Consider the following 144,179-nt stretch of genomic DNA (forward strand, 5'->3'; position numbering starts at 1 on the left):
AAACAAATAGCCTCTTAGGATGATGTTTCCCCATAACTAAAACCCACTTGAGACTCTGAAAATATCATGGAGGCCAGTGCAGACAGGAATAAGCTTATGAGATTAATAATTGGCTTAAGAGCCAGTTACTATCCACAGTTTATATAGATTTATATTGACAAGAATAAAGTCATTGTGAAAAAAAAGATAAAAGGAATAAAGTCATCTTGAAGTATAAAAACATCAGGAGTACTCAATGCTAACCCTAGCTGTTCCTGCATAATTTCTCCACAAACTATAATTAGACAAAACCAAAAAACTGGCATGTTGAGTTTTACAATAGCATCCTTGTTCCAGAATATGCTTGATAATTGGGAGTTAAGGTACACCAATTATCTTCAACAAGAATGTTGTCCTTTTTGTTGTAGTCCTCGTATACATACCTCTCTTTCTGAACTCAATTGTGGGGTCTTAACTGGTCTTGCTGCCACATGAGCAATCTTCTGTCTGTACATCTTGAAATAAATACTCCACTGATCAATTCTGAGAAAAAAGGAGCTACCAAAACTGGCAACTTGGACCAGTTAAATTGTATTTGCCTAAATAGAACTGAATGTTGAAACTCAATATTTGAATATGTTAAAATTGCATGGCTATAAAAGTAAGCTTAATATATGCTATATAAGGATCTGGAAGACTGGAATGCAGCCTAGTGGCAAAGTGCTTGCCTAGCAAGTACAGTGTCCTCAGTACCAAAAAAGAAAAAGACATACATGCATACACACATACATACATACAAACATACATACGGATCTGGAATTCCCTCAGAGGCCCATAGGTCAAAGGCTTATTTCCCACCATGGTGTGATTGGGAGTTGGTGGAAACCTCAGTAGGAGAGTGGGAGGAGGGGGGTGGCTAGTGGAATGGACTCAGGTCATTGGTTGCCTGCCTTTGTTAGTAATAATGAAATCCAGCTCCTGCTCTTCCCTCTCTCTCACCCTCTCCTTTGTTCAGGCCAGGAGATAAGCAGCTTGTTTCACCACACATTTTTTTTAACCAGAATACACTCCCTTGTCATAGGCTCAAAAGGCAAAGGGGCCAACTGAACATGGGCTGAAATCCCCAGCATTGTCAGCCAAACTAAACCTTTCCTTTGAGAAGATGATTGTCTCAGTTGTTTATTACAATAACAAATAGCTGTCTAATAACAATCTTCTACCCTACAGTGTAGTAGCTGCGCATGACCTTGAATCTCTATAGGAACACAGAGAAAAGAGAGATTGGTCTGGCTTGCATATATTTGGTATGTGTTATTAGCTTTGAATGACATACCAGTATTATGGAAGCAGCCCTCCTCAAGTACGAAACTGTGATAAAAGGACAATAAAACCTTAAAAACTTCATGTTGTAAGCCATATCTTTAAATTTTCAAATCTTCTAACTTGGTTCTAAATAAGCTTCAAACCAGACAGGATTGCTGAAAGAATTCACATCTCAAAAAAACTTGCCAAAATATTAAATGAAATGGGGAAATTTATCTTTTAATACAAACTTCTGTTCTTATATTCCTGCACTAAAAAATGTACTCAGCTAGAATAGTCTAAGCATCTTTAAAAGCTTTCAACAAAGAAACAGGTTTCTATCCACAGATTTCCTCAAACTAGGCAGCTCAATGCTCAGACAAATTAATAGTAATCAGCCTCACTCAATGCATCACAGCCCAAGAGAAGTGAGAACTAAGAAGAAAAGTCACAGAAGCACAAACCAGGTAATGAAAAACAAGGGCAATACTTACAGCTAGGCCAGATGTAAACATGTAAGTCACTACAATATCTTTTATTGTGCTTTTTAAAAAACATTTCTCAACAAAATTTATCGGTGCAACTAAAGCTACCAGCACAACTATGTTTATTGCAGCATTATTTACCATAGCTAAGATATGGAACCAACCCAGATTCCCCTCAGTAGATGAATGGATCAAGAAAATGTGGTATATATATATACAATGGAATTCTATGCCTCTATCAGAAAGAATGACATTGCCCCATTTGTTAGGAAATAGAAAGGCTTGAAAAAATTATATTAAGTGAAGTAAGCCAAGCCCAAAGAAACATAGGTCCCATGGTTTCCATTATTTGCAATATCTAGTATATGTATGAGTCAAGCAGAAAAGGTCAGATAATGTGATGTTAGGAAAATGAACCCTTAGATATGTATTTAAATGTTTTTTTTCTTTCATGCATTTGTTTCTAATGCATTTATAAGATTATTTCTTTGTTGCTTTGTATGTCCCTCCCCCACAGTATAACCCCTGCTTTCACTATATTTGATGTCAGTATAATTTGTGGAGGAGATGGGGAAAAACAACTCGTTTAAGGATACAGGTGGACCCATTGCAACTATGAGAAGTACAAGTTGTCATGTCGAAAACAAACTTTACAACTTTGGTGCGGGGCGGTGGGGGGAGATTGGATGGGGGGGGTAGGGGAAGGCTGGGAAGGGATGTGAAGGGTAAACAAGGAGGAGGCTGCAATGCTTGATAAGAAATGTACTCATTATCTTGCCCATGTAATTGTAACCTCTCTGTACAGTATGTTCACAAAAAATTAAAATTAAAATTAAAAAAAATTAAAAAAATTTATCGGTGCAGGTTAGTTCACAATGCTTCAAAATAAATAATCACCAAGAGAAAAACTTGTGATTAAAAGTGGAGCTGTAGCTCAAGTGGTGGAACATCAGCATTCAGAGAAAAAAAAGCCAATAATAGTGTGAGGGCCTGAGTGCCAACCCTCAAGCCCCCTGAACAAAGTTTCTTGTGTACTGATGGTTCAAACCTACTTTTACTTCCTCAGGAGGTGGAAAGCTGATGATTACAGTATGAAAACAGCCTAGACCTCTGTTCTAGCCTCAGTACTGGCACATATCACACATACAAGAAAAGCAAACCCTCCCCCACAGGATAACCCCTGTTTTCACTGTATTTGATGTTGGTATAATTTGGGGAGGGGGAGGGAAAAAACAAATTGTTTAAATAGGGATACAGGTTGACCCATTTCAACAATGAGATGTACAAGTTGTTATATCGAAAACGAACTTTACAACTTTGGGGGGTGGGGTGGGATGGGAGGGCAGGGATGGTAAGGGGAAACAAAGGAGGAGGCAACAATGCTTGATAAGAAATGTACTCATTATCTTGCTCATGTAATTGGAACCCCTCTGTACAGTATTTTCACAATAAAAAAACTTATTAATAATAAGAAAAGAAAAGCAAAATAACAAGATTCAGTACACACAGTCCAATAGATTTTATATTTTTTATCTACAACTAGAAGCAAGAAGGTGAATGAATAACTAATACAGTACCATAGAAGAGGCAAGGGGCCACAGTTACCCTGCAGGCAGTAGCTAACCTGGGGCCTAACCCCAGAGAGAAATGAAGCATAAAGTCGATCCAGAAATGCCTGACCATCAATGACCACCTATTTACTTAATACACATGCACACAGCAGCAAAATGTGCTACTACTATCAGCTTTCAAACACACAAGGTCAGAATCACCATTCTACTTAGCTAGTGAGGTTGTGCAGTAGGCTGGGATCACATGAAAAGGTTCAAGACCTCCCTTGGAAGCCTGAGTCTCTGAAATCTTCAGAGATTTCTACTGCTCCCAAGTGTCCAACTGGCTTTCTGATCAGAGAATCCGGAGTGTTTGAGTGGACAAGATCAAACATGTGAAGGGGAGCAAATAAAACATGAGAAGCTACATCCTGTGCCACTCATAGTACCAGGTGCTGCCTTCCCCAACCATTCCCAGCAAAGGAGAGCAAGAAAAATCTGTTCCCAGTGTCCATTCCCAGCCAGAGAGAGAGAGAGAGAGAGAGAGAGAGAGAGAGAGAGAGAGAGAGAGAGAGAGAGAGAGAGAGAGCCCAACATTCACGGATGTACAGTGGGCCTGTGCCCAACTGCAGAGTCAACTCAAAGGACACCTGGAGGGAGAGTGGGTATGGGTACTGAGGGAGGGCAGGAAAGGAGAATAGAGGAGAAGAAAGTACAAGGTTAAGGGTCACCAAGGGAAAATTACTAAATTACATTTTTTAAATTATTTCTTGAGATTTAATCCATCAAATTCACCATTTCAAGTGTACAATTGAGTGCTATATAATGCATTGTCCAAAATAAAACATTCTATGATTGTGAAGTTGTGACTTGCATGGGGTTTGAATTCAGGACCTGGGCACTATCCTTTAGCTTTTTCACTCAAGGACAGCACCCTTCTACTACTGGCATTTTTGGTTAATTGGAGATAAGAGTTTCACAGATTTGTCAGTGCAACCTGTCATGGAATGGTGATCCTCAGATCTCAGCCTCCTGAGTGGCTAGGATCAAAAAACTATGAGCCACCAGCACTTGCCAGGTTTCTATTTTTCTTCTTCATTATTTTTTATTGTGAAAATACCGTACAGAAGGGTTACAATTACATGGGCAAGATAATGAGTACATTTCTTATCAAGCATTGTAGCCTCCTCCTTTGTTTCCCCTTCCCAAAGTTTCTATTTTTGAATATACCTCATTGCAAAGATTTTTTTACAACTGGATACACTGATAGAAAAATTCTAAGATATTAAAGAAAAAATAGGACTTCATATCCCAAAATAATTGAAAGCAATATTGGAAGAGAGGAGGAAAGTTATCTTTGAATGCCTACCTACAAGTTTGTCTTCTAATAGGCTTTTGGTATTGTATATGCTAAGTGAGTATACCAGTACTAAAACAGCACTAAGCTGGAATGATCTAAGCATCTCTTATAGCTTATCACAAAGGAAAATGATTCTGCCAACAGATTTCCTACCCTGAGCCAGCTCTTGCTCATGTAAATCATCAGACACTCAGCCTCGCTCAGTTTATCACAGCCCAAGGGAAGTTAATAAGGAATAAGAAGTCACAAGTGCTGACTGGGGAATAGAAGCAAAAACAAACCAGATATAACTGGCTGGTTGGGTACAAAATTTGTTCTTTACACCATTGAGTATATCTCACAACAGTGCCTTTTCCTGAGATTTTAATTATTTTCAACAAAATTCAAGTTTGTTCACTATATTTCAAAATAAATAATTGCCATGAGAAAAACATGCAACTGGAAGTGGAGCTGCGACTCAAGTTGTAGAAGCCAGTCTTGAGTAGGAAAACCAATTAATAGTGGGAGGATCTGAGTTCAAGCCTTGGTACTGACCCTACCCCAAATAAAGAGTTTACCAGGTCACTATGGCTTGGGACAATAATTCTAGCTATATAGGAGGCTCAAATCTGAGGATCACAGTTCAAAGCCAGCCTATCATAAAGTCCATGACACTCTTAACAAAAATTAACCACCATAAAAAAATCTGGAAATATAGCTGTGGCTCCAGTGATAGAGTACCAGCTTTAAGTAAAAAAACTAAAGGTTGTAGCCAATCTCTGAGTTCAAGCCTCAATAAAGAAAAAAAAGCAATATAACTTAAGAATGAATTCTTTTTTATTATTTTTCTCCTTTTTAAAAAAATTGTTATTATAAAGATGATACACAGAGAGGTTAGAGTTACATAAGTCAGGTAACAAGTACATTTCCTTTTAGACAATGTCATCCTTTCCCTTGCTCTTGCCCAGTTTTTCCCTCCAATCTCCACAAATTGTATAATTCATTTTCAACATAGTGTCTAGTGTGTACCAATATTGCATTTGTTCACCCTAATGTTGAATTAAGTTTGACACCACCCTTGGCAACATACTGACAACCTGTCTCCAAAAAGTTCTTAGCCAGGTGCTAGTGGCTAACACCTGGAACTCCTAACTACTCAGAACTAAGATGTGAAATGGTAGTTCTAAACCAGTCTAGACAGTAGTCTTTAAGACCTTTATCTAAAATTAACCACAAAAAGCCAGAAGTAAAACTGTGTCTCAAGTGATAAGATCATTAATCTCAAGTAAAACACCTAGCAAGAACACTCAGGCTCTAAGTTCAAGTCCTAGGACGGGGACACACAATTCTTTTTTTTTTTTTTTGTCTGTTGTGGGGCTTGAACTCTGGGCCTGGTCACTGTCCCTCAGCTCTTCAGCTTCTGGCGGTTTATTGGAGATAAGAGTCGCACAGACTTTCCTGCCTGGGCTGACTTTGAGCCGCGATCCTCAGATCTCAGCCTCCTAAGTAGCTAGGATTACAGGCGTGAGCCATTGGCACCCAACCACAATTCTTAATTCAAAATTACCTTCTACTTCTGTGCTGGATTTTACTAAACTGAAGTGGTTCATTTCATTTTCAGAATATTATGTATATTATAATATAACTTCATTTACCATAAATGTACAATGCTTAGATGCTTGACACGTGCAAATCTTCTTTAATATATTTTTATTTTTAATTACACATGTCATTTTTGTCTATCTTTGTAGAAAATACTTTTTAAAATATTTGTGGTAATAACACATAATTTTTTCTTAATTTTCTTTTGTTCAAAGACCATAGCGAAGATATGTATTTTGTGTATTTTATGAACGGGAAATCCTCTCTTGAGCTGGGCACTGATGGCTTAGGCCTATGGCCTAGCAACCTAGGTGACTGAGTTCTAAGGATTGAGTTCAAAATCAGCACAGAAACTTTTTTTGTCAGTCATGGGGCTTGAACTTAGGCCTGGGTGCTGTCCCTGAGCTCTTCAGCTCAAGGCTATCGCTCTACCATGTGAGCCACAGTGCCACTTTCAGTTTTCTGATGGTAAATTGGATATAAGAGTCTCATAGACTTTCCTGCCTGGGCTGGCTCTGAACCGTGAGCCTTAGATCTCAGCCTCCTGAGTACCTAGGCTTACAGGCATGAACCACTGGCACCCAGCTGCACAGAAACTTTTTGAGCATCTTTTCTTCAGTTCACAAACAATACTGAAGTTATAAGCATAGGTGAAGTGGTAATGCACTATCCTTGAAAAAAATGCAACCAAAGAAAAAAGTCTCTTGAGTTCAAGCTCCAGAAACAGTGAGCTCCTGCTGGAGGAAGAGGTGACTGTGTGCACCACTCCATTAAGTGAGCAGGCTTCCATGAACACAGACAAGCATTCTGCCAGCAAATCTCCAAAAGCTGTATCCAGCAGGGTCAGCAAAACTAAGAGCCATGCACAGAAAGAGACCAAAAGGATCAGGGAAAACCACCCCAAGAAATGTGATGAAACCAAGCAGCCAGGGAACAAAATCAAAAGAGAAGAAAAGACAAGCATTCCCAAATCCAAGCTCAAGAGAAGTCACCCTGAGCTTAGCCAAGAGACCTTCAAAAGGCCTCGAACCAACCTAGGCGTGCAGATGTGGGAGTCAGTGCAGGTTTTCCATGCACTAGGGAAGAAAAATGAGAAGAAAAAGGATCTGTCTTTCCCCAAGGACCCTTGAGAAATGCAAGTTATTCAAGTGCAATTATTCAAATGCAATTATTCAAGTCAGGAAAAGGGATAGAGTAAAAACCAGTGTCCATCACCAACCCAGGATGAGCCACCTCCACCTGGGAAGGTCAAGTTGGTCCCTCCCATTGTACCTTACCCTGCATGACCTCATTCTAACACAACTCAACCTGCTGCAGTCAGCCTATTTCAACCAGCTACTACTAACACATTTCATGAGTTCTACTAAAACATTGCAGTCAATATGAACACACAGGGATTAACCAATGTTCCCCAGCCTAGTGAGTCCCAGGCTGCTGCTGCTAGGCATGAACCCTACAAAACATCATCTTCCACTTCTCTCCCCCACAAGCCTGTTTCAACTGCTGGGACCAATCTCTAGTAAATGCCTAAGCTTCAAAACTAGTTTTGAAGATTTCAGCTCCAACCAATTCCATGGAGGAAATTCCTGGGCCAGTAGTATCAAATCCTATCACCAAGGAACAAAGGCCAGAGCGTGAAGCCATGAAAAAGCGGGCTCAGAAATAGTATGAGAATGCTGCCCAACACACTGCTTTGGGGAAATTGCAGTTTTTTGTTCAGATACAAAAAGATATGGAAGTTTCTTGATACTAAGGCTATACAACGTAAAGGCTGCTACCATTGTGTGTACATTGAGTAACAGATGTTTTCCCATATATATACATGTGAAGAACATAGACATTAATATAGATGTACAAAGAGATATATTGATCTACATACATAGATATTGATAGATAAAAATTCCTCTAGTGTGATGTATTTAAACCTTAATAAAAGAAAATTTAAAAGTAATGGAATTTATTTACAGATCATTAATAAAGAAGCCATTTGAGTTCTAAGACACTGCCAAAGTTTGGGTTGTTTTGGGATAGAGGTGGAAATCAAACTGCACTGGAAAAAGAAACTGAACTTTGCATTTCCTAACAAATGGGGCAATGTCATTCTTTCTGATGGAAGCATAGAATTCCATTGTGTATATATACCACATTTTCTTGATCCATTCATCTACTGAGGGGCATCTGGGTTGGTTCCATATCTTAGCTATGGTAAATAATGCTGCAATAAACATAGTCAGGCTGGTAGCTTTAGTTTGGTCTTGTTTGTGATCATTTGGGTAAATGCCCAAAAGTGGGATTGCTGGATCATAGGGGAGCTCTATGTGGAGTCTTTTGAGGAACCTCCATACTGATTTCCAAAGTGGTTGAACAAGTTTACACTCCCACCAACAATGCAGTAAGGTTCCCTTCTGTCCACATCCCCTCCAGAAGCTGTTGTTAGATTTCTTGATTATAGCCATTCTAACTGGGGTGAGGTGGTATCTCAATGTTGTTTTGATTTGCATTTCTTTTATGGCTAGAGAAGTTGAGCATTTCTTCATGTGTCCATTGCCCCATTTGTTAGGAAATGGAAAGACTTAGAAAAAATTATAGTAAGTAAGCCAGGCCCAAAGAAACATAGGTCCATGGTTTCCCTTATTTGCAATAACTAGTATATGTCTGAGTCAAGCAGAAAAGGTCAGATAAGTTGATGTTAGGGAAATGAACCCTAAGATATGTATTCAAATGTTTTTTTTCTTTCATGCAATTGTTTCTAACATAGTTATAAGATTATTTCTTTGTTGCTTTGTATGTCCCTCCCCCACGGTATAACCCCTGCTCTCACTGATTTGATGTTGGTATAATTTGTGGAGGGGAAGGGAAAAAACAAATCGTTTAAATAGTGATACAGGTGGACCCATTGCAACAATGAGATGTACAAGTCGTTATGTCGAAAACGAACTTTACAACTTTGATGAGGAGGGGGAGGAGGATTTGGGGGAGGGGGGCAGGGGGAGATGGAAAGGGATGGGAAGGGGAAACAAAGGAGGAGGCTACAATGCTTGATAAGAAATGTACTCATTATCTTGCCCATGTAAGTGTAATCCCTCTGTACAGTATTTTCACAATTAAAAAATGACAAAAAATGAACTTTGGACAGTTACCAGGGTAAGATAAGGAGAAGAATTAAGGACAAATGAATTAACATGGTCCAGGAGTAGAAAGGCCAAAAAGGAGAAATCACATGAGATTATTACAAGAATCATGGATTGACTAAGTGTCAGAAATAAGACATAAAATCTAAGACGGGGGTTCAAAGAATAAGATTTAGAAAATGTTAAAAAGTGGCAGAAGATGGATCTAGATTGACCTGAGAAACGGAAACCAATATCTGAGGGGAAAAATAAACACTGTCAGGAAGAAGCATTTCACAAACAGTAAGTGTGATGATGAGAACACAGTTTCTAGATACTTCAGGAAGCCCAAGCAGCTGTTCCTGAATGCAGCAGAGATTAGGGGCACAGAAGACACAGATGAAGACAGCAGGGGAAAGGGATGGGGTGCTGTCAGGAGACCTAAGGTGGCTGACAAATGGGAATTGTTTCTGGGACCACTGCTGATTAGACTCAGAATTGGATTAGACTCAGAATGGATTGTAGGTTATTTGTATTTTCCTTTGACGCTTTTGGTTAAGATGGTCTTCCTCAAAATGTTTTTGACCTATCCTAGGACATTCTTCCTTTTGAAGCCAAGCGAACATTTTATAATTTTACAGTTTTTAGATAGGGCTGGAGTGTACAGTGCATGCCTAACCTAGGTGAGCTGGTGTGTGTAATGTGCAGCCTCTACTGTCCTCCCAATAAATTGGGCAATACCATACTGGTCATGATAAATAACTTAAAAAAAAAAAAAACCACTTTCAGCCAGGTGCTGGTGGCACATACCTGTTATCCTAGCTACTCTGGAGGCTGAGATCTGAGGATCATGGTTTGAAGCCAGCCCAGGCAGGACAGTCTGGGAGACTTTTAATCTCTAATTAACCACACAACGTAGAGAGTGGAGCAGTGGATCAAATGCTAAGAGTGCTAGCCTTGAGCACAAAAACTCAGAGACAGTGTATAGGCCCAGAGTTCAAGCTCTAGGAATAGCAAAAAAATAAAAATAAAAAACATGGAAGTGATGCTGTGGCTCAAAGTGGTAGAGTGCTAGCCTTGAGCAAAACAGCTCAGGAACAACACCTAGGCCCCGAGTTTAAGCTCCATGACCACCACCAACAACAACAAAAACATTTTGACAGCAGACAGTGGTGGCTCCTGCTTCTAATCCTAGCTATACAAGAGACTGAGATCTGAGGATGGAGATTTTTAAGGCAGTGATGGTAGACAAAAAAGTCACATCCACTGGGTACTAGAGGTTCATACCTGTAATCTTGGTTACTCAGGAAGCTGAAATCTGAGGATCATGGCTCAAAGCCAGACTGGGCAGGAAAATCTGTGAGACTCGTCTCCAATTAACTACCAGAAAACTGAAAGTAGAGCTGATTCAAAAATGGTAGAACCTTGAGCACAAAAGCTCAGGGAAAGTGCCCAGGCCCTGAGTTCAAGCCCTACCACTGACAAAAAAAAAATCACACTCTCATTGCAAATTAAACAGCAAAGAGCAGAAAGGGGAGCTCAGGCTCATATTGTAGAACAGTAGCACTGAGAGGAAAAGCTAAGAGAAATATATCTGGCCTGAGTTCTAATCCCAGTACTAGCACACATCACAGACACACACACACATATACACACACACACACACACACATGTACACACATGCACACACATACAAATAAGATTTAGTACAACTTCAACAGGCATGAGTTATCTAAGATTACAAGTGGGAAAGGCAAATGCATCATAAGGAGGAAATCTACCCCCAGAAGAGCCAAGGGCTCATGACTATCCGGGGCCTCTACAAGTGAACTACAGCAATATGAAGTCCACCCAAAACATAGCCTGACCATAAATGACCATTTACTGACTTAATAGCCATGCACAGGGCAGCAAGATGTGCTACTTCAATCAACCTTCAAATACACAAGTCCAGTATCATTATTCCTCTTAGTGAGGCAGCAATGGGCAAGGTTCAAGCAATGCAAAGGATCAAGGCCTCCACTGGAGGCCTGAGTCTCTTAAAGTCCTCAAAGATCGCAAGTACCCCTACATGTCCAATCTGGCTTTCCAAGAAGAGAAACCAAAGCTTCTGGGTAGATACAGTCAAACATCTGAAGCAATTAAATACAAAATGATTGCCCACTCGGTTGGCGAGTGCTGCCTTCTTCAATTCCCAACCAAGGAACAGTTTGAGAAAAATCTCTTTCTGGTACCCCTTCCAGCCCGCAAGATGGGCATTTGCACGTGCGCAGTGAGCCTCCTCGAAACTACAGTGGCCTGTGCCCAACTGCAGGGTGACCGGAGGCACAGCTGGAGGGAGAGTGGGTGGTGGCGAATGGAGAACAGGAAAGGAGTATACAGTAGGAGACAGGGTGGAGTTTCATCCTGGGAAGTAGATTGCGTTTTTAAACTCATTTTTTTATTAATATTATTTTATTTTATTTGAGAACATACTGTATAGAGGGGCTACAATTACATGGGCAGGATAATGCATACATTTCTTACCAAGCATTGCAGCCTCCTCCTTTGTTAAACTCATTTCTTGACATATACTTCATTAAATCCATCATTTCAAAGTACACAAGACAGAGCCATAATAATTCATTCCCAGAAAGAAACCGTCCTTACTCTTCATACGGTTTTTGCTTTGTGTAGGTGTGTGTGTGTGTGTGTGTGTGTGTGTGTGTGTGTGTGTGTGTGTGTGTGTGTGTGTGTGTGTGTGTGTGCCAGAAGCTGGACTGAACTCAGGGCCTGGGTGCTCTCCCTTTGCTTTTTCACTCATGGCTAGTACCCAACAATCTGAGCCACAAATTTACTTCTGCCTTTTTGCTGCTTAATTAATTTGGAGATAAGACTGTCATGGACTTTCCTCCTGGGCTGGTTTCAAACCATGATTCTCAGAAATTATGCCTCTTGAAGAGCTGGGTTACAGGATTGAGCCACCAGCACCTGGCTAGTTTATCATTTTGAATGTATCTCATACTCACAGCTAGTAATCTTTACAATGATTTTACAACAGGATAAACTGTTAGAAAAAGTTAGTTATTAAAGAAATGAGTAAATGAAGGGGCAAAAAGAACACTAGCTTTAATATTTTCAGGAGAGTCATATTCCAACCAATCTTAAATCAACAAACATTTTCAATTCTGAAAAATTTCCCCCTAATTTAAAAAGGTCAGGCCAGGAGCTGGTAGCTCACCCTTGTAATCCTATACTCAGGAGGCTGAGATCAGAAAATAGCAGTTTGAAGCCAGCCCAGGCAGGAAAGTCTCTAGCACTTTTCTCTATCTAATCACCAAAAAGCTGGAAATAATGCTGTGGTTCAAGTAGAGCACTATCCATGAGCAACAAAGCTCAAGGACAGAGCCTAGCCCTCAGTTCTAGCCTCAGGGCTGGCACACACCCAATAAACAAACAAACAAATAAAAATTAAAAGGTCAGTATGAAAAAGAAAGATGTTAACAACTTGACAACCTGCAAAGAAGAAGGAGAAGAAGGAGAAGATGAAGGAGAAGATGAAGGAGAAGAAGGAGAAGGAGGAGGAGGAGGAGGAGGAGGAGGAGGAGGAGGAGGAGGAGGAGGAGGAGGAGGAGGAGGAGGAGGAGGAGGAGGAGGAGAAGAAGGAGAAGAAGGAGAAGAAGGAGAAGAAGGAGAAGAAGAAGAAGAAGAAGAAGAAGGAGAAGAAGAAGAAGAAGAAGAAGAAGAAGAAGAAGAAGAAGAAGAAGAAGAAGAAGAAGAAGAAGAAGAAGAAGAAGAAGAAGAAGAAGAAGAAGAAGAAGAAGAAGAAGAAGAAGAAGAAGAAGAAGAAGAAGAAGAAGAAGAAGAAGAAGAAGAAGAAGAAGAAGAAGAAGACAGGAAGAAGACAGGAAGGAAGAAGAAAGACAGGAAGGAAGAAGAAAGCGACGGCCAGAAGAGAGATGCAAGTGCAACCTGCCCCGGATGAACCAAGTGCAAGGCAGATAGGATTCAAGGAGAAGGAGCTAAAAGAGAAATGACCTGTATGACAGTTCCCTACAAGGTGCTCTCAACTAACATCATCCTACTCTTCAAGCAAGTAAGCAAGAGTTCTTGTTAGTCTTCTTTTGATATTTGAAGGTTCTACTAAGTTTCCTAATTAGGTCAACTAAAATGATTTCAGAACATCTATTGTTGTTCAAACTCAATAGCTCTTTTTTCCCCAAGAACATTAACTCTATATGCAATTTATCATTATAATATACACTTTTATGATATGAAATATAATGGGAAATTATAACTTTATTAATGAACATTGGTAAGCAATATTGAGATGATGCCCCCAACATAAAGAGCCTAGAAGAAAGCAGATAACATGTCTGTCTTGCAGGATCTCAGTCCCGTAGACTTCAAGCATTTAGGAGCCTGTCTCTACCCAATCCCGTTTTCTGGTTCAGAATCTGATCTTGCAATTGGCTGCTTCATACCTGTAAACTGCCTTACTTTATGACATCATTACCCACCAAACTTATCATCAACTATTAGAATCTTGATGTTCCAATGGAGTTGTCTGTAAATAAACTTGGATCATCGCAAGTGACCAGTGGCCAGTGGGCAGCATCCACTGAGCTTCTTACTGGTCATATGCGCTCCTTAGCTTCAGCTACCCACACATCATCCAGTGTCATCTCCTCATCCATTGTATCTCCAATTGATGTTACCTCTTCTCTCACCACATCAGGTAAGAAGAAAACTTCTTAAGATTTTCTTTTAGATAACTCTGCCCCTTACATTTTGTAGTAGGATCAAAATTATCCTCAAATAATTAGAGGAAGTATTGAACTAGAAATCTGGAGACCAACATTCCATTTTGGCTGAGATATTTACTAGATATGTGACTTAACCAGATAGCTAAAACTCTGACAAAATCTGCTGCTTCATCTACTACATGAGGATAATGGACTGTCCATCCTCTGTTCCATTCCTTTTCTAATACTGAGTCTTAAAGGGTATGTGCGTTCAGAGAATGAAGCCACCAAAACTTCTTCAGAGTGTCTATTTTAACCACATTAACTGAGAACAAAACATAGATGGTGTAGAAAACTACATGCCATCATAGTCTCATTCCACTAAGTATTTCCACCTCAGTATTTCAAATATAGTAATGTTATAAAAGTAATATGTATGTGCTTTTTAGTTTTCTGTCTAAACTAGATAAGAAATAGGAGGGATGACAGGGCTAACAGACATTCTAGGGGGAAGTTTGAGATTGTTTATAGTAAGCATAGGTCAGAGAGGGGAAGAAACAATAAAATGAGAGAGGACAAAACAGAAAAAAACTCAAGGAGATGCAGCATGAAGATAATCTCAGTAAAAGAAAGGTGGTTTAGAACAGAATGTTGAAGGGAATCAAAGATTGTTAAATCAACACACAGAAAGATAGAGTGTTATTTACTCAGAGGAAGGCAGAATTGTAAGTGTTAGCAAAAGCTTAGATTACTGGACTAGAAAGAAAAATAAGGGTACAACAGTGTATCATTAAAAGCAGTTTCAGATAAGTCACCTTTAGTTGGTTATAGTTTATTGACTCTGAATACAGATAATGCGAAACAGCCTTTTTTAGGCAGTACTGGGATTTGAACTCAGGACATGGCACAAACGCAGGCTAGTCCTCAGATTTTGCTCAGGACATCCCTCTGTTATCCTCTTACCTGTGCCTCCCTTGAATTGGCCCATAGGCATGACCACTAAATTGGCTTGAGTTTGTGGAGGTGAGGTAACACTAGCAGTTTGTCTGGGATGGCCTCAAATCACAATCCTGCTCTCTACTTCCCAAGTAGCTTGGATTACAATGGTGAGCCACTGAGCCCAGTCATAACAGTTTTGGGGGGGGTTTTTTGTTTTTGTTTTTGTTTTTGTTGATAGTGGGGCCTGAACTCTGGGCCTAGGCACTACCCATCAGCTCTTCAGCTCAAGGCTAGTGCTCTACCACTTGAGCCACAGGGCCACTTCCGGCTTTTTCTACTTATGTGGTGCTAAGGAATCGAACCCAGGGCCTCATGTATGCAAGGCAAGCACTCTACCACTGAGCCACCTTCCCAGCCCACTCATAACAGTTTTGAATATAAACGTTGTAGTCATATATTTTAAATATGATTTTGCTGATAAAGATACTAAGGGAAAGGGTTATGCATAGAGCTATGGAAGAGCATTTTCAAAGTTCTATTTCATTCTGATTTATTAAATATATAGATTTTTAATGAAGTATCCTGCTTTTCATCACAAGTAGTTTTAAAATAAGAGTTACTTTTTTATCTTTACAATAAATTTCTGGCTAAAACAATATTTACTGAAAGTTACTAAGTTTTTTTGACCCAAAAATCAACAAGAAAGACCATTTTAAGAATAAAAAGGAACTGTGAAATTCGGGAAATTATGTAATCACTTAATCACAATAAAAAAAAAAAAAAGAACCTCGGGGAAGGTAGGGAGGGAAGGGATAATAGCGGGAAAACAATGGAGGGGGTAACAATGCTCAATAGGAAGTGTACTCATTACCTTACTCATGTAACTGTAACCCTCTGTATAGTATCTTTACAATAAAAAAAAAGAAAAAAACAGTGATTAGAGGAAGAGGGTCCTTCCTTTTTAATTTCATTATTATGATTTGCTATTATTTTTTTATTATTATCATGAAGATAAACAAGAATAAAAAGGAAAAGTTAATCTGCACATCTCTATTTCCACATTTATCTAAAACTCTTTAGAATCTGTTAGGGTTTTCTATATTTTAAAGAAATTGTTTGGCGCTGGAACATAGCTCTGTGTCAGAGTTTGTGCTTACTATATACATGGCCCTTGTTCAATCCCTAGCACAGGTAGTAACAATTATGTTTGTTAATATTATAAAGCTGTTTTTAATAAACTAGTATTATAAAGTTGTTTTTAATTATAAAGCTGTTTTTAGTCTAATGGTGATTGTTTTTCAGACTTTGTGGGTGATTTTTTCCTATGTTGAAGATGATTATAAGCTACTTTCTGAGGATAAATAGGAAAATTTTTACAACCATTTTTGGGGAGGGGGGGGTACGGTCGTGGGACCTGAACTCTGGGCCTGGGCTCTGTCCCTCAGCTCTTCAGCTCAAGGCTAGCGCTCTGCCACTTGAACCACAGCAGCACCACTTCCAGCTTTTTTTTTCTTCTGCTTATGTGGTGCTAACGAATTGAACTCAGGGCCTCATGCATGCAAGGCAAGCGCTCTACCACTGAGCTACCTTCCCAGCCCCTTACAATCTTTTTAAAGTCATTTTGCTCATGGCTATAATAGTTGGTATACCTAAATAATGTAATTTATGTATATATATACATATATTACTTGATGTGCAATATTCAGAGAAATATGTGTTAGTACAATAAGGAGATTCTTATTTTTATTGCTCTGCTGTTCACTAGACCCTTTGAAATATCATTTGGCTGATTTAGAATTTTGTTTTTATACTGTTGCCCAAGCTGGCTAAAAACATCTGAACTCAAGTGATCCTCCAACCTCAGCATCCCATGTGCTAGGATTACAGATGTACTCATTTTCATGGAAATATTGGTCTACATAAGTTGTGGCCCATTAACTGTTCACATTCACTTTATTTTGTTTCTCTTTATATACTTTCTACTGATAACGTTTTCCTTTCTCTATGAACTGAGTAGAAATTCATTGAAAAACAAGACTAGTAATGTTGTACATGCCTATAATTCCAACATCTCAGGAGCCTAAGGTAGGAGGAACATTACAAGTTTGATGCCAGCCTGGGCAAATTTCGGGAACTTGTCCCAAACTTTTAAAGCTCATAATCACCTTCTACTTGGATTCTGTTTTTTGACATATTATTTACAAAATGAAAATGATGGGGCTGGGAAGGTGGCTCAGTGGTAGAGCGCTGGCCTTGTCTGCCTGAGGCCCTGGGTTCGATTCCTCAGCACCACATAAGCAAAAAGAAAAAAAAAGCCGGAAGTGGCGCTGTGGCTCAAGTGGTAGAGCGCTAGCCTTGAACTGAAGAGCTGAGGGACAGCGCCCAGGCCCAGAGTTCAGGCCCCATGACTGGACCCAAAAAAAAATAAAAGAAAATGGTAATGTTTACTTCCATGATATTGCATATATCAATACAGAACTTCATTTCTTACTAAATCTGCTATTATTTCATGCCTAATATGAATCTAATTAATATCTTTATTTTTTATTTCTATATATTTTTACTTTTATCTAATTTGTTAGAACTTTATATCTTCTCACATATCATATACAATCTGACACTTTTATTCATAAAAGATTGATTACAAATTATTATTATAATTATTGATGAGCAACCAGAAGCTCAGGGAGATTAGCATTTTCCTTCCAAAAAGGTTTCTTGACAAACACTCAAGAGGTCTTTGTGACTCCAGATTAGAAGTCAGACCAGAAGAAGGTAAAAAAAAAAAATACCCTGCTCTGTGTTTTACGTGAACTCTACAAAATGGCACATGACCTGCACAAGGTGAGACAGCAAAGACAAAAATAATAGCACTGTTTTTGAATGAGCAACATAAATTGGCCTACAGGAAAGTTTCTGTTTCCCAGTTTCTGGTGTTTGTTCACAGCACAGAGTTCTAGCAAGGAATTCAGGCTCTGTAGGCTGATATTAACACAATGGAAGTACGTGAACCAGTCAGATTGACCTCTGACACTCAGTTTCCTCACTTCTGTAATGGAGATGTTACAAGTTCTCTAAGGATATCCTAGTTCTAAAATGTTTCCATGCTAAGACATAGTTATGACTTAGTATGAGGAGCAGCCTGCTTCTAGCCCAGGCAACAGCATAGGAACCAGACAACTTAGCATCTGCAGTTGCCCAGTTTGGGAAAGTTCATCAGAAGAATACCAAATGGTTCCAGCACTTATAATCCTTCTAAATTGTTTGCTGATATGTCAGTAGTTATGGTATCAGAGGGTCCTGCTCATAGCCACATTCTAATATACTGTTTCTCAAATACAGTGAGAGTTTATCAATCTCACCCAGTTTTTCCACCACCCTCTTGCTTCTTACAGATAATTTCTATAATCCATCTTTACTTGGGGCTGCAAACTCGCTGCAGCTCTCTCTTCCTGTGGTAAGCGATGCCACTTCTATAACAGGAAGTGTCCGCAACTTCTCAAGAATTTCGGCTCCAGCTGTCACTTCAGCATGGCTAGCTCCATCAACTGCTGGCACCTCTTTTCAGCCACTCACGGGTAGTGCCTACCTTTACCAACATTCTAGCACAATGTTGTCAGGGGTTACTGGCCAGAGCTACATGTCCACTTCAGCTTCCTCCTGTCCCAGTGTTTTTGAACAGGATACCACAGGAAACAATGAGAAGAAGTCCTCTGAACTTGGAGACTTCACTATGACTCTCATTGACCAGGGCACAGCAGTGTCTTCAATGACAATGACATCCCAGTATGCTAAAACTGCAGATGCCAATGCCATAGTCCCTCTCTATCCATCACTGTCTACCAGCCTTGTTCAGGCAACACCATCTCAGATTCCAAATCAAGGACATAGCCTGCCCCTTCCCTACCAAGAAGGAAACCAGGCCTATTTCTATGATCAAAACACACTGGGGCCTCTATTATCTGGAGAACTTGGTCCCTATCTGCAGTCATATGGCTCGATGTCATACACAGAGAGTAGGGCCTCTGCCCCCCAGCCAGAAATAGTGATGGTGCTCAAAGAGGTTCAGCCCACAAATGTCCTACCACCAGCCTCCACCTCTGGAATCTACTACTCTGTGTCTGCTCAGCCCGTCACAGAAGCAAATTATCAAGGTAAGTATAGACAGCAAAAATCAACTGGATTAGCCTTCAAATGAGGGTCACTTCTGTAGCTGAGTTGTGATGACCTCACAGAGAGGCAAAGTCTTAAGTCCTGAGCCTTAACCACCACCCTCTCTCAGGTCTCTCCAGTTTTTGACTCTACATAGGGCAGACAGGGCTGAGGACATGGCTCAAATGGTAGAGCACTGACCTGAGTTTAAACCTCAGTACTGCCATAAATGAAGGAAGGAAGGAAGGCAACAAAGGAAGGAAGGAAATATGAAATAGTGTGACCCTCATCTGCACTGCACTTAGATGACCCACAAAACATACTCAGGCCTTGCTTTTTATCACTCTCCTCAAAATCCATTACATTATAAGTAATCCACTGCTGCAGTCTGGTTCTTTGTTTTCTTTGGTAAATACATTAAATTTCTTGTGGTAATAATGGTTAAATTTTTCCTAATTTCTTGTGTTCAGAGATCTTATCTTAAAAACAAAACAGGCTTAGAATATGTCCTGTTATGTATTTCATGAGCAAAAACTCTTCTTTGGGCACCAGTGGCTCATGCCTATAGCCTAGATACTCATGAGGCTATGATCTAAGGATTGAGGTTCAAAGCCAACACAAATAATGTTTGAATGTAGAAAGTCTAGCTGAAGTGGGGAGTGGGCCAGCCATAAGCAAAAAAACAAACAAACAAGAACAAAAAGGCTCTGAGTTCAAGCTCTAATACTAGTTACTAGTGCTCACAGGTGCACACACACACACACACACACACACACACACACACACAGAAACTCACACAAAAGTCACAAGACCTTCCCTTTTTCTCACTCCAAGCTCATGGTGAGACATGAGACATGTTATACTCAGGAGAGTGGTAAAAATTGACCTTCCTCATTCCTCTATGAGAACAGGAGGATTTATATACTTGCTTATTTGTTGTGCCTGGGTCTGAACCAAGAGCCAAGAATGTAAGAAGCAGTGCTCTACCACTAAGCTACAATCCAAGTCCAAATCCTTTCATATTTTTAAGCCACTTCCACTTTTATTCCATTTACAAAACTCCTATAAAATAAAAACAAAATAATAAACAATGGCATCTAATATTACAACTAGAGTGTTCATCATCTATCTTCCAATTCATAGTCCTGTCCATGATTCTTAGGACAACCTACTAGAAATGCTGTGCCTAGTGTTGGCAGGTTCCCCTTTCATTTTGTTGGTATGTAGACGTAGCATCTCAATAATGGGGGACTGATTTATTCCTTCATTTCTTTGTAGTGATGGAAATTTCCCTTGGAATGGACACTTCCCTAAGACTGCATCCTCAAAGTCAGACATTCTGTCTGCCAGAAATTCCAGAAAAACCCAAATCCTTCTGTAGCATAAATGATAAAATAATTGAGAGCAACCTCCTACCTGAGCTTGGGGACATCTCAGCAATACCTCCAGTCCAGAGCTCTCCTAATATCTTGGCCTTGCCTCCAGCACCAAGCCAGGAACAAACAGAGAATAACCATTTGGATGAAACTCAAACAAAGAATCTGGATGCCTTCCAGATCTCCACAGAAAGCCAGGATTCACCATTACTTCCTTTAGAAATCCCTGACATAAGTGAGCTTCAGGCCTTTGTTGATACTTTGGGCCAAGAGGAGAAGCCTACTTGTGAAAATGACAATTTGGAAAAGAGTAGCCTGACCCTTGAGGACCAAGGCACACTTGAAAAGGAAACTGAGTGTAGCAATGATCTTACTGATATTACAACACTGGTGGAAGATATTTACTTTCCCCAGATTCTCAACTCATTCACAGATATTGATCAATCAGAAGTTTCCACAACAATACAAGACAAAGACAAGGGAATCATCAATGTGACACAGATGCAGGAAAAATCCAGTATCACCAACAGTGCCACTGATCAAATCCAAAATAAGCATGAAGCCTTCGAGGTTGTCAGTGGAGCTCAGCACCCAAACCCAGAATGTCTGCTAGAGGAAGAGGTGATTATGAGCACCATCCCACCCAGTGACAAGGCTTCTGTGAACACAGCCAAGCATTCTACCAGCAAACCTCCAAAAGCTGCAACCAGCAGGGTAAGCAAAACTAAGCGCCATAGCCAGGAAAAGGCCAAAAGGATCAGGGAAAACAACTCCAAATGTGAAGAAACCAAGCAGTCAGGGAACAAAATCAAAAAAGAAGAGAAGACAAGCATTCCCAAGATGAAACACAACAGAAGTCACCCTGAGCTTAACCAAGAGAACTTCAAAAGGCCTCGAAGCAATCTAGGTATGCATATGTTGGAGTCAGTTCAGGTTTTTCATGCACTAGGGAAGAAGAATGATAAGAAAACTGGATTGTCTTCCTCCAGATCCTTAAAAAATGTAATCAGCACACAAGACACCAAGTTTTCAGCTATGAAATCATGGCTGGATATTCCTCATGAGGGTAAAGGCTCTAAAAACATTCAAGTCAAGAAAAGGGATAGAAGTGAAAGCCAGTGTCCATCACCAACCCAGGATGAGCTGCCTCCACCTGGGAAGGTCAAGCTGGTTCCTTTGCCTTTTCCAACCCCCGAGAAGCCTCAAGCTCGACCTGTTTCTCACAAGCCACAGTCTCTGGCCTCCCAGAGACCCACTGTACCTTACCCTGCCCGACCTCATTCTAACACAGCTCAACCTACCACAGTCAGCTTATCTCAACCAGCTACTGCCAACACAAGTTTCATAGGTTCCACCAAAACATCTCAGCCAATTGCAACCAATACAACCACACAGGGACTGACCAATGTTCCCCAGCCTAGTGTGTCTCAATCTGCTGTTGCTAGGCCTAAACCCTACAAAACATCATCTGCCACCTCTCTTCAGCACAAGCCTGTGTCAACTGCGGGGAACAAGCTCCAGTCAATGCCTAAGCCTCAAAACCAGTATCTACTCCAAGATTTCAGCTGCCAACCAATTCCATGGAAGAAAGCCTATATTCCTGGGCCAGTAGTATCAAGTCCCATCACCAAGGAGCAAAGGCCAGAGCGTGAAGCCATGAAAAAGCGGGCCCAACAAGAGCGTGAGAATGCTGCCAAATACACTGCTTTGGGGAAATTGCAGTTTTTTGTTCAGAGGGAAAAAGATATGGAAATATCTCGATACTATGGCTATGCAATGTAAGAGCGCTTATAATTCTGCATACCACTTTCAGTACCAGATGTTTTTCTAAATTACATGAAGATAGATGTAGACAATAATATGGACATATAAAAATGTATCTAGATACATAGATAACTGTAGAAGAAATTCACTATTCTGATATATTAAAAATGTAATAAAACTGAACAATGGAATGTAATGGAATTGATTAATAAATCATTAATAAAGCCGCCATTTGTGTTTTGAGATATTGCTAAACTTTGGGTTGTTTTGGTTAGACAATGTCAAAAAAAGTGCAGAAGACAGGTCTAGTTTGACCTGAGAAATGTAAAGCAATCTCTCATGGAGAATAGCCTTATATCTTGTGAACAATCAGATACAACACTTTGGAATCAGGATGCTGGTGGCTCACCTTATAATCCTAACTGGAAATAGAGCTTATAGTTCAAGTATAGAGCACCAGCCTTTAACAAAAAAGCTATGGGAGAGCACCCTGAGTTCAAGCCCTTTTACTGTCATGCACACACATATGCACATACAAGTATGTGTGTATACATGTGTGTATGTATATATGTGTATATACATATGTATACACACAGACAAACATACACACAAACACTTTAGGAAGTAAGATACAGTATACAATTCCAAGAGGTTTTAGTTATATAGGATTAGAAATGGGAAAGGTAAACACAAAATATAGGAAAGTCTACCTCAGAAGAGGCAAAGGCTCAGTTAACTGGTTACTGCATCAACCAAATTTGATTAAAGTTTGACGTTCACTTGGCTGGGCCATGAGAACTTTACCCACACGAGGTCAACCCAGAACATGGTCTGAACATAAGTCACCATTTACTCAACATTCATTTGCAGGGCAACAAGATGTGCTACTTCAATTAACCTTCCAACTACACAAGATCAATAGCACTGCTTCACTTGATTAGTGAGCCTCAAAAGTTGGTTAGATCACATTACAGGCAAAGCTTCAGGGCCTCCACCTGACTTTCAGAGCACAATATCTGAAGCTTATGGAGGGACAAGATCAAGTATCTGAAGGGACTAAATACTAAATGAGGATCCATGTCTTCTTCCACAATCTTGGTACATGTTGCCATTTCCAACTATTGGCAGTAACTGAAGAACCTGAAAAAACATCAACTTCAGGCATCCATTCCCAGCCAGGGGCATACATAAAGTTTCTCTTTCCTAACTGCAAGATCCAATGCCCAACTGTTGGGTTGGCCCAACTGGAGGGAAAGCAGATAATGGGTATTGGGGGAATACAGGAAAAGAAGAGAGTAGGGAAAGACATAGGGTGAAAAGTCATCATCATTGGAAAATTAGTAAATTACACTAAAAAATTTCTTGAGTTATAATTCATTAAGTTCATTTCAAATTGTACAACATCCCAAAATAAAACACCATTACTCTTTTTCCTTTCATGTTTTTTAACAAGATCCATTAGGTCAAGTTAGTTCACAATGCTACAAAATAATCACCATGAGAAAAACATCCAATTGAAAGTGAAACTGTAGTCTGGCAGTTCCTCAAAAAACTAAACATAGACTTTCCCTACAACCCAGCCATACCAATCCTTGGCATCTACCTGGAACATCACAAGCTACAATATGATAAGGATACATGCATATCCGTGTTTATTGTCACACTATTCACAATAGCCAAGATAGGGAAACAACTTTGATCCCCACAATAGATAAGTGGATCCAAAAAATGGGGTATCTATACACAATAAAATTATATACAGCCATTAGAAAAAATAAAATAGTGCTCACTTCAGCAGCACATATACTAAAATTGGAACGATACAGAGGAGATTAGCATGGCCCCTGCGCAAGGATGACACACAAATTTGTGAAGCGTTCCATATTTTTTATAATGTACTATGTGATTTTTTTTGTTTGTATGTTCTTCCCCCGTGGTGTGACCCATGTTATTACTGTATTTTATTCTGGTGCCCTGCATCTTGTTTATACATTTTTCTAATTTGAGGAGGGGAAGGGAAAAAACAAAATGCTGAAATAAGGATACAGGATGACCCATTGTAACAATGAGATGCACAAGATGCTATGTTGAAAACGAACGTTACAACTTTGGGTGGGGGAGAGAGGAGTTGGGGAGGTGGGGAGAAAAGGGATGGTAGGGGAAAAAAAAGGAGGGGATAACAATTCTCAATAGGAAATGGACTCATTACCTTGCTTATGTAACTATAACCCCTCTGTATCTTTACAATAAAAAATATATAGTAAAAAATTTTAAAAGAATCTCATTTGCAGGGAAATGGATGGAACTAGAACAAATCATGTTAAGTGAGGTAAGACAAGCTCAGAGAGACAAATGACATGTGTTCTCCCTGGGGATATGACAAATTACACAGGATTCTACATACATACAGTGATACCAAAAGAGGATAGTCTTAGGAGAGAATCACAAGGGTGCAATACCCAAACGCCTCTTCATATGTATATGAAATAATATATATACTGAAACAAACTCCAAAGGTATAGAAACAAAGAACTTTTTTCTTAATTTGTTTTTACTTTTTCTGATGACTATTCTTTATATTCTTTACCTTATAACGAAGTACTCATGTTCATATCTGTAGAAGGACTGGGGGAGGGAACAGAATGCAAGGGAAAAGGGTGAAAAAGTGCAGTGATAGCATACACTGGACATTGATGAAAGTGAACTATGCAGCTCCTGGTTGGAGATGGGAGGGAGGGAATGGGAGAGAAAGAGGGAACAAGATGACACTGTGTGAAAGGAAATGTACTTATCTGATGTGTGTAAATATAACCCAGCTATATAGCACCTCTAAAACAATAAATTTTTTAGAAAGTGGAGTTGTGGTTCAAGAGGTAGAAGGCCAATAGAAAAAAAGCCCAACAATAGGGCAAGGCCCTGAGTTCAAGCCCCAGTTGTATGCCGCCATCCCCCCACCCCAGGGCCTCCCAGCCCCCAACCCCCAAAACAACTTCCCCAAAGAGCAAGTTCCTGGATGCAGATGGCTCATGCCCATAATCCTCATTTCTCAGGAGGTACAGCTCTGATTATTGCAGTTTGAAGCTGCCCTGGCAAGGAAGTCTATGGGACTCTTGTCAACAATTAATCACCAAAAAATAAAAAGGGAAATAGAGTTGTGGCTCAAGTAGCAGAGTACCAGCTTTAAGCAAGAAAACTAAGGAACAGCTCCCAAGCCTGAATTCAAGCCCCACTAGAGGCACAAAAAAGCAACGTGTTTCAACATTAGATTCCAAAAAACATGACAAAGATGGGTACACAAAACTGACATACAGGCCCTGAGTTCAAGCCCTACTACCAGCAAAACATAAACAAAAAAAACACCTGACCCTTTGAAAGCTCCACCTACAAATATATTAATGAATGACATAAATGTAAGATATAACAAGTCAAAATAAAACATCTTAAATATTAAGGGTTTTTTCCACTTCTGGCTGCAAATTCATAGAAGTTTCAAAATGCTGAATATTTGAACTGTTAGAAGAGAGAAGTAAAGTGTATTGAATTGTTCCTCATAGAACAAAATAACACACAAGAAGCTCCTTTTTCCATCTCCTCACTTTTGCTGTGTTCCATGGTTTCTGTGATGTTGCACCCAACTATGGCAGAGAATACAAGAGGCCCCAGGTTCCTTAATGGCCACTTGTGAAGGAGAGGAAACCAGAGTATCTACCACGCTGATTTTCATATATAAGAACAGAGAAAACATCCTCAATGCATCTTGCATATGAAAGAGCCAGTGGATGAGATGTCAGCATGGCCCAAGGAGCAAGAGGTAGAAAGTTATGGGCAAAAGAACTTTGCCCACATCTAGAAGAAGGAAAACCTGTAGTCTATGACTCTAGTCTCTCTCTAGTGTTTACTTCTAATAGTCAAAGACCATTATACAAAGCATTGGGGCACTGAAATGAGACTTCTACTTCTGGGAGTTAGCAGGAAGAAACATTCATGATTATAAGAAAACAAAATCCAGGATTCGCCAAAATAACAATAACTACAATGAAGGAGATGAAAGGGGAGGGCACAAATGAGAGAGCAACTCCAGCCCAGCCCAGAATTCAAGAAGAAAACATGGAGAAGTACACTGGATCACATCATTCACTCCTTACATTAATATTTCTATTGTAGTATTTCAAATTTAGTTCTGTTCAAAGAATATACTCACGTTTCAATTTTCTGTCTAAAGTAGGTACAAAAAAGAAAGGAGGAGGGAGGATGGATGACTGGGTTAATAGTAGACAGATAATTCTAGAAGAAAAATGTTCAACAGGAACTGGAGAGGTAAAGAAAAAGTAAAGATTTGGGGTTGAAAGTATGGCTCATTTTGTAGAGCGCTAGCCAATGAACAAAAGCAGCAAGTATTGAGTTTGAGTTCGAGTCTCGGACCTAAAAAAAAGAAAAAGAAAAAAGCTAAAAGATGTGGGAGGAGAAAATAGGATAGAATCAAAGATATAAACAGAATGGAAACATTCTCAAGGGGGGGAGGGAGAGGGAGAGAGGATGGGAGAGGGAGAGAGGTAGTTTAGATGTAACGTTGAAGAGGACCAAACATTTTAAAATTAATGCACAGACAGCACAGAGTGAAATCAAGTGTAGAACAGAGTATCATTAAAAGCAGTATAAGAGAAGTCACCTTTAGTTGGTGGTGGTTCTATGTTTGTTTTATTCTTTATACCTAAAAATCAAAAAGAAAGACTTCTGTAAAAATAAAAAGCAAAGGTTAATTTCTGAAAAGTACTTGACAATTTCTTTTTTCAACCCAATTATGAACTCAGTATATGGCTGGCCACTCCCCAGGCCCTCTCTGTTTCTACTATTTTTTTTTTCAGATAGGATCTGGAGTTTTAGTTCAGGCCAGTCTTGAACCATGATCCTTCTACCTATGCCTCCCTTGTACCTAGGACCACAGCTACATGGGGTTATTTGATTGAGATGAGTTCTTCCAAACATTTAGGCTACAATAGTCTAAACTCAATCTTGCTGTTTCCCAACTAGGTAAGGTTACAGAAGTTAGCTACTTAGCCTTATCTGACAAAATGTGAATATTTTAGCCATATATTTCAGAAATGATTCTTCTTATAAAGATACTAAGGGATTATACAGAGGATTGGGTAACAGCATTTTCAGTGTTCTATTGATTTTTAAAGTTCACAGATTTTATTGTGTGTGCCAATACTGAGGCTTGAAGTCAGGGCCGGGGTGCTGATGATGAGATTTTTAGTTCATGGCTATGCTAGTGCTCTACCACTTGAACCACAGATCCACTTCCAGGTCTTGGTGGTTAATTGATGGCAAGAGACTCACAGACTGATTTCAAACTGCAATCCTCTTGAGTAGCTAGGATTACAGGCAGGAGCCACCAGCAACCAGCATGGATTTGTTGTTAAGAAGTATTCTAATTTTTATCAGCGGTAATTTTAAATTAAAAGCTGCTTTTTATCTTTACAATAATTTTCTGGCTAAAACAAGATATCTTTACTGAATGTCACTCTTTTTAGACCCAAAAATCAAAAAGAAAGACTTCTATAAAAATAAAAAGCAAAGATTAATCTCTAGTTAATCTCTAGTTCTACATTTATCTACAACAATTTTGAAATCCATTTTTATAGTTAATCTGTTTTCAATCCGTTTTATATAGTTAAAAGAAGTTTGTGTCTGGGACTATAGCTCAGTATTAACAGTTCATGCTTAAAATATAAAAGGCCTTGGTTCTATACCCCACAGAGATGATGATGATGATAATAATTTAGGATTCTAGTGGTATTTTTCAGACTTTTGTGGTGATGTTTTCCTGAAGTGTTATAAGCTAGGTTTTGTGAATGAATATGAAAATTACACAATATTTTATAGATTTTTTTTGCCAGTCCTGGGGCTTAAACTCAGTGTGTAGTCACTGTCCCTGAGTTTCATTTGCTTAAGGCAGCACTCTACCACTTGAGCCACAGCATCACCTCTGGCATTTTCTGTTTATGTGGTACTGAGGAATGGAACCCAGGCCTTTATGCATGCTAGGCAAGCACTCTACCACTAGGCCACATTCCAGAACCAATATTTTATAGATTTTTTGCTGCTTCTGTTTATGGGCATACTAATTAAAATACCTGGATACATTCATATTTATAACTTAATGTGTGATACTCAAAGAAATATGAACGTATAGAGTAAAAGGATTCTTTTACATTTATTAACTTGCTGTCCACTGTATTGTATTTTGTTTTTTTCCTTTGCTTTTGACTACTGGATGTTTTTCCACAAAAATATGAAGACATATATGGAAACTAATATAGACATATATAGGTATGTAGATATATTGATATAGATACATAGATATGATAGAAAAAGCTCTATTATATTTTTAAAACAATAAAATTGGGCTGGGAAGGTAGCTCCGTGGTAGAGTGCTTGTTTTACATGCATGAGGCTCTGGGTTCAATTCCTCAGCATCACATAAACAGAAAAAGCCGGACTCAGCACTGTGGCTCAAGTGGTAGAGCACTAGCCTTGAGCTGAAGAACTCAGGAACAGTGCCCAAGTCCAGAATTCAAGTCTCACAATAAAAAAAAAACTCATAAAAACTGAGCAAAGAAATATAACAGTTGATTAATAGATAATAAAGAAGATTTTGCTAATGTGGGAGAGGGGTCTGTTTGCGGTTTTCATTTTCATTGTTGTTTGATAGAGCTGAGGAGTAGAGGCCACATTGGAAAAAAGAAACTGAAAGTTAGGTTGGACAACCAGATAAGGGAAGAAATATTGTCCAGGAGAGAAAGGCTAAAGAAGAGAGACTATACAAGCTTACATGAAGGGTCTTGAATGGGCAAAATGACAGAAGATGTGAAGTCTGAGGTGGTGTTCAGAAAATAAAACAGAAAATATTAAAAATGGCAGATGCGTCTAGGTTTGCCTGAGATACTTTTTTTTTTTATCTCTCATAGAGAATAGCCTTATATCTCACAACCCACCAGCTAAAACACTTTCAAAACTGGATGCCAATAGCTCACACCTGTAATCCTAGCTACATAGGAGGCTGAGGTCTTAGGTCTGAAGTTTGAAACCAGCCTGGGCAGACAAGTGCACAAGATTCTTTTCTCCAGTTAACCAGTAAAAACCTGGAAGTGGTAGTATGGCTCAAGTGGTAGAGCATCAACTTTGAGCAAAAAAATCTAAGGAAGAGCACCCTGGACTGAGTTCAAGCCCCAGTACTGACATGGATACATACACACACAAACTTAAAAGGTTCAGTATAAATCTACCATGTTTGAGTTATCTAGGATTAGAAATGGTAAAGATGAAAACATAATATGAGAAATCTACCACAGGAGAGGCCAGGGTTCACCGTTATCCTGGGGGCAACGGTTAACGTGGGTTCTAACCAACTGAACTAACGCAGCATGAGGTCCACCCAGAACATGGCCTGAACATCCATCAACATTGATTCAACACGCACGCACCGAGCAGCATGATGAGCTGCCTCACTTAACCTTCAAACACACAAAGCCCGTATCACCATTCCACCTGACGAGTGAGCTTCAGCTGTGGGCCAGGATCACACTACACGCAAAGGTTCAAGGCTTCTTCCATGCGAGGCCTGAGTCTCTGAAGTCCTCAGATACAACAAGTGCCTCCTGGCTGGCCAACCTGGCTTTCACAGCACAGCGTCCGGAGCTTCCGAGTGGGCATAATCAAGCATCTAAATACTAAATGATCCGCCGCGTCCTCCTCCGCTCATCCTGGTGGGTTCCGCCTTCCCCAACCTTCGCCATCAACCAAACAGCACGTGAAAACTCCGGTGTGTCCATTCTTGGCCATGAAGATCAGCGTTCGCGCTTGCGCAGTGAGTTGCCCTCCAAGCCTGTGCGCAACCGCGTAAGTGCTTTGAGGTGCTGCTAGAGGGGAGAGCGGGCGGTGGATACTGTGGGAGGACAAGAAAGCCATAGAGTGGGGTGACACAGGGTGGAGGGTGGTCGTCATCGGATAATTAGTCAATTGCATGTAAAAAGTTAGTTCTTGAGATATAATTTACGATCTCAAAGTTTACGCTTCAGTGGCATTTAGTACACCCCCCACCAAAAATAAGTAAATAAAAGCATTTCTTTTTAGCAAATCATTTCCCTTAGACAGCCTCTGATCTCATTATTGACTTTTTTTGGATATTTCATTTCAATGGGACATACAATCTATGACCTTTTATATATGATTTCTTTCACTTATCAAACTATATTCAGGGTTCGTGCTGTATAAAATGTGAGAGCCCTTTATTCTTTTTATGATTGCATTGTGTGTGTGTGTGTGTGTGTGTGTGTGTGTGTGTGTGTGTGTGTGTGTGTGTGTGCTAATTCTGGGTTTGAACTCAGGGACTTGCAATCTCACTTAGCTTTTTTTGGTGAAGGCTGGCACTGTACCACTTGAGCCACATCTCATAGATTTTTTTTCTACACAGGCTGGCTTTGAACTGAGTGTCTCTGGATCTTAGCCTCCTGAGTAGCTAGGATTACTGGTGTGAGCCACCAGTGCTTAGTTATGATTACACACATTTGTGTGTGTGTAAGGTGGGGCAGGGAGAGAGAGAGAGGAAGAGAGAGAGAAACTGGGACTTCAACTCAGGAACTCAACTTGCTTGTTCAGCTGCCCCTCTATCTCCTGAGCTACACCTCTACCTTGGCTTTTTGCTTGGTTAATTAGAGACATAGCCTCTGACTTTTTTGCCTGCACTGGCTTTGAACAGTGATTCTCCGGATTTTAGCCTCCTGAATAGCTAGAATTACAAGTGCAAGCTACAGGATCCCTGCTTTTCTGAATATTTTTTAAATCAGAGGTTAGTTGAAGCTACATGTGTGGGACTCACAGGTAATTAACTAAGCTCACTTTGGGACCCAGCAAATCACCCACAATTCTATCTGCTCTTTTCAAACTGGCCCACCATGCTTCCAGCAGACATGTAGTGATAATTTGAAGGCCTCCTGTCTGCCATTTGCTTTGGTGCAAATGCTGATGCCAGTAGTGTATGGTGCTTACTTGCCGTGGTTTGCCCCATCCTCTTGCTATGGCTTTCACTGTTCTCTATCGTTTGGTAAATGTTCCTCATGAGTTTTCGTTTGATCTATTTTCACAACAGTGAATGAGTCACCTATTTTTCAGAAATCCTACTTTTTATTCTACTATTACTTAAATCCTACTATTATTTTAAACTTGAGTTTTACTGTTCTCAGCCCCTTGAAGCAGAGTTCCATTTTTCCATGACGCTGGTGAAGTTCCTTTCCATAATTCCAGCTACCCAACAGGCAGAGACAGGAAGATTATGAGTTTCAGACCAGACTAGGTCAAGGTAGTAAGAACCTTTCTCAAAAAGAAAATGGCTATTGATCTAGCTCAATTGGTAGAGCACTTGCCTAGCATGCTCAAAAGCTCTGGAAATCCCCAGTACCAAACACACACACACACACACACACACACGGAAAAAGTACTATGAGACTGACAAGGCTTTTTGAGCCCCCTGTGACTAACATGATACCTTGTATATGTACTTGCTCAACTGGTTTTTTGAATGATAAGTCAAAACTCAATAACCTTAAGGATCATAGGTGGGATACAGAAGGGAGCCTCTAGTCACTCTGGGAAATAATAAGCTTGCTGGGCTAATTGAGAATATGGAAGAGAGCCCTACTCCTAAATGTGTTCCTTTTCCTTTTCTTATCTATCTTTCTAAACAAAGCTGAAACTCCACTTTGTCCTTTGCTTCCTCCAGAAACATCCTCTATATGCAGTTTTTCATTTCAGTAAATAGTCATTCTGTATTTCCAGTTGCTCAGGCCAAAAACTTTTGAAGTTATTGGACTTTCACCTTTCCCTCCAATTGAATACACAAGACATCACCTGTCCTCTTTCTGTCCACTTTCTAATCCTTTCCTCCATATCTGTTCTAGTATAAACCCTCACCACTCCCTACTTGAATTATTCCAATAGCCTTCCAACCTAATAGTTTCCAAACTTAATAGGTTCACTGAGCCTGTGATCTTTTACTCCTGGGTCAAAAGAAATAAGTAACATTCACATTCATTAAGAAGTTAGGTTTTAACAATTTTCTATGGACTTATGCTTGTAGTAGGCTGGATAATGGCCTTCCAAAGAAACCAGGTCCCAATACCTAGAAGCCATAAACCATATCTTATTTGGAAAAGGGGATCTTTGCAGACTTGACTGAATTAAAGATCTTGAGAAAAATTATCCTAGTTGGCAGTATGATCCCTATGTGTATATCCTTTTGGGGGGAGAGGGGCAGAGTCTACTGGGGTTTGAATTCTGGGCCTCATGCTCCCTTGGCTGGTACATCACACTGCCAGCCCTGGTTTTTGTTGTTGTTGTTGTTGTTTGTCGGTTGTGGGGCTTGAACTCTGGGCCTGGGTGCTGTCCCTCAGCTCTTCAGCTCAAGGCAAGTGCTCTACCAGTTGAGCTACAGCACCACTTCCGGTTTTCTGGTGATTTATTGGAGATAGGAGTCTCACAGTCTTTCCTGCCTGGGCTGGCTTTAAACTGTGATCCTCAGATCTCAGCCTCCTGAGTAGCTAGGATTACAGGTGTGAGCCACTGGCACCCAGACCAGCCCTGGTTTTTGCTGACTATTTTCAAGGCAGGATCTCTTGAACTTCTCTACCTAGGCTGATTTCAAACTGTGATACCTTTGCTCTTGGCCTCCCTAGTAGCTATGATAGTAAGAGGCATGAGCCACCAGCTCCTGACTAGCAAACTTCTGGAAAATTGGTAGAGCAGCCACAGGATATTGATGCAATGCTGTAATCAGTAGCCATTTAAAAAATAATACATTTAAATTTTAAAAAAATTCTACTTTACTCATAATGGGATATATATGCCCATTGTTTTTTCTTAAACTTTGGAATCAAATTGCACTCTGACAGATGTATTTCCTGTTTCACACTGATTTTCATTTCCTCCATTTTATCACAGCTACTGCTAAAAACCCAGTTTTAAAAAGATACAGCATCATTCAAAGGAATGGAACTCACGTTGAAACTATGAGCAACTTACTAACAGAAACTCACACATGAATTCATAACACTCTATCCTTTTGGGTCCATATTGTCTCTTTCTTAATGATTATACTCTGTGGTTGAAGCATGGAAGTAGTCACAGAAAATAGGCAAATAAATGTGTATGTCTGTGTTTCAATAAAACCTTATTTATAAAAACAGACTACTGGTACACTGACTGTTGCCATACACTGTGTATTGCTGTTCTCACAGCCTGGAATGCTCTTCTCACTTGTTTTCTCTGTGCTTCTCCCTTTTCTCAGTTTGATTCCCTTCACCAGGGTTCATTTGCCCTGTAGTACTTTGAACCTTATGATCAAATCATGTAAATTCACTTTATCATGTTAATTTCTTCTCCATCACTAGAATGTAAGATCCTTCACTGTAGATCTCCTTCTTTTTTGGTGGGACTAGAGGAGGGTAGGGAATTTTCTTGCCTACTTTGTTTCCTGGTATGTGGCCAGGAATTTAAACAGTGTCTGGCACCTAATAGGTCATTAATAAAAATTTGTTGAATAGCTGACAACTTTTTTTCCCCAACTGTATAAATATGATGACATAAAGTTTTAATGCCCCCTTTAAATTGTCTAGTCATAAGTCAATATTTTTGAAAAGGCATACATAAACCAAATATTTTTAAATGTATCATTCAAAAGATTCTACAGGTTCTTAAGTCATTTAACACTTTTTAAAATTTGTGACTTAGAATGGCTTGCCTACCTAAGACAAGGATTTTTAATTATTAGAAAATAAATTATGTACCTCACAGTTAATTAGCGGATACTAAAAGAAAACACGATTCCTCATGTATACATTAAAGCAATTTTAGAATGATTTTTAAAAATTGAGACAGAATCTATGTAGCTTTGATTACCTTTGAATTCATGATCCTCTCTTGCCTTAACTCTCAAGCGCTGGAATTATAAGCATGTGCTACCATTTACAGTTTAATTATTAATTTCAATTATATGTACATAATAAAGTGCTTTCCAGGCATGCATAAAAACTTCTTCCTGGCTATTTTTCCCGGTGACAAGTCTTTGAACAAACTACAGGTGGCGCCCCAAACCACAGACTTGTGGCAATGTTACTGATTTTTTTTTTTTTTAAATTTTACAGTAACCTCAATTTGAAGTCTTTTCAAAGGATTTCAGCCAATAATTCCAACGTAAAAGTGTAAGGTCCGCTCCTGGATGGCGAGCAGACTCCACCCTCCTCGCAGCAAAGTCTCCACCCAGTACCTGCGTTACCTAGGCAACTGGGACACCTGGAAGAGGTCACATCTGCATCCGCTGAGGTTACATCTGAATCTGATGTGGCCACACCTTTCCCCACCCATACCCTACATAAGGGCTAGCCCAGGCCCAGACCCTCTCTTTTTTCCCTCTCTGTTCGTTTCTAGCTCTTGCTGCTCTTTTCTTGCTCTCTTGCTCTCTCTCTTTCCCAGCCACGTGGAGTGCCAACCTTGCCTGGTCCCAGCAGGTCTACCCCTTACCTGAATACCACGTGAGTGCTACTGTTCTTACCCCTCTCTCTGCTCTTTTCTCTCTCTTTCCTCTCTTCCCAGCTCTCTCTCATTCCCAGGCCTTTCCCAGCCACGTGGAGTACCACCCTTGCCTGGTCCAAGCAGGTCTACTGAATAAACCTACCCCTTATCTGAATACCACGTGCGTGCTGGTGCTGTTCTTACTCGGCTACCTCTTTTTAAAAACCTAACAAAAAGTTTCAAAGTAGAGGCTGGGAAGGTGGCTTAATGGTATAGTGCTTGCCTTGCATGCATGAGGGCCTGGGTTCAATTCCTCAGCACCACATAAGCCGAAAAAGCCAGAAGTGATGCTGTGGCTCAAGTGGTAGAGCACTAGCCTTGAGCTGAAGAGCTCGAGGCCCAGAGTTCAGGCCCCACGACAGGCAAAAAGAAAAAAAAGTTTCAGAGTAGTGACAAAATTCTCCTAAGACAGAATGAGTTGAAGCATTGCAGAACCTTATGGGGCTGTAGATGTACCTCAGTGGTAGAGTGCAAGCATGTGTCTGACCCTGAGTTCCAACTTCAGCAACACAAAGACAAGTAAAATCTTACTGGGGAAAAAATTATTCAAACTCACACAGGCCGACATGCAGAAAGTTCCCCTCTGCATTTCGAGTATATAACCCCATTGGTTAGACTCAGGGACAGGAATTGTGTCATAGAAGTTGTGTGTGTGTGTGTGTGTGTGTGTGTGTGTGTGTGTGTGTGTCTCCATTGCTTTTGTCTACTAATCCTTAAAAGATTAAACTTATTCTCAATACAGGGTATATAGGTGCTTTGATTTTAAAGAGTCTTCTGTTTGTTTATAAGCAATGAACCTATTGCATAGTATCTCAGACTGCTAGTTTTTGTAGAAAGTGACACACGCAAACTGAACATGTCGAGTCTTCTTCTCTCCAGTTAGTTTAGTTGTCTGCAGCTGCGCTTGGATCTGCACGCCCTCTTGGAATACGTTTTTATGTGATGGAAGCAGGAGTTTGAACTGTCAGGAAACTCCTACCTCCATTATAGTTTGTTCCCCGGTTCCTTTAGTAATTCTGTTCAACTCTCTTCCGGGTTTATTTTTCCTTTACCAAGGAGGCCGCTTCAGAACCCGCTCTCCATTGGCCGAATTTTCCGCAGGCCACGATTCTAGCCCCACCACCAGTTCCTCATCTCTCTCCCCCCCCCCCCCCTCCTCCCCGCCCGTTCCTAAATCCTAGGGAGTATAATTGACAGCCTGGTGGGAGTGGCGTGGCACCGGAAGTGACGTTTCCGGAAGCCGCGAGTGTCATCCTTCAGGAAAGGTGGGAAGGGGGTCCCGGGAAGGTGGTGGGACAGGGGCTGTGAATGTGACGAGACCGAGCCAGTGAGTGAGTGAGACTGAGCCGCAGTGAGTGGGGCCTGCAGCCTGCTCCTCCCCTACGAGCCTCTTCCAGGTCCGCTGCGCGCCGGGCACCCGAAGGCTCGGGTTCCTCCCGCCTGCCGGGCTCCCCCCCGCCCGCCCCCCTCCACCTGCCAGGCCCAGCACTTCCTGAAAACCTCCGAGGATTCTGTCCGGGATAGGCAGTTCGGGCTGGGGTCGCTTCAGGAAGGGCACCTCAAGCACTTGTCGGTAGACCTCGCTCTGCAGGACATGCTCCACCTCCGCTCGTCCCTGCTGCTTCCCTTTGTCGCCTCTGCGACTTTCTCCAGGCCAGCCTTCCTCGCCACCCTCTCCTGTTGTTTGTGGGTGCTGCATTTCCTCCCTGGCGTGTTGCTCTATACCCGTGGAAAAGGGGTTCCCTTCTCGACCCACAGGCTCTTCTTCCTAAAGGGAGAAATGCCGGGGAGCATCTTCTGTCTCAGTTAACTCTAGTAGACTGCGCTGGGAGAGATGCAGTGCCTCTGCGTCCTTAGTAGCATTCCCCAGCCTTTGCTGTTAATGAGGATGTTTTCATGGGAAGCTTCGTGCAGGAAATGTGGCCCTAATATGGAAACCTATCTGTCTGAGGGAATGATTAGATTAGAAGGCGGAAAAGTAGTGGTTAAACAAGGGAGACTGACGTGAGGATCCCTGGTCAGGAATCCTGACGAGCAAAAGCTCTCCTATTGGAGAAGAGTAAAGTATAGAAAAGACATGAGAGCAGTTTACATGGGGCTGTGAATTCTAAAGTGAATTCTATAGTCTGTACATCCTAGAGCACGTTGGTTATAGAGGACTTTAATTCAGTGTATAAAAAACCCAGATTCCTTTGGAAATTACGGAGAATGGTGGTAACTTACTGGCATTTGAGATCTGGTTCTAACAGCAGCGGTATCTAGAACGATTGTGGGATTACTGGAGTTTGGAGCTCAGGGAAAGAAAACACCCAGAGTAAGGTGTCACCCTCTCCAGTTTTAAGGTACCTTTGTGTCCTTTTATTATTCAGGAATGCTTAGTTTTTTGGTAGATGAGCTTTTGTCTTCGAGATTGAATTATCTTGTTCTGATAATAGTGAATAATATTGCATATTGTGTGGAATAGTGGTTTGATGAGCAGAGCTCTGATTGTGAACATTCATTCCCAGAACTGCTACCCTGGTTAACTTTGTATTCAAATATGAAAATGTATAACCCCCCCCCCCAAATGTCAGTTACTCTCAGCTGAATAAAAATGATCAAACTTGAAATCACTGAATCCTCATGAAACTCCACTGAATGCACTCTTCCAAGTACTGGAGTAAGTGGAAGTAGTAGGTAGTTGAAAGAATAAATTATTAGAAACATAGAAGATATTATCCTTATACTCATAGTGCTCTAGGCAAGTTCTCCTAATAATAGAGGATTGCAGAATTGAGGGGCAGAACCGAACCCACCATGGCCTATTGTAATTATATTCTGATACTACCTAATTATGGCACAAGAATGGGTTTTCCAGTCTTCCAGTCTTCTCAAAATTATTTAGGCTACCTTGAGGATTTTGGCCTTTTTTAAAAATTAGCAAATGTTAGCTATTCAAGGGCTATTACATAGAGGCATTTCCACACATGCATACAATAAACTCCAGCCAGTCTCTCTTCCCTCTATCATTATCGCTTATGCCCTCACCCCTTCCTAATAAAATTTCAACAGGTCTCACTGTTTTCATGGATGTCAACAATGTTTTTAACTATATTCATCCTCTTTTATCCTTAACCATTTCTTTTTTTTTTGTGAAAATACTGTACAGAGGGGTTACAATTACATGGGCAAGATAGTGAGTACATTTCTTATAAAGCATTGTAGCCTCCTCCTTTGTTTACCCTTCCCAACTCTTCCCGTCCTCCCTCCCCCCCATCCTTAACCATTTCTTGCTAGTACCCTCCTCCCAACAGAACCAGTCTGTCTCCCCTTGCCCTCCCCCAACCCCTAATACAGCTTTCATGTAGGTTCTTTATGTTGTTTTCATATATGGTTGTTGTGTATCTCAAAATTATTCAGAGGGTCTAAACCTTTTTATAGGAAAGAGACTATTTTATCTGGCTCACAGCATATGATATATTTTTTCTTGTACTTTCTTCTTAAGGAAGAGGTTTATGAGATAAACACACTCTGTGCTAGACTGCAGGGATGATGGGACCCATGGTTTTGATTCTTTTCTTGTTTCTGTCTCAGAACCTCTTTATCCTGATGTCTGACCATGGAGACATGAGCCTCCCACCCGAAGACCGGGTGAGGGCCCTCTCATTATTGGGGAGTGCTGTGGAAGTGAATGAAGACATTCCACCCCGTCGATACTTCCGCTCTGGAGTTGAGATTATTCGAATGGCATCCATTTACTCTGAGGAAGGCAACATTGAACATGCCTTTATCCTGTATAACAAGTATATCACGTAAGACACCTACAGTTTCCTTTTTCTTTTCTGGTGGCTGATGTCTCACTTATTCTGCCCTTGTGCTCACTTATTCTTCTCATAATTGCTAAAAGTAGAGACCTTTACAACATATTCAGTATTAATCATTTGTTTTTCTAACAGTTCCTACATATTGATTGTCCTTGTCATTCAAAGACATGAGTACTGAAGGAGTTGTTTTCATGAGTCATAATTTCATGAGTAAGAGACTTAGCTCTTTGGCCTATGCCTGTACCAGCTGTCAGGCAAAAGAATTGGTAGTTATGGACTTGTTATATATTGAGTGCTTTTACTGTGCTTTGTCTATTCAGGCATTATGGTAGAAATATCCCAAATACAAAATTCCTTATCTCTGTTTATTTTGTACAAAATAGAGTAATATAAGAATTTTTTTCTTCTTAATCTTTACCATAATAATGAAAATAATTAAGGACTGCTTACAATTTGTATGGCTCATAGGAAGATCTTCCTCTTGAGTTGTTCATCATCATAGAGTAGGCAGCAAAACTAGAAGATCTCAGTACTACTAACAGAACAATTCCTAAAGCCCCAATGACAGAGAATGATGCGTGATTTAGCAAAGGAATAATGCTAAAGATCTTATTTGTCATTTCTAGTCTTGTTCTTTAATTCCAAAATGTATAAAAAGTAATTGCATATGTTTGCATGGCTCTTAGTAATTCGTGAGTTATTTAAGCTGAATGATTTCATTGATCCTCACAGGTCTGTGTGTACTGAGTAGGGCATGCTATCCTAACATTCTTCATAGGAGGGAGCAAGCTCAGAGTTGATCATGTTCCAATTTGGAGTGACAAAACCCAGGTTTTGTAACTCCTGCTTCAAGATGCATTTGACAACAGGATATTTGGCTTTCCATTTCATAATGTTCTGTGAGTTGAAATTAGTCTTTTGAGATTATAAACATAAGCCACATTATTTTTTAGTTAGATTAATTTGTTGATTCTGAATATGGAGCCTAATGCCCTGCATTCTACACTAAGCTATATCCCTGACCCCTTGTGTTTTTGAATGGGCAATATATACATGCATTGCGGAATTCAGAAAGCACCAAAAAGTATAGAAGGTTAAAAAATTACAGGTGCTGGTGTTCACACCTGTAATTATAGCTACCCAGGAGATTGAGTTCTGAAGATTGAGGTTCAAAGCCAGCCCAAGAGGAAAGTCCATGAGACTCTTATCTCCAGTTGACTACCAGAAAAGCTATAAGTGAAGCTGTGGTTCAAGAAATAGAGCTGTACTCTTGAGCAAAAAGGCCCAAGAACAGTGCCCAGGCCCAGGCCTCTAGTTCAAGCCCCAGGACTGGCACCGAAAAAAAAAAAAAGTAAATTTCATTTCTCTGAAATCTTCTCTTCCAATCCTCAGTTCCCTTCCCCAGAGACATCACTCTTACTAGTTCTGTATTTGTCCTCCCAGACAGAAATATGTGTATCAGTTAATCACATTAAGTTTTTTATCACATTTCCTCTTAAGGAAGATTTCTAACTTTGGCAGTGAAGAATTGTTTTATTCTGGAGATATCCTATGTGTTGTAGGATGTTTACAGTAGCATCCTGGATTTTTACCCCTTTCCCAGTTCTGACAACCAAAAATGTCTCCAGATGTTAGCTAATGCTGGGGTACAAAATCACTCCAGTTAAGAATTCTTTAAGGAAAACTGTGGAAGAGTAAAATCTTTCACCTGTTATAAATTTAGAGTGGAAAAAGATAAATGCTAGTTCCTTTTTGTTTTTAGCTTTATAATTATTTCCTGTTTCCTCAAAGTTCTGGTAATATATTAAAACCATAATGCCTTGCATTGTGGTCTCAGTGTTGATTGTATGTGTGTGTATGGGGTGCTTTCTATTGTCAAATGCATCTTGAGGCAGGAGACTTGAACTCAGGGCCTTATTGTTGTGCTCTTGCTTTTTTCTATTCAAGGCTGGCATTCTCCCAATTGAGCCACCCCACTTCTGGCTTTTTGCTGCTTAATTGGAGATGAGTCTCTTGGATTTGGCTGCCCAAATCCTCGATCCTCAGATCTCAGCCTTCTAAGTAGGTAGGATTATAAGTGTGAACCACCAGCACCCAGCCCAGTGTTGATAAGTTTTTCTAGAATAAAAATTTATATTTTTATTTCCCTTTGCTGTTTTGAGTTTTTTATTTTTAGGCACAAAATTTATTTTCCTACAAAGTTTCTTTGGCTGTTGACCTCTTTATATACCTACTCTACTGCTAGATGAAATAGTAGTATTCTTGTATATTCCAGCTATCTTTTAGATTGTTTTCTCAAAATAAAACCTAAGACCACAGTTTCTCTAGAGAATCACTCACTAGTTGAAAAAGTTCAGTAAATTCATAGGCTTTTTTTTTCTTTTCTTTGCCAGTCCTGGGGCTTACACTCAGGGCCTGGGTACTGTCCCTGAGCTTCTTTTGCTCAAGGCTAGAACTCTACCACTTGAGCCACAGTGCCACTTCTGGCTTTTTTTGCTTATGTGGTACTGAAGAATCGACCCAAGGCTTCATACACGCAAGGCAGGCACTCTACTGCTAAGACACATTCCCAGCCCCTTCATAGACTTTTTCTATCAGGTATTTTATGAAGGATCTTCTGAGTCCTACTGCTTATGTAGAGAATACCTTCAGAGCAAGGATTGTATTCATTCAACAAACATGTATTGAGTGTATCTACAATCTACTCAACACTGCACTAGGTTTTAGATACATAGTGATCGCCAATTAGCTAGCAAAAGGACAGGCTGGAGGTGGCTCAAGTGGCAGAGCACCAGCCATCATAAGCAAGCAAGAACAAAATAACATTAAGAATACAGGCAGGGCTGGGAAGGTGGCTCAGTGGTAGAGCGCTTGCCTTGCATGCATGAGGCCCTGGGTTCAATTCCTCAGCACCACATAAGCAGAAAAAAAAAAGCCAGAAGTGGCACTGTGGCCCAAGTGGTAGAGGGCTAGCCTTGAGGTGAAGAGCTGAGGGACAGCGCCCAAGCCCAGAGTTCAGGCCCCACAACCAGACCCCCCCCCAAAAAAAAAAAAACACAAGAGTACATGTGTTTGAATGGTAATCCCTTTGTACAACTACTTAAAGATAATAAAAATATTTAAAAATCTTTGAATTTTTCAAAAAAATAAAATAAAAAACTACAGGTGTGAGCTGGGTCCTGGTGGCGCCTATCTAAATCCTAACTACTCAGAGCTGAAACCTGAAGACTGGAATTCAAAGCTAGCTTGAGTAGAAAATCCCAAGACTCTTATCTAATCAACCAGAAAAAGGCAGGAAGTGGTAGAGTGCCAGCACTGATTGAGCAAAAAGTTGAGCAAAAGCACAAAGGTTCTGAGTTCAAGGCAAGTATGAGCACAAAAAAAAGAGAGGAGGAGGAAGAGGAAGAGGAGGAAGAAAGAAAGAAAGAGAGAGAAAGAAAGAAAGAAAAGAAAGAAAGAAAGAAAGAAAGAAAGAAAGAAAGAAAGAAAGAGAGAAAGAGAGAGAAAGAAAGAAAGGAGGGAGGGAGAAAAGGAGGGAGGGGGAAAAGGAAGGAAGGAAAGAAGGAAGGAAGGAAGGAAGGAAGGAGGGAGGGAGGGAGGGAGGGAAGGAGGGAAGGAAGGGGGAAGAGGAAGAGTACTTGTGTGGCTGGGATATAGTAGCTCACTGGTAGAGTGGTTGTTTACTTTGTATAAGGTCCTGGGTTTGATCCCCAGCAACACATACGCAAAGTACATGGATGACTTGGATGCTTAAGAAATTGCTTCTAAAAAAAAATCTTCCATATGAGGGGATTACAGCTCATTTAATAGGATGAGCGAGGCCTGGGGCGATTTATGGGCAGAGGGTTTGGAAGTTTATACTTGATTGTAGAATTTGAGGGTTAATTTGGCTTGGGCTAAAGCAATAAATAGAGCTAACTTCATTTTTCTGGCATCTCCTTTCAAGACTCTGATTCTGATTCTGTGAACTGACAAGCAGGAATTGCAAAGAAGTTTTAACTCGGCGATTCTCAGCTTGTTTTCCTATCATATTTTACTTGGTATATTCCTATCGGTGACAGTGGCTCACTGTGCCAGTTACTACAACGAAGGAGAAGAGTGGAGAGAGTAGGCATGTACCTCACCACTCTTCTACCCCCACTATTGAGAATAGTTTTTCTAGACCTTTTGTGGATACTTTGGTTCAACATTTAAAAGGCATGTCTGTCGTTTCTCCTGGAGCAGTTTAGGCATCTTAATGATCTCAGACATAGTTCCCTTCTCAGTAGTTTCCCTGCTGAAGGAATGCTTTGCCTTTTGTAGACCCCAGTATAGAAGAAAGATCTTCAGCATATTAAATCAGTACATATTTTCATGATGAGCACAGACAATAAAACAGGCAGTGGATTCTTTCCCAGCTTTTTATGGTCATCAGCTAGGCTACAAAGAAGGTACTTGGAGTATTCAGGCAGTTCCTATTTGCTGTGGGAGACTGCTATAACACAAATCCTCTGTTCTGAAAATGAATTTGTCACCTGTGTTGAAAGTGTTTGCTGGGATTAGGGTTTATAGACTGAAGAAAGGTTCACCTGTGATCATGCTTTGCTGATTAACTTTCAAGACTGCAAGAAATGAGATGAAAATCCTTATTACATTTATATTATAGAAATCTTGCTTAACTTTTGAATTAATTGCTTTTAAGAAAATTAATAAAGTGGTAAGAGAAATCTCATCCACCAGAGGAGACCAAAGAAACTCATGTGCATGAGTGGATTATACTCTGTATCCTGTTCTTCAGCTTGCTTTCTTAATAATAGTGTCTGTCTATATGAGCACATATTGAGCCATCTTACTCAGAGCTGGCTATTCCTTCTGCCTGAAGTAGTCTTACTCCAAATCTCTTCATAGCTTATCCTCTTCCAGTCCCTTGCTCAAATACCACCTTCTTACTGATGCATTCCTTCGCTGCTCTACCTAAAATTTCTCCCTTCCTCTATCATTGTCCTATTAATCTTTTGTTTTGTATATTGTTTGTTTTGCCACTGTAATATACATTCCGGAAGTGGGAAAAAACAGACTAGGTCATTTACCACCATATTCTTCTTATCTAGAATAATTCATGACCTTTTTCATGGTAGATGCCCAATAAATTTTTCAATGGATAAGTGAATGATTACGTTGTTTTCACATTGGGTATTCCATAATGTATTAAATTATCTCATGTTGATGGGCATTTAGTTTTGTTTTCCTACTTTTGTGAGCAATTCTAGGTTGAATAGTCTTATATGTATGACATTGCAATTGCTGACAGTCTCTAGATAAGTTCCAGAAGTTAAATTGTGAGCTTAAAGAATATACGCAGTTTTTAAATTTTTTAATAATTGCTTCTCATTTTCCCTCTATTAAAAAAAAGGTTGTAATCAATTTTCAATCTTTCTGATAGTGTATAAAGATAGCCATTTCCCTACCCCATTATTTACACCAAGTATAAATCAATCTTTAAGCCTTGCCAATGTCACTCTGTTGCAAAATTATGTCATACTAATTTGAGTTTCATAGTAAGTGGCATTTAACACTATTTTATATGTTTACTTGCCTCTTGTATTTTCCATTCATCTATTTCTTTTTTCCTTGTTCTGTTAGGTTGTTTTGCTTTTGTTTTTGCCATTAAACTTGGTTTACTCTGGTACATTTCCTCTCTCTAGGCTGCAACCAGATATTGTCCCAGTGAATAGTATACATCTGGGCCACTGCTATTCTATGCCTAGAAAGTTTCTAGCTCTGATGTAAGCATCTTCATGCTTATTCTTGTTCACATTTCTTGTTTGCTCATCTGCTAGTAAAAATAACCATAAGAAGCATGTGGCAGGTGTTGGCTGTGTGCTAGGCTCTGTGCTCTTAACTTTATTTTTATTATCTCCATGTATCAGTCCCTTATCACGGAGTTCTAGTTTGTCTCCATGTATATAATTTATGTGTGTGAAGAAACTGATAATGGGAGATTAAGTGACTTACCCAGGGTCACACAGCTAGTAAATTGCAAAGCCAGCATCTGAGCCCAGGAAGAGTGGCTCTAGAACCTGCTCTTCCAACTGCTAAATGCTGTGACCACCAGTAAGGGTAATGGATTATAGTGCCCACTATATGTTTTTAAAAGGTCTTTCTGGGAGTGTTTTCTTTACTTGTAAACTTGCTCCCATTGCATGCATGGTTAGTCATCCATTCTATTTCCCCTGCCTTCTGTTTTTCATTAGTTTAGTGTTCATTAGATTCGTATTTTTCATTAGTTTAGTATTCATTAATGTGTGTGTGTGTGTGTGTGTGTGTGTGTGTGTGTGTGTGTGTGTGTGTGTGTGTGTGTGTGTGTGTGTGTGTGTGTGTGTGTGTGTGTGTGTGTGTGTGTGTGTGTGTGTGTGTGTGTGTGTGTGTGTGTGTGTGTGTGTAGCATAAAACACAGAAAACCCTGCCTCAGGAAGTTTGCCATGTAGTTGTATACTGAAAGCAGAAGTGCTTTCATGACTGATGCAGGCTTCAATACCAAGCATGTTCAGCCAGCTGAAGGTAGTAAATATATACCTTGATCTTTGGGCCCAAGAGGAAGTTTGCTGAATTATAAATCTCTAGAATATAAGAATTATGTCTTACTTTATATTCTTACTTGGAACAAATGACTCTATAATGGTTTTAAATATAGAACTCAAAAGTTTTCATTTTTTTCCATGAATGGAAGGTTGTTTTTTTTTCCATTTTAAAAGGCACTTCAATTTCTTCTTCTTCCTCTTCTTCCTCTTCTTCCTCTTCTTCCTCTCCTTCTGCTCCTTCTTCTTCTTTTCTGGTCGGTTGAGGGGCTTGAGCTCTGCGCCTGTGCACTCTCCCTCAGCTCTTCAGCTCAAGGCTAGCATTCTGTCACTTGAGCCACAGCACCACTTCAGGTTTTCTGGTAGTTTATTGGAGATAAGAATCTCACACTTTCCTGCTTAGGCTGGCTTTGAACCACAATTCTCAGATCTCAGCCTCTTGAGTAACTAGGATTACTGGCATAAGCCACCAATGCCTGGCTTGCATTTTAATTTCTTATATACCAAATAACATTTTCCTAAGTCATCTTATCAAAACAAAAGCCAGATTTACAAAGAAAAATTGGTTGACCAGTAGACTGATGATGCATCAATGACAAAAGAATGTTTATAAACCAGGCACTGATGTCTCATGGCTGTAATCCTGTCTACTCAGGAGGCTGAGATCTGAGGATCGTGGTTCAAAGCCAGACTGGGCAGAAAAGTCTGTGAGACTCTTATCTCCAAGTAACCAGCAGAAAACAGGAAGTGGCACTGTAGCTCAAAGTGGTAGAGTTCTAGCCTTGAGCAAAAAGTGCTTAGGGACAGCGCCCAAGCCCTGAGTTCAAGCCCTATGACTGACAAAAAGTTTGTATACTGTAAAGCTTTATGACATTGTTAGCAACAAAATTTAAATTCATTGAATAAAACCTCCAAATTAGTAGGTACTTAAGATAATGCTCCCAGTCAGGTGAGAAAGTGTCAAGTCACCAGCACCAAAGAGCATAGCAACAATAAGGCCCTCCTGAAGGGAAGATTTTTTTACAACACTTTTAGTTTTAGATTTAATCTTTCCCTAAGGTGGCAAATCAGGTGAATTGGATTGGATTGGATTGAAATAAAATTTGTATGTGTCTAATATAGACCTGAATAGGGTTTGTTTGGGTGGAGTCATCTTTGATCTTACTGAGTCTTTTTCCTCCATATACTCCTCCCCGTGGGCAGAAAGGAGAAACAAATTTAACTACAGTACTTAGAGCTGTGTGCAAGCTACCCTCTTGATTTCCACATATTAAAGCATTCTGTTCAAAGATGTATTTGTTCAGAACCCTCCAACAGTTTCAGACATTCGAAGAACCTTTGGAGGCAGTATTGCACAGTGGCTAAGAGCAGATAATGGAGCTGACTTGCTAGTGTAGAAATTCTGAGCTTGCCATTTTCTTGATGTGGCAAGTTAGTGGACTTATTTTTTTTTTAATATTTGTTATTGTAAAGATACTGTACAGAGGGGTTACAGTTACATGAGAAAGGTAATGAGTCCATTTCCTATCAAGCATTGTTACCCTCTCCTTTGTTTTTCCCCTACCATCCCTTTCCTCCCCACCTCCTCAACTCCTCCCTCCCCCCCAACCCCCTCTCCACCCCCCTTCCCCGGCCCAGCAAAGTTGTAAAGTTCATTTTCAACATAGTGTCCTGTACATCTCATTGTTACAATGGGTTATCCTGTATCCTTATTTCAGCATTTTGTTATTTCCTTTCCCCTCCCCAAATTAGAAAAATACATATACAAGATGCAGGACACCAGAATCAAATACAGTGACGACAGGGGTTGTACCATGGGAGAAGAACATACAAAGAAACAAACAGAAAAAAAATCACATAGTACAATAAAAAGAACAAGAAAGATTAAAATCTTTTGTGTCCCTATCTTGGGGTTCATTTTGCTTAGCATCAGGTTATATGGTCATATGTACATAGCTTTTGACACTTCTGCTTGTCCCAGACATATACTAGTTACAGCAGATAAGGGAAACCATGGGACCTATATTTCTTTGAGTCTAGCTTACTTCATTTAATATAATTTTTTCCTGCAAATGGGGCAGTGTCATTCTTTCTGATGGAGGCATAGAATTCCATTATATATATATATATATATATATATATATATATATATATATACATATATATATATATATATATATACACATATACATACACACACACACACACACACACACATATATATAGCACATTTTCTTGATCCATTCATCTACTGAGGGGCATCTGGGTTGATTCCATATCTTAGCTATGGTGAATAATGCTGCAATAAACATAGTTGTGCTGGTAGCTTTCGTATGGACTTGTTTGTGATTATTTGGGTAAATGCCTAAAAGTGGGATTGCTGGGTTATAGGGGAGCTCAAACTGCAGAGCTTTTGCATGGCAAAGGACATAGCAAGTAAGAGCAATAGAAAGCTCACAGATCTTCACTAGCCATACAACGGACAAGGGTCTCATATCTAAAATATGCTTGGAACTCAAAAAATTAAATCCCCCAACAACAAATCCTCAAAGAAACAACTGCCCCATTAATAAGTGGGCTAAAGACTTAAAGAGAGACTTCTCTGTAGAATGGCCAATAGACACATGAAGAAATGCTCAACTTCTCTAGTCATAAAAGAAATACAAATCAAAACAACATTGAGATTCTACCTCATCCCAGTTAGAATGGCTATAATAAAAAAATCTAATAAAAACAGATGCTGGAGGGAATGTGGCTAAAAGGGAACCCCACTGCATTGTTGGTGGGAATGTAAATGTGTTCAACCACTTTGGAAAGCAGCATGGAGGTTCCTCAAAAGACTACACATAAAGCTTCTCTTATTGTTTTGTTTTATTGTCATTAAGTAGATGTCATAAATCTTAAGAGGCCTCTGAATTGATTCCGTTTTTTTTTCCTCACTGAGCTTTTTAGCCAAGGACAGAAACTGAAAGAGAAAATCCACCATCTGATATTTATGCCCTTTTTATCAAATATCATAATGCATATAATATATAATGGATGTTATGTACATAATACAGTCCTGTAACTGTAACACATGCACTAAGTGTATCTCTGTTTGGTATGATACAAAGGAATATCTTTTTTCTTTAAAAGAATATAATCCCCTGCTGGATACTGGTACCTCCTGCCTATAATCCTAGCTACTCAGGAGGCTGAGATCTGAGGATACCATTCAAAGCCAGCCTGGGCAGCAAAACCATGAGATTCCTATCTCTTAACTACCAAAAAGCCAGAAGTAGAGCTTTGGATCATGTAGTAGAGCATTTGCCTTGAGCACGAAAGCTCAGGGACAGTACCCAGGCCCTCAATTCAAGCCCCAGAACTGGCACAAAAATGAAAAATAAGATAAAAGTGCCAGAGATAACAGTCATAACAGTAGTAATGTACATGGTTTTTGGTTAACCTTCTATTAACCCAAGCTGCCAATCTGTCCTTTTAAGAACATTTTTTTACAGAGGCCCTTTCCTTGAAAAGCCTGCCATATCACACACACACACACACACACACACACACACACACACACACACACACACACACACACACACACACACACACACACACACACACACACACACACACACACACACACACACACACACACACACACACACACGATCTCTTTCTTTGCAGGTACATTTAGGGTACAGAATAGGCTTTGTTTGTTTATCTGTCTGGTTTAGGATTTTGTTTGACCATTTTCTTTCATGTGCAGCTTGCTGCTGCACATCTGGTTTGGAAGAAGGCAATATTGTTTGCTAATTCCAGGGATGGAATTAGTAGGCAACATGGCCTGTCTAAATGTCCTTGTTGTATCTTCTCTACCTCTAGAAACTCTTCATGCAGTAGCTACAAGATAAGGGATGCACATTGCCTTATGGTCTCATGGACATTTGGTCATTCTCTCCATATATAATCATTCTGATCTGTTTTCTTAGGCTCTTCATTGAGAAATTACCAAAGCATCGAGATTACAAATCATCTATCATTCCAGAAAAGAAAGACACAGTAAAGGTGGGTCTTCATTTTCATTATTGTCTATCTACAAGCTTCAGAGCAGCATAGACAGACTTAAGAGCAAAGTTATAGTCTCTGCTGGGTACTAGTGGCTCACACCTGTAATCCTAGCTACTCAGGAGACTGAGATCTGAGAAGCACCATTCAAAGCCAGCCCACGCAGGAAAGTCTGTGAGACTCTTTATCTCCAATTAACCACCAAAAAATCAGAAGTGGTGGTGTGGCTCAACTAACCTTGAGCAAAAGAGCTCAGGGACAACACCCAAGCTGTGAGATCAAGCCTCAAGACTGACCAAAAAAAAAAGTTCTAGTCTCTGAATCAGAGCAGAGATGGAGCCCTGGAGATGGAGGTAAGGCCATCTCTCTTTTTCTTCAGTGCAGATATGAAATAGCAAGACTGGCTGGGTAGTAGGTAATTCAAGTTATTTTTTAAACATGGTTGACAGTGTCAACTTATGTCTTGTTTTTGTTTAGTGAATTGTATGGCATTAGAGTTGTCCTGATTCTCAGTTTTTGTTTTATATCTCAGAAATTAAAGGAGATTGCATTTCCAAAAGCAGAAGAGCTCAAGGCAGAGTTGTTAAAACGATATACCAAAGAATATGCACAGTATAATGAAGAAAAGGTCAGTATATAATAGCAGAGGAAAATACTTGGGTATCTTATGCTATGCTCCAGGAGTGCACTGTTATTTTAACAGATTCTGTGTTTTTAATATGACAGTTAACATCTAGAACAGTGGTTAGTCTGAGGATTCTAATATATATTTGGTTTAATTGTCCAAGAAGGTGACTTGAGAGAAAGGAAATTTATTGCCTGTATGCTATATCTAGAGCAAAAACCTGAAATGAAAATGCTCGCCAAAATATTTTTTTGGGGACTATAGATTTTAGAGGCTTGGGTTACATTTGATTATATCTAAAGTTGTTTGTAGTAGTTGATTTTTCCACCTATCTTCAATTGAGTCTTGTTAAGGGTATTTAGTTAAAGCATGTGAAGAAATGCCCAGGACATCGCAGTGGTCCCTTGTCAGACATCAGTTTACACTGCAAGCTTTACTTGTCATTTTGTAGCTGTCTGCTGGGTTCTGTTTTGCAGTCTGGTGTTGAAAATCAGCAGAGGATGAATAGCTATAAGGCATACATTTCTAAGGAGCTGAGTGAGTGAAAATTTCTTTTATTAGAGTTTTTCACTTGATGTTTCTTGTTAGTTTAAATGTCACTGTGTTGAACTGATCATAGAAAAATTTTCAAGGATTCATTCTGGGTTAAAATCTATAAGAGTTCCTGGACATGGCAGGTATAAATTTGGATTTGGTTCTATTTCTATTTTATTTTACCTGGGATATATACATTTGTACAGTTTAAGAATAGAACTGTGTATGATAGAGGTCACAGGGTACAGAAAAATAAGATGCATCAAGATTTCAATAAAGAAAAACATGCTGGGCTGGGAAGGTGGCTCAGTGGTAGAGTGTTTGCTTTGTAAAATGCATGAAGCCCTGGGTTCGATTCCTCAGCACCACATAAGCAGAAAAAGCCAGAAATGGCACTGTGGCTCAAGTGGTAGAGCACTAGTCTTGAGCTGAAAAGCTGAGGGACAGCGCCCAGGCCCCAGGACCAACAACAACAACAAAAATGCTTTAGGATACTGAGGCACTGAGCGGACTGGGACTTTATCCTTGGGTACTCTGTGGCTCAGTAGAAAAGTGTAGTGACTATAGTCCATGGGTACTGATGTATCAAAGGAAGCACAAATTATTTATTGGGAAATTAGACCGCAGCAGAAGTACATTTGGGAATTCTCCTTGCTGAAGATCCTTGTTCTTCTGAGGTGTAAATTGTTTTGTCTTTGTAGAAAAAGGAAGCAGAGGAATTTGCCCGGAAAATAGCCATGCAGCAAGAGCTGGAAAAGGAAAGACAAAGGGTAGCACAACAGAAACAGCAACAATTGGAACAGGAACAGTTTCATGCCTTCGAAGAAATGATCCGGAACCAGGAGCTAGAAAAAGAGAGACTAAAAATTGTACAAGAATTTGGGAAGGTGGACCCTGGCCTTGGTGGCCCGCTGGTACCAGACTTGGAAAAGCCCTCCTTGGATGTGTGCCCACCCTCACCTGTCTCATCTACACAACCTTCAGGCTGTAACACAACTGGAAGGCCATTGCAGCCACCAGTGGTGGACAGGTCCTTGAAACCTGGAGCACTGAGCTACTCGGAAAGTAGTGAGTCCATTGCTGTCCCCTTCCACCTCTTTTGCGGCCATTCAGGGCATCATTCTGGGGATTCAGATTAAGAGTATCTCCATAATCCCACTTACTAGGTTTTGGTCACAGAGCCCTATTTGATAAATACTGTCATACTGTGTCTTGTCACATTGGCTATCCTGTAAAAGTGGTATTTACTTACACAATTTATCTCAACCCTGGTTAATTTTCTGAAGAGTCAACATTGTGCTTAAAAGTCAGACTCTCAATCTTTAAGCATTCTATAATATTTGAAATGTTCTGTGAATTAGAGACTGCAGTTGGCTTTTTGTAAAAGGAGTTTTGAAATGTATAGAACCACTGTGAACTTCAATGACCAACTTTAAAAATAAAAATAAAGCAGGCTACTCTGCCCCAAAGCATTCCCAATCTTTAAAGTTTGGTAAACATAAACATTGTGTATACAGGGTGATAATACAGTTCACCCAGAAGAACTACTGACAGTCTCTTCTCCTTGCATCAACAATTTGTGTCAAGAAAATAACAATGGAGCTGGGCACTGGTGGCTTATGCCTGTAATCTTAGCTGGTCAGGAGGCTGAGAACTTAGGATCACAATTCAAAGCCAGCTCAGGCAGGAAAGTCCATAAGACTTATCTCCAATTAACTACCAGAAAACTGGAAGTGGAGCTGTGGCTCAAAGTGGTAGCCTTGAGTGCAAAAGTTCAGGGACAGCACCCAAGCCCTGAGTTCAAGCCCCACAACAAAAAAAAAAAAAAGGAAAAGAATGGGGTAAAGATAAGTATACCTAGATGCTAGTGTGAATTTTAGAGTTGGAATCAATGTCAAGCAATCATTTAGAGAAATAAGCTTTATAGAAACTCCTTGTACAAGTACAGTATAAGAAAGGAAGGAGGGCTAGGCTTTGTGCTTGGCCTTTAAAACCTTCCTTGCCCCCTTTACTCAAAAGACTTCTCTCTACCTACTGTTCCTACCATAAGTCTGTTCTGAGGAGGCTGGATGCACATGTTCTAGGACATTCCCTAGACTCTTGTTTACATTGCCCTTCTCTGTCTGCCTTCCCTATTTTTCTTGAAGTTTTTCTACTTCCCCCTCACTCAGATTGATTCTATTATCTGTAAAACTCCCAAAGCTCTCTTTATCACTAATACAATTTAGGTCATTTATTTGATAATACACAGTCATTTGTCAATATCTAGATTTTTTAATGTCTTACATTTTAGGGCTGGAGTCATACTCATTTTTGTGGTCCCTGTGGAATGAGCACAGTGTCCACTTACATGTACTTAGTACATGATTATTGAATTAAAGGAAATGACTGTGCCAAACTTTATCATCCTTAGATACCATCATCAGACTGCCATGTGACTGTGTCTCCTGGTCTGACTTTGTTACTTCTGTGGCAGTTCCGGCTTTACTGTCAAATGTGTAAAGATGCTTCCTACCCTTAGCTTGCTGACTCTCAGAGGACTTTTCCATTGTGTTCAGGTACTGGGTCCATTCTTGGCATCCTGAAGCAGATTTTATGAACTGCTTTGTCAGTGTCTTCTTGAAAGACCAGATGTTGTTGTTGTTACTTGGGTTCTTTTGTCATTTAAACTTTCTTCTAAAAGCCTAAGTAAATCCAGAAGTAACTTATTTTCCATTATCAAGAATACATCCTGAGAGTCATACTCCTTGATACTCATAAATAAGATAAAGGAGATATGTTAAAAAAAAAAAAAGTTCATTCGAATGGGGAATTTATTTGTTCAACTTTTTGTTAATTCTACCATAGAATTCTCAAATATCGCAAGGACTTTTTAAAAGTAGTAGTTTACCCTTGTTCAATGATTTTGTCTGTCTATGTGCTAGTAATGATGGAGCTTGGCTTTTTTGAACAAAGCTCACACTCTACCACTTGAGCTATATCTGTGTGTGTGTGTGTGTGTGTGTGTGTGTGTGTGTGTGTGTATTGTAGGGCCCGTGTGTGTGTGTGTGTGTGTGTTGTAGGGCCCAAACTCAGAGCTGTGTGTGTGTGTGTGTGTGTGTGTGTGTGTGTGTGTTTTGTAGGTTGTAGGGCCCAAACTCAGAGCTGTGTGTGTGTGTGTGTGTGTGTGTGTGTGTGTGTGTGTGTGTGTGTGTTTTGTAGGTTGTAGGGCCCAAACTCAGAGCTTGGGCACTGTCCCTAAGCTTTTCCACTCAAGGCTAGTGCTCTACCACTTGTACCCACAGTCTCACTTCCAGTTTTCTTTTGATTAATTGGAGATGAGTCTCTCAAACTTTCCTGCGAAAGCTGGCCTTGAACCATGATCCTCAGATTTCAGCCTCCTGAGTAGCTAAGATTACAGACATGAGCCACCCGCAACTGGCACTTCTAATTTTTTTGCTAGTTAATTGGACATAAGAGTCTCACAAACTTTTCTGCCTAAGCTGGCTTTGAACTGTGATCCTTAGATCTTAGCCTTTTGATTAGCTAGGATTACAGGCATAAACAACTGGTGCCTGACTTTGTGTGAATGATTAAAGCCTGGTTTTTTTTTTTTTCTTGAAGTATTAAGAGCATCAACTCAATTCAACTGTAATTTAAAAGTTGCATCTAAATCAAATACAAGTGCAACTCAAGGCACAATTTACCTGTGTCCCACTGTAAGCCTATAAAATTAACACATTATATACTTCCAAAATACAGTGGTTAGAAAGATTCAGGATAATCAGCCCCACTCCAAAAAGGAAAAAAATAGGCAAAAAGAAAGGAATGGCTGATCCTAAGTAAGTCTAAAACCCAGTAAAGAAAATGACCTTAGGTCTGAAGTTGAATAATCTCCTTTGACACCCAGGCCTATATCCTGAGCACAGTGGTCAGGTGTTTGACCTCCATGTCTCAGGCAGCCCATCCCTGGTGGGCCCAGTCCACCCAGCAGCTCTTAGGGTAGTCTCCTGCCCATAGCTTTCCTTGGCTAAAGCAATATGCTGATGACTCTATAGTTCTAGGGTCTCAAGAGGGCACTCCTTTCCCACAAGTGCAAAAAGCATTGCTTGAATGAAGACTTTCTTTGATAGTTCTGCCCCTGTGACCTGAGCCTGCAGCCTCTCTACAACATCCTTTGAAGTCCAGGTAGAGGCCACTATTTTCTGATAGCTTTTAGAGGAACTGGCTTGTATAAATATAAAAGTTGAGACATTCTATAACAGGCTTTCTGCAAGGTGATAGTTCTGAAATACTGTTAGCATGGCTGAATCCTCTTCTAAAAGCCTTAGAATCAGGAAAGTGAATTGTGTGTCTGTCTCAAGATACATACCTGAGAACCTGTAGTGCCAGTGGTCAAGTCCTAGAGCCCAAAGGCCAAGAAACCTATAATTCTGATTATTTCCTTTCCTTTTGCCTTTTCTATCTAGGCCCCCAGCTGATTGTATAGTACCCATCCATATGAAGGAAAGTTATTCCCTACTCAGTCTGGATGCACACACCAATCAAGTTTCCTTTCAGAAACACCCTCATAGACATACTCAGTTCTTTAGGTATTCCTTAACCCAGGCAAGCTGACAGTTAATCTGTTCAGCTCCCATCCAGCTGTGATAAGAAGTTGGAAAAGAGACTTTAAAGCCCATTTTTGAGTACCATTAAGATGGATGCCCACTCACCACCTGAAGGTTGTGTATCCTAATGACTTAGCATTGCTCTCTTGGGCTGCCAGCTGTGAGGACTGCTTGGGAAGATTCAGCTCCAGGGTCTCAGACTTTTCCCCTTCTCCATTACAGTTCCTACAATCAATGGATTGCGCCATGTGGTGGTACCTGGAAGACTGTGTCCACAATTTCTCCAATTAGCCAGTGCTAACACTGCCCGGGGAGTAGAAACGTGTGGAATTCTCTGTGGAAAACTGGTAAAAAAAAAAAAAAAATCCTGAACTTGAACTGTTTCTTCCCCCTTGACCTCCTGTGAGTGTCAGAGAAGATGTATCCAGGGACAGTTACTGTGCACCAGGCACTCTATAGAAGGAACCATGGGCTGCATAATGTAGTCACTTTGAATTTGGTGACTCTGTATTTGGTTGCTTTTCAGTGTTCCTTGAACTAATGACTTTAATGCTGTAGTTAGAAACACCTAATTCTAACTTAGGAAGACCCAATCATTATTATTATATTGTGTTCTGAGCACCTATTTTGTAGCAGAATCTGAGAATCTGAAATGTTAGGCACATAGTATATTCAGTTACTTGGAGAAATGAAAGATACACTGAGTAGAATGTATAATATGAGCACTAAAAATTTTGAGGCAGTAAAGGTCATTGGATGAAGGCACTGAAACTCATTCCTAAACAGCTGCATCAAAGAATGAAATGGAATAGACTTAACCTGAGCCTTAAAGGATTAGAAGGACTAAACAGTGAAAAGGAAACTGCTTTAGACATGAACAAAGAAGAAAAATAGTACTTTACCTGGACCTCCTCAAGAACCACAAGTAGACCTGTTTGGATGTAGCCCCTAGGGCTGTGATGATTACCCAGGCTGTGTATCAGATGGAGTTCTGGGATTCTGGGGTCGGTCTCAGGATCAGTCATGGCAATGGACATGAGCAGTTAAGTTTGTGAACTACTGAGGTGGGGGATTCAGAGAGAACAAAGGAAAGTCATGCTGGATAGGAATGACCTTCACATAGATATTTAACTTTCCACGGTTAAGAGTGCCAGGGAATTGTGACGATTTGTTTTCTCCTTTGGCAGATGAGGAATGAATTTACCATCACACACGTTCTCATCCCCAAGCAAAGTGCTGGGTCTGATTATTGCAACACAGAAAATGAAGAAGAACTTTTCCTCATACAAGATCAGCAGAATCTCATCACACTGGGCTGGATTCATGTAAGCAAATCTGAGCTCTCAGGATTCATCTCCTCTCATTGTGCTTTCAACACACTGTTTGCTTCTTTCTTTGAACAAAGTAAAACATCTCCAGATTATTTATTTTCCTTCCTTCAGATGAAGTTCTCAGCATATTGACTGTTGATATTCTATTACTGATTTCTGGGAACTACCTAGGGCTTTTTCATTATTAACTTTTTGCTTATTGTTTTTTTTTTCAAATAAAAATAAACTGATTTCTTTAGAATTCCAGTTTCCCTGTGCATGTGAATAGTGTGATAGAGTGCTAACCTAGAATATATTTAGGCATTGGCCCAAGAGACTATACCTACTATACACAAGTCATGTTCTAAAAGAAATATATAGCAAATGAGCCATAGAATTCATTCAGATGGTTGCAGCTGGCCTTTTATTAAGCAGTAGATACCTTCATGTCAAACCAGAATCCCCATCAGTGTACACGGTTTTCAAGTGTTTGCATGTCTTATGCATATTTCTTGTACTAGTCAAGTAAAATAGAATTCTTAAATTTTTTTTCTGTTGTTCTCAACACTTGATTCTCACTGATCAACCTGTTCTTCATACTGTATTGACATCTGTGAAATGCAGACAATACATTAGCTTGTTTCTGGATATGAAAAGATTACATATAGTTGTATGTCAGAACTGACATAGAATTCATCTTTTCTTCAGTTCAATAAACATTTACTGTAGCTCCCCACTATAATAGATAGGATATAGACACTTATATACTATCTGCCAGGGGATATAAATATATGTGTGATCTGATTTGATTCTAAGTGAATAGACAATAAACAACTCTTTACACGAAATCGAGTGTTGAAGAGGGGACTGCAGTATTCAGAGGAAGGAGGGATACCTGCCATGAGAATTTTGACAGATTGAGGGTAGAGTTCTATGTGAAGGGAATGCACTGAATAGTTTGATTTTCTTGGACTTATGGTTTGCATCAGAAACAATGTAGGTAAGTTTTAGCATGACACACTGGAGTCTTTTTCCAGAGGCCCTGCCTGGACTTGGAGAACAATTCTGCATTTTAGTAAGTGGAGAACTCTTACTAAAAATTTTTGAGGCAGGTGCTGTTGGCTCACACCTATAATCCTAGCTACTTAGGAGGCTGAGATCTGAGGATCAGGGTTCAAAGCCAGCCCAGGCAGAAAAGTCCCCATGAGACTTAACTCCAATTAACCACTCAAAAAATGGAAGTGGAGCTGTGGCTCAAAATGGTAGAGTGCTAGCCCTGAGCAAAAGAGCTCAAGGACAGTGTCCAGGCTCTGAGTTTAAGCCCCATGACTACCCAAAAAACCACTTTTTTAGCAGAACAATGATAATATCAAAGCCATACTTTAGAAAATTTAGTGTGTTAACTTTAAAATCTAAAGGTAGGTTGAAACAGGAAGCTCATTTAAGGTTAGGGTGGTGATAAAATCTACTAATGATGAAAGCCAGGATAATGGTAGTGTGTTTGGCAAGAAGATGATGAATGTGGGATTTCAGAGGATTCAGGAATGAGTAACACAGGATGATGAGTAAGAGAGTTGATGATGACTCAGATCTTTGGGGCCTGGCTTAAGGGGGTGGCAGTGATCAGCTCTTAAGTATATAACTGGAGGATACAAGGATGACTAACTTTGGAATTGGGGTTCAGTTCTGAGCATGTTGAATTTGAGGTATTTATGAGATATCAGATTATTGGGGTGAGTTTTAAGTCAGTTGGAAGCAAGTCCTCAGGATCAAGGTCAAAGCAAGAAAGAATTCTGAGAGTCTTCTGCATTGAACTGGCCTTGGTAGCCTTGGAAGTAGCAGAGTTGGGAGTAAGACAAAAGATTCACTGGAAACTGGGAAGACAGGCTACCAAGGAAAGTGGTGAATGTAGCTATTGTGAAAAGTGAAAGGTATGTGAGGAAGTGAGGCCCATGTTAGGAGACAGGAGGAGGGTGTAGGACAGTTTCAGGATACTAACTGTGCCATGTGTTATGTGCTCCCCATGATGAAAACTTCAACCAGCCAAATGGATTTGCCGAAGTCATTGACGATCTCACTTTAGTGGGTTTTAGGCCATGATGTGCATAGACTTTAGGGTTTGAAGAGCTGTGGGGTTGTGGCAATACTGAAATGAAGACTACCATCTTAAGGAGCCTGGCTCTGGTGGAATGGGGAGAAGATGGAAGTTTTTGTATCTTGCTTCTTTTGCTCAATCTTTTAGAGGCTTATCTGGATATGTCTGGATATGTTTTATGCCCTGTGAGTCAGTGAAGGAGGAGGATAAGAGCAGGAGTGACAAGATAATATGACAAAAAGAAAGTGCCAAAACAGAAGTACTAAGGGGAGAGTTCATCTTCCTACAGGGAAGAAAACATCTACTCCTTCCAGTCAGGATTAAAGGAAGGAGATAAAGACACAGAACATCATATCACAGAAGTGAAGAAGATAATAGAAATTTGGGGATAATTACTGTTTAGATCATAGTAGAAGTAAGGCACAAATGATTAGATACCTAAGTATCCATGAGGGTCTAGAAAGAAACAAGCTTAGAGCTAAATTGATAGAATTTTAGGGTTTTTTTTTTTCCCATCCCCTTGATATTTCTGCACCATATCTTCCATCTTTGGGATTAAAAACAAACGAATAAAAGATGATGACCGTAGATTTACTCATATCTTAAAATTTCAAGAGGAGAATGCAAAAGGTCAGTACTTCTTTGTACACCTTACAAACTGTAAATCAGCTTCTCTGATCAAAAAGTGTCACATATTGGGACTGGGAAGGTGGCTCAGTGGTAGAGTGCTTGCCTTGCATGCTTGAGGCCCTGGGTTCGATTCCTCAGCACCACATAAGAAAAAAGAAAAAAGCTGGAAGTGGTACTGTGGCTCAAGTGGTAGAGTGCTAGCCTTGAGCTGAAGAGCTGAGGGACAGTGCCCAGGCCTAGAGTCCAGGCCCCATGACCAGACCCAAAAAAAAAAAAGTGTCACGTATTGATCACTCACTGGCAGCTTTCGAGTCGGAGGGCATCCCCCTCTTGCCTTCATCCTTAGTACTCACTGCTCTCTCACCTGACCGCTCTGCTCCTGTCTACACACCTAGACCACCCTCAGCCTTCACTTCTGCATGTTGCTTTCTCTTCCTGAAAGTGCCTGCCTCTCTCCCCAACAGAGTAAACATACCCTAACTTCATTCAAGACAGTTGACTGTGAAGGAAAGAAGGCGAAAAGACATACATAGTAGCTGGAGGGAGACCAGGCCAAGGAAAGAGCTTTTGATTCAGTTATTTATTTAGCCCCTTATCTTTCAAGCCATCCAACTGTAGATTTTAGGCATGGATTTGTTTGGGTAGTCCTTGGTTGCTCCCAATTAGAAACCATGGGATGAACTGAGTTGACACAAACCTTTGCTCCCTAGCAGTCTGAAGGATTATTATTATAACCAGATAGGAACTGCTGGCTCCTGTGGTCTCCAGCATTTTTTCTTGCTCCCACTGTGCCTGGGTGGATCTGCTGCCAGTATTCTCTTAATAACCTTATGCCTTGATGACCTCTTACATCCTGGTGAGCATGTCTTGAAAAGTGTTCACGCTCATGATGGATATTGTACAGGTGGGGTATAGGAATCAATGCTTTTCACAACTTCCTCAGGAAACTTTAATTTTTCATGGCTGGTTTCAAAACAATAAGTAATTTCACTAATTTTTTTCTTTTTTTTTCTCTTAGTTCAGGTTGATGACTTTTTTTAATCATATCAGGTCTTTTTTCCTGTCTAGTAACCTAAAATTATACCTCCTCTAAGATAACATAAGCCATTCTGTAGTTGTTAATTTTGTGTACAAGAATTATACTGGGGGCTGGGAAGATGGCTCAGTGGTAGAGCGCTTGCCTTGCATGCATGAGGCCCTGGGTTCGATTCCCCAGCACCACATAAGCAAAAAGAAAAAAAAAGCCAGAAGAATTATACTGAAGGGCTAGGAATGTGGCTTAGTGGTAGAGTGCTTGCCTAGCATGCATGAAGCCCTGGGTTTGACTCCTCAGTACCAAATAAACACAAAACTGGAAGTGGTACTATGGCTCAAGTGATAGTGCTAGCCTTGAGCAAAAGAAACTCAGAGACAGTGTGCAGGTGCTGAGTTCAAGCCCCAGGATTGGCAAAAAAAAAAAAAAAAAAAAAAAAATTAAGCAGAGCCCTGATGGTTGCTATAATCCTACATGCTTCAGAGGCTGAGATCTAGAGGATCACCATCTAAGGCCAGCTCAGCAGAAAAGTCTGAGAGACTCAATCTCTACAGAGATGTGTGCCTGTGCTCCCAGCAACTAAAGAAAATCTAAGGGCTGGGATGTAGCTCAGTGGCAAAGCGCTTGCCTAGCAAGTGCAACATCCTGGGTTCGATCCCCAGTGCCAAAAAAGGAAAGACAAAAAAAAAATCTAAAGTAGGTTAATTATAGTACAAGCATGTCCCAGGGCTGGAAGTGACACCTTATATTAAAAACAACCAACAGGAGCCAGCCTAGGGTGGTTTTGAATTGGAAACTTCTCTCCAGTTTGCCACCAAAAAAGCCAGAAGTGGATCAGTGGTTCAAGCAGTAGCACATTAGCCTTGAGGAAAAAAAAATCAAGGATAGTGCCTGGGCTCTAAGTTCAAGCCCTAGGACAGACACCAAAACAAAACAAAACAAAAAAACAGGATTGAAGATGTGCTTCAGTGGTAAAGAACTAACCTAACAAGTTTGAGACTGTGTTCAAGCCCTAGTACAGCCAAGAAAAAAAAAAAGAGAAAAAATATGCTTAAAAAAAATAAATAATTGGGAACAAATGAGAAATCTATTTATTACCTTATGTAATTGTTACCTCTCTGTATATCACCTTGACAATAAAAAAAGAAATATGCTTTTTTTAAAAACCCACAAAATAAATAGTTGGGAACAAATGAGATCAATTGTACACTTTGGCGTTGCTTTAACTGATTACCTTCAGCCTCCCTTCTCCTTCCAAGTGAGACTCTTCTGCATGAATTAATTGGCCTCTGAAATCCCTATCTGCCATATCTTCTTTGGATGCTGCTTTAACAGCAGACCTTTTTCTTTTATGCCAGGAGGAAGACTTATTCATCTGGTTATGGTGTATTAAGTCTGGTTTCCAGCATATTGAAATATTAGGAGGCATGTACCATCTGTTCTAGAATGGGTGGCTCTTCATCATGTAGAGAGATTGCCAAGAGATAAATACACCTTGATCATCTTTTAGAAATTATGAAACTGCATCAATCAAAGCCTGAATCTTAGAAAAGATTTTTTAAAAGGAGGCTTTCACAGGGCCACTCTCATGGTATTCATTCTTGCTGCAGACACATCTAGATTGTCCATGGACCCTATCATGCTGACCCCACCACCAATAACCCTTCAATCCTTCCAGAGCAGGAAGCAGCAAGCTGTCCCCTCTCCAGTCTCCAAGCCTTGCCAGATTTCCATTCCCCTTCAGTTAGCCTCAGTCATCCCCATTCTCCTGACCTCCACCACACTAGTCTCTCCTGTTATTATCTTTTATCTCACCGGGGACTCTGGTTTCCCCCACCCGCCATGTCTGAGACAGTATTTGGTCTCCATGTTTTTGACTCCTGCAAGGCTCATCTCACCTGTGTGCCTACACTGTCTCTATATTCGGGTGTCTTGCATATCTTGCTCCTGCGTGAGACGCAGCTCCTGACCTGCGCCTGTCGCCCATGGCGCGCGACATCAGTACCCATGGACATGCACACATGAGCCTACTCCACCCAGGGTTACGCACATTATGGGTCTCCTAACCAATTTCCAGGCACCTTGGACTGCAAAGGATTCCTTGCTAGTCCCCTGAACTACTCATAACCCCAGGGAAACCTTTCCTTGATAGTTGGGATCTATATCTTAATTTACTTTCAAAAAGTTAGAAGTCATTTAATTAGAGCATAGCACAGACATGACTTCTACCTGGTCTAGTTCTACCTTGGACCCAGTTTTTCTCAGGCTTTGTAGTGGTCTTCAAGTTTCAATACTGCACATTAATGTATTTCACACATGGTATTTCTGAGCTCTTCTCTCAAGCCCCCTCCATACCCTATTATTTAATGGCTTCTCATTCATCCTTTGCTTTAATACCTCTTCTGCAGCCTAGTTCTCCACCCTCACGCCCCCAAGATTTCCAAAACACACTACATCTAATCAACCAGTGCGATACGAATTCCCGTTACAAACAGTCCAGAGAAAAACTTTATTCCTGTGTTTTCTTCCCTATTTCTCTCTGCCTGTCCTCCCTCTCCCTTCTGTCACCGCCCCCAACCATACACAATGAGTGTTCAGGCTGCCTAACACCTCCACTGTCTTCAGACTGGAAACAGGAAACTTCCAAGTTTCTTTTTACTCTTATTCCACACAGGCTTATTTACCTACCAGACCTCTCTCCTTGTGGTCAGATGAGTGAATTGAATGAAAGGTGCTGTGTGATTTGTTATATTGTCTATAACTGTACGCTGAGGCAGCATGTGCAATTGCCCAGGCTTATAGTGATGCCTTGCATTCTATTAGACACAAATCACTCCCACAGCTTCCGTTGAATCCAAAAATTACGGTACTGCACAGAACAGCATTTCTGACACATCCAAGAACTGAAGTGGGGGGTGTCCCCACCATACTTGTGTCATCTCACTATTTCTTTCCAGAAAAAAAACCCACCTGTTCAATTGCCATTCTGCCTACATCCAGGTTCATTTCATTTCCTCAGTGGCTTTCATTGCCTTCCCCTCGCCAATGGTATTTCTCGCTAGAGAGAACTCTTCCAATGTCCATTGTCCACCTATTTTTCCAAGTTCTTTTATACTCATATGATGTACAACATGATGCTTTGAAAGAGATATATTTCTGGAATGCTAAATAAAGCTAATTAGCATGCATCATGTTATATTTTTCTAATTTTTGGTGGCAGGAATACTTAAAAAGTTCCTCTCAGAAATTTGCAAGTATACATTACTTTGAAGTCTATTGTCATGTTGTGTAAAAAAAACCCTTGAACTAAAAGACCTTGAATGTCTTCACATAACCAATACTTGTTCACAGTACTGAAAAGGATTTACTTAGTATGAACTTTACTCCTCCATCATGGTTGCACATAGCTTTGTACTTAAAAGAGATTGGGTCAGTTGTTGAGAACCCTTCAGCTTTGCCTCTCTTCAGGGCCTCGGCATGGCTGATTGTGCTTACTAAGAGTTCTCTGGCTTGTTTTCTCTTTTCAGACTCATCCCACCCAGACTGCCTTCCTCTCCAGTGTTGACCTACACACTCACTGCTCCTACCAGATGATGTTGCCAGAGTCCATAGCCATCGTCTGTTCCCCTAAATTCCAGGAGTGAGTATATGGGACATGGTCCAGGGTATTATAAGAGAGTAGTAGGAAAAAAAGCCTTGGAGCAAAAGGCCTTTATTTTTTTTTCTTTATTCTTTTTTTGGTGCAGGTACTAGGGCTTGAACTCAGGGTCTGAGCAGTATCCCTTAACTTTTTCATTCAAGGCTCTACCACTTAAGCCACAACTTAAGCCACACTTAAGCCACCTCCAGCTTTTTGGTAGTTAATTAGAGATAAGATTCTCATAGACTTTCCTGCCTGAGCTAGCTTTGAACTGCAGTCCTCAAATCTCAGTCTCCTAAATAGCTAGGATTAGAGGCATGAGCCATCAGTGCCCTGCTACTTTTACTGTTGAGCCCTTGTTTCTGTTTTTGTTTTTGAAATATTTTTGTAATATTAATTGGCTACTCTAAAAGGCTTCCTTTAAGCCCCATATTCTGATAAACCTAATTTAGTGTTTTAAAAGATAGCCAAGTAACAACTTGCTTTTCTGAGAAAAATCCTCAAGAAATTTGAGCTATCCAATTTGAAGTGATAGGAATTTCAATAATTTGTTGTTGGATTACAGAATTTCAAAATTAAATACATTATCCTAGAGTGTTATTTCTTTTTTATTTCAAATCTAAAGATACTAGGAATTGAACCCAGGGCCTCACACTTGCTGGGCAAATGTTCTACTACTTGAATTAAGTCCCCAGCCTTTTTGTTTTTGAGATAAAGTCTCACTGACTTTGTCTGAGTTTGCCTCAGACTTTGGACCTCCTCCTTTTGCCTACTGAGAAGCTGGGATTACAGGTATGATCCACTATACCTGGCTTCATTCCAAATCTAATTATTTACTATTAATTTCCCAGCAAAACTAAGAGACCTATCTCTTCTCTGTAAAGCTGTCTCAAAATTACCTCTGTCTTGCTGTGTGTGTGTGTGTGTGTGTGTGTGTGTGTGTGTGTGTGTGTGTGTGTGTGTGTGTGTGTGTGTGTGTGTGTACATGCCAGGATTGTGTGGATCATGTATGTGTGTATGCATGCACACACACACATGTGTATGTTCTACACATGGAAGATCACGTTTACTTGACTCTGAACCTGCTGTTTTTTTATTTCAGAACAGGATTTTTTAAATTAACTGACCATGGTCTAGAAGAGATTTCCTCTTGTCGACAGAAAGGATTTCATCCACACAGCAAGGATCCACCACTGTTCTGTGTATGTATCTCTTAGAAGGAATGGGGGCTATATTTCAAACAAGAAGGACAGTCATTGCTAATGAGGCACATCATTCTTTCTGCTCCACATAGAAGATCAGCCCTACCACTTATCTTACTGGAGCTCCATAACAAGATTGTACATGGGAAGAAGAGAGGGATAGAAATAAATTTTCTTTTTACTTTTGTGATGCTAGGGATCTCTAGGATGCTAGGCTTTGCATATACTAGGCAAGTGGTCTACCAGCTAGGAATAGATTATACTTTTATCTCTGCCACTTAATAACCACATGAGGAAGTGGCACTGTGGCTCAACTGGTAGAGCGCTCGCCTTGAGCTGAAGAGCGCAGGGACAGCACCAGGCCGAGTTCAAGCTCCACAACAGACTAAATAAATAAATAAATAAAGTAACCACATGTCTCTGAGGCTACTTACCCTTCTTGAGTCTGCATCTGTAAAGAGGGGATAATAATAATAACACACACTTTGCAGAGTTGTTGAGAGGTTTAAATTAAGTAGGGCCTGGGGGTATAGTTTAGTGGTAAAACATGGACATAGCAGACACAAGACTTTTGGTTCAATTCCCAGTACCACACCAAAAGAAAGAAAGAAATACAAGTACAGAAAGTATCTACTGCAATAGCTGGTTTGTTAAATGTAAGGGTGTTTTCAGTTGCTTGGTTTGGTTTGGTTCTTTTGCCAATACTGGGGCTTAACTCAAGGCCAGGGCATTCTCTCTTAGCTTTTCACTCAAGGCTGGTTCTCTACCACTTGAGCTCCACTCCTGGATTTTTGCTAGTTAATTGGAGATAAGAGTCTCATAGACTTTTCTGCCCTGGATGACTTTGAACTACAATCCTCAGCTCTCAGCCTCCTGAGTAGCTATGATTACGATATGCGCCACTGGCACCTGGCTAACTGTAGTGTTCATTGCTAAGTTTATTCTTCAGAAAGAGATTTCATTGCAGAGGAAAAAAGCCACATAAGATAAGCAAATTGAGTACATTTGATCTGAAATTATGCTTAGATAATAGGGATTTTATGACCTTCCTCGGAAGTTGGGATTTTCCAAGTTGAGGATAAGATCAGTATATTTCAATTTGCCCTTGAGATCTCAAGCAATAATACTGCTTTACTCCACACTGGCCTGCAGTTGGTTGCTATTTCTTTGGGCTCAGAGAAAAGTGAGCAACATGGAAAAGAGATCCAAACCCTGTCACTTAAAAGTAACAGTGAGTATTTCAAAGAGAAACTCTAGGACAAATCTGAGTTGACCTCAAGTGGTAGGACAGCTGATGTATAACCAAGTATTGGATGTCCCTCATGCCAACCCCAGCACTAAACTGAGACCTCCAAAAATGACTGTTGTCAGCTGACTGTCAGGAAGAACTTTCTGATAGATCTGTTTAAAAATAGATTGGTCTATCTTAGGATATTCTATATGTCTCAGTACCAGGGTGTTGAAATACTGACTATACAATCAGAAAAAATATATCTTGGCACACCAACACTGGTTTCTAGTTATGAAGATCCTTCTGTGCCAAAAGTGAGAAATAGTAGGTGACCTTTACAGAATGACCCTCATTCATCTTTTTAAATGTGTATTTTACAAATGACTCTAGAGTATAGATGCATTTGAAAAATAAAAGATATATGGGCAGATGTTGATTCAGTCTGTGAACAGAGGGTTGGTGGGGGTGATACTTTCCAGACATATTACTATAATTGTCATTTAGATGGTGATCTGGCTTCCAAACTTAGAACTACTAGTTTTGAAATAAAGGATTTTATATAATGGATTTTCAGGCCAGGAGCTGGTGGTTCACACCTATAATCCTAGCTACTCAGGAGGCTGAGATCTAAGGGTCACTGTTCAAAGCCAGCCTGGGTAGAAAAGTCCTTGAGACTCTTATCTCCAATTCACCACCAGAAAACCAGAAGTGGAGTCTTGGCTTAAAGTGGTAGAGTGCTAGCCTTGAGCAAAAGAGCTCAGGAACAGCACCCAGGACCTACAACCAAAAAAAAAAAACCTCAGAATTTTCCACAGTTTCACCTTTCTTTTTCTCCATTGCAGAACTGTAATCACGTGACCGTTGTGGACCGTGCAGTGACTATCACAGATCTTCGATGAGTTTGACTGACCAAGAACTACAAAACCATATCAGTGTACCAACACCCCTTAATTTAAGCTTTCTGGAAAGCTTTAGAAGTTTTTTAAGACAGAATAGGAAAGAAGGTACCTAGGGAAGAGCTCTTTTTTTATTTCTGGTTTGAAAAGAAATCAATGAATATATATTTAAGGCAAATCTACAAAAGAGTGAGCATGATTATACTAAAACAATTAATTCAAAAATTAAGTCAAAAGAATGGTATAGTGAATACATATACACCCTTCTTTCTAAATTCACCAACTATTAACCTATTTTTTTCTTCTCTCCCCTGTCTTCTAATTTATCTACGAACTTGTTTATTGTCTGCCTTTGAACTGGATTGCCTTTGATTAATGACAATATTAATGGAGCTTATGATGAGGGTGAGGGACAGCTTACTGCATTGAGATGGTCATGAGACTCACAACCCTAAAGAATGAATTATGTTATTTAACAAATGTTTCAGGATATTTTTTCCCTACAATAAAAGAACAATTAACTTATTTTGTTGTGCTCGAGAGTGATTCATTTAATTATGCATCACATAAACAAATGAAAGGTCTAGTTGTTCTGGGAGACGTGAGGGTAAATAGAAATGAAGAAGTACTGAAACTGAAGGGGTATCCAGGTTCACTGTTAGTTATTCACTGTTTTTTCTCTTCATGCAGTCACCTCTGTTCTTTTTGGTGTTGTCTCCAGTGGGTCATCCCACTGATTCCTCTTATGCCCCACAAGATTTCAGCCTAGGGGAATCTTTGGAGCACAGGTTGCACTCTGAGAAAATGGTTCCGTTTAGCCATCTACCCTACTCATTTCATTGTTGAGCAACGTCTAGGAAGGTGTGGGAAGCTGTAGTTGATACTACATTTTTTTCCTTATTATGAACTGAGCCTGGTGTGCTGAGGTGGATTAGAAAGCCTGGTGGTATTTTTGACACTTCACGTGAGGGCATGAGAGACGAATACATTAGATCAAATGATTTCTTTCTATAATCAGGATCTAGAAGTAGAGTCTAAATGTTTGTGCTTCATTTTGAAGTTTTGTTTTGTTTTGTGCCAGCACTGGGGCTTCAATTTAGGACCTAAAGCTCTCACTTAGCTTTTTCACTCTAGACTGGCACTCTACCATTTGAGCCAAAGCTCTACTTCTGACTTTTTGGTGGTTAATTGGAGATAAGAGTCTTTTCTGTCTGGGCTGACTTCAAGGCAGGATCTTTAGAATTACAGGTGTGAACCCCTGGTGCCTGGCCCATTTCAAAGTTTATATGTTCCATCTTTGTTGCCTAGGTGAGTTGTCCTTGAATCTGTTCCCTGCAAGAGTACTATATCCTTTTTCTTCTCTTAAAGTCTTAAGATATTAGAAATTCTTTCTTCTGCAGTATTTGGTACACACAGAATGGGACAAGATAAGTAGGTTGGGTCAGGGGAAGATGATTGCCTTCTGGGTCGGAGGCATAGGCCCCTGACTGTTCCTTCTTGCCCTAGTCAATCCTGAAGCTGTCTAGACCTGTGCTTTCCAGGAAATCCATCCCCTTTTTCCACCCTCCAGGCCACTACTTGATCTGGAGCTCTATTATCTTTAACTTGAACTATTGCCTTAGACTTTCACCAGGTCTTTGTTTTAGATGGCATTTAGTGGGCATTTTTGTTTTCATTGCAATCTGCTCTGTACATTACCATCTTCCTCATATTTTATCACTTGGTCAGAAACCTGCAATGACTTTCTATTGCCTAAAATCCCAATTAGCTTTCATTGAGAACTTTGCACTTAGAGCCACATAAATTTCTTTCTCCTGACTACACATTTAAATGTCTGGGGAACTTTTTAGAGAGATCTTAATGCCTGTGCCCCACCCCAGTCCAATTAAATCCAAATCTCTGGGTTGGGTCCCCAGACATTGTTTTTGTTCTGCTTTATTTAACTTTGTTTTTTAAAGCTGCTAGGATTCTCTAGTGAGCCAGGCTTGAAAAACACTGCACTAGTCACGTTTATTCAGCCCAAATGAATTGAATATACCATAAAGTAGCCATATCAATCACCAACTGATCACCAGACTGCCATATTTTCCTGTCTCTGCCATTATGTATAAGATATGGTAGTGGCTAAATGGGTACAGGAAAGTAGTCTGCACCTGCTACTGTCTGGTCACCCAGAAGCAATCTACGATTGTTTCATTGTCTTTTTACTTTCCCCTGAAGGGAGAGATGAGGGAGCAATCAGCCTATGAAAAAGCAAGAAGACTAAGCAAGATGGAAAAGAGAAGGAACTAGAGTTGTAGGGGAAGAAGAAAAGGAATATTGTGAATAAAAGAGAAACAGACTATGGAATGGAAGGACAAATGTCTACACTGAAAGCAAAAGAACTAAAGTAACACCTGGGTTTCTGAGTCTCAAAGGCCTGCAGCCTTTTCTGCCCTCCTTAGCTGCCTCTTAAGTAGTCTGGGTTGTGAGGAGCATCAGAGGCTAGTGTTGTAGCTGCTTCCAGAGGATCACTCCAACTTGATGCAGGCCAGTGCAGGGACTGTGAAGTTACTGCTCTCCTGGAGACAGAGCAAGGTTGTGTTTTTCAGGTGATCCCATACACAAACTCCTAAATGGAAGCAAAGAGGAAGAAGAAAGCCTTGAGCCTTGCAATGCTCTGGAAGATACCAAACACCTTAAAAGGCAGTGTGTGAGAAGCATTCCTTTAGTGGGGCCAGTGTTGGGGTGGCTGTTCCTTGCTTGAGCAGCAAAATTCCAACTTTCATTTATGTACCACAAAATTCAAAATCATAAGCACTTAACCCCCTTTGACTGTTAATGGCGTCTTCTGGCTGTCACTTTCCCCAGGAGGAGACTTTCAGATAGAAGATAAGAGACTGCTGAAGATAGATCTTAATGAGTCAAAGTCCAGTGAATCGTGCAAGTCCAGTCTGTTTGCAATCAATTTCAAGAACAGTTTTAGGTCTCAGCCACAAGTGGTTCCCTAGAAAATAGTTTAAGTCAATCGTTGGCATTATGTGGCCCACCCCTCATATCTCCCTGTTTTAACCCCTCCTGCATGTGGAGGCAAGTTTGCCTAAGGATTTTTAAAGTGAGTTTCTGAGTTAAGGCTCATTTCATCTGTGAGGAACTTTGCCTGCAGCACTGCTCAGGCCTGTTTGGTTCAGGTCCATTGGAATATTATTCTCTGGCAAGGAAGTACAAAACTGAACACTGAGGACTTTGTTTCTAGGTCTAGCTCAAAGGCTCAAATGATAAAGAATTGGCTACCAATGTTAGCACTACTGGTGGAATCTTTAAGAGGTTGGACTTACTAAAAGGAAGTTACAGATGGGCCTCAGTGGCTAATGCCTATAATCCCAGCTACTTAGGAGGGTGAGATTTGAGGATCATGGTTCAAAGCCACCTAGGCAAGAAAGTCCATGGGAATTATCAAGAAAAGCCAGAAGTGGAGCTGTGGCTCAAGAGGTAGTACACCAGCCTTGAGGAAAACACACACATATCACTTTGGGACAGCATCTAGCATTCAGTCCCTGAGTTCAAGCCCCAAGACAGCACCAAAAACAAAAGGGAATGCCCCTGAAGAGGGTATTGGAACCCTAGCCCTTCCTTTCTCTCTGTTTCACTGCCACCATAAAGTAAACAGCTTTGTTCAACACATGCTTCCTGCCACAATTCAGCCTTACAACAAGCCCAATAAAGCAACTGAGACAACTGACCATGATCTGAAGCCTCTAGAACGTTGGGTGAAAAGAAGTCTTTCTCCTTTTCAGTTGTTTATCTTAGCTGTTTGGTCACCACAGTGACTAACACAAAAGGTTCTCTTTTAGAAGACAGAAAGAGGAAAGACAATGAGAAAATAAAAAAACCATACATAGAATCACTCTAATTTTATTTAAAGGTGAATGATGCTGCAACATTCCAAATTAAAATTCTAGAATTTCTGTAAACTGTACAGAGAAAGAATGCAAGAACTTTAAATATTTTGATTATCTAGTGAAAAAGAATCAAATTAAGCCAGGTGCTGGTGGCTCACACTTGTAATCCTAGCAATTCATAAAACTGAAATCTCCTTATCCTGTCTTAAAGACAACCTGAACAGGAAGGTTCATGACGCTCTTATCTCTAATTAACCAACAAAATGCTGGAAATGGAGGCATGGCTCAAGTGTAAAAGCTTAGTGGCAGTGCCCAGGCTGAGTTCAAGTCCCAATACCAGTCAAAAACAACAACAACAACAAATCATCTGTTTTGCAACTTGTGACAGTATTCCTTTCCATTCTGGGTTAACTGACTCCACAGTCCATAATGGATCTAAGTAACCTTGTCCTTAGAGAAGAATGATTAAAAGAAAGCTGCTAACATAGGCCATCACAGAAAACAGTCAACATTAACAAATGAGAAGCCAGGCTCCGGTAGCTCACGCCTGTAATTCTAGCTACTCAGGAGGCTGAGATCTGAGGATCACAGTTCAAAGCCAGCCCGGGCAGGAAAGTCCATGAGACTCCTATCTCCAAATAATCACCAGAAAATGGAAGTGGTCCTGTGGTTCAAGTGGTAGAGTGCTGCCTTGAGCTGAAGAGCTGAGGGACAGTGCCCAAGCCCAGAGTTCAAGACTCATGACTGACAAACACACACATACACACACACACACACACACACACACACACACACACACACACACACACACACACACAAATGAGAATAAGAGTCTATCATTTTAAAACATACTTTAAGATGAAAATCAGCATTTACTTTCATTTGTCTTATACTTCCATAATAAATTAAGAAATAATATTAACATTTCAAAAATGTATTTCTATTATTCTTTTTTATGTGCCAATGCTGGCACTCTACAACTTTGAGTCATACCTCTAGTCTGGCATTTTATTGGGTATTTTTGGAGATAGAGTCTCTCCAAAATTTTTTTTTTGCCAAGGCTAGATTCAAATCTCAATCTTCTGATCTCAGCCTCCTGATTTCCTGAGTAGCTAGAGGCGACCATTTTTTGTTGGTGGTGGTTGTGGGGCTTGAATTTGGGACCTGGCACTGCCTCTGAGCCTTTGTACTCAAGGCTAGTGTGCTACCACTTTGAGCCACAGCACCACTTCTAGTTTCCTGGTGATTACTTGGAGTTCAGAGTCTCACAGAATTTCCTGGCTTCCAACCATGATCCTTAGACTTCAGCCTTCTGAGTAGCTAGTATTACAGGCATGAGCCACCAGCACCTGGCTCTTTGACCCTTCTTAATAAGCCAATAATATTATCAAGACAAGATAGACTCATTTTAACTACTAACAATGTCCTAAAAGACAATGTCACAATAAAACAGAGCTAGATGAAGAACTCCCTGCTAAGAAAGAGACATAAGCTTTGGCTGCAAACTAAGTATCTACCCAGAAATCTATGGATAATCTATTCTGTAAAACAGACCAAATAAGAGAGAGCTGCTGGCTTGTCCACTAAAAGATAATTTCAAAATTTTCAAGTAGCTTCCCAGTACAGTAGTTGCCAGCTGTGATTAGCCAAGAGGATCTCATTTGTCCTGGCAAGTAAAAGTACAAAATGCTAAGAAAAGTGCTAATCTTTGCAAAGGTACATGAAAAAAAAAATCAGTGGAACCACAGACATTATATTCTATGAGGGGCAGCCTTGATGCTTGAAAGATGTGCTTATAGTTTAGATAGGAAATGGCTCTTCCAAGCTGCTATTTTGAGAGCTGTTGGGAACTTCAGGAGGTGGTGCTTAGCTGGAGAAAGTAGGTCACTTAGGTCATGTTGGGTTCTTCCTTTTGTTGTGACATCATGAGACTTGAACTCAGGTCCTGCACACTGTCCCTTAACTTTTTCACTGAAAGCTGGTGCTCTACCACTTGGGCCATACCTCCACTTCCAGATTTTTTCTGGTTAATTAAAGATAAGGGTCTCACAGATTTTCCTGCCCAAGATGGTTTCAAACTGCAGTCCACTGGGATGGGTTATACGCATGTGCCATCAGCACCCAGCTTGGGAATGTGTTCTTTTTTCCCCCAGTTATGGGCCCTGTCCCTGAGCGTCTTTGTGCTCAAGGATAGTGCTCTACCACTTGAGCCACAGTGCCACTTCCAGTTTTTGAGTGATTTAATTGGAGATAAGAGTCTCATGGGGACCTTTCTGCCCTGGCTAGCTTGGATGATCCTCAGATCTCAGCCACCTGAGTAACTAGGATTACAGACATAAGCCACCGTTGCCCAGCTGGGAACATGTTCTTTAGATGTATGTTGTCCCTGCTCCCTTCCTGACTCTGTCTCTGAGGCAAACAACTTCCTCCACCACACGCTTCCACCACAATGATGTTCTATCTCACCACAGGCCCAAAGCAATGGGTCCAACTGACTTAGAACCTTATGACCTCTGTAAACCTCAAGCTGAAGGAATTTTCCTTCCTTAATTTTTTTCAGATATTTATCACTGCAATGAAAAAATTAACACATGCTAATTCTTCTTTAATTGTCTTCAAAAAACATTTTTAACTTGAAAAGACTATGTTATAATCTGAAGTATATAAAATAACTATTACAATTTTTAAAATGAAACTATTGGGGCCATTTTTATGACCACTTAACTCCTGTTATAAAACCTATAAGTGCTAGTGCTAGTGGCTCATACCTGTAATCCTAGCTACTCAGATGCTAAGCTAGAATGACAGATAGGGAGGATAACAATCTGAAGCCAGCCCAGGCAAAACAGTTTGAGAGACTCTACTCCCCAGTTAACCAGCAAAAAGCCAGAAATGGAGCCATGGCTCAAGTGATAGGGCCAGTCTTGAGTGAAAAAGGCAAGTGAGAACGTGAGGCTTTGAGTTCAAACTCCAGTACTGGCATAAATAAACAACCAAATAAATAATAATACAACTTATAAATTAAAAGTTAACTTATAAAACCTCTAAGTTAAAATAAAACCTACAAGTTAAAAATTCTAGTCAAGGACTAGAATCAGCAAACTTTATCCTTGAAGGCAGAAAGATTTAAAGTGTTTAATTTATCTATGATCCTGGAGAACCAAATAAGTGGGGTTGGACTTTCAAATCAACACAACCCACCATGCTGAAATGTTGTCTTCCTAAAATACATGTGGATACATGGATTAAGAAAAATGTGAGAGCCGGGTACTGGTAGCTGACACTTGTAATCCTAGCTACTCAGGAGGCTGAGATCTGAGCATACAGCTCAAAGCCAGCCCAGGCAGGTAAGTCTCAGGAGACTCTTATCTCCAATTGACTACCAGAAAACCAGAAGTAAGCTATCGCTCAAAGTGGTAAAGCTTTGAGCAAAAGATGCCCAGGTCCGAAGTTCAAGCCCCATGACTGACAAAAAAAAGTAAGAAAAAAAAAGTAGTTCTTCAGAATACTCACAACTGTAAGTGATGGAATTATAGTATGATTATTTTCTCCCCACCCCCCTTCCTTTTTTTGAGTTTTCCAAATGTGTTACAGAGAGCATGTATTGCATGTATCATTGGACAAAAAGGACAATTCCTCCCATCTTCAGAAACAAAACTCCACTGCTCCTTCAGTGCGGGAATTCAGCCAAGCCCTTACTCTTAGACAGCACCAGTGAACGGGCCTAAGGAAGCTCATGGGCACAGCGGCAGAGGCTGTCATATATGGACACCTTCCATGAGGCTGACCTCACCCCTGGAGCCCATTCAGCATAAATCATGCCTGCTTGAGCTACAGCTAGCTGAGATCTTTAGACAAAAACCTGTACTGCTGAGAGCTGAGAAAGAAATGTCCTAGAGAAAGAATCTCTGGTCTTAGGTCCTAGAGAAATCCTAACTACCCGGGTTCAACAGAGGTGTGTGATCAGTTCCCCAGGAAGGGTTGGTTTTCCCAGCCTCACCCTCTCTAGAAAGAACTCCTGCAATGACCCGGAGTTCTTTCTCTCATTTTTCTAGGCCTAAGTGAGAACATAGGATATTATTTATGTTGACCAAACTGTAATGGGTTATTGGTGCATGACAGAAATGAAAAAAAATGTACCAAATAGGAAGCAAATTGCTCTTAGATTTCTCCATTGCCTGTAGTTAACTTTGCCATCACCAGCAGCCTTTTATCTTCTTCATATTGTTTTGTCTTTAAAAAAAAAGTTAATGTTGGGCTGGAGGTGTGACTCAAGTGGTAAAGGACTTGCCTAGCATGAGAAGTTCTGAGTTCAATACCCAAGACAAAAAAAGAAAGTCTGGTGTCAATCAGAGCACAATCCTGTCACAATAACCATCCCTTCCATCATCACCAGTATTGGCCTCTTTGCCACCATGAACAGCTCCTGGCAGCCTGCTCAGCACACTTAGAAACACTTGTGTCTAAAACTCCTCTCACCCAGCCTAGTGTTCTACACCTTACCAATAGCTGAGCAATTTTAAATTGTTTTCAATTGAACCACGGTAAACTCAGGGATAAGGTCACACAAGTATTTTAGTTTGTTCCCCATCCCAGTGGTGTTTTGAAAGCAAAAGGCTTCTGATTATGACCCTGGAGACCGGCTGGCCTAGGAAGAGACTACAGAACAAGAAAAGAATCCCATTTTGGTCCAAATTGAACTGACAGATAATTCAATTCAAACTGGAGTTCAGGCATAGCTGGATCCAGCATGTACTGTCATCAGACTCGAGACTCATTTTGTATTTATTTCTTGGCTCCTTTTTCTTTTTGAGACAGGGAATTACTATGTGGCCCAGGATTTCCTCGAAGTTGTAAACTTGCCTGAGCTTCCCAGAGCCTGGGATTACAGGATTGTTTCAACACTTCTGGTTCATAGCTAGGCTCTTACATACCTAATAGTGTTTTTTAATAAGGTTATTTTTATTATAGCTATGACAACCACAGTTTGATATCTCATTGTCTTGACAAATCCAAGAGAAAACAAAGGGAATCTCTAGGTTCCACCACAAGCCCTGGAACTTGGTCATTCCATCATGATCTCTGATCAAAACTTCATCCTTGAACAAGTCACTGTGGCCAGTGACTGAAAACTCCAATTGGTCAAGCCTGGATCATTTTCCTATTTCCTGCCTGAGCTACATGTACTGATATTGGAAAGAGTGTATTTAATCATGGTGGTATTTGTAGTAGGATAAGAAGTAGATGTTGGACAAACAGAGGCAAACAGATGTTCATAACAGGTGTCTAGGATCAAAGGCTAGGGCTGCACATCACCTCCGTGAGCAGTATGATCCAAAGTGAGGTAATAAAATGTAAATGGGAATATCAAACGGGGTTGACTTTAGATAATAGTATCTGAACTATGAGGAGCTTCCCCTCCCACTCCCAAAGATACAGGTCACACATTCAGGATATAGTTCATTCACTTAATTTCCACTTACACATCACCCACTGTGTGCAGAGCACTGTTCAAAGTATACAAAAGTAGATGTTACACTCGCTGAACTCAAGTAGTTAGTAGAAGATGGGTGTTGGAAGCTCACACCTGTAATCACAGCCAGTTGGGAGGCTGAGATAGGGAAGATTATGATTTGAGGTCAACCTGACCAAAAAAAAGAAGAAGTTTACAAGATCCCTTCTTGGTCAATAGCTAGACACAATGACACATGCTGGTTATCCTAGCTTGCTGGTAGGCATAAATAGGGGGAATCAAAATCCAGGAACATACTAGGGCAGGAAGCAAGATCTTATCTCAAAAATAACTGCTCCAAGCCAAATGCTAGTGGCCTACCCCTTTAATCCTGGATATTCAGGAAGCTGAGATCTGAAGATTGTGGTTCAAAGCCAAATATGGGCAGAAAAGTTGGTCAGATTCTTATTTCCAATTAACCACCAGAAACTGGAAGTAGAGCTCAAAGTGGTAGAGCACTAGCCTTGAGCAAAAGAACTCAGGGACAGCACCCACATCCTTGAGTTCAAGCCCTATGACCACCAAACAAAAACAGAACATAAAGGGGCTGAAGATGTGACTCTGTGGTATAGTGTCTGTCTAGAAAACATGAATCGTTGAGGTCAAACCCAATACCATCAAGAAAAAAAGAAGCAGACAGTGGAGTAAGACAAAGTACCCATATTTTCTTGATAGAGCCCTAGAGCAAGTTCTTCCTGATTGCTGAGGATACACAGGACAATGAACTTTTCCCATAAGTGTTGAGGGAGATATGAGTGTTTTCATTTTCTTTATACTCCACTTATAGTTGAATAAATATTTAGTGCATACCTACTAGGTGCTAAGTCCCATAGATAAGACTTAATGTAGTAGGTTTAAGAGACTTCATAGAAAGGATTTCAAATTACCAAGGTATGTAAGGAGAAAATACATTGAATGAGATGGGAAGGTAGTACATGCAAATTAAGGCTGCACCAAAGTGGATTCAGGAATGAAAGAAAAAAGTAAACCTTGATTACTTACATTCCCACTATGGCTTGGCTCTATGATGCATGAGGTCATTATTTATACAATAGACAGCCATCAAATGGAGGGGCTCTGTTTTCCCATATAAATGATGGCCTCTCACCAAAGCACAGTATGGAGTAAAAATCATTGTACTGACACTTGGATGGGCACAATACATGCCAACTGAGACACCTGCATGCCACCCTGACTTAGATATGTGTTTTGTTACTCCTCTGGATGATGGACTGAGTACACTTTAAACAACTCCAAGTTTTCTCTAGTTGATATTTCAATAAATACTTAGTGACCATAAGCTTGAAATCCGATCTCAGCAGGTGTTGGGGTACAGCTGTCACTCTTTATTCATGGCTGAATGAGACTGAGGCTTTTGACTGATAACCAATTTTGCTTTGTTTTGACAAAGGTCATCCAGGTGGAGTCTATGGCCCACTTACTATATTATGAACAGTCTCACTTTACAATAGTAAAAGGTATTGCTACAGCCACAGTGTTTCTATATCGAGCCTATTTTGTGCAATGTGTTATCTTATTGCTTATGAACTTGGCAAGGTGCTATTCAAAGCTGATTCAAAGACAGTAACAGATTTGGGTTGGGGGGGGGGCTACTAGGATTTAAATGGTAGGCAACTGCTCTTCCACTTGTGCCATGCCTCCAGCCCAGATTTTTTGTCCCAGTACTGAGGCTTGAACTCAAGACCTATGTTCTTGCTTGGCTTTTTTGCTCAAGGCTGGCATGCTACAACTTAAGCCATAGCTCTGCTTCTGGTTTTTTTTGGCCGGGTCATTGGAGATAAGCATATCATGGACATTTCTGCCCAGCTTGAACCCTAGTTCTCAGCTCTCAGCATCCTAAGTAGCTAGAATGACGGTTGTGAGCCACCAGCACCCAGCTAGATTTTTTAATGAGTGGAAAAGTATTCGGCTTCAGTACTGAACCCAGATCAGCCCTCAGGAAAGCTGTTCACATGATTCTAATCCACAATGTAGCACTGCCCAATCAATTGACCTATAGTGTAGAATTGGGGAAAGAATAATAAAAGATACAAGAAATTTGATGAGTCTGTTTTGGGGAAAGGTAAGGTCCAGTTTGTGTATTTTGTTAAGAAGATGGTATAGGGCTGAGAATGTGGCTTACTGGTAGAGTGCTTACTTAGCACTCTTCTGTGTGAAGCCCTTGGTTTGATTCCTCAGCATCACAGAAACAGAAAAAGGCAGAAGTGGCACTGTGGCTCAAGTAATAGAGTGTTAGCCTTGAGCAAAAGAAATTCAGGGACAGTGCCCAGGCCCTGAGATAAAGCCCCAAGACTGGCCAAACAAATGATATAGAATTTGGGTAGAATGACTAGTACAGAAACCGACCTTTTGTTTGAATTAGAAGAGGTGCTAACTGGCTTTAAGTCAGTCAGTAAAAGCTAATTACAAAACTGAGAATTTGGAGCCCATAAGTTATTAACCACTTCAGAGGCAAAAAGTCTTTCATGGATATCTTATGCAGCTCAAGTGAAAACTGCCTGGGCAGTGAAAGATCATGACTGAGCTTTCATTCCAGGCAGGTCATATATTCATAAAGCCTGGTACCTTGACCTTGTTTGGTGAGGGCTGGGAGGAGAGACCTTCCTAGGTGTAATTCAGGCTAACTCACTCACGAGTAACTCACTCAAGTCTTCTGAGGTCTGCCTTTGGGACCAGAGTTACCCACAAGATTCAGTTCTCACCACGAGGAGCTATTGAAGTCAAGGAGGTTGAAAGTTTGTTTTTATGAACTTTCACTTTTATGAGGTCCTGCATGTCCTCTTCCTATTTTGGCTTTTCCACACTTCTTCACTGGACTTGTTAAAGGTTATCTTGACTACCTAAGAATTCTTAAAGCAAATGTTAAGGGGGAAAAAAAGCCAGAAGTGGAGCTGTGGCTCAAGTAGTGGAATGCCAGCCTTGAGTTTAAAAAAACTCAGGGACAGAACCCATGCCAGGAGTTTAAGCCCCAGTATCAGCATCACCGTCCCCCCCAAAAAGTGAGAGACTTAGAAGTAGTTTGCTCCATATAATCCATTGGATGTCTAGTCTTCCCACGGAGCATTGTTATCTCACCTAAAAAGGTGGACAAAGGGACCTGACAGCCCAGATTAGTGGAGACCTTTATGTGTTTCTAGTCCTTCCCAAGGAAACCACAGCCCTAATTATGAAGTGAGGGACGTGGCCTTCTTTCACCAAAACTATCCTTTTAAACAGCAGTCCTGACCACTGGGTAAACAGCTTGACTTTTGTTTTGGTTTTGTTTGGGAATCTTGTTTACAGAGGGTGGGTTTTGTTTGTTTCTGGTTTTCGTTGGGACTGGCTTTTATTTTACTTTATTTTTTGTGCGGGTCCCAGGGCTTGAACCAGAGCCTGGGTGCTATACCTGAGAGCTTCTTTCACTCAAGGCTAGTGTTCTACCACTTGAACCACAGTGCCACCTCTGGCTTTTTTGGAATAGTTTATTGGAGATAAGAGTCTCATGGATTTTTCTGGCCAAGCTGGCCAGATCTCAGCCTTCTGAGTAGCTAGTATCACAGACATGAGCCACCAATATGCCCAGTTTGGTTGGGTTTTTAGAGACAAGATCTTGCTATGTAACCCAGGTTAGCCTTGAACTTGTGATCCTCCTGCCAGATTCCCTAGTGCTGGGATTACAAGAGTACATCACCATGCCTGGCAAGTACTTAACTTTTTCTTTTTCTTTTCTTCCTTTCCATTTTTTTTCCTTTCTATTTTTTTCCTTCCTATTTTTTGTGCCAGTCCTGGGGCCTGGGTGCTATACCTTAGAGCTTCTTTTCACTCAAGGCTGCTGTTCTACCACTTGAGCCACAGCTCCACTTCTGGCTTTTGCTGGTTAATTGAAGATAAGAGTCTCAAGACTTTTCTGCCCAGGCTGGCTTGGAATATCAACCCTCAGATCTCAGTTCCTGAGTAGCTAGGATTATGGGCAAGAGCTTACCTTTTAAAAGAACCATCCACTGGTGAGGCTGTATAATTCTAACACCTGGTCCTCGTCTCTATCAGCCACCCCCTGGAGCTTCTCCTGTCTTCTGGATAAGGGTAGGCAGCTGGGGGACCACATCCTAAGTGCTTGCTGGAAAAAGGAGTATTATGAGAGTCCAGATCGTAGGGCAACTCTTAGGTTAACTCAAGGCTTAGGATACTTGGAAAGCAGCATAGAATGTTTCTAGGGTTTCCATTCCTATGGGATAATGGGAACATAAAATGATCCCCTCCACACAGAGAAAGGAAAAAGAGGACTTCCCCACAAATGCTGTTCTCTCCATAAGGCCTAGGCCTCTTACTTAGAAGCCTCAGTCTCCCTTTTCTCAACATCTTGTTACACAGACAAGATTTAATCCTGTTCAAATTCTTTATACCCTTTCCGACTTTTATAGTCTCCCTTATTCTACTAAGAAGGTAGTGTTAAAATCTCCTCCTGGGCACTGGTGGCTCATACCTGTAATCCTTGCTACTTGCAAGGCTGAGATCTGAAGATCGTAGTTCAAAGTGAGCCTGGGCAGGAAAGTCTGTGAAACTCTTATCTCCAATTAACCACCAGAAAAGCAGAAGTGGCTCAAAGTGGTAGACCATTAGCCTTGAGGAAAACAACTCAGTGACAGCGCCCAGGCCCTGAGTTCCAGCCCCATGATCGACAAAAAAAAAAAAAAAAAAATCTCCTCCTATGCCAGCTTGAACCACATAGCATGTTCAAGGCCATCCTGAACAACAAAAGACTGTTTTAAAAAGAAAAGAAAAGAAAAGAAAAGAAACAGAAAGCCGGAGGCCAGTGGCTCATGCCTGTAATCCTAGCTACTTGAGAGTAAGATCTGAGAATCAAAAATAGAAACCAACCTGGGCAGACAAAACTAACTAGAAAAAGCCAAAACTGGGGGCATGACTCAAATTGCTGAGTGCTAGCCATGAGTAATATTTGAGTTCAAGCCTCTACACTGGCACACACACACACACACACACACACACACACACACACACAGAGAGAGAGAGAGAGAGAGAGAGAGAGAGAGAGAGAGAGAGAGAGAGAGAGAGAGAGAGAGAGAGAGAGAGAGAGAGAGAGAGAGAGAGAGAGAGAGAGAGAGAGAATAAAGGGGCTGGAAAGATGGCTCAGTGGTAGAGTCCTTGCCTTGCATGCATGAGGCCCTGGGTTTGATTCCTCAACACCACATAAACAGAAAAAGCTGGAAGTGGTACTATGGCTCAAATGGTAGAGCACTAATCTTGAGCTGAAGAGCTGAGGGACAGCGTCCAGGCTCAGAGTTCAGGCCCCACGACTGACGAAAGAAAGAAAGAAAGAAAGAAAGAAAGAAAGAAAGAAAGAAAGAAAGAAAGAAAGAAAGAAAGAAAGAAAGAAAGAAAGAAAGAAAGAAAGAAAGAAAGAAAGAAAGAAAGAAAGAAAGAAAGAAAGAAAGAAAGAAAGAAAAGAAAGAAAGAAAGAAAGAAAAGAAAAAGGGATGACGCTCTGTGGTAAAACTCTTGCCTCCTATGTTCAAGGGATTCCATCCTAGCACTTGGGCAAAAAAAATTCATATGATTTTGAATTTATCTTGTTTCATTAATTCTCTATTCTCTACATTTTCATGTTATCAAGGAATACAAAGATGCTTTTTTTTGGCCAGTCTGGGGGCTTGAACTCAAGGCCTGGGCACTGTCCCTGAGCTTCTTTTGCTCAAGATTTGCACTCTACCACTAGAGCCACAACACCACTTCCAGCTTTTTCTGTTTATGTGGTGCTGAGGAATCGAACCCAGGGCTTTATGCATGCTAGGCAAGCACTCTACCACTAAGCCACATTCCCAGCCCAGACTAATTCTTTTTTGTACATTTTTTATTGTAAAAATGCTGTACAGAGAGGTTGCAGTTATGTGAGTGAGGTAATGAGTACATTTCCTATTAAGCATTGTTGCCTCCTCCTTTGTTTTCCCCCAACCATCCCTTCTCTCTCACTTTCCCACTATAATATACCTGTGTCTTTAAGACTGCTCCTTGCCTAGAGCCTACACTAATGCTGATACAGCTTTCTTTTGACTAGTGTTCCTCCTACCTAGAATTTTACAGTATCTATGACATAATGACATTTGGGGGGGGGAGGGGTGTTTGTTTTCAAACACAGTTCTTGGCTCATAATTCTTTCCCTAAGGAAAGTCATGGAAACTCTTATTTCCCTGCCTTTAGCTGGCCATTCAAAAATTCCCCACTGGGACAGAGTGAGGGAAGGGTTGACATTGTCCAAAAAAGAAATGTACTCATTACTAACTTATGTAACTGTAACCCCTCTGTATATCACCTTTATAATAACATTAAAAATTTTTCCAGTCCACTTTGTTTGATAATAGATTTAAGACTTCTCCCAGAGGGGGCTTATCCTATGCCCCCGAGGGAGCAGGGCTGCACAGAGGCCAAGAAGAATTTGGACGCACTAGCCTTGCTGGGTTTCTCTACTCAGTCTATTAGCAATCACATCTGTGTGAAAGGTTCCACGGAGCTAGACATATGGAGGTTCCTGGAGGGTGTACACCCAGAGACAGCATGGAATCCCCATACTTCTTCTCTCATCCCTGGTCCTATGCATCTCTTCATCTGCATATTTCCAAATATCCTTCTTAAGTATATAGGTTGAGTCCTCTAAGCAAATCAAGCAAATTAGTCCACCCAGAGGAGGAAGCTGTGGAAGTCCCAATTATGGCTGGTCAGCCAGAAGCACAGGGAAAGAAGCCTGGCCCTTGCAGATGCATTTGAAGAGGGAGCAGTCTTGGGGACTGGGCCTTCAACCAGCTGGTTATAACACAATCCCTAGGAGGTTAGAATCAGAACTAAAATGGACCGGGGGACCCCTCCCCACAGTTGGTATCACTGGATGTCAGCCATTTTCATTGCAGAACTGATGGCCTGCTTGCAGCTGTGAGGAAATCCTCATATATCTGGGTCAGGAGTCTCCAGTGTTAATGGTGGTGTAAAAATGTGGATATTTTGCTTCTTTAACAATCTAACTATAGCCAGGCACCGGTGGCTCACACCTGTAATCCTAGCTACTCAGGTGGCTGAGATCTGAGGATTGTTATTTGAAGCCAGCCCAGACGGAAAAGTCCCAGTGAGACTCTTATCTCCAACTAACCACTCAAAATCTGGAAGTGGTGCTGTGGCACAAATGGTGGAATGCTAGCCCTGAGCACAAAGTGACTCAGGGACAGTACCCAGGCCTGAGTTCAAGCCTTACAACTGACCAAAAAAAAAAGTATTAATGTAGCCAGGCACCGGTGGCTCACGCCTGTAAACCTAGATGTTTAGGAGACTGAGTTCTGAGGACCCAGCTTCAAGGCCAGATGGAGCAGACAAATCCCAAAGACTTTTATTTCCAATTAACCACTCAATAGCTAGTGGAGGTGTGGTTCAAGTGGTAGAGCACCAGCCTTGAGTGACAAACAATACATAAATGGGAGTGTGGAGCCCTGAGTTCAAGCCTCAGTACCAGCACAAGCGAATGAGAGAAGAAATTTTCCTTGATAAGGGTAATGAAAATTCTTCACAGCTGTAGTTAATTGCCATTGATATCATACCATTTGTCCCTAGCTTTTTCATATTCCATGTAAAATTGTGACTTTTCCCTAGCCAAGACAATGTAAGAATATTGGAACATTTAAATTCCATTTAACTCACTCTCACCTCTAGCGTTTCTTTTATTACACATTAATATTCTACATGTATTTAAACTCTACAATTAGTTTTGTTTTGTAGAGTTAATATTTGTGTATATTTTCATACATATTAATTTTCATCACTCTAGATTTCTTTGTTCTGTGTTTCTGTGTTTCTGTGTTCTTTTTATTTATAGTTTATTGTAAAGATACTGTACAGAGGGTTACAGTTACATGAGTAAAGTAATGAGTATATTCCCTATTGAGCATTGTTATTCCCTCCTTTGTTTTTCCCCTTCCATCTCTTCCCTCCCCACCTCCCCAACTCCTCTCTTCCCCCTGCCTCCCCCCCCCCCAGCCTAAAGTTGTAAAGTTCATTTTCAACAGAGTGTCTTGTACATCTCACTGTTACGATAGGTCAACCTGTATTCCTATTTAAGCATTTTGTTTTTTCCCTTTCCCTCCCCAAATTAGAAAAATGTATATACAAGATACAGGGTATCGGAATCAAATACAATGAAAACAGTGGTTATACCATGGGGGGAGGAACATACCAAAAAAACAAAAAAAATCACATAGAACATTATAGATACATTAAAAAAAATAGCAAGAAAGAAAAAAACCATTTGTGTCCCTATCTTTGGGGTTCATTTTGCTTAACATCATCTTATATGGTCATATGTACATAGCTTTTGACCTTTTCTTCTATGCTCTTCTCATACTATTTTTCTTCCACATGAAGAGTTCTATGAAATCCAAGTCTGTTGGTGATAAATTATTAGTGTTTGCTTCTTCAGAAAATGTCATTATTTTGCCTTCATTTTTTCAGGATATTTTCACAGACTATAGAATTAGACATGTCAGTTATTTTCATTAGCAGCTATGATGTCATTACTACTATGCTTCCAAAGACAACACACTTTCCTCCAGTTGCTTTTAAGTTTGTCTATTCATATTAATATACTCAGATTCCATTATGATATGCCTTCTGTTTCCTTTGTATTTATCCAATTGGGAATTTAGACATCTTCAATTATAGCTTAACACCTTTCATCAGTTTTAGATATTCTTGGCCATTAGCTTATTGTTTTCACCATTCTTTCTGTCCCATTTATTTTTTCCCTTTAAGCTTTACAATTACACATTTATCATACCCTTCACCATATTAAAGTGTCTGTCTCCATCTGCACCCTAGACCCAGTGCTGAATGATTAGAAGGAAGCTGAACCAACCCTGATACCATGGCAGGAAATGATACCTCCTCTAGATCCCTGATTGGGTCAAAGGTGACTGATGTCTTGTCCCTGCCCTGTTCCTGGCTTTGCACAGGAAGGAAGACTCAGAAGACTGTAGTACCCTGGTACCTGGTGCTTGCCTCCTCAGTTGGGACTGAGAGCCTTTTGTCCCTGCTGGGAGAGTTCATATCGAAGCCACTTCCTATGTGCTACAGGCTCCAGGAAGAAAGCCCAGGGAAGGAGCCCGTTCTTAGGAACTTGGAAGGCTCAGAAAAGCTTCCCACAGGACTTAGAACTTACAGTAAGCCACTAAACACTCAGATCAGTGGTCAAAAGATGAATGAATGTATTCCATGAGGGTCAGTGTCCCTTCGGGCGGGGGGGGGGGGGGGGCACAATCACAGCTATCACATAAAGCCTTCCCAAATCTTCTGTCCTCTCAGCAGAGGGCTCTCCTCCTCCATACCACCCTGCCCCAATTCTCACCAGTCCACAACAACTACATTGAACTCCTTGCCCATGACAAGTTTTCATCGCATTCTTCTACTGAAGGCGAGGTCTCTGGGGGACTGGGCCTTGAAAGCCCAGGTGACTGCTTGTGTTTCCCTGGAGTTCTAGGGGAAGCCTGAGAAGCTGCGTGTCCACTGCATATGAGTGCTGCATGCTGCTGCCCTCACACTCTGGGAGCTGCTGAGTCTGAAGATGGAGAAGGCACCATTGGGAAGCTGTGTCCTACTCTTTGCCAGATAAAACCAGGCCTTGCTGGGTGCCTGTGCCTTGTACATGTAATTCTAGCTATTCAGGAGGCTAAGGTCAGAGGATCCTGGTTTGAAGCCTGCCTGAAGAGGAAAGTCTGTGAGACTCTTGTCTCCAATTAACCACCAAAAAAGGTAGAAGTGGAGGTCAGGTCAAGTGGCAGAATGCCACCCTTCAGTAAAAAAAAAACAAACTAAGGGATTGTGCCCGAGCCCTGAGCTCAAGCCTCATCACACACACACACACACACACACACACACACACGGACACACACACACGGACACACACACGGACACAGCTGAGTTGCAGTTCAGGACAATCAGGAGGAATGCCCAGGTGGCCGTAGGGGTGAGAGCGTGGCTTCTAGACTGACTGTCATCTAGCTTCACCAGCCAAGAGGAAGGCCAGCGAAGGAAAGCTAGACGGCACCGCAGCTTTGTGGTCAAGGAAGCAGAGTCAGTTTAGGATAGTTGAGCTGAATGAGTTTCTCCAATAGGCAATTTGAATGATTTCAGTCAGCAACACATTATGATGGAATTTGTCAGCCAATAGCTGACAGTGCAAGTCTTGGAACAACTACGTAGGGCCAGTGAGTTGCAAAGTAAAGAGCAATAAGCACAGGACTCTAAGTCTTATTAGGATGTGCTTCAGCATGGAGACAAGTCCTCTGGTAGAGGGAATCCAGGGGGGAAAAGAGATATTTAGAAGAGGGTGAAATCGCAGATCTTTCCTGGGGAAAGCAAGTGAAGGGGGCCCATGGGATTTCTCGCCAGTTTTCAGCTGTCCCAGGCTTGTGCTAGAAAAGGCACACACCCATTCAGGAGATGCTGCAGTAGCACCCCAGGCAGAGCAGCAGGCTGAGGAGGGAGGGGGGGACAGAGGAGGCCCACTGCCATTCTTGGTATGGTTCTCTCTCCAGGAGCTGAGCCCCATCTGGCCTCACTCTGGGCAGCTTATAAGGTCTGGTGTGAATTTTGTTTATGCAAGTACAGCATAAAAGGAACAAATCCACCAGCACTGGGGCTGTTGCCTCTCGAATGCTTTTGCATACATTTTTTCAAATGATAATTCACTCTTCCCCCCTTTCCCCTTCTCCCCCCCCAAAGCAGATTTATTGAAAAAAAAACACCTTATATGGCAATATTGCTACCACACCGTCAGCTGGCCTTTTTAGGGACTCTGTTTAAAGAAGATCCGCCTCTGGGGTTTTATATTGCTCTGGTATTTCTGCCAAAGACACAGCGGGCCCTTACTCCCTGACCGAAGGACCTCTCCAGCCTCGGTGAGTACTGTATGGATTCTTTTCCTTTCTGGGGCTGTTTGGCCTCTTGGGTATCAGAGATGCCCTCAGATTGGCCTGGCCTCTGTGATGCTGGCCCAGATCACATGTCAAAGCCCTAGGTGGCGGTGGGGCCTCCAAGCCGGCTAGGAAAAGGTATTCCTGGCCAGGGAACATCTGCTCCCCCCCCACACACACACACCTTCTGCATCTTGGAACTATGCTCCAGGCTTGAAGGCTGAGAGGTGGCTGGTTGATGGCACCTACAATCTCCCCCTTGCCCTGCTCGCCCTTTGTCATGGGTCAGAATGTCCAGGAGGCTGATCTAGGGGAGCAGCTGCTATGCAGGAAAAGAAAATAGCTTCTTCTCGGATATTTGAATCAAAGCCAATGATGGTCCTGGAGTTGGGAATAGAAAAGTGTTTCTATCAGCAATCCCTTGGGCCTCTTTATCCTCTGACTTGTGCCTAACTGGAGATTAATGGAGGATTTCTAGTCTCTGAAGGCTGTAGCTAAGATCACATTAGAGTGAGGAAAGTCAAGGGTGAGGGAGGGACCTGTCCTGTGGCATCATGAAGGTTTTTGTGTATTTGTTTTTGTTTTGTTGTTTGCTTGCTTACTTTTGTGCAGATTGTGAAGCTTGAATTTAGAGCCTGGGCGCTGTCCCTGAGCTTTTTTGCTAAAGGCTAGTGTTCTACCACCTGAGCTATTGCTCAATTGCCAGCTTTTTGGTGTTTAATTGGAGATGAGAGTTTCACAAACTTTCCTACCCTGGCTGTCATTTGAACAGCAATCCTCAGATACCACCTTCTGAGTAGCTAGGATTACAGACATGAACCACTGGCACCTGATGGTATCATGAAGTCTTAGGCTAGAAGGATGTTGAGATCCAGCTAAATCAAGCAATTCACCATCCAGCAGTGCATCCGGCTGTGAAATCACCTGCCAAGGCCATCATTCATCCCACCCCCTAACATACATATGCACAACAACACAACGAACCAAGACAAAGTGAGACCTAGGGGCCACTGCCACTAGAATCTCTTCACAGACAAGGACAGTCCTTGGAGTTACACTGCCCAGCTCCAGTTGGAATCATCTGAGTTTGGTAGCACTGTCATGTATAAAGTAAAGCACTCAGCTCCACACAGCCTCACCCTGAGCTCTCAAACTGTAAGGACCACCTGGAGGGCTTCTTAAGGCTCAGATTGTCTTACCTGTACCGGGATTCTGAGTTTGTAGGTTGAGGATTTGCATTCCTAGGAAGTTCTCAGGTGATACCCAGGCTGCTGAGCGTGGCTTGCAACTGTGGTCCAAGAGAGGCTGTGAGCTCTGACTTTTATCATTTGAATGAGATTTTCACTTTGAGACTTGCCCTTATGATGAAAAGAGATATCGTTTTCTGCTATGGAGATGGGTGGGTGCTGGCCAGCCTGCAGTGAACAGACATCTTCCACACAAGGCCTGAGAAACTTTGCTCAATCCTCCCATGGGATGAATGAGTATTTGTATGTAAATGTTTTGTGCAAAACACTGTTTTTGGGAGACAGCATAGAGTCTCTGAGAGAGATGGATACACAGTTAAGGACCACAGAGTAGCTAAGTAGATGAAAAGGATAAAACCCTAGGCAGAGCCCCTCACTCAGGCTGTTACAGAGGGCTTCCTGGAGGAAGAGGTGCCTGAATTAAATCCTCCAGTGGAGAAGACCTGGCAAAGAAGAATGAAGAATGATCACTGAGAATCATTTCTATTGCATTTAGATTGCAAAACAAGAAGCCAGGAAAATAAATTTCAGAGGGCCAGGTAGGGTTAGCCCTTTAGTTATTGAAAAAGCAAGGAAGGAAGGAAGGAAATAAGGGAGGGAGGGAGGGAGGAAATAAGGAAGGGAGGGAGGAAGGAAATAAGGAAGGGAGGGAGGAAGGAAATAAGGAAGGGAGGGAGGAAGGAAATAAGGGAAGGAGGGAGGGAGGGAGGAAAGAACTGAGTAATGGTGCATCATAGAGGGTTTTAACCTAAAGAATGACATCAAGAGATTTGTCCTGAGAAAGGACTGCTCTGGCAACAGTGGAGGAAGAGGACTACCTAGGGACAAGTGTGCTATTGTAGTGTGTGGTTGTCCTGAGCTAGTGGCATAGGTGGTAGGGAGGTAGAGTTAAGAAGGGCTGTGATTGGTTGGAAGGGAAGAAGGACACAGCAGAGTGCAGGCTATGGATTCCAGCGTGGGTAGTGTACTCTTTGAGGGAGCTGCTGGTAGAAGTTGATAGTGGGGAGAGCATCCTGGGTGTGTTGTTTCCAGATGCCAGAGGTACTATTTGTGCTCCACAATAGCAGGGTTTTTTTTCCTGAGATTTCTTCCTGTCTCCTTTCTTAGTTCTATTTTGTTCATCAGCTTTCCATAACTATAGCAACATACTTGAGACAATAAACTACAAAAGGGAAAATGTCTGTTCAGCTCACAGTTTGGAAATTCCAGTCCATGATCTATGGGGTCCTGCACCTGTGGCAAGATAATTCATCCCGGTGGAAGCAGGTGGCAATGAAAAACTACTCACTAAACAAGCCAGAAGCAAAAGAGAGAGTTGTGGAGTCCCACAATCCCCATCAGTGAGAAATATGACCTCCAATGATATAAGGACCTTCCACTAAGCCCTTCTTTCTAAAGATGCTACCCTGGGGATGCAAGCCTTTAAGGGACCTTCAATATCTGAACTACAGCAATATCTATATATGTGTGTGGAGTCTGATAATAATAGAGAGGCAAGTGCTTACATGTCATTGGAAACCTTCATTCCAAAATATATCCCCAATTATCCCTGTCTTTTTAGGGCCACTAGAAATAAAAATGTCTTTAAGACCTGACATAATTCAAGCTTTAGTAATATTGCTTTGTGAAAGAAAAGACTTACGGGATCTTGAGAAATCAAGTATAATGATTTATTAAACAGATCATACAATCCCTTCACTATAATAAGCTCCATCCTTTGACTAAATTTTGGTGAAGAAGAGTAAGAGAGATTAATAAGAATTATTATCTTTACAGACTTTTACAACAGACAGTGACAAATTTTTAAATATTTTAGACCTTAGGAACTTGGTAGTTTATTATAACCATCCTTAACTCTACCATTGTAACAAAAACAGCCATACAAAATATGGAAATAAGCATTTTGTGTCTCAGTAAAACTTTATTTGTGGATACTGTCATTGAATTGCAGGTAATTTTCATGAGTCTTAGAATATTATTCTCTTACTGCCTTTGTTTTCCAGTCTTTAAAAATGTAAAAGTCAGTTTTAGCACATGAACTACATAAAGACAGGCTTATCCTAATTTACAATTTTATTTGTATGCTTTGCCAGTACTGAGACTTGAACTAAGTCCTCAAATTCAAGGCCATGTATTCTCACTTGGCTTTTTTTACTAATAGGTGGCACTCTCCCACTTGAATTACTTTTGACTTTTTGCTGATTAATAAGAGGTACAAGTCTCATGAGCTGGGCACTGGTGGCTTATACCACCAACTCAGGAGGCTGAGATCTGAGAATCACAATTTGAAGCCAACCCAACCAGGAAAGTCCAAGTGACTCTTATCTTCAACTAACCACCAAAAAAAATAATCCAGAAGTGGAGCTCTGGCATGAGTGGTGTAATGCCAGCATTAATTGAAAAAACAGAGGGACAGCACCCAGGTCCTAGGTTTAAGCCCTAGTGCCAGCATGCACGCACACACGTGTGCATGCGCGTGAACGCGCGCGCGCACACACACACACACACACACACACACATACACATGCACATGAAAAGTCTCCTGAATTTGTCTGCCCGGGCTCATTTAGAACCTTGATCCTCAGATCTCAGCTTCCTGAGTAGTTAGGATTATAAGCATGAGCCATTGGCGCCCCACTTGACTTACAATTTATATTGTACTTTCATAGCTGTATGATATATGTGAGCTAGATGAAGTTGTTTCTATTTTATAATGTAGAAAATTAGGAGCCAGGGAAGGATAAAGGTGAAGAGAGAAAAGAGAGGTGAGAAGAATGTTATAGCCAAACATCCCTTCAGAGTAGTGGTGAGGGTGGATTTCTGGACCTCTCTGTCTTTACATTGAGTTGCACTGGTGGACTGCTTCCCTTAAACACAAAGCAGCTGTGACCCCAAGAAAGTTACAGTGACTTTGGTTCTGGTTCAGCAGCCATGTTCAAGACTAGCCACAAATTACCAGAAAGTAGCCGAAGAAGGTTTAAGGTTTCTCCTTACAGAGATTGTCCCAGAGTCTGACTCCAGGGTGAAAGAAGTCCTTCCCACAAGCCATCTGCCTTCACTTGGTGAGCCACCTTATCCTCCCTTTTCCTGAGTTCTGCCTCAGAAAAGCGAACCTCAAGCCCCTGAAGGTCTTTAGGTAGGCATTGTCAGCTTGAAGTCTCTTTATGGCTTGTCTTAGTTGCTATACTTCTTGGAAAACAATGTCTAAGCCTTTAATCTTTCCTGAGTGGAAGAATATCAAGAGGGTTCATTGATCTGAGCACCTGTGTATCATACCTGTATTCCTAGCTACTCAAGAGGTTGAGATCTGAGGATCTCTTTTCAAAGACAGCCTGGACAGGAAAGTCAATGAGACTCTTATCTCTAGTTTACAACCAAAAAGCTGGAAGTGAAACTGTGGCTTAAGTGGTAGAGCACCAGCCTTCAGTAAAAAAGCTAAGGGACAATGCCTAGGCCCTGAGTTCAAGCTCCAGAACACACACACACACACACACACACACACACACACACACACACACACACACACACACACACACACACACACACACACACACACACACACACACACACACACACAGGATTTGTTGAAAATCCAGAGGAGCTCAAGTTAGCTATCTCATCCCAGAGAATGATGCTGAATGCAGAGGGAACATAGGAAGAAACAGCCACAGAGGTGTGGCTTTACCTCCTGGCCATCTTAGGACATTCAAGGCTGTTATCCCCTCTGAATGGACCACTTGCTAGAACAGTGCAATTGTTCATTGGCAGACTTAGAAAGAGAAATTTAAGCACCCAGGGAACCCAGAGGTAGAGCAGACAAAGTCTGGGAGCAGGCTATTATGTTATCTATGAACACTTATCATGTGCTAGACCCCAAGTTAGGTGTTGGGGCACACATGGTCCAAGCATAAGAGGAGCTCAGAGGGTCACAGGGAGAAAGAAACACAGAGGCTTTTGTTTTAAGATTGTTGCTGCCAGCAGCTCTAGAGAAACAGACAGGCAGAAGCAAAACCTCCAAACATGGAGAAGGTATGAAGGTCCCACTGAAGCAGTGAAGGCATCACAGGCCCAGGCTGTGGACCTGGCCTGGGTTGATGCCAGGCCTGGATCTCCTCCTCTTTTCCTGCCTAGGAAGTCTCCGGCTGCGTTCTTTAACTTTTCTGAGACTTGGTTCAAAATGAGATTTAAAATATTTTTTCCTCAGGATTGCTTTAAGATTTAACTAGATAATCTTGTGTATGTAAAGGGTCTTCAATTTTTTAATTAAAATACATTTCTACCAAACACAAAGGTACAATGTACTGATGTGTTTAACCAAAAATGTTAATCTGAACCTTTTCCACTGCTTTGAATGATTTTTCTTTTATCTTTTTTAACATTCTTTGTTTACAATTTTGATCATTTTAAACAAAGCTGTGATAAAGAGGCTCATAAATAAATCTTTGACCTCAGCCATGGCTGATTCATAGGGAAGAATTCTTAGAAGTGCTTTCATCCAGTGAAAATATATGTACTTTAATGTGTGTGTGTGTGTGTGTGTGTGCGCGCGCGTGTGTGTGTGTGTGTGTGCGCGTGTGTGTGTGTGTGTGTGTGTGTGTGTGTGTGTGTGTGTGTGTGTGTTGGTACTGTAACTTGAATGAACTTGGGCCTTGAACTCACCTTTTTGGTTTATAGCTGTCACTCTACCACTTGAGTCAAACCTCCAGTTCCAGACTTTTGAATTGAAAAATAATGGTGTCATGAATATGTCTACCTTGACTAGCTTTGAAGCAATCCTTAGATCTCATTCTCCTGAGTAGCTAGGAGCATTGATTGGCGTGACCCACCAGTACCCAGTGACATATATACATTTTAAGGATATTGATAAGTATTTTGAAATTCCCCCTTAAAAAGTAGAATTGCTGACATTCATTGAATGTGAGCCCACTTCTCCATACCTTGTGGCCAGCAAGAATGGCCCAAAGAACTGGACACAGGACTTGAGAGTGTAGCTAAATGGTAGAACATTTGCTTTGCATGAAAAATGTCCTGGTTTCCATCTCTAGTACAGAAAGAGAGGGGGGGAAGGAGGGAGGGAGGGAGAGAGGAGAGAAAGAGGGAGGAAGGGAGGAAGGAAGGAAGGAAGGAAGGAAGGAAGGAAGAAGGGGAGGGATGGAGGAAGGAAGAGAGGAGAGGAGGGAAGGAGAGAGACAAGCAACTAATAATTATTAATACTAATTTCTTCATCCCTTTGCATCCATCTTCAGTGACCTGTCAGCATTGGATTCACTCTTTTTTTTTTTTTTTGGTCAGTTGTGGGGCTTGAACTCTGGGTCTGGGCGCTGTCCCTCAGCTCTTCTGCTCAAGGAGAGTGCTCTACCACTTGAGCCACAGCGCCACTTCCAGTTTTCTAGTGGTTTATTGGAGATAAGAGTCTCACAGACTTTTCCTGCCTGGGCTAGCTTTGAACCATGATCCTCATATCTCAGCCTCCTGAGTAGCTAGGATTACAGGCGTAAGCCACCCGTGCCCCGCTGGATTCTCCTTTTTTTATCTAAGAGGTGGCAGACATGGAGTCCTATTAGGGAGTTCCTTCTCTCTTCTTTGGCTGACCCTTCCTCTTGGAGGTGCTTCTACACTTAGGATTATACAGTTCATGATATTCCATTAAAAAATATTTTGTGGGTTTTATGCAATAATGAGAATTGAATCCAGGGTCTTATGCACACTCGGCAAGCACTCTATCACTTGATCTATACCCTAAGCCTATTGCTTACATTTGGAGATAGGACTTCACTGACTTTTGACTTTGCCTAGGTTTGCCTTGGACTAGCACCCCTCCTTCCTCTGCTTCCTGAGAATCTGAGATTACTGGTATGCCTAGCCTCATTTTTTTTATTATATAAACTATATGTGTTGGGCTGGGAAGGTGGCTCAGTGGTAGAGTGCTTGCCTCGCATGCATGAGGCCCTGGGTTCGATTCCTCAGCACCATATAAGCAGAAAAAACAGAAAGTGGTGCTGTGATTCAAGTGGTAGAGTGCTAGCCTTGAGCTGAAGAGCTGAGGGACAGCATGTAGGCCCAGAGTTCAGGCCCCATGACTGACAAAAAATAAAAGCAACTATATGTGAATACAGTCTCAAAAATTAAATCATTAGAGATATAACCCAGCATTTCCTTACCTTCAGGAGTAATCGCAATAACCAGTCTGTTGTGTCTTTTCTAAACCTTTTCCTATGTATTTTTTAAAATTTTTGCTATGTATATCTCTGGATAGAAAATCATGGGGGGGGGGGGGAATACATGCACCAGTACTTGGACTTGAACTTATTTGGCTTTTTGGCTTTTATACTCAAGGGTGGTCGTCCTCTACCATTTGAACCATAACTTCACTTCCAGCTTTTTTCTAGTTAATTGGAGATAAGACTCTCATGGACTTCTCTGCCCAAACTGGCTATGAACATCCATGCTGATCCAGCCTCCTGAGTAGTTAGGATTACAAGCATGAGCCACTAAAGAATTCCATGCAGGAATTCTTTATGTTAGAAATACTAATCCTGTGTTAAGTATATTTCATGCTTCTCTCTAGGAAATGAAGGCTTCACCATTTCAAATCTTTATTTTTTATATTATCCTTAAATAGTTATATGAAGGAATTGCCACTTAACATATTTTGGGGGGGGGTCCGGTTTGGGGGCCTGAACTCTGGGTCTGGGCGCTGTCCCTCAGCTCTTCAGCTCAAGGATAGCACTTTACTACTTGAGCCACAGTGCCAATTCTGGCTTTTTTTTCTTTTTGCTTATGTGGTGCTGAGGAATCAAACCCAGGGCCTCAGGCATGCAAGGCAAGCGCTCTACCACTGAGCCACCTTCCCAGCCCCCTACTTAATATTTTATGAATACCATATATCTTGAACACTGTTACCCCTTTCAACATTCTCTCCCATCCCTTCCATACCCACCCCTTCCCTCACTCTTCTTAGTTTGGAGGATACACATTTCAAGTCTTTAAAAGTAGGCATATTGGTTTGGTAGGACTGCCACAGCAAAGTACCACAGATGGTGAGCTGGTAGCTTCAGTAATAGAAATTTATTTATGTATTTATTTATTTATTTCCTTTTTTTCTTTCCTTGTCAGTCATGGGGCTTAAAATCAGGACCTGAGTGTTGTTCCTGAGCTCTTTTGCTCAAGGCTAGTGCTCTACATCTTTGAGCCACAGCATCACCTCTAGTTTTAAGTGGTTCATTAGAGATAAGAGTCCCACAGGGACTTTTCTGCCTGGGCTGGCTTTGAATCACAATCCTCAGATATCAGCCTCCTGAGTAGCTAGGATTACAGGCATGCAACACAGGCACCTGACTAGAGTTTTATTTTCTAATAGTTCCAGAGATCAGTAGTCCAAGAATAAGGTATTGTCAGGATTGATTTCTCCTAAGACCCCTTATTGGCCTCTAGATGGCTATTTTCCTGCCACATCTTCATGTGGTTCACATATCAGTGTCCTAATTTGTAGTTATGAAGATACCTGCAGTGTGGGAGTAGTCTTATAGGACACCAGCCATATTGGTTTTATGACTTCATTTTAGCTGAACTACCCTGTTAAAGACCCTATCTCCAAACACACATTCTGAGGTAGGAGTTGGGATTTTGACATGCATACTTTGGAGAATATAATTCAGTCCATAACAGCTGAGTAGAAGGTAGAGGCCCAGCAGCTAGAGAGTGAAAGGCCAGGTCCACATTGTCCCTCCTGGGACAGGATCCTGGTTGCAGGTGATATTGGCTCTCCAATGCAAGCATAATTCCAGAAATGACTGCTTCTCCTCTCCTCCAAGGTGCTCAGCCCCCCAGTTCACTCCGCCACACTCACCATGTGTGAAGAAGAGACCACCGCGCTTGTGTGCGACAATGGCTCAGGCCTGTGCAAGGCAGGCTTCGCAGGAGACGATGCTCCCCGGGCTGTCTTCCCCTCCATCGTGGGCCGTCCTCGGCATCAGGTGTGTGATTGTCCATCTAGACCCAAGGCTTTGAGCCATAGGAGTAGACTATTGTGAAGGCTATGCTAAGAGGGCTGTGTGTGTGTGTGTGTGTGTGTGTGTGTGTGTGTGTGTGTGTGTGTGTGTGAAGTAAGGAACTGGTAAAAAGTATATACATGGATATTGTTTTCTGCCATTAAAAAATGAAATTATTTTAGGTGAAAAAAAGACCAGCCCACGAGACATGTTCTATCTCCTCTTCCTGTCACCCCTACATTCCATCCCCTTGCCCCATGTCATTCTGTCCTTGTCTCCTGCAGTCCTGTTTCCAGGAGAGAAAAAGCTCATCTTCTTCTTCCTTCTGAGACATTCTGGAGTCCTCAGACAATTCACTTCTCCTCTCTTTTGCATTTCAGGGTGTAATGGTGGGGATGGGCCAGAAAGACAGCTATGTGGGAGATGAAGCTCAGAGCAAACGTGGGATCCTAACCCTCAAGTACCCCATCGAGCACGGCATCATCACCAACTGGGATGACATGGAGAAGGTACCTTGACTCTCACTCTTTGACATACTGATTTTCATGAAAATGCTCATGCCCCATAGCCTGCTAAATCCTGTCAACTTACTCTCAAATGTTTTGCACATCCTTCTTTCTCCCCTTTCTATATTCTATTTTTCCAACCTAGACTGACAGTCTCTCTCCCTGGACTATTGTATTTTGCCTTTATTTGCCCAGTTAATTCTCTATGTTGCTGAAAAACTTTCTCTTTCTTTTCTTTATTTATTTCATTCCTCTCTCTCTCTTTCTCTCTCTCTCTCTCTTTGTTTTTTTCTTTGTGCCATTATTGGAGCTTGAACTCACGCCCTGGATACTTTCCCTTAGCTATTTTTGTTCAAGGCTTGCACTCTACCACTTGAGCCACAGTTCCACTTTTGACTTTTTGGTGGTTAATTGGAGAGCCTTGTGGACTTTCTTGCCTGGGTTGGCTTCAAACTGCAATAATCAGATCTCAGCCTCCTGAGGATCCCAGTGAGGGCCAGCCCCAAGAAAAATGCAAGAGCCTATCTAAAAATTTATTAATTTAAAAGCAAAAAATGGTGAGAGGAGGATAGAAGGGAAAAGAAAGACAGATGGTGAATAATTTTGAAATACATTGCAACTATATATGAAGATGGCAAAAGGAATCTTAAAGAAAGATGTTAATTAGTAGGGCCTTGGGGACAAAGAAAGAGAAAGCAACAAAGAGGGCTATTTTGAGCAAGATAAAACATATGCATATCTTAAATACCATGATGAAACCCCTTGTAAATTAGTAAGTCTTAAAAATGTATGACAGGATAGTAAAACAGGTGCTACTGGGGGAGCTGGGTACAAGTAGGAGGACAAGAGCTAATAGAAAGGGTGAATGAGGACACATATGGTCATAGTTTGTCTGAATGTATAAAAATAGAATAATGAAATCTGTTGAAATTGTTTCAAGAAGGAGGAACAAGGGATAGGGATAGAGGCAGTAAAGTTGATCAAGATGCACTGTATATGTGTGGAAATAGTACAAGTAACCCCTCCATATTACTAATGTAGGCTAATTATTTTTAAACCAAATGCAAAAAGGGCTGGAGGTATGGCTTAAATAGCAAAACCCCAGCACGAGGCCCTGAGTTCAAGCCCCAGGATAAGAAGGAAGGAAGGAAGGAAAGAAGGAAAAAAGGAAGGAAGGAAGGAAGAAAGGAAGGAAGGAAGGAAGGAAGGAAGGAAGGAAGGAAGGAAGGAAGGAAGGAAGGAAGGAAGGAAACGTACTGGATCTCACTTGGGAAGGCTTTGGGATGGTGTTTGGCAATGTCTGAAGACATAACCAAATGATGTCATACTTAGATAGGCAATACTAGCATCTAGTGGTTGCAAACCAGGAATGCTGTTAAACCCCCTCTAATACACAGGTCTATGTATTACACCCCAAATTTTCCAACCTTACACATCACAGGGCTGAGATAGTGAGACCCTGCTCTAAAGACCCAGCCTGATCAAAATAAACAGTAAAAACTGAGCCCAGGAATAGCTCTATATATCTATCCAACAAGAGACAGTATTTGTTTATTTGAAATCGATTACATTAAGTGAAGGATTGACAGGAACACAAGTAGGGTTAAGGTAACTAGAAAGGGAGGCCAAGGCACTCAAGTACCAGCAACAATGGAAGCTCTTACACTCTAAACCTGAGGGCCAAGTAGAGGCAATGTCACTGGAGCCTGTGAGAACTGGTATCCTGGAAAAAGGCCACCTAATGAAGGCTGTGTTCATGAAGGGCCACATCATTGCCAGGTGAAATGGCCTGGCCTCACTCTGTCCTCCCACTGTCCATCTAGTTTCCTATAGTAACCTCCATCAGCCAAACACAGCCAGAAGACACAGCAATGAACATTGTGTGAAGCAATGTGTCTGGCTTCCCTATGGTACCCAGGAAAAAGGCAAGAAGAGTAAAGGTCAGATATAAATAATAAATATATGAGTCTGACCTTTCTGGGACCTGTTGTAAAAATACACCCTCTAAATGTCCAGCAAAAGTCCCTACAGCTAGTCATTCTCTTCTCCCAGTCCAGCTTCACCCTGTGCAGCATTAGGCCACACTCCTCCAGTATGGTCAGTCTTCCCAGACTTCCCACTGGAAGTCTGTTGGGTTCATCTGGCTTTTGTCTCAACCAGATCTGGCACCACTCCTTCTACAACGAACTGCGGGTAGCACCAGAAGAACATCCCACCCTCCTCACCGAGGCCCCGCTAAATCCCAAGGCCAACAGGGAGAAGATGACCCAGGTATGATCCCAGAAGACTTGAGCACAGGCACAAGAATGCAATACAAATGCTCAGCCAGAGCATTTTTTCCCTTGCACATTAAAATAACAGAAAGTCTTGCACACTAGTGTACTCCAGAGCAGGCCCCATGGGAAGGGGAAATAAGATAAACAAGTGCCTCCATGTTGACAGAATTCTTGTCTCTTAAGATTGCAAACCATTCTGTAGGCTGAGATGTGCTTTGTGTTTTTTTAGACAATCTTTTGTCCCTCATTGTCCTTTTAGATCATGTTTGAAACCTTCAATGTTCCTGCCATGTATGTTGCCATTCAAGCTGTGCTCTCCCTTTATGCCTCTGGCCGCACCACTGGTACGTAACCCTGTAACCTGTTTCTTTCCTGAATTTACATGGGAAGTACAGACAAGCTGGGCTCCTGCAGAGGATCCTGCTCAAAAAAATCAAAAACCAAAATCAAAGTCCAAGGGGAAACCTTGTGTAGGAATAACAGATGGGAATAGTGGCGGTGAGCCTGCTTGTATAGTTGGAAGCAATTTACATAAACAGAGCATAGCTAGCATATTCAGCAAGGGCTGTTTCTGCACCTTGGACATTCCAGGAGCTTATACATGCACTCCTTCCTGGAATGTTTTGCTTCATGAAGAAGCAAAAACAGAGCCCACGATGATGAAGTGTAAGGAAGTAGGTAGTTTTGCTCTATATAGCAAGTTACTCTAGAAACAGAACCTCAACATAAAGCCTCTTAGTAGGGACTTGATTATACACACTGTTCAAAAATCACTTATTTGTGTGTTCAATGCTTTATTCACTCATTCGTCCTTCAGAAACTTTCCATTACTTTCTTTTTTCCATTACTTTCTATGATGTGGAAAGCTTTGTATCAGACAGACCATGGGCATACACTGACAAACAAGACATCCGAACACTATAGAGCTAACATTTTAGTAAGGAAGAGACAAAAAATGAAAGGTAATTTCACTACAGGTGATAAAGAACAGTGAAGGGTAATACACAATTTGGTATCCTAGGCTTTGCACGTGATTTTATGGTATAAACATTATGGTTACCGGACACAGGGTAATCATTGTAGGATGATTCCATTCTCTTATCTCTGATTTTTTTCATTATAAAAATATGCCATAGAGCCGGGCGCTGGTGGCTCACACCTGTAATCCTAGCTACTCAGGAGGCTGAGATCTGAGGATCGCGGTTCAAAGCCAGCCTGGGCAGGAGAGACCGTGAGACTCCTATCTCCAATAAACCACCAGAAAACCGAAGTGGCGCTGTAGCTCAAGTGGTAGAGCGCTCGCCTTGAGCTGAAGAGCTGAGGGACAGCGCCCAGGCCCAGAGTTCAAGCCCCACGGCCGACAAAAAAAAAAAAAAATATGCCATGATCAATATCCTTATATAAGACTAAGTTGCTGGTTTCTGAATATGTATTTTGTATCTGGTACTCACTGAATCATCTAATCAGGTCTGAATGGTTCTTAGTTTATTCTTGTGGCTCTTCCTGATATAAAGCTTATGCCATCTGTAAATAATGACAATTGTACTTATTTCTGGTTTGCCTTAGTACACTGGCTAGAACATTCAGAATAGTATTAGTGATGATCATACTGCCATTTTTTTTAAAAAAATAGGGGGCTGGGAAGGTGGCTCAGTGGTAGAGTGCTTGCCTTGCATGCATGAGGCCCTGGGTTCGATTCCTCAGCACCACATAAGCAGAAAAAATCAGAAGTGGCCCTGTGGCTCAAGTGGTAGAGCACTAGCCTTGAGCTGAAAAGCTGAGGGACAGTGCCCAGGCCCAGAGTTCAGGCCCCACGACCACCACAACCAACAACAACAACAAAAATAGGGTCTTGTTATATGGCCTATGTGGCCTATGCTTTCCTCAACCTCTTGATGTTCCTGCCTCTGCCTTTTGATTGCTGAGATGACCAGTGTGCACTGCCATACCTGGCTTTAAAAAAGATGTGTGTGGTGTGGTGTGGTGTGGTGTGGTGATGTGTGTGTGTGTGTGTGTGTGTCTGTCTGTCTGTCTGTGTCTGTGTGTCTGTGTGTGTGTGTGTGTGGTGTGTGTGTGTATGTGTGTGCGCAAGCACGCGTGTGTGTGGTGTGGTTGTTGATTGTGGGGCTTGAACTTAGTGTCTGGTCACTCTCACTTGGCTTTTTTGAGCCATACCTCCACTTCTGGCTTTTTGCTGATTAGTTAGGGAATCTTGTAGATTTGTCTGCCCAGAGGGCTTTGAATGCAGATCCTCAGCTCTCAGACTGCTGAGTAGTAAGGATAACAGGCATGAGCCACCGGTATGTTTTGTTTTGTTTTTTTTAATCTTTCTAGCCAGGTGCCCCTGGCTTTCTCCTGTAACCCTAACTGCTCAGGAGGCTGCAATCTGAGGATTGTGATTCAAAGTCAACCCCTGAGCAGGACAGTTCATAAGACTCTTATCTTTAATAAAGTACTAAAAAAAAAAAAAAAAAAAAAAAAAGCTGGAAGTAGAGCTGTGAGTGCTAGCCTTGAGCAAAAGAGGCTCAGGGACAGTGCCCAGAACCCTGGGCATACACACATACACACACAAAAATCTTTCTTCCTTTCATGATTTACTAACATCTCATTCATGGGAAATGTTAGTCTTTTTCATGATGGCTGATTTTCATAGCTCCTTTTAGGTTTAGCATTCTGACAGTAGGTGCGTAATGTGTTCCTGTGGCTCCTGAAAGATGTGCAAATTACCCGAGCTTCTTTAAAGTGTACTGTAGATTTCATGCACACACACATACACACACACACACACACACACACACACACACACTGATTGTGTTGGCTGAATTTTCTTAAATACCAAAGGAAAATATGGTAATTGACGATCATTTGGCAACCAATATTAAAAATAAATAACCAACAATGTGGTTTTCATAGATCCTAACCTCTTTGTCCACAGGCATCGTCCTGGATTCAGGAGATGGTGTCACCCACAACGTCCCCATCTATGAGGGCTATGCACTGCCACATGCCATCATGCGCCTTGACCTGGCTGGCCGAGACCTCACGGACTACCTCATGAAGATTCTCACAGAGAGAGGCTACTCCTTTGTCACCACAGGTGTGCAGCCCCTTTCCTACTTTGTTTTTTGTTAACTCATATATTTTTATGTATTTCATTTTTTGTGCCAGTGTGGGACTTGCACTTCAGTGTGGGTGCTGTCCCTTAGCTTTTAGTACCTTAGCTAGCACTCTAGCACTTGAGCCACAGGTTTCACATCCTCCTTTCCTGATTCAAACTTGAGCTCTGAACAAAATCTAAAATAAGACCAGAAGTTCTCAGCAGGGATGAGAAAATTTTGTACTTTCATATCCTCAACGTCTCTTGGACATACATAGCAACAAAGAAATAATCTTATAAATGTGTTAGAAACAATCGCATGAGGGCTGGGAAGGTGGCTCAGTGGTAGAGCGCTTGCCTTGCATGCCTGAGGCCCTAGGTTCGATTCCTCAGCACCACATACGCAAAAACAAAAAAGCCAGAAATGGCGCTGTGGCTCAAGTGGTAGAGCGCTAGCCTTGAGCTGAAGAGCTGAGGGACAGCGCCCAGGCCCAGAGTTCAGGCCCCACGACCGGACCCCCCCCAAAAAAAAAGAAAAAATCGCATGAAAGAAAAAAAAAATTTGAACCCCTGCTTTCACTGTATTTGATGTCGGTATAATTTGTGGAGGGGAAGGGGGAAAACAAATTGTTTAAATAGGAATACAGGTGGACTCATTGCAACAATGAGATGTACAAGTCATTATGTCGAAAACGAACTTTACAACTTTGGCATGGGGGAGGAGGAAGGGGCAGGGAGGATTGGATGGGGGGGGAAGATGGGAAGGGATGGGAAGGGGAAACAAAGGAGGAGGCTGCAATGCTTGATAAGAAATGTACTCATTATCTTGCCCATGTAATTGTAACCCCTCTGTACAGTATTTTCACAATTAAAAAAAAAAAGTCTCTTGGAGACAGACTAAGCCTACCGTAGCCTGAGACTGTGCCTCTGGACACACCAGATGATTAAGGCAGCCTCATTGAAGGAGGAAGTTTCCTACCAAGAAACAAAACACGCTGGGGGAAGTGGAGAAGGCTTAAACCAGTTTCCCTAAGCCCTGCATTGTCCATTCCTTCTTCGCTCAGTTTTTCTCCCTTCCCCAATGCCTGCTGCCTCTGCTCGTCTCACACTAGGATCAGCATTTTCAACCAGGCTGGACTGCAGTGAGGATGTAGTTCTGTATATGTAGGGGTGTCTAGAGTATGTCTGAGAATCAATGGAATATAAGATGTCTGAATTTCTAAGGTACAGGGGGTCATGTGGTCTACCTAAATTAGAGGAACTTTTAGGTAGAAACCTTATAGATTCTGTAAGATTACAAAGTGTAAGTCTGAGTCTTCATTTTAAATATGCCCAAAAAGTTTCCTAGCAGGGCACACAGCTTGGTCAGACAGAATGATAAGGGTAAGGAGAGAATCGATGCAAAATCTTGCCTTTGAATCAAGTCTTTGAACTCCTACTTTGGAAAGAAGGGCAGATAGAAATCTTGACTGGGGTAGAAGAAACCATGACCCTCTAGGAGACATAGCAGAGCTGAGTACCCACTTTCTGTCATTTCCATTCCAGCTGAGCGAGAAATTGTACGTGACATCAAGGAGAAGCTGTGCTATGTGGCCCTGGATTTTGAGAATGAGATGGCCACAGCAGCCTCCTCTTCCTCCCTGGAGAAGAGCTATGAGCTGCCAGATGGGCAGGTCATCACCATTGGCAACGAGCGCTTCCGCTGCCCCGAAACTCTCTTCCAGCCTTCCTTCATTGGTGAGGCAGTTACTGATGATGGATTGGGAGGGCAAGGTGGAGGGGTACAGAGTGGAGGGGTGATGGGTGGAGGGGTACTGGGTGGAGGAATGAGTGATGTCTGGATAAAGAAACACCTAGCATCACAGACTTTTTTTTAATAGTATATATTCATTGTGACATTTTCACACATGTTAAACAATGTATCCCATTCAAACTCCCTCCCTCTATTATTCTCTCTTGTCCTTCTTAAAACAATTTCAACAGGTTTCATTGTTCTATTCCCATTCATGCAAATAAACTATGTTGACCTCTTCATTAGCTCTCTCCACTCCTGCCACCTTGTTTATTATTTATGCATACTGCACATTTCCCAGGAAGGTACAAAACTATATGAACAGTAAAAGTAGATTAAAAATCAAATTTTAAATACAAAGGTAAGGAAATCAAGATAAAGGAAAAACAGAAGAGGAAATATAAAAAATAAGAATGAATGCCTATGTAATTGTAACCCCTCTGTACGATATTGTCATACCAAAAAAATTACTTAGAAAAATAAGTAAATAAGAATGAGGCCAGGTACCAATGGCTCACACCTGCAATCCTGGCTACACAGGAGTCTGAGATCTGAGGATTGCAGCTTAAAGCCAGCCCAGGCAAAAAAGTGGACCCTTATCTGCAACAAACCACTCAAAGACTGGTAGTAGATCTGTGACACAAAGTGGTAGGGCCTCTAGCCTTGAGCAAAGCCCAGGCCCTAAATTCAAGCACCATGACCTATATACATACATACATATATACATACATACATACATAAATACATACATACATACATACATACATACACAAATAAAATAAGAATGAGGTTAATATATAATGAGAATCAAAACATCTCTCAGATCACTTAACATGTAGGTCATAGAAGCCTTTATCTTTATAGTAGTAATGGATGAGTTTGGAGCTCAGATTTACTTTTAAATTTTGACTTTGTCCCTCTAATTTCTGCCATCTTGGACATATTACTGTCTTGAAATCACAGTTTTCTCATCTATAAAATGAAAATGATAATTCCTATGGTAGTACAAATTATGTGATGATACTTATTACTTACCACAAGGAAATTACTTAAGAGGAAAATGGGGACCAACTATTTATGTGTATGAGGTTTCTTTGGGGAGGACATTTAAAATGCTCTAAAATGAGATAGTATGATGGTTTCTCAATTCTATGAATACACTGAAAACTACTGAACCATATACTTATCTTTGTGTGTCCAGTCATGGGGCTTGAATTCAAGGCTTGGGCACTGCCCCAGAGTTTCTGTGCTCAAGGCTAGCACTACTACTTGAGCCACAGTTCCACTTCCAGCTTTTTTTGGTAGTTAATTGGAGACAAGAATCTCACAAGCTTTCCTATCTGGGCTGCTTCAAACTACAATTCTCAGATCTCAGCCTCCTGAGTAGCTAGGATTATAGGAATGAGCCATCAGCATACCTTTTTAAGAGGATAAATTTTGCCAGTACCACTGGTTCATGCCTATAATCTTAGCTATTCAAAAGACTGAGATATGAGGACTGAGGTTCAAAGTCCATTAGACTCTTATCTCCAACTAACCAGCAAAAAGCTGGAAGTAGAAATGTGGCTCACGAAGTAGAATAGAAAAATCTCAGGGACAACAACCAAGCCCTGAGTTGAAGCCCCAATCCTAGCACATGTATGAAAGTTGAGATGAAAGATGAAAATGTTTACAGTATTAGAAATATTCCATGAGCAAAATAGCATGAACACCCAGACATCTGGGTAAAAATGAAGGCTGAGCTATCACCAGTGAGGAAGTCAATCTTGTGATCGAGTTGGAGACCAACTAACAGTCTGAGTAAGGGCAGCTGCAACAGAAGGAGGATCGTTTGAAGAGCTGGACTTAGGAGTATTTATGAAACAGGAGGTGTTGACTAGATCTGTGATTTCACCAGGCATGGAATCTGCTGGAATTCATGAGACAACCTACAATTCCATCATGAAATGTGACATTGACATCCGCAAGGATTTATATGCCAACAATGTCCTCTCTGGGGGTACCACCATGTATCCTGGCATTGCTGATAGGATGCAGAAGGAGATCACAGCCCTGGCTCCCAGTACCATGAAGATCAAGGTGAGTCTTGGCCTAGTTCCTTTTCTTGTTCTTTGTTCAAACACCTGCCTACCTGGGAGGTGCAGGCCTTCAAGTTGGATCTAAGATCTTGATGGTTTCTTAGAATCAAAATCAGCCTAGTCTGAAGACAAAACCATTTTGAGTTCCTTAAGAGTGTGTGTGTGTGTGTGTGTGTGTGTGTGTGTGTGTGTGTGTGTGTGTGTGTATGTCTGTGTGTGTATGTATGTCTTGGCTAGAGACATGCTTAATAAGGCCTTCTCTATCAATGCATGGATATCATAGAAGAAAGGGTTAAGCAGTGAGAATATTGAGGAGGTTGAGGAAAATAGAGGAAAGTAACATTACAATATCTCTAAACTTTAAAAATGACTTGCAGGTTACCTCATATGAGACAAAGTTCCAACAAAAGAATGTTTGGACTGGGTGCCACTATGGCTACAGCCTTCCCCATACTACTTCTTACCAGTATATTTAAGAATGGGAACCCATCTACCTACCACTTCTCTTTGCCTCTGGTCTCCAATCAATCATACAGACCCTTTAAGGCCTTCCAGGAAGTTTCCTGCTAACAGGTTTAAAAAATATGGTTGGAAATAGAAATAATAAACTGATGGAAAGTTCCAGTCTCACGATAAAGCTAGTCTCTGGGAAGGAGGCCGGACATGAGAACATGTACTCTGTCAATCTTCTTAGAAACTTCAGCAAGGAAGGCTGCCTCAGGGTTCCCCTACCTAATAGATGGTTCTCATTACTATGAAACAAAGCCAAGCAGGCTATTTTAATCCTCCTGCCTCAGCTTCCCAAGAAACTGGGATGATAGGCATGTACCACTACCCTTCCTTCTTTATTTGTTCTATTAGGGACTGATTATGATGTCACCATGTTTGCTCTTTGCAGATTATTGCTCCCCCAGAGCGGAAGTATTCGGTCTGGATTGGAGGCTCCATCCTGGCCTCTCTCTCCACCTTCCAGCAGATGTGGATCAGCAAGCCAGAGTATGACGAGGCAGGGCCCTCCATTGTCCACAGGAAATGCTTCTAAAGTCAGAGAGGGCTCTCTGAGGATCCCCTCAAAACTGCTATTACCCATCACAAAACATTAAAACCTGCAAGCCTTACTTGCCTGTGTGCTATTCTTTTGTTCCCGAGCTGGGTCTTATACACAATGCTCAGGGCTTTTTACACATTTCTTTTCCTAATCCATATAATACCCTTGAGAAGTAAGTATTATTATTAGCCCCATATTACAGATAAGGAAATTGAGGCTCAACAAGCATTGCCATCTGCAAAGCTAGTGTTCTTTCCACTATGTCATCTTGTCCTTGGGTTGGGCTGGTTTTTGGTAGTGCTGGAATTTTTAAGCTCAGGGCCTTACACTTGTTTGTCAGGTGCTCTACCCCTCGAGCCACTCAGAGTTCCAAAAAAGAGTTTGGAGGCCCTTTTAGCTTGAGCCATTTTCAGACAAAGTCTCATATTTTTGCCCAGAGTCAGCCTGGATTGTGATCCTATTTACAACTCCTGCAGAGCTGGGATGTCATATACATGACACAGTGCCTTGCTTATTGATTGAGATGGGGTGGGGTCTCTCTAACTTTTTGCCTGAGCTGGTCTTGGACTATGATCCTCCTATCTCTGCCCCTCCCAGTACTTAGAATTAAAACTGGGTTGAAGTGATTTGAGTTTTCAGAGATCGAAGTCCTTATACTCAAAGGATGATGCACTAGAGAACACAAATCAAAGGCTTATAAGATTTTATATGAGTGGTCCATGAAAGAAACTTGTAAGGGCCTTAAGATCTCTGTGAGATCCTTTGCTATGGAAGATTAAATTGTATTTTGCCCCCAAAAAGAAACAGCATGCTTAGGAAGAAAATTTATTATCCCTCTCTATTCTTTTCTCCTTTTATCTCTCTCCATCCCTCCATTCATCCTTTTTTTTCTTCTTGTCATTTACACACACACACACACACATACAAACACACATGTGCACACACACACACACACACACACACACACACACACACACACACTGCTCTTGGGTTTCAGAAGCAATCTGTGGAATGACATTTTGCCCAGAAACAAGTGATCAAGAGAATGCTCTCAGGAGGATTCATTAAACAGACTAGGAGAGGAAGAAGAGGAAGGATGTTACCAGCACAGAGATGATCTCAGGCAAAGTCCTGCAGAGGGCAGCTCTAGCCTGGTCCTCACAACAGCACTGTGGAATATAGAGACAGACCAGAAGTCTCAGAACTGATATTCATAGTCCCAGCTTTGACAGAGATTGATAGAGGTGCACACAGGAGAATATAATGTTGACCTTCTACATGTGCCTCTGTAGGGGAGGGCTGTTCTCAAAAGAGTGGCTATGGAAGAGAAAGCACAGGGAGACTAGCTGAAGGACAAGTGGCGGGAGGGGGGTAGGAGAGGAAGGGGCACACAGGATCTGAGAACTGATAGATCCCTGACAGTGTGTTCTACAGCAGTGCATCTCCAGGCTTACTATGTCATGCTTACTAGGCCCTACTCATCTCTATCCTCCACAGCCACCTGCCTATTCCACCTTTTCTTCCACCCCTACACCACTCCTGGCCCAATTCAAGAAAAAAAAATGATATCCTAGATTCTTCAATGGATGTCAAGTTATCTATGGAAGGTAGAGGAATATGAGTGGTTTGATTCAATAGGAAGTCAATTGATAAATGGAAATAATATTCCAGTTACTGAGGGCCAACCTGAAAGCAGCTGTTACTTATTAGTTTCTGTGTAATGCCCGTTGAGCAACTGTCTATCTGGAGCTTCAGGTAGGTTCTCCCTATTAACCCATATTACTGGAATTCAGAGGCCCTTTTCTTCCTTTTGGGGGCTTGAGATGGAAGTCCGGGTCTTCCCACGTGCTAGGTGAGTGGTTTACCATTGACCTACATTCCTGGTGGCTCTAGACACTATATTCTTAGCTACCTCCCTTAGTGATAACAGGTGTAACAGTCAGAGTTCATTCAGGGGAGCAGAGCCACTATGGGTATTATGGAAATAAGAGGTTTATTACAGGAAGGAGACTACCCAAAGGTAGAAAGTGCTGGGAAGGTGAAAGTCTGCAAGGAATTAAAAGATAATTCGAAGGGTCACCACTAAGTAGAGGACTAGATGGGATTTCTCAGCCCACTACACCTGTCACAGCATCTTCCTAGGGGAATGGCTAGTGGACTGTCCCCATTCTACATTTTAGATTTCATACCAGGTTCTCTTTTGGTCTGCTCTAGAAAGAGCTCTGTTGATAGACATTCTGGAAACAGACTTTCAGCTTTGTCAAATCAATTTAGCTTATCTAACACATTAAAAAAAAAGTCTTTAATGTATATGAGAAATGGCTGGATAAAAGTCCAAGCAACAGAATAAAACAAAATTTATGTAGGTTTATCTCCCATTTTAATGTCTGCATAGCACTTAGTGTAACATGGCTCATCTTTTTACTTATAATAGCAACTTTAGAAACATTTAAAAAATGTTTCTATACCCCAAGGTGTCTGGCACATAGTAAATGCTCAGCAAATGTTGGATGAACGAATTAGACCCAAGAAAGATGTTGAATGTATGGTTTAATGTACAATAAAACAAGCTTAGGGCAATGAGCATGGCTTAAATGGTAGAACATTTGCCTAGAATGCTTAAGGCCCTGAGTTCAATCTCTAGTACCAAAAAACAAAATGAAACAAACATAAATAAAATGGGATAGAAAGATAATCACTAATGATGGTATTAGTATAACTGGCAATTGGGCAAAAGATGCTTTAGTTTATTAATTCACACTGTATAAAAATTCAAAGCCTTAGATGGGCACTGGTGGCTCATACCTATAATTCCTAGCTACTCAGAAGGCTGAGATCTGAAAATCCCAGCTTAGGCAGGAAAGTCCATGAGATGCTCATTTCCAATTAACTACCAAAAAACCTGAAATGGAGCTGTGGCTCAAGGGATACAGTGCTAGCACTGAACAAACACTTTAGGGGAATTCAAGCCCCTGGACTATCAAAAAAAAGTCTTTTTAGAAGAGAGAAAATATTTGGAAAAAAACCTCATATCTAGGATATACAAAGAACAAGACAAATAAAGTCAGTCAATAGAAAAATGAACACAAAACTTGAACAGGTTCTTTACAACAGAAGATACTGGAATTGCCAAAAACATATGAAAAGATGCTCAACTTTATTAACTATCAAAACTATATTAAACTATTATTAAAATTATAATAAGGCACTTGAGGGTAGGGATAGGATAGGTTAGATGGGGGAATAATGGAAGGGGTGATAGCTAGCGATCAAGATGCATGGTACTCATAAGCTGACTTCTGGAATTGAAACACTTTTGTATAGCTACTTAATAAAAATAACAAATATTTTTAAAAACTGTAAGAAGGAGCCAGGCATGGAGGCAGTTATCTGTAATCCCTCCACTCAGGAAGCTGAGGCAAGAGAATCACAAGTTCCAGGCCAGCCTGGGCAGCACAAGACCCTGTTTCAAAAAAACAAGCAAACTGGGCACTGGAGGCTCACGCCTGTAATCCTAGCTATTCAGGAGGCTGAGATCTGAGGATCGTGGTTCAAAGCCAGCCCCGGCAGAAGTATCCCTGAGACTCTTATCTCTAATAAACCACTAGAAAACCGGAACTGGCGCTGTGGCTAATGCAGTAGAGCGCTCACCTTGAGCTGAAGAGCACAGGGACAGCGCCCAGACCCAGAGTTCAAGCCCCATGACCCAACCCACAAAAAAACAAAAAACAAAACAAAACAAAACAAAAAAGCAATCAAAAGCTATATAAAGACACCATTCTACAGAGCAAAATGGACTACGTGAAAAAGTTGGCCATATGAATTGATGCTTTTAGTTCTAGAATAACCAAAACTTTACTCATTAATAGTGTGATTGGTATAATCAGACACCGGAGCTGTTTTCTATTTAGAATATCCACTAAAGCTGAGCACATACGTAATTTATCACACAGCAGGTCTTTTCCCAGATATATTCCTTTGTTTGCCAGGCATACTTTTATTTACCAATAGGTGTGTACAATATAACTGATAGCAACACGATTTATGATGTCTCAAATCTAGAAACTGAAATTTCCATCAATAGTAAAATGGATAAAATACTGTTAAGTGACATACTATGTAGCAAGGAGAATGAACTACAACCAATTCACACAACATGCATCAGTCTCATAGATGAAAGAATTATTTATTAGATGAATTTATTTGTATAAAGAGATAATTAAAACGGATCTCTATTGTCGGAAGTCAAGCTAATGTTTACCCTTGAAAGTGGAACTATGGCTCAAAGTGGTAGAGACTTGCCCCAAGCAAAAGCTCAGGGACCATGCTCAGGCCCTGAGTTCAAGACCTACAACCAACAGCAAAAAGAAATGTTAAGAAGTCGTGATGGAATGAGAAAAGAAGTCAGTGTAAGTCATCAGAGTGTCATATTCACCCGATTTCTGCACGTATTAGAATAAAAATGGACCACGAACAATTGGAGGGGGTAAACTTTTAGACTGTTTATTTGGGTTTGTCTATAAAGATCAAAGTATGATGCGCTGTAGGCTGCCTCTGCAAATGCTGTGGGTCCAAACTCGAAGCCCGAGGCGCTAGTTCCAACGCTGCAGCGAGCCCTGCCCGGCGCTAGTAACTTCGCGTCTCCCCGCGCTTTCCCGCACGCTTCGCGAGAACACAACCGTCCCTTGAGCCCCTCCCTCTGAGTCAGCGCCACCCCTACGCTTCCGTCCGGGCGAGCTTCTGACGTCAGAGGCGCGCCGAGGCGCGTGACAGGAGGACGTAGAGCGGAAATGCGCGGAGAGGAAGTGAGCCCTACGCTCAACGTGGGTGGGAATGGCTTCGGGTTGCTTCTTCCTGAGGCGTCTTCGAGCACCCTTCACTTCCATGGCCCTGAACCTGCTCGAGGGCGCGCCCTGGTCCAGGGGCCTGCATGCGGGGCGCGGGCCCCGACGGCTCTCCATCGAAGGCAACATTGGTAAGGGCCTGAAAGTGACTGCCGAGCCTGGGCCCCTTCCAAGCGGGTGACTGACAGGCTGGGAAAGGCAGCTGAGCAGAGAGACCTTCCCACCCACCCCAGGCCGAGGAGAACTTGGGCCCCTTTTCGGAGCTGCCAAGGCTCTTTCCCCACTGTGCACTGTAGGTCTTGCCTCTACGTTTACAGGACTTTGCATCTTAGTACCCGTTCACAGGGGTGCCTTAATTGAGGCGTTAAAAAAAAAAAAGCCCAGCTTGTAGAGAGCACCAGAATTCTACTAGATTGTTCTATTAGATCCAAATGCAAGCGAAAGACGGTTTGTTTTCCTCAAATAGGGTTGCCAGATTTAGCAAGGATAAAAATTACATGGTAGTTGAGATAAACTGCGAATAATTTTTAGTCTGTCACATTCAGTTTGGGACATACACTTAAAAATGATTCACCATTTGTCTAAATTTCATATTTAGCTGGATGTCCTGACAACCGTATCCCAAGACAGTACCTAAAATTCAGTGATTAAAATAGCACAGTATTTTTGCCATAGCCCTTTCCTAGTTGCACAATAATTTCTTAAGGTTTTTTTTTCCTTGAAGTATCTCACTTTTTAAACTTAGAAATGAATATTAAAATTAATTTTGTTATAAGAGTAGGACCTCAGTATCAAAAAGTAATGAAAAATCATTTCAACTTGATGTTACTAAATTCTTACTTGACACTTGGACCTGCAGAGACATTGAACCATAAAAAAGGGATTAGTGAGTGTTGAGTACTGTAGATACTATGGCAGCAAACTGAGAATTTCAATATTATTCATTCACCAAATCACCCTTTAAGCCACTTCATAAGTCACCACTATTCTTGACCCTAAGGGTACAGTTGTGAACAGAACAAATACAAATCACTGTCATGGCATTCTAATAAAAAAAAGATAGCCAATAAACTACAAAAATTAAGCAAGATAAACAGTTGCATAGTAAGTGATGAGTATGGTAGAGAAAAATCAAGGATGAGGAATTGAAAAAAATTGTCATTTTAAATAGAGTAGTCATGAAAGGTCTCATTGGCATTTAATCAAAAACCTGAAGAAGGCAAGGGAATGAAACATATGGATAACTGGAAAAGAACCTTGCACTCAGTGAGGAGCAATAAGCAAAGCCCTGAGGTGAAATGATGTGTTTACAGAATAGGAGGGAACCTATTGTAACTGGAATAGAGTGACTGAGGAAGTAAGTAGGAGACATGGTCAGATTATATGAATGTATAGTTCATTGTGGGCTTTTAATCTGATTGAGGTAGGAAGTTTGGATGATTTAGGAGACAAATCACTTGGCTGATAAGTTGAAAGTGGCCATTGGAATAGTAAATTAGGATAAGTTGGACAAGGTGAAAATTACATTTTAAGGCAGGCCAACTGTATTTGGCAACAGGCTAATTGTGTAGTGCCAAACAAAGTGGGGGAGTAATGACCCAGTCATTTTGCCCTCAACAGCTTAAAGAGTTTGGATATTATTTGTATTTCTATTATTTTATTGGGGCCTTGCATGTGCTAGCTAAGTGCTTTACCACTGAACTACATCTTGAGTCCTTATTTTTTTAGAGATAAAATCTTGCTATGTAACCATACAGGTCTTAAACTAGTGATCCTCCTGCCTCTTCTGGAGTAGTGATTACAAAAATGTACCACCACATGAAATTCAATTTTTTTTTAATGGAGAAGACTAGGAAGAACACTTTGGACCACTGATGTCAAGAGTTTGGTTTAAAGCATATTAGATTTTTATATGGCTATTAGATATTCTTAAGTATTAGAGTCACTGTTGGATATGTCTTTAGAATTTAGACATCTTTGAACTGGAGCTATAAATGAAGATGATATTTAAAGTCAGGAGATATTGTTGAATGAGAGAACTGAGTCCTGAACATGCAGATATTATAAGATGTGAAGAAGCAAGTAAAGGAGACTGAAAGGTTACTGAGATAGAAAACAAGGGAATGATACCCTGGAAGCCAAGTGAGGGAGGTATGCTGAAGGAGGAAATGATGGATTAGATAATGTGGTTCTCAGGTAAAAGAGCAGTTTTGGAAGTGGTAGAGGCAAAAGCTTGATTGGCATAGATTCAAGGAGAATGGGAGGAATTGGAGAGGGTATGTTAAGACAACTGTTGTAACATTTCTTAGAAAACGTAATCATGAGGTGGTAGCTGAAATTGATAGCAGGTTTGAGAGTTTTTGAATTACTCTTTTTCTTTTTGAGAGAGATTAGAGCATGTTTGTGAGTTTACAGAAATGTGGTTGAAAGGGGAAAATGGGTGAAATAGGAGAGAAAGTAGAATTGCTGAGTGGTTTTGTTGTTGTTCTGAAAATTGAACTCAGTGCCTCCTGCTTGCTAAGAAGGCACTCTACCACTGAAATGCTTCTTTCTTTTGCAGGTAATAGGGGGATGGTTTGAACTCAGGGCCTGTCTGCTGTCCCTGAGCTTTTTTGCTCAATGTTAGAGCTCTGCCCTTAAATCATACATAGCTCAGGCTTTTTGGCAGTTAATTGTAGATAGGAATCTCATGGACCTTTCTGCCCCTTTTCTGCCAGGGCTGGCTTCTAACCATGATCTTCAAATCTTAGCCTCCTGAGTAGCTAGGATTACAAGTGTGAGCCATTAACTCCGAGCTGGAGTGCTTTTGTTGTTGTTGTTGTTGTTGTCATAGTCGTCGTCATCATCATGGTCATCGTTGTGGGCTTGAACTCTGAGCTTGGATGCTGTCCCTCAGCTCTTCAGCTCAGGGCTAGTGCTGTACCACTTGAACCACAGCTCCACTTCTGGTTTTCTGGTGGTTAAATAGAGTTAAGAGTCTCACAGATGTTCCTGCCTGGGCTGGCTTTGAACTGATATCCTCAGGTCTCAGCCTTCTGAGTAGCTAGGATTACAGGCATAAGCCACCAGCACTGTCTAGCTGGAGTGCTTCTTAAGAAAAAAAAATGGATCTCTTGTCTAAATGAGAAGAGTTTAGCCACAGTTTATTCATTGTAACTAAATGAGAAGAGTTTAGCCACAGTTAATTCATTGTAACAGGAGATAAGACAAAATATATGAGCTCTGACTATAGTAGATGTGGTAGGAACTTGGTAAGGTCTTTGGTTCCTGTCAGTTTTCACAGTGGAATATGAACAAAGGTCCTGGAATGAGAGGAAAAGGCATTAAGTAGTCCAATAAGTGATGGAGGAAAATATCAAATAGCTAGTAGAAGTAAGAACAGTCACTGTGGCTGTGTGTTTTTCTCAGTGAGAAACATTGAGGAATGGGAAAGGAAAGGGTCTACACCCTACCTGATCATGTTACTTAAAATACTCTGACACCTATTATTATCATTATCATTATTATTATTATTATTATTATTATTATTATTATTATTATTATTATTATTATTTGTCTGTAGAGGGCTTGAACTCAGGGTCTGGGAGCTAACTCTCTCTGAACTTTTTTCACTGAAGTCTAGCACTATACCACTTTGAGCCACAGCTCTACTTCCCTAAAATACTCTGTTCTGAGCCGGGCACCAGTGGCGTACACCTGTAATCCTAGATTGCAGTTCAGAGCCAGCCTGGGCAAGTAAGTCCTTGAGACTCTTCCAATTAACCACTGAAAAGCCAGAAGTGGAGCTGTGGCTCAAGTGGTAGAGCACTAGCCTTAAGCAAACCTAAAAAGAAAAACTCAAGGACAGCACCTAAGCCCTGAGTTCAAGCCCTAAGACCAGTACCCCCCCCAAAAAAATTTGTTCTGTACTTTGAGAAACACAACCCTGGAGGAAATTCTGCCCTCAGACACTAAAGAGGGGCAAAATTATTTCACAAATAAGTACTTTGAACAAACCATCAGGCACTTTGGAGTCCCTGAGTCCCTGATCTTCTGCTTTTTCACTTAGCCAGATTTCTGTGCCTTCCATGTTTGCTCATGCAATAGAGGATTGCAAGATGCCTTACTAGATTCTACTCTTGTGCTGAGCAGTACAGTAATGTGATACTGTTCCTGTCCTTAAAGGAGCTCACAACCAAGTGAAAGCAGCCTTTTTAAACAATTTCCATACTGTCATGAGATCCATGATTGAATATAGAAACTCAATCTCTGGAGGGAAAAGAAAAAAAATCGAGGCACAGGAAGTAACATTTGCCAAGATGTAAAGGCTGAAGAAACATGCAGTTTTAATAAAAAAGAAAGTAGACAGATGTGCCTGGAGTTTAAGAGGTCCGTGGGAGGATTGAAGAAATAGATGTTGGTAGGAAAAAATGTGCCAGATTTTGAAGAGCCTATGGACCATGCTACAAGTTTATCCTATTGGCATTGGGAGACTGTTGAAGACTTGAAGTCAGTATTGCCATGACCAGATTAATTCAAGAAGGAAATTGGTGGTAATAACTGAAAAGAAGGAATGCTGCATAAAGCAAACCCTTTCTTTGTGCAGTACTCAGTGCCTTGCATCTAGTTTGTTGGATAAGTAAGTATATTAGAAGTGCTTGACATCGATACAGTAGTTTTGTGGCTTTTGCAGTAACTGGAAGGGGGAAGATTGCAGGCCTGAACAGAGGGAATGGAGAGAGAGAGAATGATGACCTGAGAGACATTTACAGGATTTAACATTGGGGGTGAGGGATCATTAGGAGTAGAGGAGAATGACACTGACACTGAGCTTAATTGGATTCTGACTCCAAAAGCAGAAAATGGAATGAAGGAAGTAGGGAGTGGTTAAGAATGATGTACTTCATATGAAGTACCTGTGAAACATACAGTGGTGGCTGTCCTGAGGCTGATTGGAATGTGTGTCTGTAGTCCAGAGAGACTGGAAAGGAGGGCTAGAAGTTGTATACTGGTAGGGGTATCTGTTGAAGCCTTAGAAATGAATGCAGTTACAAGAAGAGGATGATATGAAGTGGCCTGGGAGATTTAATCCGGCTCTTTTTATCTTTCTCCATCACCCCCATACCAGATGACTCCAAACAGTTAGTCACCCTTTCTCTGTGGGCTGCCATAACTTTATACTCAACAACTGTGGTAGCACTTGAATTCTGTCAAGATTGTTTGCATATTCAGTACCCTCCCTGGGTTGCACCTACCAGGTATCCTGTTCATCTTTTTATCACCTAACACATTGTCCTAACCCTCTGCTGACACATAATATTCGTTCAGTGTTTACCAGATTCTTGAATCCTGTTGGTATCCAAGTGCAAGTGGAAGTTAGTCATTGGTACTCAGAGGGAATATATTAAGTGATTTTTGGATGGAAAAAATTTTTTTAAGATAGGGTCTTACTATGTTACTCAAAGTGACTGATTAACTCCAAGGTTCAAGCAATCCTCCTGCCTGTTTCTTGAGTAACTGGGACTACAGATGCATACTCCCACACTTAGCTCTTTTGTTTGTTTGTTGGTATTAGAAACTGAGCATAGGGCTTTGTACTTGCTAGGCAAGCATTCTGTCATTGAGCTATGCCACCAGTCTCAAACTGTGTGGGGTGTTTTTGTTGTTTTGTTTTGTGTTTGTACTGGTAGGTGCTGGGGTTTGAACTCAGGGCCTGAGTGCTGTCCCTTTGCTTTTTCTACTCAAGGCTGGTCTTGAGCCACAGCTCAACTTTTGGCTTTTTAGTGGTTAGTTGGAGATAGGAGTATCATAGACTTTATTGCCTTTGCTGATTTCAGACTGTGATTCTGAGATCTCAGCCTCCTGCTAGGATTATTGGTGTGAGCCACTGGCACTTACCCCAAACTGTGTTTTAAATCAAGTGCTAGAACTTTCTTTAATCACAGGTAATATCCTAAAAACAAATCAATATAGAGGTACACGTTTGGGAATCCTTAGCAGGAGAAAGTGAACCCTGGCCTTAATGAAGTTCAGCTTAAAGTGGCCTTTCTTCTAGTCTTGCCATTCTGGCTCCTGTTCATCTGATTCTGGAGTTTCAAACAGCAGTACATAAGGAAAATGAATCAGTGCAATAGCAGCTATAACTTCTGAAGCCATATGTGATAATGTGATTGAAAGCCAAAAGCTTGGTACCTAGAACTTCTGAAACTAAACAATAAAATACCTAGATTTTTTTGTAATACGGTTCATCACTGAAGTATGTTGTCTTCCAAAGGCAAATGTTTTATGAATATATTACATAAAGTAATGATTATGTTATAAAATATAATTAACTAGTAAATAATCTGAGACCATTCTCTCTTTGTATTTTCAAAAACCCTGTAATATAAGAGGGGACTGTTTTACTCTCTTCAGTCTATATAGAAATGGTACGTAAAGCAATAGAGGGCTTCCCTAAACATATGTTTCTTCCAACATTCAAAATTAGTTATCTAACTCACAAATACTTAACTTGCATTGATTATTTTTAAAAATCAAGCAAAGAATCCTGGAGGTAAAAGACCTATTTGTTTCTTTAATTGTATTTTTTTTTTTATTAGTAGTGGGGCTTGAACTCAGGGCCTAGCCACTGTCCCTGAGCTTTTCTGATGAACAATGTTGTGCTGCCTCTTTAAGCCACAGCTTCACTTGGTTTTGGGTGGTTAATTGGAGCTAAGTTATCACTTGAACTTTCGTGTCCCTGCTGGCTTTGGACCATTAGCCTCAGATCTCAGCCTCCTAAGTTTCTAGTATTACTGGCGTGAGCCACCAGCACCTGGCAAAGAACCTATTTGTTAATAACACTTGATATTGGTTTCTGTGTTTCACTTCCATCCATTCACTTCTTTCTTAGTAGCTGGCTAAGTACTTAGGATGCAAAGAGACTCAGGCAGTCTTTCTTCAAAAAATGAGTTCTGGGTCTAACTAGAGAACATGATAAGTGAACAAATAATTACAATACCTTGGCAAATCAGAGAAGACAATATTTTAGTCTGTGTTTAGGGCTAAAGAAGAGCTGGAGAGTTTAAGGTGGCTTCACAGAGAAAGTGACAGTAGAGGGATGAATTATGAGATAGGCAAAGTGGGGGAGAAGAGCATACTAGATCAGTGAGGCTCTTTCATGCTGAATGGTTGAGTTTACAATATACTCTGAATTATGAGGAACTCTTTTATTTCATTCCAGTAAATAGTTTCCCATGAAAAGAAAAGAAAAAGAGCCAAGGTAAAAATGTATTTTTTGTTTTAAGCCTATTGACTGATGTTTTCCCAGAATGTATTTAGATGCAGAGCCTTTATGATCCTGGGTTCTTAATCTTAGGATTGGGACAGAGGCTCATGTGGTAGAGTTCTGGCCTTGAACAAAAGTGCTCAGGGACAGAGCCCATGCCCAAGACTGGCAAAAATGAAAAAAATGTCTTGAAGTGATAGTATCCTTAAGAAGTTCCCATGAAATACCAATGTATTAAGTTTAAAATAGTAGAATCTATTATTTGGAGTGTAACATCAGATGCTATTTTTTTACGCCTAGATTTTAGCATAATGTAACTATAGCAAGCATTATAGTTCATAGAAAAACTTGTAGGAAGACAAAGTCATGGCTTAGGAAAAGATGAACATTAACAACAGACTTCTCTGACCCAACTTGTGGAATGGCAATTCTGGAGCTAATAAAATTTAACATGTTGAAGTAATATAATATAAGAAAGGGCCTCCCACCTTTTTTAAAGTCATGGTGTATAATAAAGTATACTGATTGTCAGTGTCCTAAGGGAAGGCTTGATACTGCTTTTATGATTATCTGCCTCCCAAACATTATAATATTAATTGACAGTATGTTAAAGATAACAGGCTGGTATCTAACAAAACTACTAAATCTGAGATAATGGCATAAGAGACCAGTGTTGTCTGAAGAAATAAGGCTGTCTGTAGACATGCATGTTCTTCTCAGTAGGAGACCTCTGTGGCAGTAGAGAGCCAAATAAATGCTACCATTCTCACGAAACCCTGGGGAACACTTTCAAACAAAAACATCCAAGCTAGAAGAAACAGCAGGTAGTACAGCACTGGAAAAGTTAGGCTGTCTCTAGTTCTAATGTAAATATTTAACTTTGCATTATTTTAAGTAATTATTCCACATCTGTGGATAATACCTAGCAGAGATTGGTTCCAGTGGAATTAGTTAAGGAAACACTGCCTTTTGGTGAATTACTCAGACTCTCCAAGCCTGCCAACACAGATTGCACAGGACTTAAGACCTTCAACTGATTACTGACACTGTATGCTGAAAATGACTTCTGACTAAACTGGCTTTCCAGAAGCCTAGAAATGGGATGTAGGGTGCTCTGGGCCTCCAAAGTGATTTGTTCCAGTGCCTGAAACTGTATGTTTCTTATTACATCTAATGTATTGGCATTCTAGATTTTGTGTGTTTAAATCACGTGAGTAGATTTCTCAGAGTTCTGACTGCCCTTAGATGAATTAATAGTGTTGGTCCCACAAATAAAGTTGGCATTCTCTAACCTCAGAACCCTTTCCTTCCATTTGCAACATCTTTTTTTGTTTGTTTGTTTTTGTTTTGTAGGTCATTGGGCTTGAACTCTGGGAAACTCTGTCCCTCAGCTCTTCAGCTCAAGGCTAATGTCCTACCGCTTGAGCCACAATGCCACTTCTGGTTTTATTAGAGATAAGAGTTTCATGGCCTTTCCTGCCCAGGTGGCTTTGAACTGGGATCCTTATATATCACTCTCTCTTGTTTGTCAGTCATAGGGCTTGTACTCTGGGCCTGGGAGCTGTCCCTCAGCTCTTCAGCTCAAGGCAAGCACTTTACCACTTGAGCCACAGCGCCACTTCCTGCAACAGCTGATAAGTAATTTTTTTTTCAGTACTGGGTTTGAACTCAGAGCCTCACATTTGCTAGATTGGCCCATTACTGCTGAGGCATACCTTTACCCCTCATTTTTTAGTTTGTTTTTAAGATAGCATCTTGCTTCCTAAACCTGAGTATAGACCTAGACGGTGATCCACCTACTTTAGACTTCCTTTAGTTCCTGGGATTTTAGGTTTAAGTCACCTAAAACTGAATGCTTCCCTCTGGAAATGGAGTCTTGCAGACTTCTCTGCTTGGACTGACCTGGAACCCTGATTCTCAGTCTCCCACGTAGCTTGGGATGCTAGGTGGACACCACTGTGCCAGCTATGGATTGAGCCAGCCTAGGCTGGCTTCAAACCATTATCCTCCCAATCTTAGCTTCCTAAGTATCTAAGATTACAGTTGTGAGTCACCAGTACCTAGCTTTAGATAATTGTTTTTAACTTAATAATAAATCTAACAACCATTCAACTCAACCATTGTCTTTATCTTCTCATAAAAAATAGCTTTTCAGCCTTTAAACAGGGACCATGTTTCAAACTTACTGAACAGCCTGCAATCTAGATATTGACTTAATCTAGGCCAAATATTTTAAGCTAGGTCTACTCAAGTCAGGCAGATTTCTAAAATATACAAACTCAACCGAATGGTAGCTGGCCAGAGTGGTAGAATTAAATATGAGCTAGAGAAAGCTTGAACTTCATGGAGGAGATGAAACCTTAGGCTTAGTAGGGAAGACATTTACTCACTGATATGTGGGAAGAACAAAGGCTGAGCAAAATGAAAAGGCACACGTTGGCTAGAGGTGGGGACTAAGAAAAGCATGACTGTACAAAATGCACACATTCATGTTTGTTCTTATCCTCTGTATTGAGACAAAATTTGGAGTGGTGTGTAATCAGTGTCATATTGGATGTGTGGGCTCATGTGCTGAAATATCAGCACACCTAATCAGTTAATGCAAATGACTGATAGAATCGACTGGAAGGATGTGCCTCTTCTTTCTCTGGATTCCATTTGAATTCCTCTAAAGGATGGGTTCCAGTTGATAAAGACCACTTCTGATAGAGGAGCTGGATCTCCAAAGACGCTCCAACTGTTCACATTTATTGTGGTTGTGGTCATCTTTCACAAATGTAAACTTCAGAGAAAACTGAAATTAACATGTGTTTTATTTGTTCTGGCAGGACCTTAGGCAAGGGCTTTATTCTCTTATCCTGAGGACCCCAAATTGCAGTGGACTCATTTGGAATATCAAGCCAAGCACAAAGGATGGTTAGCTAATCCAGTTGGGAGGTATTGGTTTGGAAAGGCTTGCACAGCAGGTATATGTGAGCAGGAGTAGACCAGATGAAGAACAAATGGGAAAGCAATGTAAAGTTACATTTGCAAGAGAGAGCACAGTATGATTGTAGTTGCATGGAGCTTGGTCTAGTAGAGTACAAGAAAACTAAGGCCAGAGAAATACATGCAGAAGATACATCCTGTTGTATCTCATAGAACATGTGTGCTAACAGGTTTGGATTTCATCTTGAAGACAACTAGGAGCAGTGAAAGGATTATAAGTAGTGTCTCATATGCATTGCTACTGCAGTGGAGGTTGCATTGAAGAGAACAGTCTTGAGTTGGCAAGAAAAGAGATGAGAACCTGGTTTTGAGCATGGAAATGAGAATGGAAAGAAAAGGACAAATGAAAAAGTAGCAGCAAAGAGCCACTTGGGGTTTGGCAAAGGGAGAAATTCTGACAGCGAATGGATATTGTTGCCATACCCCCAAGGTCTGGGATACAGTGGGAAGCTCCGTTTGGTACATGATAAGTTCACTTGAGCAATATATCAACTGGGTATTCATGGGATGTCCAAATGAAGAAATCTGGAGGGCTCTGTATATCCAGAGTTCAGGAGAGTTAATGGGTCAAAGGTTGGTGTAGATGGGAAAAGGTAATTTGAGTGTTGTGGTACTAGGTTGACTCTACCTATAAAATATTTCTAAAAGCATCTGCTTTGCATCTCTTTGCCATCGCTATGGTTCAACTACTAGTAACTTTAGACTCATCTGCCTACTTCTGCTTCTCTTTAGCTAATGATCTTATATCTTTTTCTTTTCTTTGTTCTGGGGCTTGACATTCTGGCCTTGAATTCTTGCTCAGCTTATTGACTCATGGCTGAGGCTCTACTACTTGAACTATTTTTCCAGTCTGACCTTTTGCTGATTAATTGGAGATAGAGTCTCTTAGACTTTTCTGCCCAGTCTGACTTCAACCCTCTATCCTCCCAGTTTCAACTTTCAAATAGCTAGGGTTACAGGTGTTGGTAATTTCCCTACCCAAATCCCATTCTCGCTGACTTTTCTTTGCCCTTCTAATTCAATCTTCTTACCACCCCTACAAGTTCTTGTGTGACCTGATCCTGAACTGCCTGTCTGCCTGCCTCGCTCCTTCTTAAGCCACTTTTCTCCCCTATATGCTCATCATGTAACTCTCCTAGCTTCTTATATGGCCTCCAACTTCACTGTCTTGTCACATGTTGAGTCCTTTCTCTCCTCCTGTCTTTTGCTCATCCTTGTTCATGGATTATCCCTCTATCTTTGGCCTGGGTAACTTCATCTGTTGGGGTCTTATCTCATATGCCCCCCCTTTTTTTTTGAAGGAGCCCTCCCCGAACTCCTGAAATATATTAGAGTTATTCTCCATTGTTCCTTCCTAGCACTAATAGTTTATTTTTGTGTTTTGGTATATATCATCACTACTAGTGCTATGAGGACAAAATTCATTCAGTGTTTTGTTCCTCATTATATTTCAGGGTTGGACAGTCTTGAGCACATAGCATTCTAAAAAATTTGTTAGACTTGTTGAATGAATGAGGATAACTGTTTCCACTTGTAATTTTTACATTGTCATAGAAGCAGTAGAACTGTGACTGAAGCCTTGTAATTTATGTAACTGATTTTATCCACTTTTTATGGTTGTACATTTTCAGCTGCTACTAAATACTCTGTCTCTGAGAAGCTGGCCATCAAAATTGCAAATGAGCTCCTCAGATTTTCACCTTCCTGTGCTTTTATGCACTGTGGTGACTGCCTGACCCATCATCAGTCTGACAGTAACTGATACGACTGTTAAATTTAAGTTGGAAAATCTGGTGCTTGTTTGTATGACTGGCAGAGTTTAGTAGCAGCCTTTTTCCTCAGCCTGCTTTGGGAAGCATCCCAACACGTGCTGTTTGCATTGCAGCTGTGGGGAAGTCCACCTTCGTGAAGTTACTCACTAAAACTTACCCAGAGTGGCACGTTGCTACAGAACCTGTGGCAACATGGCAGAATATCCAAGCTGCTGGCACCCAAAAAGTAAGTTTCCAGTTGTGGTGGGTAGTTGGCAGGCATGGGTGAGTAATCTAATTGTAATAATTTAATTTTCTCTGAGGAGATGAAGTAGCCCAGCTTGTCTCCTATTTAAAATAGCTTCATTCCAGAAAGTAGACCACATATACACCAAAAAGGATATGACTTGTTTGAATAAGTTTAGTTTTGATTTTTGTGGTTTTTATATGTCTGAATAAGTGCTTGCCTCTTTTCTTTGTGGTTTCCCAAAGCATGTCTCGGTTTGAAGATGAGTTTTGTCATTCCTACCCTTAAGTTTTCATATTATTATGACTGAAGCTGACCATCAGAATCAATAATTAATGACAAAGTCTTAGGAAAGGAACCTTACAAAGCATCTTGTCATACTTCGAGTCAAAGTAGAGGTAACAGCTAACATTTATAAAGCACATTATTACTGTATGCCAGGCACTGTTCCATACTAAGCATCATGTGTTTTTTGTTTTCTTGGCCAATCCTGAGGCTTGAACACAGGGCCTGGATGATGTCCCTGAGCATTAGTGCACAAGGTTAGCACTCTACCATTTGAGTGATAGATCCACTTCCAGTTGTTTTGGTAGCTAATTGGAAATAAAAGTCTCATACTTTCCTGCCCAGGCTGACTTAGAATCGCCATCCTGAGATCTCAGTCTCCTGAGTCACTAGGATAAAAAGCCTGAGCCACTGGTACTCAGCACCATGTGCTTTGCTTATACCGCATCACACAGGCCCCAGTGGCAGACAGGCTTCTTTGGTAAAGACTATAGGGTTGGTTTCTATAGGAACCACATCTGTTTGGATGTGAAACTTGAGAGTAGTTGAGGGAGTGGTAGCACTGTGCCCTATTGAACTTCTCCTGCAGATACTTAGAACATTCGGAGTGGCTTAATCTGAAGTGGCTTGTTTTTTCCAGCTCTAATTGTTAGGCGCTTCTTCCTTATATTGAACTATATTGAACTTCAAGGACTCTGACTCATTGGTTAAAGTTCTGCCTCTTGAGTTCTTTAGCTTTTCCATTGATAACCCTATGTATGTTTAAAGGCAAGGATGGTTCACTTTTTCTCTCATGTTTTCTTTCTTGCTTGCTTGCTCTCTTTCTTTCCTTCCTTCCTTCCTTTTTGTGTGTGTGTGTGTGTGTGTGTGTGTGTGTGTCAGTCGTGGGGCTTGAACTCTGGGCCTGGGTGCTGTCTCTCAGCTCTTCAGCTAAGGGCTAGTGCTTTACCACTTCTGGTTTTCTGGTGGCTATTGGAGATAAGAGTCTCATGGACTTTCCTGCCCAGGCTGGCTTTGAACCGTGATCCTCAGATCTCAGCTTCCTGAGTAGCTAAGATTATAGGCATTTGCCACCGGTGCCCAGCTTCATATTTTATTTCTTTGAAGCCAAACACCTCTGGTTTTCCTCCGGTCTAGTTTTCATTCCAAAATAACTTTGTCTATGTGTAAGCCCCAATTTTTTCATTTTCCACTTAAAATTTGCTACTTGTGGTATTCAGAGCTAAACAGGACATTCCAGATGGGATCTTAGGAGTGATAGAAGGTAGTACATACATATACATACATGTATGTGTGAAATTAAGTTTTCCATTTAGAAATAAATTATGTCATTTTTCTATATGTGTCAAGGCAACCTGTTAGGATTTCAGTATACATTCACAAATTGTTTGACAGTCTTCCCTTCAAGACTTGAACATTATTTCTCCTTCCCTCAAGTAAGGGCTGGACTTTTTGATACATTTTTAATGAACAGAATGGCAGAAATAACAGTACAACCTTCCATGGTAGGTCATAGAAGACACGTAGCTTCTGTCTTGCCCTGGGGGAAGCCAGCTACTACATCATGGAGCAGTGCTATGAAGGAGGCCAATACATGAAGAACTGATGCCTCAGGAGTAGTCTTGGAGGTAGGGCCTTCAATCCTAATTTAGCCTTTAGTTGATTTGTAGCCTTAGTCAACATCTTGACTGAAATATCATGAGAAAATTTCTGTCCCACAGAGACTAAGATAAAGATTTTGTTGTTGTTGTTAAGCTATCGCTAGTATCCTATGTAAAGACAGCATATAGACAACTAATACTCCCGTATTTGAGGGTATAATGCTTAACATTTTTGTCCTCTTATACTTCTTTCTACAGAAGAGAAAATGCATATATTTATATATGCTTATATAAGTGCATATGCTTACGTATGCTTACATAAATCCTGGGGTTTGAACTCAGGCCCTGGGCATTGTCCCTGGGCTTTTTTGTTTAAGCCACAGCTCTCCTTCTGGCTTTTTGGTGTTTAATTGGAAATAAGAGTCTAAGGGCCCCCTGCCTAGGCTGGCTTTGAATTGTGATCCTCCTGAGCAGCTAGGATTACAAGTATAAGCCATCAGCTTTGCCACCAGATTTGCTTTTTTAAAACTTTATTTTTTTTGGGGGGGGAGGTCATTGTAGGGCTTGAACTCTGGGCCTGGGTGCTGTCCTTGAGCTCTTCAGCTTAAGGCGAGCATTCTACCAGTTGAGCCACAGTGCCACTTCCCATTATCTGGTGGTTAATTGGATATGAGTCTCACAGACCTTCCTTCCCAGGCTGGCTATGAACCGAGATCCACAGATCTCAGCCTCCTGAATAGATAGAATTATAAGCGTAGCAACCAGCACCCAGCAAAACAAAAATTTTAATTACCTTTTGCCTATCACTTGGTAGACAAAGCCTTCCACAGTAATGTCATGTTAATGATTATAGTATACAGCATAATATAACATACTATCACTTAATTATTCAGTCCTGTATTTTGAGAATTTAGCTTTCTATTTTCTCTATTAAGAACAGTGTTTCAATGATGAATATCCTTGTAGCTTAACCTTTTTTTGTTTATTTGTTTGTTTTGTTGGTTATAGGGTTTGAACTCTGGGCCTGGGCACTGTCCCTGAGCTCTTCAGCACAAGGCTAGTGCTCTACTACTTGAGCCACAGTTCCACTTCTGGTTTTCTGGTGGGTAATTGGAGATGAGTCTCATGGATCTTCTTGCCCAGGCTGGCTTTGAACCTCAATGCTCAGGTCTCAGCCTCCGGAGTAGCTAGGGTTACAGGAGTGAGCCACAAGTGCCCGGTTTAACCTTTTTTTAATAATTACATTTTTTGAATGTATGCCAGTACTGAGACTCAAATTCAAAACATGGGCCTGCCCTGCCCCTTAGCTTTTTTACTAAAGACTGTGACTTTACTGGAGCCACCTCCACTTTTGATATTTTGGGTGGTAAATTGGAAATTAGAGCTCATGGAATTTCCTGAGATCTTGGCCTACTGAGCAGCTAGGATTATAGGCATGAGCCACAAGCACCCAGTTTAATAGGTTTTGTGTGCATTAATATTTTTGTCCAATCACCTAGAACTGGAATATTGATGTTCAAAATTTATGTTTATTGCTGGTACTTTTATGTTGTATAAAATTTCCATTCAGAAAATTTGTACCAATTTCTTCATACTCAGTAATACTAAGTATTATTCCTTTCATCCTTGCTAATATGAGATAAGAAAATATTATTTATGTCTTTGACTGACTGAATTGAAAGTGCTTTTTTTTTTGCCAGTTCTGGGGGCCTGGGCACTATTCCTGAGCTTCATTTTTTTGGCTCAAGGCTAGCACTCTACCATTTGAGCCACAGTGTCACTTCTAGCCTTTTCTGTTTATGTGGTAATGAGGAATTGAACTCAGGGCTACATGCATGCTAGACAAGCACTCTACCACTAAGCCACCTTCTCAGCCCAGTGAAAGTGCTTTTTGAGCATCCTTTTTTATTATTTAGTGTACTGTCTATTCATTCTTTTTTTTCCTATATATATATATATATATATGTATATATATATTTAATTTTGTGCAGGTGCTAGGGCTTGAATTCTGACTTTTATGCTCTCACTTGGCTTTTTTGCTTGTGGCTGGCACTCTACTACTTGAGTCATACCTTTACTTCTTTTCTGTAGTGGGTTTTTGAGGTCTCAATATATGTAAAGAATATTAGTTCCCATATACTGCTTATATTTTTCTTTTGTTTTTATATTTGTCATATTTCATAATGTTCCTTTTTGTATATGTATGCCAATCATGGGACTTGAACTCGGAGCCTAGATACTGTCTCTGTTTTTTTAATATATAATCTTATTTATTTTTTGTATTTATGTGGTACCAAGGAATTGAATCCAGGGCCTCATGCATGCTAAGCAACCACTCTACCACTAAGCCACATTCCTTGCCCTGTCTTTGAGGTGTTTGTTTTTTTTTTTTTTAATTTTATTGTAAAGTTGATGTACAGAAGGGTCACAGTTACATTCTTCTTGTAGAACATTATTACCCCCTCCCTTGATTTTCTCCCACCTTCCCTCCCTTCTCCCCCACCCGAATTTTTTGGCTGAAAGATAGTACTTTGCCACTTGAACCACAGCTCTACTTCTGGCTTTCTGGTGATTTATTGAAGATAAAAGTCTCATGGACTTTCCTGCCTGAGCTGGCTTCAAACCACAGTCCTCAGATCTCAGCTTCCTAAGTAGTTAGGAGTGAGTTACTGGCACCCAGTTAAGGATTGTTTTGCCCAGTCTGACAGTTTGGCTTTCTTAGGGAATTTATTTCCTTTATTAAAATTTGTCTGCCACTTTATGCTTTCACCTTTTTTTTAATTCTTTTTGTTGTATTTAAATTTTTCTTTTACTTCTTCCCTTTTATCATTTAAACAGTTTACTATTTTTCTCTACCAGTGATAATCTTTAAATTAAAATATATTTGTCTAAAATATATATGATGGAGTCTCTGAAAGAAAAATAAAAAACCAGTACTTTTTTATTACCATATTTTCCAGGCTACATCCTCAGGTATATTGAAGTTATGTGGACTTGGAATTTATAGAATTTTTGAAGTATGAACATTTCTCTTCTAATAGTTCTTAAATTGACATTAAATTCCATAGTCACATTAATAATAGATGCTTTATACTTAACTCCTAGTTTTATTACTAACTACTGTTAGTAATACCACATTTATCCATTTCTTGTTTGTCCTTTTTTCATTTTCTTTTTTTTAGCAAGGACTTATTTTAATACAACAAGGGTAAAGTAAGAAGATCTAGAAAAAGAGAGACATTTTCTGCTCCCCACACGGGATATGGGAGTTAAAGACTCACTTACTTCTTTTTGTTTTTGTTTTTGTAGCAAGATCTCACCATATATCCCAGCCTGGACTCAAATTTGCAATGCTTCTGCCTCAGTCTTCCAAATACTGCATAGAATTATAGCATGTACCACCACGCTCTGCTTCCTATTTCTTCACTTCTTATTTTGACTCATCTTCTACTTGGCTGGGATATATTCTAGAGAAATGTTTGTGTGTATGTGCCAGTACTGGGGCTTGAACTTAGGGGTTTTTTTCACTCACAGCTGGTGCCATAACATTTGAGCCTCAACTCTACTTCTACAACTCACTTTGATGGCTAATTGGAGATTAACAAGCTACCTGGGCTGGTTTTGAACCTTGATCCTCAGATATTATCTGCTGAGTAACTAGGATTATACGTATGAGCCACTTGCAACGAACAAGACATTTTTTTTTTTGGAAATTTATGTGGGTGGTATAATTTCTGAGTGGTTGGTGTTTAAAACTGTCTTCTGCTCCAGAATAGCAAAGGTAGCTTCTAATGTAGGAAAGTGTTACATGTTTCAGATCAATGGTGAAGCATCTGCTGAAACCTTTCAAAGGGCCTTTGTAATCCAAGTGATCTGTTTAGCCAGTTTGGACTACTTATTGTCATCTAATCTTTAATCTTTTTTCCTCTCCTCTATCTTTGTCTACACTTGAAGTGCTTTCTTCCTAATTACTAATTTCCATCTGTGAACATTCTATAAACCATTTACTTCCTAGCTTAATGCCACTTTCCCAAAGCTTCCTGAGATTCTCTCCACAATACTTTCTGCCTAACTGACTGACTCTTTATACGCTAGTCATCCTTTTTCTTGTGCATTCAATAAAGTCTCTGAAATGAAGGAGGATCTTTGTTGTTTGTTTTAGAAAGTATAACCCTCGGGGGCTGGAAAGGTGGCTCAGTGGTAGAGCGTTTGCCTTGCATACCTGAGGCCCTGGGTTCAATTCCCTAGCACCACATAAGCAAAAAGAAAAAAGCTGGAAGTGGCACTGGGCTCAAGTGGCAGAGCATTGGCCTTGAGCTGAAGAGCTGAGGGACAATGCCCAGGCCCAGAGTTCAAGCCCCATGACCGGACCAAAAAAAAAATAATTAAAAAAATAAAAAAAATAAAAATAAAAAAAAGAAAGTATAACCCTCCTATGAAAGGTTATATAATTCTGTTGCTTTTATTTGTCGGTTAGGTGGACTTTGAAATAAGCAATTGCTTTAAAAAAATTGCCTTAAAGTTTCAGAAAGAAATAGCTATAGATGGAGTCTCAAAAGAAAGGCTGGGCACCAGTGGCTTACGCCTGTAATCCTAGCTACTCAGGAGGCTGAGATTTGAGGATCAAGGTTCAAAGCCAGCCCAGGCAGGAAGGTCCACGAGACTCTTATCTCCAATAAACTACTAGAAAACCGGAAATGGCGCTGTGGCTCAAGTGGTAGAGCACTCACCTTGAGCTGAAGACCACAGGGACAGCGCCCACGACCAACAAAAAAAATAAAAAGAAAGTTAAGCCAGGCTTGACACTTGGCAGACACCTGTAATCCTAGCTACTCAGTAGGTTGAGATCTGAGAGTCTTGTTTATAAACCACCCTAGGCAGAGAGAGTCTGTGAAACTACTATCTCCAATTAACAATCAAAACTTGGAAATGGAGGTGTAAATAAAAAATAAAACAAAAAAATAAGAAAGTCAATATAGTGTTACAGTGGAAGGATTTTATTCAAAGTGGAATTTTGTGTGTGTGTGTGTGTGTGTGTATTTATTTAGTACTGGTAATAGGGCTTAAGTTCAGGGCTTTAGCTTTTTACCACTCTACTACTTGAGCCACAGCTACACTTTTGGCTCTTTTTTTTTTTTTTTTGTCAGTTGTGGGACTTGATCGCTGGGCCTGGGTGCTGTCCCTACACGCAAGGTGAGTGTTCTGCCCCTTGAGTCACAGTACCACTTCCAGTTTTCTTGTAGTTTATTGGAGATAAGAGTCTCACAGAGTTTCCTGCCTGGGCTGGCTTTGAACCATGATCCTCAGATCTCAGCATCCTGAGTAGCTGGGATTATAGGCATTAGCCACCGGCGCCCAACTTACTTCTGGCTTTTTTGCTGGTTATTTAGAGATAAGCATCTTCGCAGACTCTTATGACCAGTCTGGCTTTGAAAGAAGATCCTCAAATCTCAGCCTTCTGAGTAGCTAGGATTACAGGCATGAGTCGTTGGATCAAAGTAGAAGTTTAGATGGTCATTGATTGTTCACTTACCGCACCTCAGACCCTATAAGTCCATGAATGGGTTTTGTCCTGATCTCTTCTGTTATATTGAAGGTGGCATGTAACCTCATTCTGTCAAATTTTTGTCTAATAAGGCAGGAGAATCTCTTCCTCAGGTTTCAAGTAAGCTGGAGGATCTGATTGTATTTTTTTATTAGCATACATTAGTTTTACAAGGGGGTGTTCATTGTGACATTTCCACACATGTATACAATTCATCCTAATCAATATCACCCCTCTTTCCCACATCCCATGCCCCCTTTTTCTTTGTGCCCATACTGGGACTTGAACTCAGGGTCTCAAGTTTTTTGCTCATGGCTGACGCTCTACCACTTGAGCTACAGTGCTATTTCCAGTTTTCTGGTCATTTATTAGAGATAAGAGTCTCACAGACTTTCTTGCCTAGGCTGGCTTTGAACTGTGATCCTCAGATCTCAGCTTCCTGAGTAGCCAAGATCATAGGTGTGAGCCACCAGCACCCGGCTATGATTGTTTCTACTAATGTAATAGTGAACATACATTTCTAGAGTACTACTTGGAATGCGAAGTAGTAGTTAGTGCTGTTTGACTAGAGTTTTGTTACATATGTGTGTGCATATAAATATGTGTGTGTGTGTGTGTGTGTGTGTGTGTGTGTGTGTGTGTGTGTGTATGCATTATGATATAAAATTGGTTTGCTTTTTAAAATGTGACAGCCATTACCCATGTGCCAGTAGCTCACGCCTGTAATCCTAGATAGGAAGCTGAGATCTGAGGCTAGAGGTTCAAAGCCAGCCCAAACAGGAATGTCCACAAGACCTTTATTTCCAATTAGCCACCAAAAAGCAGGAAGAACAACTGTGGCTCAAGTGGTATAGCATTGGCCTTGAGAACAAAGTTCAGGAATAGTGCCCAAGCCCAGATTCAAGCCCCAGGACTGATACCAAAAAAAAAAGTGATAGCCATTGAACTAAAGTGTAAATAATGTTTAGAACAGTGCCTAGCACATATTAAGCACTGTGCTTCTATTATTGCCATCGTTGCTATTCCTTCACTTCTAGAGTTAATTAAAAATAAGGGTTTCTCAGATTTGTCTGTCTAGTCTGATTCTGAACCTCAGTCCTGAATAATTAGAATTATAATTATGAGCCACTGTGTGTGTGTGTGTGTGTGTGTGTGTGTGTGTGTGTGTGTGTGTGTGTGTGTGTGTGTGTGTGTGTATGTGTCTGTCTGTCTGTCTGTCTGTCTGTTGGTACCAGGGCTTACCTCTGGGCTTTGTGATATCAGTCTGCTTACTCACCTCAGTTTGCTTACTAGTGCTCTACTGCTGGAGCCACACCTCCTGTTTGTCATTTTGCTGATTAATTTACCATGGAATCTACTGAACTTTTCTGCCAAGGCTGACTTTAAACTGAGACTCTACAGGCCTCAGTTTGCTGAATAGCTAGGATGATGGGTGTGAGCTGCCAGCACCTGGTCCACTTCTCCTTCTGTACTGCAGAATAACCACATCAACTGTTTTCATCCTCATTCACTCCCTTTTGTAGCCCTCCTCACTCCCGCTGGTACTCATGCTTTCCTGTATTTTTTTAAGAAGGAAACTTTTTTCCTTCATTTTTTAAAATGGTGCTAGTGATTAAACTCATTGCCTCATACTACTGCTAGGCAAGTACTCTACCACTGGAAGCATTCCACTAGCCCATATAATTTCTTCTTTATGGAGGGCAGGGGGAGGATGGGATGGGAAGGGGACACAAAGGAGGAGGCTACAATGCTTGATAAGAAATGTACTCATTATCTTGCCCATGTAATTGTAACCCCTCTGTACAGTATTTTCACAATAAAAAAAATTCTTCTTCATTGAATATTAAAGGCATGGAGTAAAGTATATACTGTGGAATAAATACACCTTCTAAGAAATTCTCTACTTTTATCATCCCCTCTAGGATGACACTTCCCCACATCTTGGAAACTTGTTGGACATGATGTATCAGGAGCCAGCACGATGGTCCTACACATTCCAGACATATTCCTTTATGAGCCGCCTGAAAATACAGTTAGAGCCTTTCCCTGAGAAACTTTTACAGGCTGAGAAGCCAGTACAGATCTTTGAGAGATCTGTGTACAGCGACAGGTAAGTCACCAGGCTTCTAACTAGAAGCCTGACACTTACTTCTGCAGTTTTATTTTCTTATACAGACCCTGCACTACTCTAGCTATTGAAATTGTACTTTGATGTGAGGCACTGGTGGCCCAAGCTTGTAATCCTTGCTACTCAAGGGGCTGAGATCCAATGGATCATGATTTAAAGCCAACTCAGGCAAATAAAAAAGTCTGTAAGACTATTAAAAAAAAAAAAAAAAGGTGGAGGGGGGCCAAGATGGTGATGGAACAGTAGAGAAACACCACAGCTCTCTCTGCAACCAAATAGAGAGTTGAAGTTCCAACGCTCCGTTTCCCCAAGAGACCAATGGTAGCAAAAAGGCAAACACCCAGAGAAAAACAGGAGGTTGAAAAAAAAAAGGAAAAGGAAAAAATTTCAGAACAGAAAAACATGAAGATACACAACTCCCTGACAAACAGTGGCCCTGCCTGAACCAGGGATACCGAGACCCCAGAACCACAATGCTTCCAAAAAAAAATTTCAGAATGGAAAAGCGTGAAGTCCAACTTAGTAAGCACAGGAAGAAAGGAAAGAAAAATGTAGGAAAGGAAAATGACAAGAAATACAATGCATCTCTCTATAATAGCCATAAATATTAATGGGCTCAATTCATCTGTCAAAAGAAAAAGAACTGCAGATTGTATCAGAAAACAAGACCCATCCATTTGTTGCCTTCCAAAGACCCATCTCACAGCCAAAGATAATAAAAACAAACTGAGGGAAGGGATGGAGGAAGATCTACCATGCAAATGCTCCCATCAAGAAGTCAGGAGATGGGCTGAGTATGTGGCTTAGTGGTAGAGTGCTTGCCCAGCATGCATGAAGCCATGGGTTTGATTCCATAGCACCACATAAGCAGAAAAAGCCAGAAGTGGTGCTGTGGCTCAAATGGCAAAAGAAGCTCAGGGACAGTGCCCAGCCCTGGTTTCAAGCCCCAGGACTGGCAAAAACAAAACAACAAGAAGTCAGGAGTTGCTATACTGATATCTGACAAAATAAACTTTTCATTAAGATCAATACAAAAAGACAAAAAGGACACTACATATTAATACAGGGAATAATCCAAGAAGAAGATATTACTGTTATCAACTTACACTCCCCAAACATTGGTGCACCCAAATATGTTAAGCAAATACTCTCCGACTTATAGAATAAAATAAGTCCAAATACAATAAAATAATACTAGGAGACTTTAATATCCCACTCTCACCAAAGGACAGGTCTACCAACCAGAGGACTGGCAAAGAAGCCTCCAAATTAAATGATGCCATATCTCTAGCAGAATTAATTGACATCTACCAACTTTTCCACCCTACAACAACCCAGTACACATTCTTCTCAGCAGCCCATGGAACTTTCTCCAAAATAAACCATATTATAGTTCATACAAGGAATTTAAGCATAAATACAAGAGGATTGAGATAATCCCCTGTACTCTATCCCACCACAGTGGAATCAGCTAGTTCTCAATAACAAAGCATACCATAGAAATTACTCAAATACATGGAAATTGAACAGCACACTTCTGAGCAACACCTGGGTGACAGGAGAAATTAAAGAAGAAATTTAAAAGTTCCTACAATTCAATGAAAATGAATATATATCACAAAAGAAATCTGTGGGATATGACAAACGCAGTCCTGAGGGGCAAATGTATTGCTCTCAGTGCACACATCAAAGAAATAGAGCAGACTAAGCAAATAATCTTATGTTGCAACTAAAACTGCTAGAAAAGCATGAAAAACTTGAACCTAAAGTTACTAGACATAGCAAGATAACCAAAATAAGAGCTGAAATTAACAAGATAGAGACTAAGAAAACTACAAATAAAATTAATAAAACAAAAGGCTGTTTTGGGGGGAAAATCAATAAAATTGATGGACCTCTGGCAAGATTAACTAAAAAAAAGAAGAGAGGAACAATACCCAAGACATCCAAACAATTATAAAGAATTATTTCCAGAATCTGCTTAATAAGGAAGAAAAAACTAGCAGAAATGGATGAGTTTTTAGAGAAATACAAATTGCCCAAATTGGAACAGGAGGAATTAAATCAATTAAATAAGCCAATATCTTACAATGAGATAGAAGAAGCAATCAGAAGTCTTCCAACAAGGAAAAGCCCGAGATCAGATGGACTCACTACAGAATTCCGTAAGACCTTTAAAGAGGAATTAATACCCATACTCCTCAAACTCTTCCAAAAAATAGAAACAGAGAAAACTATCCCAAACTCATTCTATGAAGCCAATATCACGCTCATCCCCAAACCAGGCAAAGATCCAACCAAAAATAAGAACTACAGACCAATCTCCTTGATGACACTGATGCAAAGCTCCTCAATAAAATTTTAGCCAACAGAATCCAGAAGCATATCAAAAAAATCATACATTACAATCTAGTAGGCTTCATCCCAGAGATGCAGCGATGGTTTAACATACATAAATCAATAAATTAGTCCATCACATCAACAGATCCAAGGTCAAGAACCACATGATAATCTCCATTGATGCAGAAAAGGCTTTTGATAAAATGAAACATTCATTCATGTTAAAAGCTCTGGAGAAAATAGGAATAGAAGGAATATTCCTTAAAACAATATTCCTTAAAACAACAGACCAATAGCCAATATTATACTTAATGGGGAAAAACTGCAACCAATTGTCCTAAAATTAGGAACAAGGCAAGGATGCCCACTCTTTCCATTCCTCTTCAATATGGTTCTGGAGTCTTTGGCCAGAGCAATAGGGCAAGAAAAAGATATTGAAGGTATCTGCGTAGGGAAGGAAGAAGTTAAACTATCCCTTTTTCCAGATAACATATTAATATACCAAAAACACCACTCCTAAACTCTTAGAACTTATAAACCATTACAGCAAAGTAGCAAGATACAAAATTAACCCACAAAAATCAGTTGCCTTTCTGTACACCAACAACGTACAAGCAGAAAGGGAAATCAAGGAAACAACCCCATTCACAATAAACCTCAAAAAAAAATAAAATATTTAGGAATTAACCTAACCAAAGATATAAAGAACTATTTAATGAAAACTATAAAAACTTAAAGAAAGAAATCAGAGAGGACACCAGAAAATGGAAAGAAGTTCCATGTTCTAGGATAGGAAGAGATGAATGGATCCAAAACTTGTGGTACGTATATGCAATGGAATATTATTCAGCCATTAGAAAGGACAAAATAATGGCATTTGCAGGGAAATGTATAGAACTAGAAAAAAAAACATTTTGAGTGAGATAAACCAAGAGCAAAGAGACAAATGTCTCATAGTCTCCCTGATATGTAAATTTTAAATACAAAATGTAAGGAAATACAACAAAGTAAACAGGACTCAAGAAACAAAGGACCTCCACTCATCTTGTCGTATCATCACTAAATGACCCCATGCTGCTGACCACATATATGGTATATATGCACACATCTGAGGGAAACTAGGAGGAAGACACAGAAACAGGGAAACGGGAAAACATACAACAGAGGGACCCATAGCTGCATTGGACATTGATGAAAAACTAAGCAACTCAAGGACAGCGATGGGAGGGAGGGAATGAGAGGGATAGAGGGAACAGCTAACACTAAGCAGAAGGAAAGAAATGTATCACCCGATGTGGAAGAAATACCTGTATTGTCAAAGCTCATAGAATTCACAAACTTTATAAACTACGATAATGACAGTTTGCCTCATGAAGGTTAGAATGTGTTTGTGACTTTAAGTATCAGTATCTCACAATACTATGAAATTTGTGAAATGTATGTAATCACTTAATCACAATAAAAAAATTTTAAAAAAGGAAAAAAGCAGTACTGGCAATGTAGCTCAAGTGCTATGCACAGAATTCACACTCTAGTACTGCCCCTAAAAGAAAATTGTACTTTGAAAAAAATGTTTTTTTCTATTCTTTTTCCAGGATTAGGCTTGCACTCAGGGCCTCAGGTTTTTGCTCACTGGTTGGCACTCTATCGCTTGAGTCATACCTCTAGAAAGGATGAATATAGGACAAGGTGGCTCAACCCTATAATCCTAAGTACTTAGAGGCAGGGATCAAAGGAATACAGTTAAAGTCCAGCCCAGGCAAAATGAGTTCAAGAGACTCCATTTCAACACAGAGGAGGCCGATTGAGTCCTTGACTCTCTAAGGATACTCATCCAACAGATACTGAATTTGTTCTCAGAATATACGCTCATATATGTGTAATGTATGCTCCAAAGGAAAAACAGAGTTTATTGGGGAGAGTAGATTATAAAGAGGAAGAAATCTAAGTCTTTTCTGATTGAATTAAAAGACATACCAGCATGTGATTTTAGAACAAAGTACCCAAATGTTCCTTATAGTCTATTATATGTTTGTCCTCACTTTAAGTACTTAACACTTCACCCTTTTTTTTTTTTTTTGGATGGGGAAACAGTCTCTATGTAACCCAGGCTAGTTGAATGCACAATCTTCCTACCTCAGCTTCCTGAACACTTGGATCATAAATGTGTGCCACCATGCTCAGCTGCCTTGCACTTCTACCTGCTTTCATTTGTCATCACTAGCTTTGGAGAAAGAACTCATCCTCAGGAGAGTAGGGCCCCTTTTGTAAGACTTGTTTTTCTTTAAAAAAAAAAATAATTTCAGGGGCTGGGAAGGTGGCTCAGTGGTAGAGTACTTGCCTTGCATGCCTGAGGCCCTGGGTTCGATTCCTCAGCACCACCTAAGCAAAAAGAAAAAAGCCGGAAGTGGTGCTGTGGCTCAAGTGGTAGAGCGCTAGCCTTGAGCTGAAGAGCTGAGGGACAGGGCCCAGGCCCAGAGTTCAGGCCCCATGACTGGACCCAAAAAAAAAAAAAACCATAATTTCAATCCTGGTGGTACATGTAATCTCAGCATTTGGGAAGCTAAGACAGGAGGATTGTGAGTTTGAGGCTGGCCTGGACTGTCTCATGAGTGAGACACTGCCTCAAAAACAGAAAAGATCTAAATTTCATCTTCTAATTATCTGTGGAGACACTGACAACATTTGTTAGAACATGAATTACAAAAAGTCACCTTTTTCGTAGGCCTTCATCTAAACCATTTCAGACTAGGAAAGGTTACTTTTGAAGTTTCCAAATTAGCTTCTTCATATCTTAACATAAAGCAGTTATAATACTGAGATTTGTTTAATACTCTGTGCCAGCCATTCTAAGCACAGTATGCAGTCATCCCAACAGTAGGCTGAGAGAACTTAGATGACTTCTAAGGTGGCATGGCTAATGACTTCTACAGCTAGAATCAAACAAGAAGCCAGGTGCCAGTGGCTTATACCTATAATCCTAGCTACCCAGAATGCTGAGATCTGAGGATCACAGTTTGAACCCAGCCCAGGCAGCAAAATCTGTGAGATTCTTATCTCCATTTAGCCACCAGAAGCTGGAAATAGAGCTGTTGTTCAAGTAGTAGAGTGCCAATCTGGAGCAAAAAAGCTAAGGGACAGTGCCCAACTCCAATACTGGTATACATGCTCTGAAACCTACTCTCATAAGGGCAACATTCATAGCTTTGCAGTTGCTTTTTCCCTGAGCCATTCATACATAGAGATCCTGAATTTCATTTTCCCAGAACTGGAAAGTTACTGACTGTTGCCTAAGAAACAAGCTCGTTTTTGAAGATGTAAATTGTGTTTTGTATCAAGGTGACTGATGGGTGAAAGCAGAATTGACCCTTCTAAAGCTATGGTTTCTATTTAGCTCCAATTTCCTAATTTACTAGATCCTCCTTTTGTTGTGGAAGTAAGAAAGGAGGGAAGCTAGTTTGATTTTCAGCTTTAGTCTCCTTTTATCTGACTTAAAAGTTCAGCAGCAGAGGAAGTAAGCCAGCAAGAATATTTTACAGGAGAAATCTGCTCTCTTGGTAAGTAGTAGGAAATGGATTTCCTGCTCCATAAAGATGACACAACATAAAAACAGTTTTCTCCATTTTTTAACTAAAGAATAGTTCTAGTTGAAGATTCAGAAACTTTAGTCCTTAAATGTGACATTGGCTTTATCCTGCATTCATATGATTTTTGTTTGATGCCTTGATATAAAAATAGGGAAATATCCAGGGTGCAAGTTTACACGCACCTTTTGCTGACTGGTTTCTAACAGGGCAAACTGTCAGGGACCAATGAATTCCTCTTCTAGTGTTCCTTTTCTTACATTGAATAATTACTCATCTGGACAATTGTAGTTTTAGTTTCTATGTCTAGGTATTATTTCCCATTGCATACTTGTGCAGGGAGGGAGCTGTGGGTTTAGAATTGAGATTTCCTAAGGATTGATGATGATCTAGAAAGTGGTTTAGATAGACGTTGGTTATTGACGTTTTTTTGCTTCTTTCTCTGTCTTTCATTCCATTTCCTATTATTTCCCTTCCCCCATCTCCCATCTCCCACTTACATTTCCAACTAGGTATATCTTTGCAAAGAATCTTTTTGAGAATGGTTCCCTCAGTGACATCGAATGGCATATCTATCAGGATTGGCATACTTTCCTCCTGCGGGAGTTTGCCAGCCGACTTTCAATACATGGCTTCATCTATCTCCAGGCTTCTCCCCAGGTAACTCTGAACAAAACTTTAGATTTTAGGTCCAAATGAAACCTAGGAGATGGCATTCTGCAAGCCTTTGATTTTTCTGGGTGGAGATGTTAGAGCGCAGAGAGCAGTAGTATTTAGCCCTATTTTGGTATTATGACCCAGTTGGCTAGTTCATAGGCTCTTGTTTCTGGGGAATAGAGGTTGGACTCAGATACTGGGACTTATAAGGACAAGCAGTTTCTCCTTCATTTTTCTTCTGTATTGATTCTGATTGACCTGTGAGGAGGGGCAGGATGATGATGATGATGATGATGATGATGATGATGATGATGATGATGATGATGATGATGTTATGATAGTGATTATTGTTGTTGGGGGTTCTATTAAGTCTTTCTGGGGAGACTACTTAAACTATTTCAGCCAATGTAAAATGAGAGGAGTTGAAGAATTCTTGTACCTTAATGACAGAAAAGAAAATAACTTGTTTGTTTAGAGATTGGATAGAACTGTTTTGATGGCATTAGGCCCAGGGACCCAAGTATGCCTCTGTCCTGAAGTCACTCTGACCTCTGCTGTAAGACTCAACGAAAGAGCAAAATAAAAGTTTAAGTATCTCTAAATAAAAGCCCATGCTAGTGTGCAATACTGTAGCACTGAGCCCTGAGGAAAGCATATGAGGTGAACCTCAGTAGGGCCTTTGGCTCCTTCCACCTGATCTTCCTTGAATTCTAAAAACCGTGCTTGGGAGTATGGGGGAATCAAAAGAGAAATGGCTGGGCATCATTGTTCCTGCAGCTACTTACAGTCAGTAAGAAAAGAGTGCAGCTGGCCAGTGGGCCTCAGGAGCATGCAGACAGTGTGTGGTGAATGCATGGGGAAACTGTCACCTGAGTCTGGGACTTGGGAAGCCTGGTAAGCAGACTTACCAGCAGTCACTGTCCAGTTCCTGTATCCTCTCAAGCAGTCAACATGGCTTTCCTTCCTGGGTAAGGAAGAAGTTTGGTGAAAGCATCCATCCCATGATATTTGTGCACCTACACTGTCTTCACAGTCAGGTGTGTCTTCTCTGTGAGGACCAAGATGAAATGTGCCCAACCTAAAGCTCTATTTCAAAGGTTTGTTTTTTTTTTAAGAACTTGTTAAACTGTATCAGTAAAGCAAGAATTATACCAGATGCTCAAAATATGAGTTTTATCTAGACCATACAGGAAAAGGGATTGCTCTGTTAAGCAAATTAATCGGTTTTTTAAAAAGGGAAATGTTAAGTCTATTTTAATAGATGCTTATCTAAAAGCAGTGAGTGAATAATTATAAATAGCTTTTGTAAAAAGAATTTTTCTGTCCTGAGTATACTTGGAAACATGGCTATATTATTTTTAAATATATTCAGACAATTTTCTTTTATCTCAGAGAGGAAAATTATATAGCTTTGCTATATCTAGCAATCCTAAAGCTACTTGCTGGTGGGAATGTAAATGGGTTAGCTTCTTTTTTTGTTTTTAGTACTAGGTTGGGAGATTGAAATCCAGGGCCTTGTGTATTTTAAGCAAGTGTTCTGCCACTTGAGCCCCAAGCCCTTTCACTCTTTTAACAGTGATTTAATTTAGTAGAGCAAGATAAAGTAGGGGGAAATAGGGGGAAAAGTGAAGTCATGTGTAAATGACTAATGCCTATAATTCTATCTACTTAGGAAGTTGAGACCTGGAGAATAGTGGTTTGAAGCCAACCCAGGCAGAAAAATCGATGAGACTCTTATCTCCTATTAACTACAATAAAGCCTGGCTAGCAGCATGATAAGCCAGCCAAGCATGAGCTAAGCATGTGCAAAGCCTTGAGTTCAAACTCTGGTACTAGAATAATAAAGGGAGAGAAATATTTTTTGTTCCCTACACAGGAAGAAATAGAAATTAAATACTCCCCATTTTAGGGGTGTGTGTGTGTGTGTGTGTGTGTGTGTGTGTGTGTGTGTGTGTGTGTGTGTGTGTGTGTGTGTGTGTGTGTGTGTGTGTGTGTGTGTGTGTGTGTGTGTGTGTGTGTGTGTGTGTGTGTGTGTGTGTGTGTGTGTGTGTGTGTGTGTGTGTGTGTGTGTGTGTGTGTGTACACTAGTCCTGAGACTTGAACTCAGGGCCTGAATACTGTTGCTAAGTTTTACCCGTCTAGTACTCTGCCACTTGAGTCACATTCATTTCTGACTTTTTGGTGGTTAACTAAAGATAAAGAGTCTTACTGACTTGACTGCCTGGGCTGGCTTTGAACATCCTTTTGAATAGCTAGGATTACAGGTGCGAGGCCACTAGTACCTAGCTCCAGTTCATTTTTTAAATTTTATCTTTAAGAAAGAATATCACTGCTACTTTTGCATAGACTGTTCTTGAACTTGCATTATTCCCAATTTAAAAAGTAGCTGGGATTAACAAGTGTGAGCCCCTGTGCCCAACCTAAATGGGTTAACTTATATGGAGACAGTTTGGCAGTATATTGAAGCAAGTGCTCATACTTTTTGGCCTATCAATCATTGTGCCTCTGTATACAGTCTCATTGTTTGCAATAGCTAAGTATTAGAAACAAGAGTTATTAATTGAGCAGGGGAAAGACTGATGAGAAGAGGTAAGGACTGCAAGTGGTGATCTTTGAGAACTGTGTCTTCTAATCAGTTTGGAGAGTTGGATATAAGGGCCTAAAGCAAGTCAGTTTACATATTTTCAATTCCTTAGAGAAAAAAGGAAGACAGCAAAGATGCCAAGTCTTTGAGAATATTGTGTACCACATGTGGGGATAAAGTTCACCTTTTTAGGAAAGGTGAAAGAGGAAAATTCTAAAGCAATAGGTTAATTCATCAATGCTTTCATTACAGATGACATTGAATAATGTTTTGCTGAACAGAGAGAAGAACAAGGGCAATTAAGGCAAAACAAACATTTGGAGCAAAGGTTTTGAGGTGTCAAGTAGCTTGGCCTGTCCTACAGGAAGGAGGCCAAATCTTACTGAAGCAGCAAGACCAGCAGAGGAATAAGGAAGTTGAGGACAAGTAGGATGAGTGGCTTTGTGTAACAGGTAAAGAAGGAGACACTGTTTTCTGAGCCAGTGCACTACTTCAGACTTTCTACATATGAATAGGATAGAATTCCAGAAGGGAGAGAGAAAGAAATCAATGTTAAGCCTCACTTTTAAACACACACACACACACACACACACACACACACACACACACACACACACACACACACACACACACACACACACACACACACACACACACACACACACACACACACACACACACACACACACACACACACACACACACACGCTGGATACCAGTGTTGTTGATACTTATAATCTTAGTTACTCAGTAGGCTAAGATAAATTCTTGAGACTCTTATCTCCAATTAACCAGTAAAAAAGCTCAAACTGAAGGTGTGACTCAAGTGATAGAGCATCA

The 144,179-nt window shown here is 40.8% G+C and overlaps 4 protein-coding genes, 1 long non-coding RNA gene and 1 other non-coding gene across 12 annotated transcripts in view; 5 read left to right on the forward strand and 1 right to left on the reverse strand.

The window, feature by feature from the left end:
• Positions 1 to 13,930: 13,930 nt before the first annotated feature.
• LOC138804564 (uncharacterized protein C2orf78-like) lies at positions 13,931 to 22,504 on the forward strand. Its single transcript, XM_069988889.1, has 3 exons — positions 13,931 to 14,084; positions 18,426 to 19,184; positions 20,461 to 22,504. Exons 1-3 carry the CDS (start codon positions 13,988 to 13,990, stop codon positions 22,338 to 22,340), a joined length of 2,736 nt encoding a protein of 911 aa, XP_069844990.1. The 5' UTR covers positions 13,931 to 13,987; the 3' UTR covers positions 22,341 to 22,504.
• A 1,600-nt stretch (positions 22,505 to 24,104) lies between these two features.
• LOC138804722 (U6 spliceosomal RNA) lies at positions 24,105 to 24,211 on the forward strand. Its single transcript, XR_011365320.1, has one exon. It is a non-coding gene; the product is annotated as a U6 spliceosomal RNA (small nuclear RNA).
• Positions 24,212 to 29,760: 5,549 nt separating this feature from the next.
• On the forward strand, positions 29,761 to 67,672 carry Stambp (STAM binding protein). 5 transcript variants are annotated; one of them, XM_069989001.1, is made up of 10 exons: positions 29,761 to 30,224; positions 38,523 to 38,740; positions 49,287 to 49,362; positions 49,895 to 49,990; positions 51,223 to 51,589; positions 55,333 to 55,457; positions 56,298 to 56,435; positions 63,706 to 63,818; positions 64,921 to 65,020; positions 67,094 to 67,672. In XM_069989001.1, the coding sequence occupies exons 1-10, from the start codon at positions 30,060 to 30,062 to the stop codon at positions 67,148 to 67,150; spliced, it is 1,455 nt and encodes a 484-aa protein (XP_069845102.1). In that variant the 5' UTR covers positions 29,761 to 30,059; the 3' UTR covers positions 67,151 to 67,672. The 5 variants fall into 5 exon arrangements, with proteins under 5 accessions (XP_069845102.1, XP_069845107.1, XP_069845104.1 ...); XM_069989003.1 differs by having other exon boundaries at positions 30,096 to 30,192; XM_069989004.1 differs by lacking the exon at positions 29,761 to 30,224 and adding an exon at positions 36,126 to 36,214.
• Positions 67,673 to 87,319: 19,647 nt separating this feature from the next.
• Positions 87,320 to 107,609, forward strand: Actg2 (actin gamma 2, smooth muscle). The gene is made up of 9 exons (XM_069989007.1): positions 87,320 to 87,489; positions 96,566 to 96,727; positions 97,123 to 97,251; positions 99,409 to 99,519; positions 99,784 to 99,868; positions 102,460 to 102,621; positions 104,167 to 104,358; positions 106,311 to 106,492; positions 107,390 to 107,609. Exons 2-9 carry the CDS (start codon positions 96,602 to 96,604, stop codon positions 107,531 to 107,533), a joined length of 1,131 nt encoding a protein of 376 aa, XP_069845108.1. The 5' UTR covers positions 87,320 to 87,489; positions 96,566 to 96,601; the 3' UTR covers positions 107,534 to 107,609.
• A 4,721-nt stretch (positions 107,610 to 112,330) lies between these two features.
• Positions 112,331 to 144,179, forward strand: part of Dguok (deoxyguanosine kinase) — a 37,765-nt gene continuing 5,916 nt past the window's right edge. The window contains exons 1-4 of one of the 3 annotated variants that reach the window (XM_069989015.1): positions 112,331 to 112,514; positions 124,503 to 124,615; positions 133,969 to 134,156; positions 140,611 to 140,758. In XM_069989015.1, coding sequence (XP_069845116.1) covers positions 112,373 to 112,514; positions 124,503 to 124,615; positions 133,969 to 134,156; positions 140,611 to 140,758 — 591 coding nt within the window. In that variant the 5' untranslated portion in view covers positions 112,331 to 112,372. Of the gene's footprint in view, positions 112,515 to 124,502; positions 124,616 to 126,426; positions 126,529 to 133,968; positions 134,157 to 140,610; positions 140,759 to 144,179 lie in introns of those variants that run through there. The other 2 variants (XM_069989016.1, XM_069989017.1) reach the window with 2 other exon arrangements.
• LOC138804649 (uncharacterized) overlaps positions 115,565 to 144,179 on the reverse strand; it is a 33,772-nt gene continuing 5,157 nt past the window's right edge. Inside the window, exon 3 of the long non-coding RNA XR_011365310.1 lies at positions 115,565 to 115,685. This is a non-coding gene — a long non-coding RNA (uncharacterized lncRNA). The remainder of the gene's footprint in view (positions 115,686 to 144,179) is intronic.

The sequence above is a fragment of the Dipodomys merriami genome, unplaced genomic scaffold (assembly GCF_024711535.1).
Source record: "Dipodomys merriami isolate MVZ:Mamm:240054 unplaced genomic scaffold, mDipMer1.0.p SCAF_37, whole genome shotgun sequence".
In the NCBI taxonomy this organism is placed as follows: domain Eukaryota; kingdom Metazoa; phylum Chordata; class Mammalia; order Rodentia; family Heteromyidae; genus Dipodomys; species Dipodomys merriami.

Coding starts and splice junctions, on each gene's coding strand:
- Actg2 (XM_069989007.1), top strand. CDS start 96,602: ATGTGTGAAGAAGAGACCACCGCGCTTGTGTGCGACAATGGCTCAGGC. Junction 96,728..97,122: donor TGGGCCGTCCTCGGCATCAG/GTGTGTGATTGT, acceptor TTTGCATTTCAG/GGTGTAATGGTGGGGATGGG. Junction 99,520..99,783: donor ACAGGGAGAAGATGACCCAG/GTATGATCCCAG, acceptor TTGTCCTTTTAG/ATCATGTTTGAAACCTTCAA.
- LOC138804564 (XM_069988889.1), top strand. CDS start 13,988: ATGCGCTCCTTAGCTTCAGCTACCCACACATCATCCAGTGTCATCTCC. Junction 14,085..18,425: donor CTCTTCTCTCACCACATCAG/GTAAGAAGAAAA, acceptor TGCTTCTTACAG/ATAATTTCTATAATCCATCT. Junction 19,185..20,460: donor CACAGAAGCAAATTATCAAG/GTAAGTATAGAC, acceptor ATTTCTTTGTAG/TGATGGAAATTTCCCTTGGA.
- Stambp (XM_069989001.1), top strand. CDS start 30,060: ATGATCCGCCGCGTCCTCCTCCGCTCATCCTGGTGGGTTCCGCCTTCC. Junction 49,991..51,222: donor CACAGTATAATGAAGAAAAG/GTCAGTATATAA, acceptor TTGTCTTTGTAG/AAAAAGGAAGCAGAGGAATT. Junction 51,590..55,332: donor ACTGAGCTACTCGGAAAGTA/GTGAGTCCATTG, acceptor TCTCCATTACAG/TTCCTACAATCAATGGATTG.